The sequence below is a fragment of the Chlamydotis macqueenii genome, chromosome 13, assembly GCF_036417535.1.
Source record: "Chlamydotis macqueenii isolate bChlMac1 chromosome 13, bChlMac1.mat, whole genome shotgun sequence".
Taxonomy (NCBI): Eukaryota; Metazoa; Chordata; class Aves; order Otidiformes; family Otididae; genus Chlamydotis; species Chlamydotis macqueenii.
Window position 1 is genome coordinate 21,526,338 of NC_141568.1, and position 144,179 is coordinate 21,670,516.

The window sequence follows — 144,179 nt, forward strand, 5'->3', positions numbered from 1 at the left end:
CCAAGTTAGGCTTGTCTAGATGAATCTTGGTAGGTTACTAACACAGTAGAATGCATACGTTACTCATAGTTTATGTTGTAGATAATATAATCCTTTTGATGTAGGAAATAATATCAGTCAGATCTCCAAACTAGTAAATTATATTTTTCCATTAGCCTTGTAGCTTGTCTGTACGGGCAGTAGTATGCAGTTACAGCACTTGGTTGAAGCTTATCTCTGCTGGTGCACAAAAAAAAAAAAAAAAAAAAAAAAAAAGCATACAGCAACTGATCTGAAAGGCAGAGCCACCAACACTGCTGAGCCCCCTGGCCGAAATCAGTTGTGCAGTGTGTGAACATTCTCAGGTCAGATCACAACATTTCCACCTTGGTGCCATTGCAACTGCAGCTCAAAACTCCAGGTAGAAACACGATAAACTGGGGATGGCTTGGAAAAGTGCCTCACTTGGACCAAGGTCTTCAGGGGCAAGACTCACTTTTTGCTCACTTTATTCCTCCGTCAGCACAAGAGATGGCAATTATAACCTCCCTGCTTCATTTGTGTTGATCAGCTGTGGAGATGTACCTCCTTTCCAGGGTACGGTCGTTTCACCATCCTCTTTGTGTTAAGCAGGTTTGGGGACAGGATGTTAAGTATGGTGACAGGTTTGAGACATGCAGGCTTAGGCTGTCGCGTTCCGATTTGTGCTGGTTGCCAGTCTGTACTGTATAAAATCATGCTGGAAAAAGCTTTGCATCGTAAAAGGATTTTGTTACGGTTTCATTAAGTGCCGTGTTATAGCCAAGTTACGAAACTAGAAAGCTACAAAGATAAATGAAATTTGAAGGAGTTTGTGCAGATTTATGATGAGCATGTGCACACTTCAGAAGCCCTCTGGCACTAATAAGCCCCAGTGTCCATCCTCTAACTAGATTAAACTCATTTCCATTCGAATTCAGCAGATGCAGCAGCTGTGGGTTGGTTTTCGCTCCCGAGGGGTACTTCCTTCGTGATGGAAACTCCAGATACCCTTTTGCTTTTCCATGTCTAATTGTTGGACAGCAATCTGGGAGGTGGCAATAAAATGGGGACCTTATGGTAAACACCAGTTTTAAAAGGAGGAAAAGGTTAAAGTGGCCATGGCTTGAAGTAGTTTCTTAAGGGATTTCTGAACTAAGGAGAAAAAGGAAGATACGCAACCGTGAAAGAAACAATGCACAATTTGAAAAGTTGAGCCTGAATAGTGAAATAAAACTTTTCAAGAGAGAGCAATCATTTTAAAATTGTCAAAATGAAGCTGGAAATGAGGAGGGGTGGCAGATTTAGTAGTTGGAAGCAGGAAGTTCTTTCCCGTTTTCCAGACTACACTGAAATTTATCTCTGCCTCAAAAAGAACTCCACAACAAAAACCCCCAAACTTTGGATGCAGCCCTACAGTGAACAATGAGAATTTTGATAGGGTCAGTCAGTTGGATTTTTTGAATGAACGCTTAATTCCTTGCTACAAGCAGTTTTGCAGCGGCTTTGACGTGCAGCTGGGGAAGATTCTGCTTTGGTGAGTGACCAGGACAGGTCACATTCCAGGGCCTCCCATTGTAGTGCACTTCTAAGGAGTGTTCATTGGAAGCTCATGGGTGAAATTTATTGATTGTGAAAATTATTGTCTGTAACGCAATGACTAAAGGGACACATATGTTTGTTGAAACTATTGGAGTCGATTTATTTCAGATTGGTCTCCGAATAGTGCAGTTTAGGACACGTACAGAGACATTTGGTTTTACTGCTACGGCAGCAGCTTTCCCTCCTGCCCACCCAAACTGTCTAATGTGTAGGGTGCCCAACAGCAAGACCAGTTCTGCAGCAAGAAATCCCCATGTTCTACAGCTTATGTTCTTCTGAACAAAGGAGGGATTTTTTCCATTAGCGCTCGTCATAAATTTTTAAGGAAGCTTGTCTTACAATAAGATATCGAGAAAAAAACAAGACTGAGCCCGTGGCAGGCCTCTGCGTGATGTGATATTCCTTCAATTGCACGTGATTTAAAAGAAGACGACTGTGATATTGTACGGTTCCCTAATACTGTGTGTAAGGCCAGGCAGGCAGAGAAGGGTTGTGGTATTTTATCACGGTTTGAAGTGCCTCCCTGGGGCGTGCCCGTCGGAATCCAGCCCCGTCCGCAGGATCCCTGCGGTATTGGCTGCGCTGTGCAATGCTCTCCTTACTCCTGCTGGGCCGGCCAGGGCAGGATTCGCTCCGGAATTATTAAAAAGGATGTGTATTTCACCATGCCGATGTTCAAATGATGTGCTTGTGGGCTTTCATTTTGAGAGAAATAAACTTTTGAGCAGTATCAGAGTGAACACAGGCACAGCTTGCAAAGGATTTTTATTTAACATCTCGTTGAATGTTGTTACCATGTCACCCAAAAACACTTTGGAAGATGATATCTTTATGCAGCTGACAAGCTATAAATTTTCTCTCAGGCAGCTCTGTAAATGTGTGATCTTCCCAAGAGCTTTTCATTTTAAGCAAATGCACAAAATAATCAACATGAGTATGGATTTATTTATAACTACCTAAGAGATTTTATATTTAATTTTGGGTTTACTTTGATGTATGTGCTTAATCTTTAATGAATCAAGTCTAAGAATTTCTAAAAAGAGAGTCTTTCACCTTAGCCAGGGAGCTGTCCTCTCCACACAACTGAGAGAAATGAAGAAAAAACACAACCCCAAAAACCAAACCAACAAACAATAATAGGAATTAAAAATTCAACATCTTCCGTAGGGAAAATGAAGGTAACATTACTGATGGTCCGTGTCACCATGCGAATCGGGATGGCGAACCTATTCTTGTCATATTACATTGTTTGAATTATCCTGTTGCAAACCAGGCTGTGTTTTTAATTTTGTTTTCCTCTTGAAATCAGGGATAGCACGGTTCTAACGACCTCACTGGATACACGGACCCTGTGACCGAAAAGCTCTCCTCCAGTGCAGCCCAGGCACAGGGGGAGGGCTGGAAGCTATGGTGGTAAACGATGCTACAAAAAGACGCGTGCTGTATGAAACAGGCACTCGTATCAAAGAACAGCATAATGCCTCAAGCTTTCTCTGTCCTCAGGTGTGAAAACCAGAATGTTGCCTTTTCTAATTTTCCCTCTTCTCTGGTAAATCAGCAGTGTCAGGGGTAATGCGCATAATCAGATTTCTCTGTGGCCAACAGCTTCCTCAGTGAGCACCCCCCTCCGATTTCATCATCCTCACCACGCTCTGTGGCATCTGCTCAGGGCAACTCCAGTGAAATCATCAGGAATGCTGCATGACAAAGGATACCTGGTAATAAATTTGTACTGTTTCCAGAAGGCCTAATGTAAGGTGATATATTTAGCCAGGAAGTGATTTGCTCGTGTATGTCTGGTGCCAATGCTTCGTGACAATGATAATGATTTCTAAATGCATTTTGAACATAAACAGGAACGTGGATAAAGCGGACCCTTACTGCACGGGATGATCTTGCTGCATTTGTGCCTTGGTGACTGCCAGCACTCTGCTGAAAAATCACTAATGAGGAAAAATCAAAACTCCCCAGTTACCCTTCATTTAAAGCTGAATGCAAACCTTGCTGCTTTGTCCAGGCTTCCCCACAGCAGTGCTCTCATTCTTACTGACTCATGCAGAAAATGAAAACCAGGAGACTTTCTGTCCCTGTTTGTATGGATAGAGGAAGAAGAGAGGGTGGAAGCATGACCATTTTTTCTTTGGAGGTGTTCTAAAAATGCTCTTTTTTTTATGGGAAATGTTTGTGGCTGTGCTCGATCATGGGCCTGAGTACAGTCAATAAGTGAAGGGGAACAGGGAGACAATGAAACATTCATGTGTCCTGAGAGCTAGGACGGAACGAGCTGGCAGACGTGGCAGGATCTGGGCAAGGTGGTAATCATGTGCCTCACGAGACTGCTTGCGAGTACAGAAACAGGGATTAGTGTGCACTTTCTCATCAGACAACTGGAAGAGCAGCCATGAGCCTGTCAAAGGTATTTCACCGCGGCAAAAAAGGGATTTGTAAGCCAGGAGAGTGATGCCACTCTCATTTTCCCTTCAACACGTTCAAGGCAACCTAGTTCATAAATAAATAGGCTTGTGCCAAAGACATACCCGAAGCCTGTACGAGTCTCCTCCTGATTTCAAACATTTCAGGAAGGCTCAAGATGTTGGCTGTTTGCCTGAGCCATGAGTAACAATATAATGAAATAATCGGTGAGAATTCAGGAAGGACCTGCCTATAATGCTCTTGGTGTGGGACTGGGCTTGGATACCTCTTGGAAAATGAATTTCTTTGTGCCAGCTGCAAGTGTTTGCATACACTGTTTGCTGTTTGTTTCTGTATTAAACTAAAGATGTGTTGAGTTTGGTTCCAAACTTTTTATATAATGTTAAGCTTCAGTTGGCATCTGGTTATTTGTGTATAGAGATTACCTGTCAAACTAATTCAGATCTGGAAATAGTCTCTGACTTAAAAAAAAGCAAACAAACAAATACAATAACAAAAAAAACCAGCCCCCCACAATTGATTACTCCTACATACATAGGAAAAAACCTTGTTTAGTGGATGACTTATCACCTGATATAGAATCTAATTACCCATTGCCGTCCAGTTACGTTGTTTTTCAGGGCACGGTGTAAGACCAATTTCTTCCACCCAGGCACAACCTCTAAAAAACCTTGCCAAAAGATTTGGCAATTTTAAAAAGCCAAATAGTTGTGAATTTATTTCTGTTTAGTATCACATGCTACATGTCCACAGAATTTTTCCAATGTTACACCATTTTAAATGTTTTATAATTACACATCTTATTTTTTACTCAGAAGGAGTAAAATCAAGACTGCGTATTTACATAGTAAGAACTGGATGATTCCAGAGATTTTAATTGGTTTTAAAGGTTTTGTAATTTAGCTGGAATCTAAAACAGGTCAGGGCTGACTGGAATTGTATTTTGTCTAATGACTAGTTAAGGATTCTTGCAAAATAACTTGATGGTCTTAAGCCTCTCCTTGGATCCATGCTGATCCTCAGGAGGACAGTGCTTGGGCTGGCTCTTTCCATTGCTAGGAGTGTACTGCTTCTGGCTTGAAAATCAGAGCTGCTTCTAAATCAGGATTTAGATGAATTACTTCGCCCACACCAGCAGACAGCCACTTGCTTCTGTCCTAAAACTGCAATGCCATGATTGTCTAGAAATGTGCCCACCGTAAACATTTCTGGGGACCTCCGTGACCTGTCAGATTGGCTGGATACCCTACAATTGTTTGATAGTTATTAAAATATATTTTCTAAATAATCGCTGCATAAAGAAAAAATACATGCAAGCTAATGGTATGATTCCTGTATGCTAGGGTGTCTACCAAATGCCAAAAAGCTGGCCGTTATCAGGAGGGATGAAGCTGGGGCAGAGGCAAGTCTTATATTAACTTTTCTAGTGCTTCTGAAGAGACAGTAGATTTGGTAATGCCTAAAATCTCCAGTTCTGAAAATGCTTCTGTGATATACTTTAATATGTTTATATGATTTAAAGGGTAACAAGACACCTTTTCCCACCCAGAATAACTTAAAAAAAATTAGTATCTTTTCCACTTTAAAGAGATTCTTTTTGTTTGTTTCCCCAACACTGTGTTCATTGCTAAACTAAAAGTCCTTCTGTCTTCCTAATCTTTCTATAAACCCTGTCTTCTGCCTCTTTCAATTTCAGCTTCTTATAAATCCTGAAAAAGGACATAAGTGGTAAATAAATCAAATGCATGGAGTACAAATAAAAACAAAAATAGAAAATGATTCTTTATAAAACAACTGAGATTGGTTAAACTATGATGATTATAAAATAGGGAATATCAGTTTGAGATTTTTTCAGGCCGTCTGTCTTTTAAGTGTTCGAAGACTTTGCCCAGAGCTGCACTATAATTAATGATAGACTCTAACATACAGTTTCTCTGAGTATATCCAATGAAGTCAACTGGTACATCAGGACCATCAAATCCGACCGGTCTAATGTAACCTTAGCTTCAAAATGAAATATTTATTACTTTAAATACTAAGTTTTGGATTCTATTTATTTGCCTTCTGAAACTTCAGCCTTTACTTCTGAGGGTGGTTAACTTTTTTTTAGTGGAAACCGGATTTGAGGGAATCACTTGAATGCTGCAGATGTTTGAGGAAGCACTGCAGGGAAAAAACCCCAAGCCTTTTGTCGTGGAAAGTATTTATCAATAAAAGTACTGGAGTCGGCAGTCCTGTACGCGTACGAGGCTTTGCAGGCTAAGGGTGGAATATCACAGGTATTTCAGAGAATCTCATTACTTTCTTGCAGACTAGGTTGAGTTCAGCAGTTTACATAAGGAGGTCTTCAGTATCCCAAAATTGCTGTCTTGTGGAGTTCTTGTTAGATGAGAATTTTGTTACTATACAGAAGTGTTGTCCAAACATATGAAACAGCTATCTGTGTTTACCTGAAAAAGTAATTATTTTGTAATGAACTGCTTTAAGTATTTGTGCTATTCTTTCACTTTCTTCCTGTCAGAAAGTCCCTAAAGAAGCTGTTTGGGAACAGAGATGTTTAGCAGCCTAGGCAGTGAAGAACAGAAATTAAAAAAACCAAACTCATACTACTGCAGGATGAAGAGGTCAGTGGAGACCAGCAACTGATCTTCCATCTTCATCAATGTCACTGTCTTCAAGAGCCCTCCTGCATGGCTGAGACAGACTTTGGAAGTTTGTCCTCCTCCCTGCTGTGATCCCGGGAAATTGTGGACGGCAAAAATATTCAGTAATGCATCCAAAGTGCTAATATACGTTTGGAGAAGATATTAACTGGCTAGAAAAAAAAACCAAGGTTGAAAGTGTTTTTATTTGTACTTCCCTGAACAGAATGTATCATATGAAGAACAGCCTTTTTCTTGTGAAGTCATGCTGTATATAGCACTTTGAGGAGCGGTTATCTGAGATGTCCTGTTGCAATTTGTGTAATCACTAATTTGTAATTAGTGTACTGTGTTACCTTCAGGTACTTTGTTTCCACAAGTCTCAAAATAAGTGTGTTTTGGCATTTGACACTATGTACTCAATTTTCTTAAGGGCTTAATGTTCTCATTTCGATACAAAACAACAGTTAGAGTAGGATACTCAAAACTGCATACAAATGAATTCTTCATTACTTTTAGAGAGTTTAAAATGCTGCAAGTAGAAAATTCACTGAAGCATGTGTATTTTTGCCAGCCTCAGTGCTGTTGCAGACAAGCTTAGAAGTGAGTTTATGTTTGGGTGCTTTGCTTAGAATGTAGGCACTTAGCTACCAGGACGGCGTGTCACTTTGAACCATCAGAAGCAGTGTTTCTGCCCAAGAAACCAGATGCAGCCCCAAAATTTAAGTATCTAGTTTATCCATTGGTAATCATATTTCTACATCTCAAGAGAATGCTGCTGTGTGCTGCTAATACTCTTTTCATTTTTGAATCAGAGAATGTGTTTTACAGAAACATGAACTATCACTAATGATTTTTCACTTAAAATCTCATGTTTACTGCAATAATATAGAACTTTGTAAAATATCACAGCAACTCACATAAATAGTGCAAACCAGTTTATCCCTTTTACTAGAGGAATATGCAATAATAGTACATTTAAGAACAAGAATACTGTCTAAAGTTTAGAGGAGAAAAAAGTGTTTTGTTACATCTGAATATGAAACTGAAGACTTACAGACATTACTGCTTAGGAAGGAAACGCAGGAATCCCGTTAAACTGCAGGCCTTCATGCAGATACAACTTTATCAGCCACACTTGCATAGTAACAGCGGGTACTTTTCCTACTAAATAATGCACCAACAGTAATGTCAGTAAATTAATGATTAGCAAAACTCGATGTTAAAAAGACTAACTTCAGTTTGCATTTATTATATTGGCTGATACTGCTAATTGAATGGCATCCCCATAGAGTCAGCCTGTATTACTCAGCATTTAAAAAGGCCTCAGCTGGAGGGCTGCGACCAGTTCCCAGAACTATAGTAAAAAAAAAATAAAAGGAGCAGTTGCAGAGTACGCAGGCAGAAAAGAAAAGAATGATCAGAGGCTTTGCGGTGGTGACCTACAGATGGAAAGGAACCTATGTAATTTACTGAAGATAAAAGTCTTTGAAAACAGAGGAGGGGAAAAAATCTTTGTGTGTTGACTGAAGTGTTTCAAGAATGGGCTAAAATTGTAAAGGGAGATCTGGTTATGTGTCACGGGGAGATACCGTGTAATGGTAAGGACATGCTAGAATAGGTTTCAGAGGACAGTTTAAAAATTTCTGCCGCAGGAGGATTTTTATGAGCTGCATAGACAAACATCTGTCCGGAGTAATGAAGGCATAGCTGATGCTACCTTGGAGAAGGAGGACGGATTTGATGACCGCTTAACATGTCTTTGAGGCCTTTTAACCCTCAGATCCTTCAGTAAGGAAGCTTGTGAACTCTTGCTATGGGGTCTCTTCCAGTCAGCCCTCTCTACTGACTTTTGAACCTGGGGCTCATTTCACCCCAGTCTGAGGGAGGAATGAGTCTCAGAAACACTGCAGTTCCTAGAACTTTCCTGAAAAGTGTAACGATGGATAGTGGAGGAAAACTGAGATAAGCGGTCCTGTTGAGGGAAGGAGAGAAGAGTGAACTCCTTGGTCTGCCAGTTGGAGAGCTGGGAGATGCGCACTGGGTGATGGAGCAGCAGGTGTGTGCACTCAGCTGCACTGGGTGCTCCCGCTGTCCCACAGTTTACAGGCGTGAGGGTGCCGGGGTGCTACAAAGGGTTAAGGCAGGCGGGCACGCTGGAGGCATTTCAGAGGTGAAGTTAGCAGGAACTTGGGAGATGGGTGGGAGGTCCCTGTGGTGAGGAGAGAAGATAAAAATCCATTAGAAACCAGACTTAAGTTACTGTCGCTGCTCGAGGAAGTAGTTTCTATTCAGTGAAAGGCAGCTAGCAATGCGCTTCTCTGACAGAGGACTGCGAGACTCCATCAACCTGTCTTTTTTTAGCAACAAGTTAGTGTGTGCTTGCACGATCAGAGCCTTAACCACAGAGATACTTTGTAAGAAACCACACAGACTACAGGAACTGATAAGCATTCTGGTCCTTGTATTTAAGTATACTAACTGCTCCTATTAGAGCAGCTTTTTTCCTTGTTCTCTACCTTTTTTGAAGTTTCCACTACTGAATAGACTCCCATATGTTTAAAAAAAATCAAATGATTTTTCCTTACTCTGAGCTAAAATCAAAGGTGGGGAATAAAACCCCTCTAATACTGATAACATGTTGCTCCAGGAATTGTGTCCCTCCCGGGACAAAAATAATGCATTATTTAATCATAACGTAGTTCCTTAAGTGTTCAGTAAGTCAGCCCAGCTATGAGTTGGCAATCATTGCCATGTGTACCACTGCTCATGAATGCTTGGAGGAAAAGGCTCGGTAACCACTGGGTAGCTACAAGATGTGCAGGGAAAAAATACGTGCAAAGAAGTTTCACTCCTATAGTCATCATCCTTTGACAATAAAGAATGTATATTATCTGTACTTCAGAGAACTCTTGCGTTTGGTACGTACTGTTCTGCATCACTACAGTGATGTATTTTTGAGAAGCTGCCTTAAAACTAATCCCAGAAATCTCTAAATGAGAGCAAGCTTGGCAGATTCAACATAAAAATATTACAGGAAAAAAAAAAAAAGTGCTTTCTGGTCATCAAAAGGAATGAGGGGCATATTGAGAACCATCTGGATAATCAATTAAACTAGCCAAGAAAATGCGTCAGTCGTTCAAAAACTGAAATAAGATAGCAAATACATATTTTGAAACATTTTACTGAAAATAAACTGAACAGTGGCTCTCCTGGCAAATCTCTTGATAGCTTCAGTAGACGCAGAGAGTCCTAATGCAACAAAGGATACGTGAGCACCCTGTAATTGCCAATTACAGGAATTTCATCCAGTTTCTGTGCTAAAGTTACGTATGTGCGTAGGGCATTGCTGGCCTGGGGCCTAACCTGGGTTAGGCAGTCTTGGAGGAGACCGGAGGAGGGGTTTGTTGTTAGCAGTCCCTTAAAATCACCGGAACGCTCCTGTGCTGGACGCCATGCCCTCTGTAGAAAAGGCCGCTTTCGGGGGCTCCTTCATTTTTAAAACCAGAATTAACGGCCCTTGTGACAAACCCCGGTGGGGCCTTTGAGGCCGCGACCCCGCGGATGCCGCTGTGCCGCAACACCCGCGCCCACCGCCGGCCGGGCAGGGGCCGCCGCCACCCGCCGGCCCCAGGAGGGCGAGGGCCGGGCCCCGGGGACGCGGCGGCGCCGCCCCGGCCTCGCTCGCTCTCGGGGCCGCCGGCAGCCGAGCGACCCCGGCGGGGCCCGGCAGCGGCACAGGTAAGCGGCTGCCTCTCGCTGCGGCCGGGAAGCGGGTGAACGGCCGAGCGGAGGCCGCCGGCGGCCGGGCGCGCGGGGTCCCCCCCGCCCCGCGGAGCGGAGCGGCCTTTGTTCCCCCCGCGCCGCGCCGGCAGTGGGGCCGCCCGGCCCTGCGCGCCGCTGCCGGGTGCGCGTGCGCGCTGCCTCCCTCCCGCCCGCCCGCCTCGGGAGCGCGCGTGGCAGGCAGGAGAGCTCCGCCGCAGCTGGCGCGCCCCCGCGGCCGCGTCTCCTCGGCCGGCAGCGAGAGGGAGGAGGCAGCGCGCGGTCGGTTCGGGCGGTCGGGCCGGGCACCCAGCGTCTCGGCGAGAGCGGCGCAGCCAGTCGCCCCGCAGCCCGCGCCATCGGGGGAGCCAGGCCGCCTCAGCGGGGTCCCGCCCAGCCCAGCGCCCACAGGTGAGCGCGCCGCGGAGGGAGAGGCCTAGCGGCCTCGGAGGGGTCCTCTCCCCGCCCGGCTTCCTCCCCACCCCGGCCCCGCGTGGGGCTGCCGCCCGCGGAAGGCCCCGATGCGGCCGCGGGGGCCGGCGCGGCGGCCGCAGAGGAGACTCGGGACAAGGCCCCTCCGCGGCCTAAGCGCGGCTCGGGCGTCCGGTTTCCTGTCGGCGGCCGGGGGCTGAGGCAGCCTGGCCCGAGGGAGGCGCGGCGGGCCCTTCGCCCCGGCCGGGCCTGCGGGTCCCCAGGGGAGGAAGAAAGCGGCGGCTCCGAGCCCCTCTGCCGGGCTATTGTGCGCGAGGCGGCGGCGCGGCCCGGCCCGGCCCGGCCCCGGCCGCTGCGGAGGGCCCGGGCCGCGGGGCTGCCCCTTTGTGGGCTCGGCTGGGGCCGGGCCTCGCCGCGCGATGCGCTTTGTGCAGGCGGGAGCAGAGCGGGGCCCGGGGAAGGTCAGCTGGGCCGCGGCGGCGGGGGGAGGCGGGGGCGGCCTGCTGCTCCGGGCCCCCGGCGGGCCCCGCCGCCGCGGGAAACAGGTTGCCGGAGTAAATGGGCCGCCGGGTGCCCCTCTCTGACGTTTCCTGGGAGGGCTGCCGTCTCCCTCGTCTCTAATCCAGTGAGAGCAAAGAGCGGGGGAGATTCTTGCGCGTCCCACGGCTTCCCCTGCGAGATTAAAAGGCTGGAGACCTTCCGTTCTTCCCCCTTCGCCACGATTTTAAAAGGACAGGAAACAATAGCGTTTGTAGTGAAGGGCAGAGCATCCAAAGTATTTATTCAGGAGAAGAACCAAGTTTGTTTTCCAGTGGTAGGCTGGTGGCACTTTTATTATAAGCTGTAAACATATGATATTTCTTCGATATTCTCTCTTCGGTCTCTATCTCGGCCAGTCTGGGTGAATGCTACCTTTTCTCTCTACTAAGCAGGTTATCTATTTATTTAGCGTATGAGTAAAGTGACTTAACTTATTTAACGTGGCAGATGAGTGGATGTTAGAAAGATCATAGCTAATTGGACTAGGTCATGAAGGACACGGGATATTCCACACACGGGACATAGTTTCAGTTGTCTGTTTATCTCCCTTCTAAACTGAGACTAGCACAGTGCATTCCAGAGGGGAGGGGAAAATGGAAGGCACTCTTCTCAACTCTTGAGTTCTTCAAGCTGGTCTTCAAGAAGATTTGAGGTATCAGAATACAGGTAGACTAATCAGAGGCTAGAACTTGGATCTCTGGACTCACCATCTGTTGCAGAAAATAACTTCGGGGAGCTTACCTAAAGAATAAATTGATTAGTTCTACTTCTGTCATTAGTTCTGCGCCGTAACATTGATGTAAAAATTGAGTGCTAGACATGAGAATTGCGGTAACTTCAGTGGAAACTAATGTTCTTAAATAGCTTTGGCACTTTTCATAGCAGTGAAATTATACAGAAATTATGCACAAGGATAAGAGTCTTCTGTCAGTGGTATAGTTGTAGGAATCTGTTGTGACCCAGGAATTCTGAAACTGATGAAATGAGCAACATTTTGGTCCTGAAAGTGCATGTCATGACAAAGTATCTTGTGCATTAATCTGCCATGTCTATTGGAAGGTTTAAATGCTGTAGTCTGATTAGACTGTACCAGAGGAGTTAGGCTCCGGCTAAGGAGGTGTGAACTAAGGAAAGTACATATTTTAAATAACACAAGTACTTTCCATACTTAGGCTTGAGTATAGCTGCTGCTGTCTGCTTAGTGTGAGTTGAGAGAGAGGTACTGCTCGTATGTCCAAGACACCTCATGCTTCTCATCTGGAAGAGGTGGGAGTGTGAACGTGTTCACGTAAAAAACAACTCTTCTTGGTCTGAAAACTCGAAGAAATCTCGTAGGATGGTTTTACGAACTCTGATCTTCACATAAAACATCTTGGAAGATTATATGTGCAACTCCTCTGAGAAACATGATGTTCTTAATTTTGTTAGAATAGCTTTGCTTTGTTTTTATGCTTCTGATAATGTTTGTGGTCTTGTCACTGTCAGCTTTGAAAGTTGGGCTGAGTTTTGCCAAATAGATTGTCAGTATGTGTTTTGCTTTAATAGTTGTCTCATTTTCAGGAGCTAAGCTGAACCAGACCAGTCAAGGTAAACCAATGGTGTCTGAAATTCTGGACACACATCGGGAACTCATTTCTGCAGTTGTGGTGCATGTACCCAGTCGGCAGAGAGCCAAAGTGGAAACTGTGTTTCCAGCTGCCGAGTGGAGCACCTGCACCCTGGCTGGTGCTGCCTGCTGCAGGGAACAGGGAACAGCAGCAGTGAACGCTGCTGCTCTGCTGGACACTGGCAAGCTCTAGTTCATCTCAGCCATCGCTTGGGGCCTGGAGCTTAGGATCTCTGCTCTGAAGCTTACAGTCTTAAACATCACGAACATCGTAGATGCGGGAGATCGCTTCTACTGGATTTTTTTTCTTTTTTGTTGCTGTGGTTTTTGAAGGAAAATCGGCATTAATAAAAGTGAAAAACAGTTGTGATTAAAAAAGAGCAGTAAGAGTTTTTTTTTGACTTTTGATCTTTTGACTCCGACAGAAATACATGGCAGGTAGAGACAGATTGTTACTTTAATGAAATGTTTTGTTTCATTAGTAAGAAAACGGGTTGTAAGCAATTTACTCTTTTTCAAAGTGCACATACTGTTCATGTCTTAAATGTACAATGTCATGAAAATGCAATTATGGTGTATGTTTTCTGTGCACAGTATTGTATCATGGACTAGAAATGGCGAGATACACGTAAAAACTGTGTTGTTGCCATGACATGTTACTGCAGATTTACCTGAGTTTTTCCTGTTAGTACTTACTTGCGTGTTAGAAGCCATTGACTTGGGGTTGTTTTATACTGTGCTATAGGGTGTTCAGCTGTTAACTAATACCAGGTAAAGAAAGAAGACAAAACCTGGCATTAATGCCCCGTTAATTCTCTTAGGTTTTATGCCACGCTTCATATATGTATCTATTTTCTAGTTCTAATCCAGACTACATACTACGTTTCTGTGATGCCCAGGACTACTATTTTAAATACATGCCTGTTTGGCTTAGTTGATAAAATGGTGATTCTTTGTGTTATCACAGGAGTAATGAGAGATTTGGTTACTAATTCTGCAGTGCTGTAATCAGATAAAGTGCTAGATAATTACAGTTAACCAAATGGTCTGCTTCTGATTTTGACTTGTTTCTCTTTGTAGAAGCTGAATGCAGAAGCTAGAGCTGGCTGTGTTTTCAGTGGGGAAGTAAAATATTCTTAGAGTGGTGAAGACTGTATATGTCCTTTTGCATCTGGAAATGCATTTTAAAAAATACTGTGGATCTATTCCTACAGGGAAATTGATTTTAAAAGTGCAACAAATTCATCTACAGAGAGTTGTTGACCATCTCTTTTATTGTTTGCCGTGTCTAGAAACAGGTTTGTATCTTTTCTTATAACAATTGATGACCTTGCTGAGATATGAAGGAAACCAAGGAGAGTGTAGTGATAACTTCTGCTGCTTAAAGAATTAGTCATCAGCTCCTTTAAAGTGAAACAGCAGTTCCTTCAACTTTGATTTGTGTGGCACAAATTCTTTAAGTTGATATTTTAAAGTTCTTTCCTACAGTTCTTGCATATAGTACTAAATGCAGGAAAAATTTGTTTAGTCTTTGATGAAGGACGGTGGGGGCTTTTCAGTATTTACATTTGTTTTGTTGAATGCTGTCAAGGAGGAGTGTTTAGAATGCCACACTTTTAAAAGAGTTATTTTCAAGTAAATATTCAAATGAAATATGTCAAGGGAAAACTATATACAAAGGGAAATCGTGTGTTGAATTTTGCTAATGTACAGATTGTCAAAAGGTTGAAAAGGTTTTAACTGGAGTAGGAGTATTTTAAAACAATTTAGTGTTATATTAGAGGAGGAAAAGCTTGGAAATTAATTCCTTTATGTAAAAATTGCTAGAGCTGGTGTCTAGCTTAGAAATGTAGGTGTATTAAAAGGCATATCTTTCTTGTTTCTATTTGTTCTGTATTACAGATCTTTCATGAGGGAAGGTTCTGTCTTCTGCATTTTGCAAGGGGATGACAACTGAAATATTAAGTTTTTAAGTTCTGCTTTGTAAATCTCGGTACGTGTTGCTTTATGCAACATGTATGTGATGTAGGTACTAGTTTGAAGTGGGTTTTAAAGGTTAGTTTTTCCTCTGATTTTTCTAAAAGTCAGTTAGCATTATTTCTAAAATATGTGGTTAGTTGCTGTTAACACATCCGTGTTCAGAAAGGACAAAAAATAGAAGATGTAGCACTGGAGAAGCTGTGGCACATCCCGGGTACAGGTCTGCAGTACCAAAAGGCAGTTTCTGTCCACTTGCAGTGTTGCTGTCACCAGTGTGATCTGGGCCAGTTTTAGTCCCAAGTTTAGTTGAAAATTGGTTGCCTGTGAGGAGTGGGTAGCTGTTACCTGGTTCACTTCCCGGAGTGGCTTGCTGTGTGGTAACATAAGAGGCAGTGCTGCTGCAAGAGGTGTCCTCCTCCGCGGTTGTGGGTGCGCTCAGGATCAGGTAAGTGCAGGCTTACGGAGAATGGTCTCGCCCTCCGCTGCCAACTTGGTTTTGGTGTCTGCCTGGTGTGCCAGTGTAAGCACTCGCCTGGGTGTGCAAGGCTGATCTGGCTGAATTCATTACCTTAAAGAGAAAATTAAAAAAACGAATGGGTAAGAGGCAGGCAGCACAGCCATTCCTTTTGGTGGCAGCTTATTTTTGTTTGCTGTAGAAATGGTGGAGTGGTCTGACATGTCAGAAATGGTCTGACATACCATGTGTGCATGCCTGGAGTCGTGGGGCCTCTGTCTGGTAGATTGTTCCTTGTGCTGTAGATGAACCGTTTTCTTCCCTTGTTTGTAATAGTATCTAAGAGCTCTCAACAGATACTGTAACTGAGCAGTTCTCAGAAGTGCTATTAACGTATTTGGGAACCTTTAATCATGTGAAGTTGCTACTTTCTCTTTGAAAGATAACAACTATGACTCAGTGTATCAGTTTAGAAGCAGGACTTTAATCCTATCCTCAGATCTGTGAATATGCTGTGAGACATTTTTTTTTTTTCCCCAGAAACCTCACTAGCTCCTGACTTTTTTGACCAGATGTAGGACTCAGATTTTGCTAGCCTTATGATTGGATATTTTAATGTTCTTTAATATGCATTTGTGTGTTGATACATATGTAACCCCACTTTAAGGTGTACAACATAAACTTCTCATGTTTGACTAAAGCTAGGTTTTAAATTCATGTAAACTTGTTCACTTTTGCCTATACATGAGCCTTAAGTCTTGTTCCTTCCCTCCTCCTTACATGCATGGGTGTCATCTTGTAAAAGCTGTGAAAATGCTCTGCTCAACTAGTACTTTGATTTCTGAATGGCTGATTATTTTGAAATATATGTGCATATACATATATATATGAAGTCATTAGAGTCACAAAATGACTTATTCACAGGAATTCTTTCCCCTTTTTTGTGCATGAAGGTGTCAAGGCAGTTGAGAGTTAATGTGTGTAGGGTTCGTCTCTGTGGCTGATATCTGTGTGATTACACAAGTAGTTAAGGATGTAATTTGAAGACTGGTTGCACAGGTGTGACTAGGGAATAATTTGGCTGGCAGATGTTGATGATGTACTATAAAATTTTAGTCTGGCTTTGTGCTAGGTCGAGTATAATAATTAGAAAGGAAATTTTACGAATAAAAAGTATGCATTCCATAGTAGAAGTTGAGACGGACATTATTCTAAAACAGCACCTGTAAAGCAGTGATTTTAGGAACACTTCTATGTATCTTAAAACCATCTACTGCCCTAAACAGCTTTATTTTAAAATCAAATGTTCCATTTAAGGAAAAGGTTGTTCCTTGTACAGTCATAATTATTCCATGGCTGTACAAGTGCTCATCTACTAAAGGAGATGAGTGTGGGGAAAAAGATTATTTCATGGAGGCTGTTCCTTAATTTGCATATGAGGAAATAGACTTAGGGTTGCCTGTGAAACTTTAAATTTAATTATTTCCTAATTTTTGAATGCTTGATCTTTCAACCTAATATGTTTTTGTAACACACCTGTAAAAGAAAAAGTCTAAAATGTACTGAAGTTTACAGGTATGCTCTAGATAGCGTGCCATTGTTAGCATTTGGTGTTTGAGATTCAGCACTGCAACATAGACTCAAATTTTTATTCAACTACGCAACAGGAGAGAGGACAGTGTTTTGTGGAGAAGACGTAGTGATAGGTGTTGAATTTAGAAAGTGCTGATAAAGAGGGCATGAAGTAGCAGAAAGATACATCTGCTCCTGTCATTTCCAAATCATTTATAGTATCTTGTGTTTTATTTTCTGATGCAGACTCAGGCCTGACTTCCCAGTGGTGATGGCTGAATTTTAATTTTGTATGCCATGAAGCATTTCCCAAGCAATACAAATAAGTGAAGTAGTGAGGGCATTTTACTTAGCATTTGAGATATACTTGGTCAGAATTTGATGACAATATAAGAACATATAATTCTCTTGCCTGAGAGCTCTTTTTCTGCTGAATTTGAATAACTTGCTTCAAAAGCTGGTTAGTTGGATCTTCACAAAGAAAGCTGAGGAAATACAGGAATCCCTCTAAGGAAAGAATGTTTGGTTTCCATAAAATATGGAGCTGATGTCTCAGAGGGAGGCCTTCAGATTGGAGGCAATAGAATGAGTGAGAAGGGTGTAGCCAATGTGTCCCTAATTTGTCTCTTTGATGTACGAAATACTGGCATGAACAGAGGGTAGTTATCCATATGTGAGCAGGAGTTGCAAAGCAAACAGTGATTGAAGTTTGACTATTGCTGACTGTAAAAACTGAGATGTTAAATAATTTAAGGTAGTGTCCTTTAGTGTGTAATGATATTTAGTTATTACTAACCTGAAGTAAGTCTGAATAGGGTCTACAGAGTTAATTTAGTATCCTTATCAACTTAATTCGTTCCCTTTTGCATTAATCTCTGAGACGCGCAGCTACTTACGGTATTTTAAAAGCTGTAAAAGGCAGGGAAGTACTTACCTGTGGTGACTCAGAAATTTGTGACAGAGCAGGAACTAACCCAGGTCTCCCATGCCACAGTGCTCTAGTACCACTAATCTTTTTTTTTTTTTTTTTTAAGGTTTCAAGGAATGCTCAATCTTTTAATGTAACATGGTGGTCTGTGGAATAAGCAGTTCAACCTGTTTCTGTTTGCTGTGCCGCAGGTTGATAATGCTTACTGGAAGAGTGTTCTTATTCGTCAGGTAAAGCCACATTCTAAATCTGATGTTTTCATGAAAAGCAGTAGAACTCCTGCTCTGTGCAGGAGTGTGGCCCTGGTAGACTTGTCAATAGCCAAGCTTGAGAAGTGGAGTAACAGTGTAATCACAATTTTAAAAATTTTTTTTTTTTTTAATGGTGGCATTCAAATCCTTGTGCAACAATACTACAGAAACAGTTGTTTCAGAACTGATGAGCGGAAGAAGCTTAAATCACTTAAGCAAACAGTATTGGTTTTAAAGGAGCCACCTGTACTTCCAAGAATGGATGCTAGAAGCAAAAGACAGGAGATTGGAATGTAAAGAAATGAAGTACTGAAAAGTTTTGAACCATCAGAAATGTGAAAATGCCACTGTGTTTTTGCACTTCTTCTGCTAAGGTCTTGTATTTGTTACAGTGTAAATAATTTCAGTGCTCTTTATTTTCTACCCATGGTATATGGATAAAATACAAAAGCCTGTGTCCCATCTTAGATTTCCATTGCTTTCCTTTTGAATTAGGTCTCCATAATAGGAAAAATCTTACTTCCAAAATACAGACATGACCATTTTAAAAATATGGACTTGATCCCTTACATTTAAAATGTGCGTTTTATTCTCTTCGTGTTGTATGTATGTGAAAAATTAAAAGCATAGTCGTTATCTGACATTCTTGTAAGTGTTCTTGCTTCTGAAGATTAAATATCTAGATTTAGAAAAAAAACAACTTGTCAAAACTCTCCCTCAAAATGACCAGAGATTCTGTGTTGGTTATTACTAGGAGCGCTGAGAACCTAGTAATTTCTGGTGAGCTAAAAGATAGGTTTCTAGTGTCACTATGCTGTGCGCTGTGGTGCTGGATGTACTTCTGTGCAGATGTCATGTTTGATACACCTTGGGGCACCGAGATCTGGGCTTCGAAATCGGTGTCTGGGTTCTCCAAGTGCGCCCCTGTGTTTGCCCTCCAGAGCCAGCTTGCTGCTCTTCGCAGGGCTCCACTCTCCTCAGGGCTGCCTACAGGAGCACAGAACAAATGAAGGATTGCAGAAGTGCATTCTTACTTAAGATAGAAATATGTATGAACTGAAGCCATGCATGAGATGGAGAAATCTTTATAAAAATAGCCGACATATGTAATCCTGTCCTGACTCCTCCTACAGAGCAGCTTTCTGTGTCGTAATCAGTCTCTTTTATAGGCCAGGTCCTCTTTGGTCAGGTCTAGTTATTTTGGTGGTCTACTCCTGAGTACTATTTAGTTATGCAGGAAAAGTATTGTCCATAAAATAGGTTTTGAAATTGGATTGGAATCGTTACTGCAGAAAGACTTTGCCTGTGAAGACGTTCCAAAGTGCAGGTACTTCTTTCGGTGTAGCCGTGTTGAATTAAGGTAGGCACTTCCACACCACACCCTCCTCGCCGTGCCTGCCACAGACACGGCAGTGGTGATGCAATATTGTGTGGCAGTTACAGTATGCGGTGAAGAATATAGGCGTTGCAAAATCAGGCTGAGGAAAGAAACACAGCCCCCAAATTGTCATACTCGGTACGATTTACTTTTAACATTTACAGAGGCTTCACCTGCCTTTTTTTTTTTTTTAAACTATTTTTGTGTAATTGTGAATAGCCCATCTACGATATCTTGTAGAACAGAATTAAGTGCCTCCTGCTTTACATAGTTCTGAATGGTAGTACATGTTACAGCATAAAAAATAACCTGCTTTTCTTTCTGGTGCTGTTACTAATTCACTTTGTAGCTGATCCTCCTGCCTTGCTTTTTACCATAACATGCTATGTCTGGAACTTTTAAAGAGGTAGCTGTCTACCTGTGTTTATAGAAGTTCCTGGGCAGAATTATTGTTGGAAGATGATCCTGCTGCAGCTCAGTTCAGTGTGCTCCGTGCACTACTAAAAAACAAAATAAAACCAGTTTTCCCCGTTATTTATTGTTTACATACAGTTGTCTGTGCTTTCATATGAAGCTTTTCTTTATTTTGTTAGGTTCTGTGGTTTCCACCATCTTTGTTTTGAAACCTGTACTTCTGCTTTATCTCCGGTGGCTTTGCTGTGCTCACCCTATGGCGGGCTGCAGCACGGCGTGCTCTCTTTGCTGTCTGAGAAGGGCAGTGCGGGACAGCTGCTGGTTTGAGGTCCGGCCGTGGTTTATCATGCTGTAGGTTCCGTGTGTGGGCGTGCTGGAGGTTCAGGTGTCCGATGTCAGGGAAGGCTCTGGCCATTGACTGACTGCCGACACTGGCGCTGAGGATACGGAGCTAGTGAACGGAGAAGCCTTTTGTCCCAGAGCACCAGTTCAGGTGCGGTGGCGGAGCGCGCAGTGCCCAGCCTCGTGCAGTATTTCTGTGTCACTCTCTTCATGCCCCCATAGTGGGCGGGATTTGGCAGTGTCAGCGAGATAAGTTATTTTCTTGGTTTTAAAAAGGAAAAATACAGTAAAGTCCAATTTGGAAGTGGTCCATGATCTTTTTCATGCAAGTGTTTGGTTTTGATTTGTAGTTAAGTAATAAATATTTTTCTCTGTATTTTTGTTTAACTATATATAATGGAAAAGATTGTTTCACTAGCTAGTTTGTGGCTTAACTTTCTTACATTACAACAAGAAATCACCAAATATCGATATTTTCTTCTGTTACAGCTTGTTTTATGTATTGCTGCATTTTCTTTTTCTAGCTGTGGCATTTGATAAATTTATTTTAGTATACCTTGAATTTTAAGGAATTTCCTTTCTAGTTCCCCTAAGTTTTGCTTTCTGTCTTGCTTCCTCTCTTTCCAAGCTCAAAAGACAGGGGAGACAAACATCCTATTTTGCTGTACAATTTGTTGATGGTCTGAATTTACAAGGAAACCTGTTTTCTCATTTAATGCTACTTACACTTGTAAGACATGGGAAAGCTGGGATGTTGCATAGTACAGAGTGAGTGGTCCAAACGCAGATTTTTGCTATTGATCAGACAGTTGTAGTTTTCATTCCAGAATAAAATTTGGGTTTTATCAGTTACTCGTTTCATCTCTGAACTTTGTTCCTCTGCTTGTCTTTCTTTGCAAGACCGGAGTATCACAGCAGCATAGTCTTCAATATTCCATGCTAGCTTGGACCTTGATTCTGTAAAATATGGAAAATTTTGGTTGGCTAGAGTATGGGTTATTCACCTTTTTAAATTGATGAAGTTCTTTGTTGCGTTTAAAAATGAATGCTATACCCCTGGTAGTAATTGCTAATATGATTTTTATGTAGTTGTTGTACATCTTCTGCAGGACACTGTGTTGCTTAATTTTGTATTTTAAAGTTGTTGGTGAGAAAATCTTTGATAGCTAGAAAAAAACCCCACCTCCTAACTTGATGTTTGATATTCTGGCATAGATAGGCAGGAGAAATAGCTCACGACAGTGAGGAAGCAGAAGTCCAGAACAGCACTAGCCAGGGCTCAAGTTTTCGTACGGGATTAGAAACAGATCACTATAATTTGATGGGCACAGTAATACTGTTTGTGTTTGCGTAGTGCCACATAATATGCGTTGAATTTGGAGATCTGCGTTGCCTGCTGGCCATGACTCAGTTGGTGATCATGCAAAAGAACATGTGCGATAGCATCAGAAACGTTGAGCGGTAAGGTCTGGCGGCTCACTGCAGAGGTAGTAGCCTCAAGACGATGACTGATTCCATGATTGTGTAAATCCCTTGGGATTTCCTTTCCTGATAGTTGGAAAGAGGGGTTGGTGGGGAGTTTCTCGAGGTGCAAGAAAAAACTACCTGCAGTTTCAGGCAGGCTGGGTCACCACAGGGTGGTCTAAATTGTTGTAATTTTGTATGAAAAGGAGATGAACTGGACAGATGACATTTTGGAAAAGGAAATCATTGTGAGACATGCCTCAATTTCGCAATTTTTTTTTAGTCTTGTTTTACAATATTCCATTACATTAGATTGCTCTGGCTTTCAGTTGTTATGCAGGAAAAGAGAAGCCCTGAGGTGTCTGAAGTAACAAACAGCATATAGTTAAGGGCACTAAAGAAAACAGTGTCTGGGAGGGTTGAAAAAATTCATAATTCCTGAATCAAACTCAGAGCGTATAAAGACTAAACTGTGTCACGCGGTTGATTAATAATTGATGTCATTAACTGTCTTCTGAAAGTTTTGAAGCAGGTCAGTAGGTGCAGAGGCTGTGTCTAAGCAGGGATGTAATTTCTGTGCCCAGCGTTGTCAGATTTGCTGGAGCAGGCGTGTGTTTGATCTTAACCATGCCAGGCCTTTGGGATCCAACATCTCCCAACAGATAAGAGAGATAAATTGGTAGGCTTCAAAATGGAAAAATCTGGGGTGCTAAAATGTCTTAAAAGTTAAATAGAAATTTAAAATATTGATTAAAAAAAAAAATCACAAGCTCTGCTCTGAGACATTTGTGCGTAATACACTTAATGTTCTATGTGTTTGATTGCTGAAGTGTGGTAATAGGTACTATTTTCACTAGAGCCTGCTAAAACCTGTTTCCCTTCTGTTTTGCTGTACATTGGTGAATATGAGTGCAAGAAGGGAGAGAGGAAAGGTAGATTCCTTGGAAAATTCTTTTCAGAAATAGTACGTGTAGCTGGCTGTTCCTTAGTGCTATAGATGATGCCCTCAGCAGTTTAAGACTTTTCTTAATTGAGCAGCTATGCTACAAAAATCTGGTATCTAAAGAATTTTTAACATAAAGTTAACCTAAAGCTACTTGAAAAATTGTGAGAAAGTTCCCTACTGGTTCCCTTTTTAATCAGAACAAAGCGTGCTTTTTAATTACCTTGATTCTCAAGATAATATTCACTTGGGCCTTCTGCGTCAGTGCCACTTGCAGGTTCTTGGGCACGGTGGTAGGTACTGCGTGTGTGCTTGTGTGCCTGTGTCACACACACGTCCTTCTTGTTTCTGTCACACTCGCGAGACCTCCTTTCAGCCGCCAAAGAAACACTGGTAACTCTAATCTTTGCAATTTATTCTTTATCATATGCAAAAAAAATATTTCTTGTTTGTAATATTGTACAGAAGTTATCAATATCAAATTGTACAAATGTCTGATCATATTGGCTAATCTTTCTGTCTCTTTAAGTTCTTGTTTACACCTGTTTAATGAGCATTTTCAACCATTCCTTTAGCTTTTGGGTTTTGACGTTCTTTGGCTTGTATCATATCTGGAATAAAGGAACTTGTCAGTGTTTTTCACAACTTTGAACGCTGTCACAAAACGTTCGCGTTGCCGGTGCTCTGTAACAGGGTATTGTTTTACAAAAAGTCTCCTTTTCCGATACGAGTGTACAGTTGAAAACGTTGAAAGATTTTGTATTACTTTGTTTGCGGCTGTAAGAATGCATTTTGAATGAAAGTCACTGAATTCAATTAGTTCTGAAATGTGATTGAAAAATAGATTTTCTTGCATCACATATAGACACTTGCGATAAGGCAGTTTTTTTTTCTGTCCTGGCATCGCTCTTCAGCATTATGTAATGAGATTTTTTTCCCCCTTCCAGCCATTGAGATGACTATACAGAAGTTTTGTGGGTTTTTTCCCAAAACTAATATTCAGTCACCCTCTCCAAAGCAAATTAAAATACTAAATCCAGGTCTAATCTATTTGATATAAGTGAAGATTTTGGAGAAGTGGATGTTGTTGATGTGGATGTCAAAGGTGCCCCGTACTTCAGAGAGATGCAGGAGATGTGATTTCTAGCGTGGTGTCTGCAGCAAAGGCCTTTGAAAGATGAGAGGCTGAAGGGTCTGTTCCTGCGTACTGCTGTAATTCTGTGGCAGCTGAGGCACGTCATCATTTGAACTTCTTTTGAAACTGCTTTCCTTATGTCTTGCACCTCAGCGGAGCTTTTTGAACAGTAAATTGATTGCGTCTTCCTGTTTTCACTGATCTTTTTTTCACCTGTCTGGGGTTTCAAAGGCTTTCTCTCTTCAGGCGCTGTACGTAGCAAAGAGCGCCCAGCGTTCGCTGACCTGTCGAAGGGCTGGTGGGTTTGTTCTGGGGACGGCTGCTTTGCTGCAGGAGAGGAAGCCAGGGCACCTTTCAGGCACTTCAGAACACCCTTACTTCCTCAGCAGCCGTTTCTGCGCTGGTTTTCTTCCGCTTTTCTGTTTTGCTTGGAAACCTCTTGGCTCTTAACTGCTGGGGATGTTGTATATTGCACACGTGGGGGTGAAGCAGGATTGAGTTAGTGCTTTTTGTTAGCAGTGGTTGGGCGTTATTTGCGTGTGCGGTGGTGCAGATCGAAGCTTCCATGGTCTTCCTTGAACAGGACTTGAATTTCAAATAGCAGGAAAGCGTTTTTAAAGATACTCTTCTTTACTCAGATACTGTAGCCTTACTTTTTATGTGACCAAAACAATTCGTTGCGCCGTGTTCTTCTGTTGTCCCACTGAAGCCTGTACTTCCATGTCCCTGCCATCTGTATTCCGTAATGCCGAAGCTTTTCCAAGCCCTGCCTGTGCCTCGTGCGAGCGTGTTGACTTGGTTTTCAGCTCTTTTGTCCTTCGGCTGCTCTAATGTTTTTAGATGCTGAAGTGTGCCCCATTGTTCCCAGTCTGTTGGTCTTGTCTCTTCCTTGAGACTGTTACGCTTTTGGTTAACGGAATAGTCTTCATTCAAACGGAGAGACTTCTGCTTGAGTGGGTGCTTTGTAGAGCCGCGCTGGAAGGTGCTGACTGGAGCAGTATCCTTGAAACAGCGGGAGCGGGAGGGGCAGCGCGCGTGTTAGGGGAGTTCTGAGCGGGCCCTGTCGCTGCTACGGGCCGTTATCTCGGGAGGCTGAGCGGAGCCGCCGGCCTGGAGGTGTCTGCAGCGGAACTGCGTGTGCCGGTACTTGTTCCCCGGGACTCCGAGGGGCGCGCACAAGGCGCGGGGCCTGCGCCGGGGCAGCCAATGGCGGTGCAGCCGCGGGGCGGGGCCTGCGCCGTCGCAGCCAATGGCCGGCCGGTGCGGAGGAGCCGGCCCGCGGCAGGGGAAGCGCGGGGAGCCGTTCCGGGGCGGCGGCGGCGGCGGGCAGTGGCGGGGGGGGCGGGCGGAGGCGCCACGGGCGGCCGGGCTGGCGGCGGCGGGGAGCCCTGCCTGCAGCGCCCGGCGCCGCGGCGGAGCCCGTGCGCCTGCCTGCCGGGCAGTGACAGCGGCGCGGGGCGGGGGGGCAGCGCTGCCGGCACCGCCTGTGCGCGCGGCCGCGGGCCGGCGCCTGCGGGAGCGTCTGCCGCGTCGGGCGCCCCCCGCGCCGGGTGGGAATAGCTTCCTCCGCGGGTCGGCGCGGGCCCCTGGCAGCAGGGGCGGAGCTTCCCTGCCCTAGAGCCGCGTTTCGCTGTTGACTCGTTTCAGACTTTTAGCGAATGCTCGCTCTGTAGGAACCCGTACTTCTGCAGGTGACACCTCGTCGTACCTCAGTTTGCCACTGCTGCTTAGAGACTTATCCCAGCGTGCGAGAACAAGGATAACGTAATAACTGAGATTGCTGTAGGGATTTTTAGCCGTAGTAAAGTTTGTGTAACTAAAAATGTCTTTAAACTTCATTTCCAGTTCTGTAGTTGTGTTTACTTGGTTTGGAATTGTATGTTCTTGATGGTTTGGGTCGAATGTATGACACTGTTAACACTTCTACGTGCGATTAACTGGTAGCTACAAAAATGAACTTCTCTGACTTTTCCGCCATGACGGTGTTATTCATCTTTGTCTTAACAAGAGTGATGAAAATGCAGGCTGTGGGCAGGTTTAGGCTTGCTAAATAACAGTTTATAGCTTTATCCAGTTTCTTCCTTGCGTGCTCATCTCGGTGCCTGGTTCACAAATTCCTGCTCGTTTCATGGTCCTGGGTTGCGGAAGGTGTGTGTGACGGCTGGTCACCTACAGAAATGGTGATAAAACGGGGCTGTGCAGTTTTTTTTTTTTTTTTGGCATTTCTGCAGCTTAGAAAGCTTAAGTGGGAAGTATGTCTGTGCATGAGGTCTTTTGCAAAATGTATAGGTTACTTAATGTAACTGTTGAATGGGCTGTGAGAGATGTAACTGGAGAAACTGGAGCTCACCCAGCTGTCAGGCTGCCAAGGGAACTGGTCTGGCGTAGGGGTTTTCACCAGTGTTATCGGTGGGTTACTGGGGATCCCTGGGTCAGGATGTATAGGCTCAGGTAAGGTGAAGCACACACAAACTTCTCTGAAATCTGTGTGTTTAAAATATTTGAAGGGGAACACTTTTAGAATTTCACATGTGAGTAGGCACGCGATTTCGAAGCTCTTTCCAAGCGAATGGCGTGATCAGAATTTGTTCCCCCATCTGCAATTATTCTGTGTGTATAATTTGTTCTAGGGTGTAGAACTGTGGTGTGCCTCCCACCTATGGGTGCTGGGGAAAAATAGCAGCGGTGCTCAGTTGTCTCAGAGGCCTTAGCGTTTGAATCCCCTCGCAAGCAGCTGCTGTGGCGTCGGTTCCCCAGAACACACCTTTGATTTGTCACAGACACCTTCAGCATCTCACCCGAGCTGGAGCGCCTCGCAGTGGGAAAACGAGGCCGAAAGACACAAACTTTCCTGTCATTCCTCTGCAGTATCAGTTAAGGCCCAGCGTTGAAAACCACTGTACGTTGGGTTTTTTTCCCCAAAGATGGGAACTAGATATTTCAAGTCTAATAAGCCTGAGATGAAGGAGGAGACTTTGGAGGGGTGAGGTGATGCGCTTGTGAGACTCAAAATCAGTGACTGCATACGGAATCTTAGGCGCTGCTGTTCTTCTAGCTCTGGAATGGGGAGAGGCGCTTCTGCAGAGGAATTTGAAATTGCCTGTCAATGATTCCTTTTTGACCGTCAAGGGACAACTTAACTTCACGTGTTGGAATCTCCCAGTTCCTTCGCTTCGTGCCCTCAACAGTGCACGTCTAGCAGAAGCGTGCAGAGTGTGCTGCTGCGAGGTCTCTCATCCAAGTATGAGTAACTCTGGCAGAACCGATGCTAAATACGGGCGGCTTGCCGGCTGCCTGATATTCCCGTGTCGGGTGGCAAGGAGATAAAGCTGAAGGTTATTCTGAGAGCTGTAGGTGGCAGGTACAGAGCTGGGGTACTTGCAGAGGAGCACTTAGGGTGGCTGGGAACTTTACTATGTGACAGAAGCCAGTGTTGTATAGCGTTTCACTTTCTTTAACCGGGGAAGGCAAAGTTTATTTTTTCAAGATGGAGTGTTTATTTTTTCTGGTAGTACTAGTCGCTCCTTTTGCACAAGGAGGGGGTTAGGGGGTGCGGGATGAAGCGCAGCGTCCATAGCACGTGAAGAAATACGGTGCTGTTACCGCATCCATTTAAAGCTTGAGCGAGCTGTTTGGTTGGCCAGCCGGTAACTTCTGTCTGGGGACATCTGAGAGAACAGAACTCCAGCGTAAACGGAATGTAACACTTCATCCGCAGCGCCTTTCCAGCTGACTGGAAGGATTTGCCTACTTCTATAGTAAACTTAATTCTCGAACTTAATCTTTTGAATTTCTTGTCTTATTTGGGAATTTCAATAAAATAATTGCTTTTTATTTCTTCTCTGATATCTTAACAAATGGTTTAGTTCAGGAAGCTGAAGCAACAGATGCGCTTTACAAGCTGTGGGGCTTAGAGTGATGAAAATGAAGAGTCGCTATCCTATCCTGGGAAAAAAAACAGTGCCGTAATCTTCTTAGCTTTGTTTTTCCTTGCTGCTGTTTTTCAGGTTTTTTAAAGAATTATACAGTAAACGTGATTACTGAGAAGGTCATAGTGGTTTGTTTGGTTTTAAAAAAAGGCTAATTTCTTATCTTACTAGTACACAGCAACTTAAAATTCAGCCTTAAAATTGTCCATAGTGCTCCAGTTGTTACACGCCAGTGGTCTGGGTGGAGTGTTTCGTAAATGCAGTATTAAAACCAACAACAAACTGCTTTGAGGATTTCAGTTATGTTTGTAGCGTATCCCTACTCATCTCCCTTGCAGCTTCCAATGGGTAAATTCCACTTCAGAATAGTTAGCAGAACTTCTTTACTTGCTAAATTTGCGTGTCCTGCAAATGTCTGTATTGCAAGCAGCACAAGTGATACTGTAACTGATACACGCAAGCATGTAACGTATTCGTGGTTTGCACTAGACGGGTTTTTCTGCTTTTGTTTGAAGCCCCTGTGTAAATCAGTACGTGTGCAGAGGAAGATACAGTGTGTTTAGAAACTCATTCTTTTTTTCTCTCTTCTGTTACAGAAATGAGCCGTCAGACTGCTACAGCACTACCAACAGGTACTTCGAAGTGCACGCCGTCACAGAGGGTGCCTGCCCTGACGGGCACTACAGCGTCAAATAATGACTTGGCTAGTCTCTTTGAGTGTCCTGTGTGTTTTGACTATGTGCTGCCACCAATTCTTCAGTGTCAGAGTGGCCATCTTGTTTGTAGCAACTGTCGCCCCAAACTTACGTGCTGTCCAACTTGCCGAGGCCCGCTGGGCTCCATTCGTAACCTGGCTATGGAGAAAGTTGCCAATTCTGTACTATTCCCATGTAAATATGCCTCTTCCGGATGCGAGATAACTTTGCCGCACACAGAAAAAGCAGACCATGAGGAGCTGTGTGAGTTTAGGCCTTACTCCTGTCCATGTCCTGGTGCTTCGTGTAAATGGCAAGGTTCTCTGGATGCCGTGATGCCCCATCTGATGCATCAACATAAGTCCATCACCACACTTCAGGGAGAAGATATAGTGTTCCTTGCTACAGACATTAATCTTCCTGGTGCTGTTGACTGGGTTATGATGCAGTCTTGTTTTGGCTTTCATTTCATGTTAGTGTTGGAGAAACAGGAAAAATATGACGGCCACCAGCAGTTCTTTGCCATTGTACAGCTGATAGGAACACGCAAGCAAGCAGAAAACTTTGCTTACCGACTCGAGTTAAACGGTCATAGGCGGCGATTGACTTGGGAAGCAACTCCTCGCTCTATTCATGAGGGAATTGCAACGGCCATTATGAATAGTGACTGCCTAGTCTTTGACACCAGCATTGCACAGCTCTTTGCAGAAAATGGCAATTTGGGCATCAACGTAACTATATCCATGTGCTGAAATGGCAATCAAACCTCTTCAGGCCAGTGTTTAAAACCCTTGCGTTTAATTTAGCAGAAACTAGGGTAACTGTCTTTGACTGTCAGACAAACTATTTGGTAGATGGAGGGCAGGCGTATATGAAGGTAAATAAAAGGAAAGGCTGTTAAATTACAGGAAGCAGTTGCATGTAGTAACACTAATATATTTAAAATAAGTCAACAGTAAACCACTGAAAATATATATACACCCAAAATGGGCATCTTTTGTATTAAGAATTGATTCTACAGGAAATGTTGTAAAATAATTCTAAGAACTTGTTTGTAGATCGATTGTACTGTTGAAGAGGATACTGTTTCGTGTTTCTGTTTGTGTTTTTTTCCTCCCCCTTTGACTGACAAGCCATGTGGAGCGGTCTGGTCTCTGGCCGCTGCTTCCCCTCCTCCCCCACCCCCTTTGTAAGTCACTACATAGTATTGCTGCTGTTTGTGTATATTTTTTTGTGTATTTGCTAATTTTTATTAACTTCTAGTTTTTCATTAAATAAATATGACTTTCTTTTCTGTAATTCAGGTTTTTCTCTTTTTTTTTTTTTTTTGTATCTCTTAAAAATTAATTACAGGTGTCATCTTTTGATATGCATAATTGCTATGGTAAAACTTCTCTTTCTGTATGTTTGGTAAATTTTGTCTCTTTCCAGTAGTCGGTTCATGGTGATGCTGTTCTTAATTGAGCTATTTTGTGAATGTACTGAACTCGAAAGGAGTAATTGTGTTCAAAGTTGTGTCAGGAAAGAAGGCTCCTTTAAAAACAGGTCTAGATGTTGTTGTACTTTGAGTTATCTTCTAACAAAAATGAACAATTACTATGAATTTGCTGAATCAAAAAAAAATTCACGTTTCAAATTTAGAGATGCTTAGAAACCTGATTGCACCCTTGTATTTGTTGGTTTTGCAGTACAAATTACAGTATTTGTAATTATGGAACCAGACCATTTGTTTTAAAAAAGGCCGTCAGAGTGAGATGTTTTCAGTCTTTTTATATTTGTCATTAAAAGAATACCTGGCGAATTAAAAAAAAAAAAACAAACAACTTTTGCTTTTTGCTTTAGCTCAAAGTTTGACGCATTGATATTTTGCTCAGTTTCTTGTCTTCACGTCTTTTGGTTGCTAGTAAAAGAACTGTTTGGACTGACGTCTGTATATCATTTTGGTGACACGATACACGTTACAGCGCAGATAGATAATCTCTTGCAGGTACGGGTCAGCAGCCATACAGGCTTTTGCAGGGTTCTGGCCTTTGTGCAGACACTGCCTACATGTGGAGAATTTAACCATGAACGCATCTGGGACGTGTGTTACAGAACACAGACGTAGAGACGGAAAAAAGCGTAAGGTGAAAAGTTGTTTCGTCTCAAGCTGTTTGGAAGAAGTCTTTGCCAAACCTGGTGGTAGTGGACATCTGTTTGGGGAGGTGGTCTGGCTATTAACTACTCCTGTAACGCATTAAAGTACAGCTTCTTTACTGTGCACTGTCCTACCTTTCTTGTCAGAAGTTGATCTCTTAAGACAACTCTTGTTCTTACTGTTTTGGTGCACGATGAGGTAAGTAGTTCTACAGGTAAGGAACATAAAATCCATCGGGTTGGGTTAATAAAACAGTACAGAGACCGTTGGCATCGTGTAGTGAAAGGAAAAAGTTTCGCTTCTTAACATTTGATACTTAAGTTACTTGAACTGTGCCCAGATTTCATTTGAGGGATGTGCTGGTACCTTGTGACAGAAAATAAATGCTTCAAGAAGTCCTGCAATCTAGCACTTTTTCCTTATGAATATACAAGTAATTGTTTGCAATCTCCTAAATTCAGTAATTATTCTCACCTAATTAAGCTTGTCTACAATGTACCTCGGGTTTGTCTTCTGGTCTGTTGACAGAAACTTGGCTAAACACTTAAAATGCTTTCAGAGGACTCGCCACCCGACTTGGTCACACGCGACTGGGGGGCTTGGGCTGGCGTTTGCCTGCCGAGGTTGTCTGCTGTTTCAGCTCCAGTTCTGTTAGGGAAATCTAGCTGAGGGCCTGCGAGAACCCTCCGCAGCCCGATACTTAGCAATTGGAGAGTAATAGGGCTGAGGAAGCACGCAAGTTGCCCCGGACTGTTCTGTGCTGCTGCTCGTACTTGCAGTGGTTCCACTTGTGCTGTGTCCCCAGAAGAGCTGTGACTCTGAAAACCTTGTTGCACTGATTTAGGCTTAGAACGGCTGAAGGTCAAGACTGTACTTTCAAAGGGGGCTTTAAAAATCGCCTCTGTAAAGAGCTTTAGAAGCTGACTGGTATGGTCAAAGAGGTTTTAATGTTCTACAGATGACAAATGCTGTAGCATAACTCATGTATGCTGACTTACTGTAACGTAACCTAGTATTACTCCAGTCGCTAGTAAAAAAAACCAAACTGTATAAAACATTTGATGTGCATCGTCAGATAGAACCATCAAACAAATTATACTCAGGCCCAGGTCCTCAAAAGTATTGCAAGCCTAATGCAGTGGATCTCCTCTAAGGAGTCTGAGGATCTGGTGATCAACTACGCTCTGTTATACAGGGAAAAAGAAAAGCAACTCGAAATCTGTACAGTTCACTACCTTATCTAAAATAAACGGTGCATTGCAGTCTGGCATTGTCTGAACATCAGCTGTTTATTTCAGAAAGTACTGTTTTACATTGCTGCGTTGGAAAAGAGTGTTCAAATTGGTCTTTAAGAGATGAAATGCAGTAGACCTTGTATTTGTCTACTCGCACTACCTCTGTTGTTTTTCATTGCCCTTTGGGGGAAAAAAAAAGCCTTAAAAGGAAAATATTTACAAATGTCGCTGTTAATATTGGAGTTGTGTTTTGACGCTCGTTGCTAGCTCTGGTTTGCAGTGTGTTCGCAGTTCAGGCAGGTGACCCGTGTTGCCTGGCTGCCTGTGCTGTCCTGTTAGCCAGGATCCTTTCAGAGCCGCTGCGACTGAAGCGTGAATTGCGCGGGGGGGGTAGCTCCTGTCTGTCGCGGTTTATCGTGTGGGCAGAGGCGAGGAGTGAGTACCGCTGGCTTTTACCTCGGGTAAGCTTTAGCAGTTATTCTGAGGGACGTGTTTAACAGCAGGTCCATTAACCTGGCAGTTGCAGAATAATCCCTCATGTATTGAAATTACTTTAAAAAGTTCTTTACTGTTCTGGCTTGCTGCTGCAGACTGTTACTCTTCTTGCCAGTGTTCAGCAAAAGAAAAGGCACTGGAGTAGGTCTGCAGTAGCTGATACAATGGGTGATGCTTACGGTCAGTTTAAAAAAACCTCAACACAGTAACACAGCCAAGTCAGCTCTGCAAGCAGACACAGGAGAAGCTGTAAGTAAACGCTTATTAACATCTTCAGAGCGGCACTGAGCCCCTCACCTTCCAGCTAAAGTCCACGTAGACAGGACGTACACATTGGCATGCTGCGGCAAAGTCACTGCTTAACTTCTCTTCTGCAGTGAAACTGCTGTGGGAACTTTTTTTTAACCAGTACTTACTGTCTTTTGCTATAATGCAGCTTTTTCTGCCTGTATCAACAGTGCACGGGCATTCCACGCATGTCTCTGTTCCCACTAGTGCAAAGCAGTGCAGGATTGCTACTTGATCTCATTAAGTTTGGTAAAGCTTTTTTTTATTTTTTTTTAATTTTTTTTTTTACTTCTCCCTGCTGGTTTTGATTAAAGCCAAAGCAGCACATCAGTTACCGTACCTTTCTGGTGTTTTACTGATTGCCCAGTTCCTTTGCACTTTCTGTGTTCAAGTATTTTGTGGGCAGAAAGGATTCTGAGACTCTGGTTGTTGCCTTTTACCCTTGGAACCTGGCTAGTGAGTGACTAACAGCAGAATTCCTAAAATAGTGAAATACAAGGGGTTTTTATTTTCATCATTTATTAGAGTAAGCCGTCTGTGAAAGTTGTGAAATGGTGTGTAGATAAGGTGCAGAAATAGGCACGGAATTTATTAATGGCAGTGCTAGTATATTCAAAGTCCATCGGCTTTCTGTGTATGGAAATAAAAGCAGAACAACCTATTAATTACTGCTGATTTATAGGTGCTTCTGTAATAGGCTTTTGTCACTGATACAGTTTGCCTTTCATAAACACACTTGAATTTGTTTCTGAGTTAATAAGCAAGAAGAGAATGTAACATGCACTGGGTTTCCTCTTGTGGTTGACCCTCGCATAAAAACAGGGAAAAACTGCAGGAACTTACATTACACAAGCCTACACTTCTGTCTTCACTGACACTCAAGAGAAGAGACAAAGCTGTTCCCAGAGCTGGGATACCGACAGACTTGCTTCAGCCTTAAGTTAGTCACAGTACGTGGTCCCCGATGCAATTTAACAATACAGGATGTTGTTGGCATTGTTTAAACGGATTTAATTTTTATAGGCTAAACTTCTACCATAAGCATCCCAGAATGAAGGTGATGCGTATTGGGTAAGACTGAGGGACATGCCCTTTGTCCCTCCAGCATGTCACCAACCTTTTCCCTGCCCTCCTCAAGCACGTGCCACCTGCCTCAGGTACAGCCACGCGTACCCACACCTGGGTGCAGTCCCTTCCTACACAAAGTCGGTACGCGGCAGTTCCTCCGGAGATGTACTCAGGTTTGAAAAATGACAGCTGCGTTGGCCTTGCTACACGCTAGGGCTGAGTGCTGCTTCTGTTTAAAGCCCTTCCGTGTGTATTTTAGATTTCAAAAACCCTGGTTTTGCTGTGGTGCTGCTGCTCCTGGGTGTACTGAGTGTTCTTTCCTAAATAAGTAAACTCTTGAGCTAAGTGAGTTTGCTGTTCAGTAACAACCCCCTCTCTTTGGCCCTCTTGCTGTGCTGTGTCTGCTGCAAGTTACAGCTCACAGTTGTGTTATTCTCTGTTTATGGATGTCTCCTCTTTTTAAAGATGTAACCAGCTGCTGGCATTTATAAACGTAGCTGTCAGATAAGCTAAGGAATTGTTTCTCAACAGCTTCAGCATTCTCACACTTGAAGGTATCAGGAACTCAGGATTTTTTTTCAAGATTCTTTGCTGCTGATAGTAAAAAGCAGCAAATGCCCATTCAAGGTGGTTTCAGGTTGTTCACTGCTGTAGTAATATTTTTATTTTGATTGCACTTTCAACCACAATTTAAACAATCAAGGATAGCTCTTAGTTGTACTTGATACATAGGTAGTTCTTGATCCCTGTTAAATTTGATACAGGAGTAATCTCAGCCTGTCTGCTTAAAGTTTACTGCTCAAATGCTCAACTCCTGGCTTAACTGCAAATCCTCCATCAAAAGCTGCATTAAGAACGTCATCCAGACAGCTTGCCAGCACAAAAGTCAAATCTTGCCGTACGTTCACTGCAATTTCTTCAAGATCTTTTTCATTTCTTCGAGGAATGATAATTCTCTTCAGTCCAGCTCGGTGTGCTGCCAGGACTTTGTCTTTAATTCCTCCAACCTAAGAAGGAGAAGAAATATATGTAACAAATCCACAATCCTATAATCTAATAAAGTAATTATTGTAACAAGTCACATCAGGAGTTAAAATTTAATGAAAGGTTCTCCCTCCCCCAGTCCTTTAGGAAAGTAATTAAAAATGCAGCAGTAGTTGTAGCTCATTACATGCTTAATGAGGGAAATATGTTAATATGCTACAACACCCTTTCTGTAACAGCTAATAACAAGAGGGGAAAAAAAAAATAAAAATGAAGAATTAATCTAGGAATGCTGGTACAAGAGCAATAGAGGGAAAGTCACTACTTTTCAGGATTATTTTTTCTTAAGAAAGATGGCCTTCACTCAGTTTTTTCATACAGCTGAAATCCTGCACGTGCATGAGAAAATGTTCGATGTGAAGGCAGTGCCAGCGTCAGGGGGAGGGAGCCTAAAGGATGCAATGCCACACAACGAGTAACAGGAGTCATACACCAGAGAACGCATGGAAAAGCAAACCTGTGCTCCAAACGGGCAAAGCTGGCTTTGTGCTAGGAAACCAGGCACCACTTCCCTAAGGCACCTGGCCGAGGTTGTGACAGATGTCAAGAGGGGGTTTGAGCTGGTTTTTCTTTCAGTCGTCACAGCTGTAGCTTCTTCCTTTGGACTTTTTTCTAATCCTATTTAAAGAGCATCTTGCAGCAGACACTTGTAACTTTACGATGCGTTAGAGGAAAGGAAAGCCTTGTATGGGAGCACAAAGGGCAAAACAGAGGCTGCCGCACACCAAGGCGGTAGTGACCCAGCCGTCCCCTGGTGCTCGGGCTGCTCTGGACAGTGTCACACGCGTACCCGCGCTTTCCAGCAGCAGTGGCTAACGGCATGCTCGTAGGAGTTAAGTTACCAGTAAAGGTTAAGAGCCTAGAGGCCATGCAAAAAGAATGCCTTCTATCTGCCACCTCACTGCGTCTGCTCTGGTTTACTCTCTGCTGCACAAAACAAAATACTGCTTTCCAACTTCATCCTCCGTCTGGCCGTCGGGTGGGATGGGATGGTAACTCCCATGGCTGCTGTGTTAATCACTTATGCCAGGCTCCAGCTGATACTTAAAGTTTACTTCACTTTGCCCCCCTGCTTTGAAAAAGCTTCACGGGAATGCCGTTCAGCTGAACCATACAGAAGGAACAACATTTAAGAATCATCTAGAGATACACGATCAGCGTGGTTTCAAGAGTAACCCATATGCGACTACTGTGAAAGTTTTAAGAAACAAACAACTTTTCAAAGAAACTGGAGCTACTTCTGTAGTGATAATCTGAAGACTGTTTAGAAATTGCAATCTGTATTTTGGAACCATCTTGAATGTTAAGATTTCTAGGCGTCCTTCTAACTAGACATTTTAACCTGCTGTCCCTGAGAAGAGCCTCCCTGCTAGTGTGAACAGGAACTGCAAAGCAGACCGGAGTGGTGCTGCGCTACAGCAGCCTGCCCTCCAGCCACCGCTCAAAACGGCGCCAGGAGAGCCTGCACTGCTGCTAAGGAACGATCCAGCAAGGCTTTGCTTTTGTACATGGCTATAAACAGATTTCAGATCCAGAGCAGGGAGAATGAACACAACTTAGCTCTTTTCTCAGATGATGCTTACTGGAAGAACAAGGCCTCTCAGTGTGATTTCTCCTGTCATGGCTACGTCTGAACACACCAGCCGCCCACTGAAGAGTGAGGCGAGGCAGGTTACTATGGTAACACCAGCAGATGGCCCATCCTTTGTGACAGCTCCAGCTGGGAAGTGCAGATGGATGTCAGTGTTGTCAAGGAGATCAAAACTTCCAGAAGCTTAAGGAAAAAAAAGAATGGTTTGAATGTGAAAAATCTAAATGTGTTTTGTTCCCGGTCTTTTTATTCTAAAAGCCCACCAGAAAACTGAAATTCTTAGCACTGTTTTTAACAGAAGGCTGAAAAACACCACTATATTGCAGAGGGCCTAGAAAAACACAACAGAAGAAAACCCAACCAGCTTTCTTTTCTGCATCCAGATTCCCAGACAAAACCGTAACATGTTAACCAATACGCTCAGCATTTGCACGTGTTGGTTTCTGCATTAATCCGTACTCTGAATTTCCCAAGGAACTCCTACACAGAATTTTTAGGTTTTTGATGTCCCAAGCCGCAAGTGTCAATTCTCAGAGCATGTAGCACACCATCAGCACTCCACAGACACCAATTAACCAATGTTGTAAAGCGAATCTCTCGTTTACGTCTTTTCACCTTACCTAACCTGTGGGACGTAACCGTGAACTCCAGAGGTACACATGTATACAGTTAATGCAGGCAGCATTTCATACTTTTTTTTTTTTTTAACCAATCTAAACGCCCATAAATGATGACAGATACCAGGCAATTCTTTGGCTATTCAGCAGATGATCAAACTAGAAAGCACACTTCCAGAACTCTTAGGAGGTTCAAACAAAAGAGTGAGAAGTTCCCTGGCTGAAGTCCTACTGCACTGCAGCTCAACAGCGACTGTACAAACCCAACTAGTTCTCAAGTTATTAAAACTTAAGACTATGAAAACATACTTTTAACAGAAACTGTCTTAATTTTAGAAGAAAACTACAGCCTTGCATGTCTGTGCCCACATCACGGAAGTACTGCTGGACAGCTTGAATGTGAACGTAAGAGGCAGCGGCTGCCACAGCTAAGGAGAAGCACTGTGGCCCAGCGCTCTCCACAGCGCTCCCCTGCAGGGACTAGCCAGGGTGGGAGACTGCAGCGGCGCCTCACGTTCTGCCTTGACTGACCTGTCTGCCAGGCCACCACCACCTCAGCTTGGCAGGAACCAGGAACAGAACGACAAAAGGGGACCCTGTAGCCGGTGTCAGCTTCAGAGTAGCACCGACTCCTGGAAAACCGTGTCCCGTTATTCAGCAATGCTACAATTTGCTGAATTATTGAAAAATAATTCCAAGTCCAAGTTGTAGGACGTTTAATTTCCATGCAGCATTAACACCTCCTGTATGTGCATCCCCGCAGTAAGAGGCCAAGGGACGCATACAGTCTCTATGATGCCACGCGGCTCTGCGCCGTTTGTTCCCAACCTACCGTTGGTGAGCTGGTATCTCTTTGCGTTGCTGCGCAACCAGCTAATTGCAAGATGCGCCGACTCCTTCATGACGTCTCCGAGTTGACCAGTCAAAGTCAGCTGGCCTTCTCCCTCCATGCGACTGGCTTCCACAAACATGATCTCTCCCCCTAAAGGGGTCCAAGCCAGGCCTATGGCCACTCCTGGCTGACTTAAGCGTTCAGATACCTGAATGAAAACAACACAGGAAACAGTTCAGGAAGCAGTCGTCACAAAATTATTGCAAAAAACAATTTGATAGTTGCCCTTAAAGCAACTGTACCCATTAAAACACAAAAGTTAAGCCCAAGTGTCTGATCTTTTTTAAAATTTCAATGCAGCAGTAATTCTGCCTCACGTGTAAATGTTCATTACAGAACAGGAGCTGTATGTGGCTGCTTAGCTTAGGGCAATGGCAAACATCTGGGAATATCGTTCTTGAAACCTTCCCCACACCTCCAAAAGTTCAATAGGAATCTTTCTCTTCAAAGGATTTCAAGTATTTGGTCAATCCTGGCCGACGCTTATATGGCTTACTCCATCTGCTAGGAGCATTTGCCCCAGCTCCGTTACCTACACGAACAAGCCGGTCTTGCTCCTGAGTGTTACCTGAGTGTCACCTCAAAGCCTTTTTAAAGGTGGTTGCGTTGCCCGAACAACTGTCAGACAACACACTGATTCTGTTCATTGCAAGCATTTCTAAATAATTTTGACTGATGAACACAGGAGTCTGCGGGCAGGGCAGGTATGAAAGAGGACAGGAAATCTGACCGACTCCGCCAGCAAACACAAACTCCACCCAACACCAGACTATGAGCGGCTTATCTAAAGTCTGCCTGTGTCTGATGAGAGGAACGAAGGTCCCAACCCCACTCTCCTAGGTCAAGAGAAGGAAAAAGAGGCAGGATGTTTTCCATTGAAGTTCCAGGTTTTGGGTTGTTGTTTTTTTTTTGCTTTGTCTGAGAGAGTCTTTTAGAATATACAGAAAGTCCTTTTATTTTTTCTGAGCTTCAAGGAGATGAAGAAGCCCCAATGAAAGATCATACAGCCATTCAGCATGTTCTGAACTACTAAGTTATGTATTTATTACAAGTCAGAAAACAAACTGGATGAATTTTTACTCTGTCAGGCAGCAAGTAGAGCAAAAGGCCAATACTCCTTTGTAAAATAAAGTGATAGGCCCATTGAAAAATAATTTTGTCCCTTACTGAAATGCAGAATTGGAAGTTAATTTGATTTGTTATTGAAAGGGGTGAATTCTTCATTAACCTGTTTCGAGAATTTAAAGAAATGTTTCATTTCTTGGATAGAAAACAAGTCAAAGGAGCCTCACAACAGAACCATAGTAAAACAATTACAATTCTGAAATCTGCATTTCTAGTTACATGAAAATTTCTCAAACTATTTTTGTCCCTTCTAAGCATATTTAACATTCCATTTTGTACTACTTGCAAGTCCAGAGCAATAGCCGGGGTTTTTTCCCTCTGGCATCAACTCATTCTGCACTGCGCAACTTCCCATAATCTTCACGCTTTCATTTTGCTTCCTTCCAAGAGTGAGCAGAGAAGTAAGCTCATCAGCCTTTGTGCAGACACTGAAAAGGCAAAGTTCTCTGCACACAAAGCTCCCGTGCTTTTAACCGTCAGCCCAGCCACAAGAGCAGAGCAAGCTGTAGAGACGCCCGTACGGTGCCGTACCGGAGGTCCAGGGGCAGAAATGGCCCTGCTGCAAGCAGGCTGTAGTAGAGCCTGTAGTAGAGTAGGCTGTAGTAGAAATACTTTGATTTGTAGCTCCAAAGACAGTAAGTATTCTAGTCCCTTGCTAGAATGCCTCTCTGTAAGCCCGCTAGAAATGCTGCTGCAAGCCTCCAGGTAGCAGCATGCGGGCTGAAGTTTTCTAAGTCACACAGCAGCAGTGTGTTACCTACACCGTCCATCAGATTTCAGAACACAAGCTCTCTTTCTAAATAGGAGCCAAACATTAACATGTCAGTGTTAGGCTGAAATCCATCCCCACCATAAAAATAGAATCAAAATCCAGACCATAAAATTCTTAATGCTCACTTTCCCATTTCACAAATAGAGAATTTCTTCCTGTATGCAATAAGTGAACAGCTGTTCACTCTGCAGCCAGTACCTCGGTTACTCGCCAGAGATACACATCTGACACACAGCAGCTCACTCACAAACACACAAGTTGTGCTGCTTGTAGCTGCAGGCAGCTCAGACACACAACGTGAACAACTTGCTCATGCAAGAGAACTGGGGAAGCAAAAAAAAAAAAAAAGCATTTAAAGTTCTACAAAATTAAATTAAACATACACGCTTCTTGTTATAATCTCTGATTTTGTGTTATATGGTTTGCCAAATGCGATACTGAACTATCAAGCGCTGTCTTCTTCTGAGTTTGATGGCTAAGACTTGAGAAGTGACCCTCCCTCAGGATCACTTCCTCCTGCTTTGGGAAAACCAGCGCGCCGCGGAGGCACAGTGTCAGAGGCGCCAACTCACAGCCATGCCGATACAGGAGCTCCCGGCGCAAACGGGACTCCAGCTGCGAGAGAGGCCAGCGGGACTGGGGTTAGCTGACACCCAGGGTTAGCTGACACCCAGGTGAGTTAGTAACCAAACCTGTCTCACTCCAGAGCAAAGGAAGCTGTGCAGCCCCTCTCCTGTGTTCTCCTGTGGCTCTCAGTTATCTATGTATTTTGAACGCCACCATGCCATTTGCTTTTATTAGCATAATTTAGCTAGAATAGCTGTTTCTTTTCCTGGCATTTAAGAAAATTGTACATAAGAGCGTTTCCCTTTTATGGTATCAAAATATCTCTTATCAGGCATTTTCATTTCTGTTACCATAAGTTTGTATATCCATTCCCTGTACTTTATTAGTTACAGTGTCTTTGATTAGCTTAGTAACTGCTTAGTAACTCAGGTTAACAAAATAAATTCATCCTGGTTACACTGAAATCCAACAACGTTTTTTGGTTTTCATTTTCTTTTCCTTTTTTTTTGAACTGGATGTTAGCACTGGCTCTAACTGTTTATCAATTCAAAAGAGTTTACAGACCAATCCCGCTGTTTGAGAGCTCTGGGGCAGGAAACCGTGAACATGACTAAAGATCAAAACCCAGATTGTTCTAAAGATTCATCATTTATCTCACCTTAGTACAAACTCCTTCCTCTATCCTCAGACTAGGTAGGTACATCCCCCTACTTTCACAAGAAAGTTGAGATCTGGTAAGAGAAACCAGGTGTGCCGTGTTCATCACCTTTCAACCACAGTTGTTCACGCTAGCTGGTCGACTCAGAGGCCACCACCTTCTCTTGCTGCACTCCTAGAGACTGTGCTGCCTCTACCGCAGCCTCCTCACCTGAACGCTAACTGATGCGCGTGACACGAGTACGTACAGAAAATGCCCTGGCAGCTTCAGAAAAGACCCTCAACAGCCCTAAGAACACACACACACAAAACCGCGTACAACTGTACAATACTTGGAGGAAAGTACGTTACGGTACATTAAACGTTACCTATGAAGTGTTACAGTGAGCTCTGCAAGGCTCAGTCACTCCTGGCACCTCTGAATAATTTCTTCTCACAAAAACTTAGAGGAATTTAAATTAGAAAAAATCCTTACTGATACTTTTTAAACAACTTCAATTTCAAATGACCATTAGAATCAGCTGATGACTGGCCATGTCTGTCAGATGATGGAAGAAGAGGTCACTGACCCACATGAAGAGTCTTGTTTTTTTAAAGTTTTTGTAGATAAGACCAACCTAGCTACAATTTAGCTGTAACCTGAGTAGATGGACACATAGCCAGATGCATTTTAGCTGCAAAATTAAAGTCTTATCATTTAGCACAGTCATTTATTTTAAAATATTTAAGGTTATTCCAAGATAAAGGAAAAGAGATACCATCTGCAAGTCTGCAAATCTGGAGTTACTCTGTACATCAGCATAACTGACAGAAAGCCATTAAGTCACTGATTCATAACGAGAAGATCAGAACCAGTCCTAAGTTACTCGCTGGCCGTTAGCATCCTTGTTATCCTCCCACAGGTTCTCCAACCCAGCTGTACAAACCCTGTTTCTCGTTTACTCTTCTGATTCATTCCCTAGCAAACCACTGCAGGCAAAATACGTACCAGCAGCTTCCCTTTAAGGGAGAAGGATTTCCCAGAAATATCACCACAAGACTGGTATTTCTTGGATAAAAACGCCTATGTAAAGCTGTGCTTTGTACAGGTTGTGCTTCTAAAAGACACCCTGATCTGTTCCTTAGTCAGAGCTGTATATGCCCCGGGAACAGAGCCATTCTTCCATGACCTCCGCGCTTCCATTTCCCAGCAGGAGTAACGTCACTGACCCAGAGCTGCGGTCACTGCCGCTCCACTCACACTACCAGGATGCAGTCTGATTCTGATGGGCCTTCCTGTGGTGCCAGTAATGTTTGTTAACTGAGTAGAATTAAGGGTTGAAAGAAAGAAAAAAAAAAAAAAACAAACCCAAAAAACCAGCCCAAACTAAACAGGCTAAAATCCAAGTCAAAAGATAAATAGTTCATTCTAAGCACTCTGGATAGCTTATAAAGCCTTGCCCCCAAAAGCACGCTGTGCTGAAACATTTCATTAAATCTTTCACACTTTAAACTACTGTCAAGATTATCCTTGCGAAGCCTCACTGTGTGATTTATTCCAACATTTGTTCTGTAGGGTGACACATACGATTATTTATTTGTGATAAATGAATGAATCCTACAAGTATAACCTGAGTGTTCTGTCCTGCCTTTCTGCTGGGAGGCCTCTGCGGAAAACAGACACTCAATGCACCAGGAAGCTGAAGGATGAATCACTTCAAGGTATTCCCTGAAGGACAACAGATCAATTCAGTCACGTCACGTTCTCAGTTCCATCTGCTCAGTCTCATCCAAGTATTGACATGGTGGCTGCCTCTGTTCTATCTGTATTTCAACTAATTATAAATGGCAAAATGCAGGTCAAAGGTGAAGCTTTAAAGGCCAGCTGTAGAACAGAGAGGGACACACTGCAGACTACAAAACCAGAAAACACACTAGTAACCAATCTGAAATGGGAGCTATACTCTTCCTTTGAAAGAATCTTGTGGGCACTCGAGAAAATCCAAAGGAATATTAGGTTAGTTGGGAAAATTCATTAAAGCAAGAGTTATGTGGCTATCTGAGCCATTTACATTGAAAAAAATCATACGGGGTGTACTGAAAAATATTTACTCATTTATAAATACAGCAAGCAGTACATTAAAATAAATCCTGAGCTGCTCAGGGAATTGATGCTGTGTGGATTCGTCTCTAGTTCTATTTATGCACTACTTAATTTGCCTGCTAAATAGGGGAACATTTAAAAAACCCTTGATACACAGGTCAAAACTTCAGTGAGTCTTATTTCAGCTTACACAGGCCAGCAGATCCATGAAATGCTTATAGGCATATCCATGGCAACTGCTCATGCAAAAAAAACCCCAACCCAGCACTCATGTATTTGTATATTTGGAATTAAGAACCACACTTGAAAAATTTTACTTGCACTACTTACTCTGGTAGAAAAAGCACAAAATAGCAGAAATTATTTGCCAACACAGCCACACTACCAACTTTAAACGAATAATCAACTCCAGAAGTTCAAAACCAGGCAGAACATCTAAGGAAAGCCAGACATCAGCATACTTCTTGGTCTCCAATCTAATTTTTAAAATGTGTGACAAGTTCATATGTATTTGAATTAATTCTATTCTTGACTGGGAACTAGGAGTACAGTTGCAAGTGACCAGAACTTTTGTAGAAATTGACCAAATTAGATTGATTTTGTAGCACAGTTATGAAACTAATAAACACCATTTGTAGAAATCAGAGTACTGGCTTGAATATCAAGTTCAATTTACTACAATGGCTTTGTGCACATCTGCAATTCAAAGACAAAAGCCAGATGACCCTGCAGTGCTTCAGCTCCAGAAAGCAGATGTCTGAAGTACATAACACACTTCTAACTGAAGACTCAGAGAGAACGTTACTTCTCTGAAAAACAACCCACACGCTATTTTTCAGTAGTTGTTTCTAGAAGTCAGGTAGTGAGAAAAAGACAGACAGACAGACTAGTGAACGTTTCCATAGGAGTATTACAAATGGTCTGATGGCGAGTCATTCCAAATTAAGCTAAAAAGTGCATCCACACTACCTGCTTAATTAAAATTGCCTTGAACTATCTTGTGTGATTTTATTATTGGGTATAGCAGCTTCTGAGGGATGAAAAGAAAGAAGTTGGTTGGTTAAGTTGGTTACAATAAAGTCGTTTGGCTAACAAGCAATCTCCGCTAGCCTCTGAAAGTTAAAAGAAATAAACCAGCACACAACTGACCAATGTGGAAAAAGTCAGCCAAGAGTGCAGTAAGGTACTGATCCATTGATCACTTCATCTTCCTCGCCTCCCATTTCCCCCAACTTCCACTGCTACCATCATCATCCTCTAACAGCACTACTGGTTGTGTCTTCTTTCAACTTCCTTCCTCATTTCTGTCTCTTCACCAAAAATCTCTTCCGTGATAAAATCTTCACACCCAAACCCCTCAGTTCATGTCTAAAAACTGACTCACTCCTTAACAATCACTCATTTTCTCCTGCTTCCCCCGCATATTATGCCCCCTTTTTGTCCTCTGAATCCCAGTGGAGTCTGGTTCTCTCCTGTGATAATTCTTCTCTCCTAGATGAAAGTTCTTAAAAGTTTGAATTTTGTCTCTTCTGGAAGTTTTCCCTTCCCTTTTCCCCTATTTTCTCTATAACTTACTGGTTTACTGATTTTTTCTCCAGGGTAAAGACAGAAAAATTTCACCTTCCATCAGCAACTGGTTTCCTGTCCTAGTGATACATATACGCTACTTACACTTGGCCAGTTCACCTGGACCTGAAGCAAAGCAGAGAATAACTGCAATGTAAATGGCGAAAAGAGAACCCCAAACTATCAAACTACTTTAACCGATGGCATTTTCAAAGGATGTAGCAAAATACAGATGGGTGAAAGAAAAAATTGTGGAATATGCCTACTGAGGAACAGAGCTGGTACCAGGAAGCTGGAGGTGCCTGACTGACCATAAAAGAGTCACCTTAATCTAAAGAAGGTCTGAGAACTTCTGGTGCGAACTGAAGTGCTTTTAATACCCAAAAATGCTGACTGGCTTTAAGGAGGTATGTGGGACAGTCCTGCCTCAGAGACAGACTCCGGGGTTCTACTTCTGGCTTCTTTCCCAAGACCACCAAACGTCCCCCAAACAAAAGCAAAGTTGTTATAAACTGAAAAAAACACCAGCACATTATTAAACACTGCTGCGGGCATCTTTGCTAACAGAAAGTCATTATGTTATTTATGTGTCCTGAACTAAAACAAAACAGAAAGTTCTTCAGGTGAAAACACACTTGGTGGAGCACAAAGAAACATAGTTCTGTTACTAATACATTTTTAAAAAGTCAATACTACAAATTCACTCAACAGCAATAAAATAGACCGTCAAACCAGACAGAAACAGCAGTCAGGCAGAATCAAATGAGGATGTTACCTCCATTTCATACATGGGTGGCCCCAGGATATCTTTTAAAGCATGGAAATCAATTAAAATCGGCATTTCGGGTGGCAGAGCCAGGTCAGCTGTGTAACTGATGGATTCTGGTTTTGCATCTTCTGTGACATGCTCTTTGCAATCTAAGAGAAGAAAATCTCATTTAGAATTTGTAGTAGTCTTTCTTGACACAGGAATTTAAAAAATCATGACAGAGAAAAATAAAATATGCAAAGACGTGTTCAGAAAGTTCATGGAAGTGCTTAAATCATCTTTCGCAAAAATCTTGTCAAATTTAAGATAACATGGCATCAAATTTAATTATTAGGCCTAAACATATTCTAACTGTTCAGCAAGGATATTAAATCTATAGCACTGACAGAGACGCAACTCACTTGCTTAAATGCATTTTAAAGTAGATCAAATAGCAACACATTGAATTCATTTAAAACTTCACCCTTTTCATCAGATTTGTCCATAAAAACGGTATTTGCAGACGATCGCGGTTAATGTCGTGTAATACAGAATATGGAGCTGAACGTGGAAATATGAAAAGTTCAGTAAGTACTGATCCTTTTATGTATGTTTACAGCTGTGCTCTCTGTGGTCTTTTTCTGCAAGGATTTAAATGCTTAACTTCTGACACTAATTGTTAAGTTCTGTCAAAGAAAGCAGGAGCATTTTGGCCAGATTTACGCGCATTGCTTTGCCACATGGCTGCGTTCCTTACAGCCAGCCTGCACTACGTCCAGGAACATCTCACTCCACAGAACCCACCCAGGGCCGCGTAACTCGCTGCTCCGTACCTCTGCCTCCTCACCCCAGCCCCTCGCACACGTACCCTCCACACCAGCTGACTGCCTGCAGGAGAAGCTGCTACAAGTAGATCACACGGAAACCGGCTCCACTGGAACCGAACTCCTCCGGCCCTGGTGTGCTGCCTCCTTCCAGGCTCTCAGATGGAACCACCACCCCAACACAGCAGGGCCCACCTTTCCTGCAGCCTACAACACATTCTGACATCTTACTTTTCACTTTGGTTTTCCTCTCTTATGACTGTTCTGGCTTTACTTGATCACAGAATGGTTTGGGTTGGAAGTGACCTTTAAAGATCATCTAGTCCAATGTCCCTCAGGTTGCTTAATTCACAAAATGGACATCCCTTGCTTGTTCAACAGCCAGTTCGGCACACTTGCCCTGTGGAAAAACCTCAAACAATTTCAGTACAACAACTTCATCTCCAGCTTCTGTCCGGAAATAGCACACTTACACAGGGCTGTGCTCTTTCCTCTCTTGGATGAGCTATTTCTAAGGTGTCTTGACCAGTCATCACTAGCAGCAAAAAACTCCTCAAAGATCAAATTATTAGGCATTTTCAGAAATCCCTGCAGGTGTGATATACTCGCCAGGAAGGGCTATAAAACCCAACTAGCCTGACACTTTTGAATGTAATGTACTCGAGTGTCATCAAGAAGGGACAACACAATGAAAGGAATAGTTCTGGATTCAAAGTATGTGCTCTGTCCTGCCCCCCATTTACAGTATGACTATTTCTTACCTACACAGTGGCTTCCTTGGCAGAATTCCCTTAAAATTTCTCTTTTCTCTACAAATGCACTTTCTACACAAAATTGAACCGTAACGGGGACCATATAAATATCAAAGCCTCAAAATTGTTTTCAACCAGACTACACAGCCAGTTGTTTGCACAAATACGCTCAAGAAATTAAACATGGTTTTTACTAGATCTACACTGCACATTTACTTCAGCGACTGTACACAGAAGGAGAATGTAAGCAGGGAGTTATTTCCCCACAGAATTTGATCCAGATGCAAAAGGCTCATTACCATTTTCTTGAGAGCCCTGAGCAACACTTTAGTCAAACATGTACCAGAGAAATGAAAAATGCTTGAACAATCCAGATGTTTCTAAGGTTCTGTGGCAGTTTTACGGCAGTGTCTCCCTGCCCTGAGGCTGCTATTAAGAAAAGCATTGTACACATACATATAACCCAGATATTTTTCCCACCCCACAAACACAAGCCTAAAATACATTTAAAGCGATAGTCTCTATTACACAAGGAATGTATGCTGAGCTTCAAGACTTCTGCACTGTATTTCGGGAAACTACCTGCTGTTGCTTCCTTTCTTTCAATGCTTTTTCACTTTCAGTGAAGAAATTGTCTTCTTTGCATATTAATGCATACACAATAATGGAAGATCCAGGAATTTAAACAATTACAGAAGAACACAAATCACTGATCTAATCTATTTAACATAACATTCTGTGCTGCAAAAGTAATTCTCAGAATGGGCAGAGAATGTCTCCTTTCACAACGTACAAACCATCCTTTTATTAATCCTGATACATAAGGGCCTTTTTGCAGTTAATTTTGCTGCAGTGTAATTCTCACTAATACCTTCATACAGCATCAAGGACAGCATTCTGCACCACTATTACTATAACACCACCAACTCAGCTTTCCGTTCGGCCTCAAATCTAATAGTTCTTACCCAACAGCCGCTAATCTTTCCATTGTGTAACTCACTGCTCCATGCCTGTGTAAATCCCACGCCTTTACTGTAAACACCGCCTTGGTCAGATGGCCCTCCTGTTGTTCCAGCATGCCTTTACATTTTTGTTGAACTGCTGTTTCTGTATGTAACAAAGTCAAATGCATAAATACTAGCAAGTCGAGGAAACGTAACCCTGTGTGCTATTTGCAGCTCAGACTGCAATTTCAACACTATGATCTTCAAAACCTGAGCAATGCGATACGACAATTCATATTCAAAACAAAACTGAGTTAAAACACAACTGTCTTTGTTCTATACGAATATTTTACCACCTAACAAGCACAATTTTGCATTTCTGCTTGCTTTTATTTCACCTAGTTCTATGTATACTGCTGAAGAAGACGGGCGACTTACAACCAAATCAGCAGGTAATTTTTGAGGCCACTTGCCGCATTAAAAGAATCAGAAACTCTTTCTTTGAGTTTATGTAATCTAATTAGCAGACCTCATTTTATAATCTATAACAAGAACAAACTCCAGACTTTTGCTAAAAATATTAACCTGAATTCTGATATTATCCAATTTTCTATAAAAGCATACAGTGATGTTCCAAAATACAATCACAACCACTAACTTTTTCTTTGAAGGAAGAAACATCTTCTTTCACCACCTTTTTAGAAGTGCTGACTATGAAGAATTTACAAAGATGCAAATAATTAAAATTTCCATTAATGATGACAAATACGTGTTCCCTTACCTATCCCAGAGGAACAGCCATAAACCATAATACAAGTTAAATGACACATTTATCTAAAACAAGACAGTTAAATTCAAGTTTTCAAAAACACAACTTTTGGTTAGGACAACAGCTTAATCCTCTTACATTCTGAGTTAAGCGGGAAAAATCAGCTAAAGAGTCAAAACGTGCCCTGAACATAGCTCCACACCGCACTGGAGGAACCACCTGCTGATCATTACTGCTTCAACAACAGCAGCCTGCTACTGAGTTGTAACGCTTAAAAATTGGAAAAAAATAATAAAAAAAAACCCCTCCAAAGCCAAAACCAAAACCCACCACCACAAAAAAAACCCACAACAAAACCAAACAAAAAACTCCAAACTCAAACAACAAACAACCCCCACCCCCCAAATCCCAAAACAACAAAGCAACCAAAAAAAGATTCTGATTGTAAATTTTCAGAGCAGAACCTGCAGCTACTCAGCAAACGTCATGACTACATTCCTCAGGAATTTGCCTTTGCAAGTTCCCAAAACAAAACAGAAGTCTTGTATGTAAATACTCAATTTGTAAGAAAATTGACTCCTAAGAAAACATACTGACAATGAACTACTATAAATAATTCGGGATTTAATCTAAAAGGGAATTCCATGGCACAAAGACAAAGATTTAAGAATTTAAGACTGCTACTTTCTTCTGGAGATACAACGGAAATGAGTGAATAGAAGAGCCTAAAATTTCCTGGATATGTAGCAATTTCTTGGCTCCTCACAAAACATGCTTAAATTCAGCACTAGTAATACATCAAACCCAAAGATTTCTTAAACCCAGATTTCCAGCTGTACTTGCTGGCCAAGATAGAAGAACATAATAGAAACCTAAAATTTTCAAACGGCTTTTCACATAACATATTCTGATTTGCTGAGTTGCTATGAAGAGGTGCAAGAACGTAAGCATGAAATAAAAGGTTTCTCTTTTATCTTTTCACAAAATAAATTACATTCCATCAATTCTGAGCTAGAATAACAACTGGGTTACTTGAAGCACTTGAATTTGAGGTTTTCATCCAAGAGTATTTAGATAAATGAACATGCTAAAAAAACAGTTTATATACAAACCCAACTTTTCCTAACATTTATGCCTCTTTGGCCTAAAACAGAAGAGAAATTTCAAGCAATTTTTAGAAAGACCCACATATTACAGTCTGCGCAGCTGCTAAGCGTACTGATGCCGGCACAGCTGAATGCCTACAGTCATACCACAGTGGGATTTACGCTGATCAGATTGCAGAAACTCATCTCCCAGTGCTACAGGAGATGCCATGCTGCTGGGAGTGTGAGTTCTGGCTAGAACATAGCACAGGTCACCTTTTGCAAGAGCAGTGATGTTAGCCCAGCTGCATTAAAGCCCTTATACATACTAAAAACTAGCACACACCCCCCCCAGACATGCACAATGTTTGGTGAATAAAATGCTTTACCCCACGTTGAGAGAGGGGGAGTCAAGACTACATGTTTCAGTTGACATTGACCCCTTCAGTCAAACTTGCATTTAAACTCAAACCCAAGCATTGTTTCATCCACGAGGAGCAGAACAAACTGTACTGTATTAGTGGGTTATGGAAATAGTTACATGTTTTCAAAGCCTTGGTTTCAACACAGACAGAATCATCATCTAATCCCTTCTTGGTATTAAATATTACCTTTCCTAAACCTCCTTTCAAGTCTGAACTAGACAACTCATTTTTCTCTCTGGCTTCCAACTGCTGTATGATGATGCGATGCCTCAGTGCACAGCTGCTGCGTTGTATTCTCAAGGCAGTTGCACTAAAATAGGAAGGAGAGTTTCACATATTTTTGTGACTCCTAGAATTTCTTCTAGTGTCAAAGACTAGAGGAGTGTCTCGTAAATCTCAGATAGTGTGTCAGTAAAATATCAGGTAGCGTTACTGTACACAACGATGACTCCCTGGAGAGCTCTGAAAAATGACTCCATTTGCTCTTGCTGAAGTTCACTGTACAAACTCAGTGACCCAGGCAAACACTCCTCCACTTGTTGACTTCATCATAAAGCTGAGGAGCCAAAGGAGCAAGGAAGGCAGTACAAAGCTGCCCGTGGATTTCAGTCACGCATTTTTGGAGACACGACTTGACAGCTATCTCCTAGCAGCAGTTCTGCTATGGCAAGTATCCTCCATTTTTAGAGCCTACTATCAAACAGTGTCAAAGGCCCGATGGTGACAAAGCCTTGAAAACAGATGTTCCACTTTGAGTTAATAATCTGATTTAATCAATATAATGATGGAAATTTTGAGGTTCTACCACCTAATGTCTTTCAACTTTTATTGCAAATGCATGAGCCAGAAGGCACGCAGCTGAATAAACACAGTACTATTCTGATACGCTACGAACTGCATACAAATTACGCTTTAGCAAGTTAGAATCTACACGGCACGGCAGGCTTGTAACCGCTCCCTCCCATTCACAACTCATGACACATGAACACACTGACTGTAGAGCCTCAATCCCACACCAATAAATGTGTAAAGTAAAAATGGTCTTTTTATACAGATAAAGGAAAAAAAAAAAAGGCAACCATTCTAAATGAAACTATTAAGATATAACAATTTGATTAACTATTCTTCCAGAGTCATTCATTATATGAAATAAAAATTCATCATCACTATGCACAACTGCACAAATGTCCACTCATCAACATTTAAAAAAATTCTAAAGAAATAAATGTAGGCTACAAATCCCATTATTTGCATCAATTTGCAAGTACTTGGGGATATCTCTGAGTTTTATTTTAAATACTTGGTTGTTTCCAACAAGCTGAGTTAAAACTAAACAAAAAAAATTTTTTTCAAGCATCCTACTCTCTCATATATTCCCAACAAGTGACATATTCAAAGTAAAGCAAATTTTGCAGACTGCACACCATTCTATGTATGTCTTCATAACGCCAAAGCTGAAGTATAGAGCTACCTTGGAATCCCTTTTATTAATATAGCTTTTTCTTCTGGACAGTTTCAATTCCAGAAGCACAAAGGCAACTCTTGATAGCTCATTTCTTGTGGGCTTACCCCAAATTGTGTGTCAACCAAAAATGCTTTTTCGACGCACTTACCAAAGCGAGGTAAAAACAGCAGGCTGTTGCAACTCAAGTACTAATTTTAACAGTGTAAATACCTAAGCTGCAAGCACAGTGCCAATTTTAACACTGTAAATCTCTCTCTCTGTATCGAGATGTCTAATACAGTTCCTTTTTGTTCTTTGCTTAATAGTAAAATATTTCTTCTTTAGTATCAGGAGTTGTGGTCTGAACCTATTTTTCGTTTATTTTAAGGTAGACAAGATGCACACAATATAAATTAAAAGTATTAATAAATATGTCTTAAAAGCTTTTCATTTTAATGTGTATGGGACAATTAAAACTGCACAGTCATTCACGCATGCACAGGCACTGCTGCTGTGAGAGTTCACTTTCTTTAAGCCAAATATTCAGAGAAAACTGAGCTGAATCCACTTCAGCAAACACCGATTTGTAGACCAAATTCAATTTTCTGATATTACAGTTTCCACAGACATTATGGTGATCTTAGAAAATTCACCAACATAAAAGAAGATTCAATTTTCAGAAGGGAAATACTGAGTTCGGAAAAAAAGACAAGGCAAAGCTGAAAGACTGTAAACAAACAGATTTCCAGAGACAAGTTACTGAAGTTTCAGCTATGGGTAAAACTCTTCATATACTCTTATAACACATACCACTGTTTGTACCAATATGAGTTATATTTCTTCCCCCAGAGTTTTGCTCTCTGAAAGGATGAAGAGTCCGGTTCAGACCTGCAAGCTGCCTTCTTTTAAAGGAGCTGATAACGAGTATCCTTATTTGTCCTCCTCTAAAACAGTCCAGAACTGTTCTACCTGCACAGACGTTAAAATGTAGAGGTTTTTTCCATGTCACCTCAGCTCTGGAATCTTTCACATCAAACAAACAGGGGCCTGCTTAGTATTTTATGTTTGCGAGTATTCTGGAGCAAAAGCAGTAGCCGTTCTGCAGTTTTTCCCTTCCGACATCCTCTGGCACACAGTTGTTCTCCGACAGACTGACAGCATTTCTTGCCAGAAAGTGTCAACCAGACTCATTGCAGTCTTTAAAAAAAACCAAACAAACAAAACACCTGACATCCTCCTTGCTAGGTTTTTTTGAGACTAAGGACTATCCACATTTCAGAAGTTCGGCTTCAGGTTTGGATTCTGTCCTCTAACATTTCTCATAGACCTTGAACTGTGGGCTCCTGCAGACATCTAGTGCTGCAACGAGCACTCTGAAACCTGCAACAAACTCCGGCGCACAGCGAGATCCTCCATCAGCAACTGGCTGGAATAGATGCACAACCATCTATGCTCTGCATGGCTACGTTTCAGAATGGATGTTCATTTTTATCAAAGAGAACATTAATTTGGGGATGAAAAAGGGAGCAGTCACCAGCTGCATGTTGCACATGAACTGGATTATGGGCCTGAATTTCTTCCTTCTCCCATTGTGTTTCAAGACTAGAAAGACATCTACCTTAACTGGTGAAGCAGTTACCTGAGTATTTTTGCTGTTTGAGAATTTAATGTTTAGTTTTCATTCAGTCTGTTGGATGACTGGGAAAGATAAATCACTATTGTCTGTACACATGGGAAACAAGAATGAACTTACTGAAGCTGGCAATTTCCCAAAGCTCCAAGAGAATTAGAGTAAGGGCAGTCTTAAAAGGCAAAGAAAAAGAGCCACTAAACCCTTCTAATTTCAAAGCTCTTCAATCAGACATTTATCTTAGAGTACAACAAAATAACTACATTGAGTTCTGAGCTGGCACAGCACAGTTAAAGAACCTCTTTACATACAATAACTAAAGCCATGCTTAGTCTTTTATTGAAGAAAAAAAAGTGACAGACTTGAGTTTAAAAAGCCTAGGAAGACATAAAAACATAAACAAATCATAATCGCATACCTAAGATATGAAATAGATGCCTTGCACCAGTTACCAACATGGCAGGCTGAAATAACTCTACTCATGGCCCAAGTCACAACTCAGCACTACTTGAACCACACATAAGAAGAATGTCACTCTATCTGCAAAGCTTTTCAAAACCAGAGTCCTTAAAGAAGCATAAAAAGGGAGAAAAGTTTGATAAATTAGCTTCCTAGTGACTATGTTAGAAGTTTCCTTTTCAAAAAAACATGCACAAGATACACACCTTCTCCTTCGCCCACTTCAGCACGATCTGGCTTTGCTTCTTTGTGCTGTCCTTCCGCCACTTTCACCGCCACCGCCCTGCAAATAGCTCCCAGCTTCCGGTCCAGAGAGCGGACTCCTGCCTCTCTCGTGTATCTAGCGTAGAGAGAATGGTTTTACTGGTGGATATTTTTGTAAGAGAGATTTCTTTCGCATGTAAACACACTTTCTTTTTTAAAAATATGTCCAAATAAAAAGAGATGTGAAAGGCAGTGACACCTTGGGCTGCTCTAAAAAACAGGAGAAAATGTTACGTGCTTTTATTGAAATAATTGTGGTTTGCTGATGAAACTGTAAAGTAAGACAAACTACTGAATGGGAAGAAGACGTGACACACCTGGTGTCAAACCTCAGTCAAATGCTTAATAATGCATAGCACTGAGCTCTTCTCAGAGGCATAAAAATTAAAAGGAAGAACTATCTTAAAACTCAAAATGTAGTTCACTGAAAGTTGAGAAACTGACTGTAAAAGAGTCTTTTCTTTTAGTCTAGGAAACACCAAACAATAACACTCATAAAATGCCAAAATGCTGTTCCTGGGCGTAAAATACTTCAATTCACTGAATACTGATACACTTTTTCCATTGGAAATGAGCTAGTTTCGAGTCCAAAAGACGATCCGATCAACATCTTTGCTCTCGTGTCCAACAAAAAAGTAGCTCTAATTAATACAAGCTATTTTAAAAACCATATTTTAATCCGATTCTAGTTTTTAGACAAATACGGTCCATCAAGTCACAAGAAAACAAAGTGGCAATTTAAATTTTTTTATCTGAAAATGACAGAAATAAAAGTTCATTCTTTAAAATAAAGATTTGCTGCTGCCTAGACCACGGCTTCACACACTGAATGCTGCAGCGATAATAGCTTCAAGCATTTCTGTTTATTCATAGTCCTTTGTCATTTGTGTCATCACAACTGATCGTGAGCCATGCTCTGAGAATCAGAGCAAGGAATTCTCTGGAGAAGGAAGGACGATGCAGTTTAGACAGCAGGGCCAGATAGAGCAATCCCATAAATTACCAACTGTTGAACTTCTGAAGCTATTAAGGACAATAGATCTTAAGAAATGTTTTGTGTTATCACTTTATAAATTATTTACTAGTTACCAGAAAAAGGAGTTATCTAAGCTTAAAGCAACAAATGACAGATTTACCTGGTAATTATGTCCAAAGTGGTTACTTGTGGAATCTGTATTTGCTGTGGAGTCAGGCCATGTTGTTCAAGCTGTTTAGGAATCAAGTGTCTATGTGCAATTTCAATTTTTTCTTCTTGTGTGTATCCTTCAAAAGAAAAAGCATACCTTTACTAGTCTTGCTGCCATTTACTACAATATAATCAAATTTAGCATTTATATTTGTACTTAACTGAATTTAACAAAAAAGCCTCCCACTCTAATTTAAAAGGCTGTTGGTATGATGCAGTAAGGGCACGGAGTCTGTGGATGGTGTTCCGGAGACCTTTATTGTCCGTCAGCATAAGTCTTTTATATATCTTTTCTAAGTTACACGCAAAATGCACGTGTTTAATCATCTAATTCAATTGGTGGCAATATATTGTTCATGCGCCTTAAACCTCATTTGGATAGGTTATAGATTTTTTAGTTGTCTTTACTATTTTTGCCTTTGGTATTTACTTATCTTGTTCTAACTGCTGTTTTTTGTTATTGAGCAAGTGGTGTTCAAGGACATAGCTCAAATTTTTCAATATCAGACAGCTGTGCTGCACTCTCTGTTCCCACAATACTTGGGGGTTGCTCATAACTTCATGTGAGCAGGAAAAATAGACTTTTAGTGTTTCAAAAATCCCTTTCTTCACTGGAATCTTAAAAAGATGCATCAGGCAACAGGCAGCTAGAATACAAACACATCAATTAATGAAAATGCTGTTACGGAATGCTGTTACGTTCTGCGTACTCAGTTCCATATACCTGGAACTGAATTTGCCTAAGTGCAATGCTAGATTTCTTTCTCACGACAGAGGCCACAACCTGGGCATCCCAACTGATCTCTTTTAATGACTCTGGCCATTCAGTTTAGATTCCTGGCAGGCTCACCTTAAGAACTGCTTTTCACTTCAGGGAAAACACCCCATCATTGTTTAAGGACTTGTAATAGCCACTGTAATGAAAACACTGTAGTGTTACCTGGAACTTGAATAATTTCCATCCTGTCCAGCAGAGCAGGTGGGATAGTAGCTGTAGTGTTGGCTGTAGCTATAAAAAGGACTTGGGACAGATCAAAGGCTACATTTAAGTAGTGATCGGTGAAACTGTGATTTTGTTCTGGATCCAAGACCTTAACAAGAGTGAACACAAAACTGATGCAGTTGCTCAAGGAAAAGTAAATACAATACGCACATTTTTATTATATTCCATTTGGATCTGTCAAACCTCACTTTACATTCATCAAATATGTTATGAATATTACTAAAGCCTGACCCTCAATACTACTGATTACTCTGTAACGACATTCCACAACACGTGCAAAAAAAAAGTTGTTTCCCCATTAGTTCTTTTTACCCTTTTCTAAAGACGGCTGCAGCATTTCTCCAGTCATCGAGTACCTCCTGTAATCTGCCTCCATGACCCTAAAGAGATGATAGAGAATGGCCTTCCAGGGACTCTCAGCACCCTTGGAAAAGCAGCCCACGTGTTCCCATGGACTTCTACGAGTGGAATACTCTCAAGTAATGCCTGACTCCAATCCTCATCTGCTGCTGGCAGCTCCTCTTTCTCTAAGCACACCAACGTGAGAGAGCTCACTGTGAAGACCAAGAGGAAGAACACAGGTTATCTGAACCTTACTGGCTGTCACTAAATGACCTGCACCACTCTGCAGCTTTCTCCAGCCTTTTTCTACTAACGCAGCAGCAGAAGCTCTTCTTATTGCCCGTGACATTCCATGCAAGTCCTGACTCCAGCTGAGCTCTGGCTTTCCTAAGACAATCTTTGCATTTTTCTGTTATCCCCAAATTTTGTGGTTAAAAGATGGAGACAAAATTAAACAAGCACTGAAGAGTAACAACATGTAGTCTGACAAACCTAAAAAGTTTACTGCACAAGTAGAACCACGGCCTAAATAACAGTGTTGTCTTCCTAATGCTTTTTGTACTACTTACGTGAGCTAATGCAACGCTCACATATATTTAAGCTTGAACAAGCTGTTTTTCTGCATTCGGTGATAAATATTCTACATATGTGGTCATGAGTGTACTAACATGCTGTCTTGTAAGGTTTTTTTAACAGTGCTGAAAATTGGAAGTTCATTTTATATAGCAATCTACGCTTGGCTTCTGTATCAGCACCTACAAACCACCCTTCACTCCACCCCCTCCTGAAGTCCTGCCACACTCTTCCTTCCCAAATGATGAAGTATCAGCACTACACGGACATGAATAATTCTCATGTTACAAATAATGAGACCTTTGCATCTCTTGAGAAATAGCACACTGCTGTCAAAATAATTTATCTGCCTGTACCCAAATGAATGCACTTCTTGTCTTAGCAACTTGAATTATAGCCAAGAACAGTGTTAAGAATTCTAAAAAACTGAATTTGAGGACTTCTTAGCTGGTTATGAAAGAAATAATTCTATATTTTCCTGACTTTTAAATTCTGTTCGGTCTTTGAAATGTTAAAAATCTTTAGAACAGAAATGTTTTATGACCACAACAAACAAGCAAAATAATTTTTACAGAATACCAGAAACACAGCAGAATTTAAAAAAATAGAACGGCTTCTGATTTTTTTTAAGTACTGCACAGATTTAAGACTAATATTTGGAAATGTATTGTGACTGTAACAGAATACAAGTTATACATTCCCCTTAATAGCGAAATCTTAAAACACACTGAGGCATATGCCCAAATCCTAAAACTAAGGTTGGAACTCAGCGAATGGTATTGTTCATGGGCTATAAGCTATTCAAAAGCTGCTTTTCTTACCCTCTTCAGCAGCCAGCTGCTACCATTCACTCCCTTTCCTCCTGATGGAGGCAAAGGCCTTGAAGAATCCTGACTAGCCAAGTGCACCGAGGCATAAATTGGGCAGAGTTACAGAAGTGTCTTACCTCAACCCACTCTACAGTCTAGTCGTAAGCACAACAGGCAGTGTGTCCAAGCGCAGCATCTACAAACTTTCTTCAAAGAAAGCAGATCTATACCAAGTATTAGTCTCCTGTTCGAAGCCTAGTCTTGCAAATTTTTCAAAAACTATGTAAACAGCAAATCCTAATTCAACTTACTCTTTTTCTATACTGATAACACACTATTTCCACAAAATTCCAGTCTATTAGCTGAAACATTTGCAACAACTTCCAAAGATGTTGAAAAACAACGTATTCTGACAGACCAAGTCAGTTTTTTATAACATTTAGCTACATGCATGTTTATCTCTTTCTCGTGGCAGTCTGTAACTAGAAATTCGTAGGAATCCTACTAAGTGCTAAGCTGGTAATTATATCATTACAAAGATATACAAAATATCAATGTTGTACTCATGCACAAACAATACTTACTACCCGGTAAAGGTAAAGGAAACTGTATTAAAAAACAACTCAGATTTTATCTAAAAATACAAATTATCTGAGATTTTCTACAAGGGCTAGAGCTTCTCTGAACTAACAACTGTTTGTCATGGTAACTATTTCTTAGAATAAGACATAAAAATGATAACACATCTATGTACTTAAAACAGATTTTCCAAAGCCAATTCTTCCAGTTCTTCAGCTAGGTATCTCTGCAAAGTTCAAGTTCAAAACTTTTCAAAGATATTCAACTAATACAAACATATGAAGTACAAAAAGAACATTCAGTGAACAACACATCCTGGTTAATTTATGGCTGGCAGCTCACATGCATACAAAAGGCTTCTTTGTACCAGCTTTTTATTGCCATAAAATCCAGAATGATTTCCATAAACATTTAATTGCCTGGCTATGCTCCTGCCCTTATTTCCCTGCATACAAATACTCACTATCAGGCACTTGGATCCATTTCTGTTTTCTTCTGTTTTAAACAGAGGTCATCTAAATTTAGACTAAAACATTCCCTTGTTGATGAACAGTAACTGGAAATAGGAAGACATTCTGTTTTGCTTCAGCAACAACTCTGCAGAAGCACTAGAACTAAACCCACATCCGGCAGTTACAGAACATCAAGCTTTGCTTCTGAGTGTACAGGGCATGGCAACGCTCTTCTTGAATATATCCCACTGCAGACAGTCAGTGGGAATTTAACACACCTACGCATTAGGGAAAAAAGGATGTGCCTTCTGTACTTAGTGATGGCGCTCACCAAACAAGAAGCAGCAGTCTGAAAAACAAATGTGCCAGTTAGGTGACCTCTTACTACTGTGTGTTCTCCTACATAATAGCCACCTTTGCTCTCTCCAGATGGATTTTCCAACAAAGTAAACCACAAAAACCAGATAAAAATTAAGCCGTTATGTCCAGGCATGAGCTCTCCATTAGGAGAGGTACAGCACCTGTTTCAGGATGTTTAGACAGCAGTAGAGCAATATATAGATCTCACGTGGGAGCAGCCCAGACATGGTTAATAGTGCAATTACTTCTCCGAACGCAACTAATGGTCAATTAGCAATGACTTACAGAAAGACTCCAGCCCAAGCAGACAGTTGGAAGCTAACCTGGGAGTCTCAGCTGGAATAATTCACAGCAGGAGCTGAGTTTATTATCACTGAGAATGCAGTTTCAAAACACAGAGAACAGAAGCATCCCAAAGCGGCAACAATTCAAACACAAATAATTTAAAAATAAATTAATTCAATTTGCCCTCACACTTGACATGATAGAAGGACACAGATGCTAATTCTCTACTGCAAGACAGGGAATGAAAAATTAAAAGAAACAGCAAAGGAGTATTTGTTACACTCCCTTGCTTGTTTTCCTTGCGCTCAGAGGCTTTTCACGCACCCTAGAAATATGCACCACACACTTGAGAAATACACAGGTAAAGGACTGCAACTGTCATTTTTAAAAGATAAAAATGTGAAGGCATGGTATTTTCTAGCACATCTAAATTATTACTAGGTCACGTTAACAATCAAAGATCAAAACAGAGCTCTCAAACCATAACCTGTTCAGACACTGATTTTCAAAGAACTAGCTGGCCTTGTCAAAACAGTAATTTTACTCTATCTAGCTGGAAGAAAATAATGACATTTGTAGAATGTCAACTGACATTTCATTTGCAGAAAGTCACACAGCATACAGATGAGCTCATGACACCTTAATTTAAGTCACATTTTTCATATTCAAACCAGGGTATTAAGCACTGTCAGTCAAAAAGAGTCATCAGAATGACTCTGTAGGCAAGTGTTACCAGAACCCTTTCATCACCACCCACAACCGCCCAGCTACAGAAGTTACCACACCTTGAGTCTGACAACCGAGATGCTTCTAGGATTATGCTGCCCTAAATCATTTCAGTGAAGGTGAGCAGGCTAACTCACAAAATTTGGATAAATATCTCTTATTAACTTAACTCCTTTTGACTGAAACAGGAAATTCTGAATGTACACTACACCAAAACCATTGAGTGCACTAGTGCGACATCTCCATCGAGTGTTTCAGCCCAGCCCAGCTCTGCTGTGCCATTGCCTTCCTCATTCCCTCCTTTCCTCATCATCAATGCTTGCACAGGAAGATGGACACGGCCTTCTGCACTAAGATGCTGGGGAAGGGCAATACTCTTTGTCTCTTCCCCACACCTGAGGAGACGCTCCTTCCTCTCTCCATAACTGCTAGAATAAAACTGCTGAATATGCAAGTCAGCAGAAGAAGGAATTGTACTGGGATATCATTGTGTATCATACTCCAGGGAAAAAGGCAGCAGAAAGAAGGTTCTGGCAACTCATTACAGGTCTCTACTACAGACTCCTTGATACATGAAGCCTGCAAGGCATAGGTATCAATTAATCTTCTTCATTATCACAAAAATTTGAGCCTCCTGAAATCCCAACAACTAACCTAATTAATAACATCTCAACAGTTGATGGATTTACAAAATATTCCAACAGTCCTTACTTGTATCTCCTAGATTTTACTTACAACTTTAAGCAAGTCAACTTTAACAACTCTAAACTCTTTCTGATAAAATAACTACACCATGTGCCTCAAAATTAGATTCATTTATATCTTGATCTGAGTCCCAGAATTTCAGAAAAAACATACTTAATAGCTGACTCTCATGGAAAGCAAACACTCAGCACGTCACAATCAGTCAAGGAGTGGGGACCTGTGACTTAAATGAAAAATCTAAGTTCAGAAAGTTAATTACAGTGCTAATTAAAGAAATGCTGCTAAAAGAACATGCAACTACTCCATATTATATGCTAGGGAAAACGCTTAGCTCCAATATAAGCTTGTACCATCAAAAGCTTCAAAAATACATTAAAACTGTTACAAGAAAAAGGGAAAACTTGAAACCAGTTACTCTGGCTGCTCCATCGTTCTTTCTTAAAGACAACAACATGTGGTCAAAAAAAAAATTCAATGTCTTAAAGTCCCCCAAATAAGAAATCCTTAAGGCTTGAACAGTCTTTAAATATGCAAAACAGTTAGCTCAGCACAAAATACATCCTTGTCTTTAAGTAAGGATCACTGAGATTACAGATATCTTACTAAGTATACTATATGCAAGCTGTGCACTTGCATTGTGCACAACTAATGGACAGAAATCCTACAACGTCAAAACACAGTAGCCGGTATTTGAATAAAAAAGCTGACACTGTCATGCTGTCTTTCGTCCAGTGAATCTTCCTTTCTGAGTCCTATTCTTTTTAATTACAAATGAAACAACGCTTGCAATTTAACTTCTCTCACCTCAAGTAAGGCTGCTGCAGGATCCCCCTGCAAGCTCTTCCCCAGTTTATCCACCTCATCTAAGAGGAATACTGGATTGTTAACCCCAACAGTCTTCAGCCCGTTGATTATTCTGCCAGGCATGCTGCCAACATAGGTGCGCCTGCGAGAAAGGAAAGAGGAATCAGATGTGTGTAACAGGAGTCAAAACACCAAAAACAACACTCAAAGGAAAATACAAGAACAAGCAGCATCGTAGCAATTCTTGCTTTTTTGCAAAACCATTTGGAACTACTTGATAAAAATATGGAATATGCATCTGAAGCAATATAAGCAATTATATCAGCAGATGAAAACGCCAGTTCCATGGTGCACTAGTTGGTCTAGAAAGACAAACACACGCATTAAAGTCTATCCAAACTTTATGGCTTGCAGGCATTTTACATGACTCAGTACAAACATCCTAGTACTCTATGAACAAGCAGAAGGAGATTTGGGAACCTCATTAATACTAATATTTTAATAACGACGATACAGGGCTTCTGTCGTCACAACAGTGTTCACAGAACATGTTACAAACCAGGGCAAAATTCAAAATACGCTAAACTGGCAATGTCCCCTGTATATACAGCATGCTTTAACTAATAGTCACAAAAAATCATTGTATTCGCTATGTCATTTCAATATGAAGCAAAAAACTAGAACAGTGCAACAGAACAAAAAAGTTATGAGTCTGAATTTATTCAGCAAAGGTGGTAAAAGCTTTTTTTCCACAGTGCAAAGAGCAAGTACATTTTACATGCAAATATATCCCTTGTTTGCTGCATTAATCAAAGCCTTTTCTGCTTGTGCCATAACTAAACAAAATACTGTAATTAAGAATACACAATGCTGGTCACTCAAGAAGAAAGTGCTACATGAACTTGTATGGCAGTACCTATCTCATGACCCTCACAAAGCAGATACGCAGAACAAGCCTGCTTCACCACGCGATCTGTTTTAATACAGTCCAAAATAAACAGGATGACATTCAGAAAGATGAAACCGAAAATACCATGGGAATAATTTCAAAATATATTAGAGAAGACTAAATATAAAAAAAAAACCTCAACCCAAACCACACAGTAATAGTGTTATTTCCATGTAATATTTAACCAGTGAGGGAACAAACTGCAGTTACAGTTTTTAATTCTAGATGAAAGCAAAAACAAGTTTTTAAGATGTTTTAAATAGCCAGAATTGCGAGAATTTAAGTCTGCCCATCACCACCCTCATAAGACGGGTGCTGGAGACCAGAGCAGCCAGCATGCGTATCACCTCAGCACTTTTGCGCAGCGGTGCCCGGGCTCCTCCCCGCTGAGGACTGCGCTATCTAACATTCATTACAGATCAGGACACTGTACCGGGGAGCTATTACACCAGCGTGCCACTCCATTCGCCATCTGCACACAGTCAGCCTTGCCAAAAGAAGGAAAGGAGCCTACAAAATGCAATCAGAAAATGACAAGGCTGAAGCAGAACTGAAGTTCACAGAAGTGAATCATTTAACTACCACTGCAACCACATTAATCACTACAGCAGTTGGGGGGGGGTTCTTTGGGTTTTTTGTTTTTGTTTGCGGGTTTGGGTTTTGTCATTGGTGGTGGTGGTTTAGTTTGGTTTTTGTTGGGTTTTTTTTTTTCCTTTTTTTAACAATAGTTGCTTACCGCACTAGGCAATTTTGTATGCTTCAGAGACAATGGAGCTTAATTGTTTTTAATATTCTATTTATGCCAGTAATAGATAACATAATTAGGTAAACATTAAAAATACTTCTTTCTTGCTTGGTACATTATTCTCAAGTGCATGTTTAAAGACATTACACTTTCATAACACATGTTTGTGTTTTTATATACACAAAGTTTTACTGGATCCTTCTAGATGCTAGAACATTTTAATATGTCTATGTTCCATCTAGTTTTAAGAAGCAGCTTTGGTTTATAAACCAAATGAAGGTAAACTGGATTTCCTCTAGTCAAGGGAAAGTACTGTGAATAATCATTCTCTCTCTCCTTTCACCATCCAATTGCAACAACACAGGTCAAAGGAGAGTAAGTGTTAGCTACCAAAAGATTTTCTGAATAAAAAAAAAAAAAGTCTGTTTGTTTATGCCCATGCACACACACCCACACTACTCTTAAAAACTTTTTTTTTGAGTTTTTCCAAATATAAGCACTCAGAAAAACCACAAACAAAACAGGAAGAGATTTTTCTTTCTTGAGATACAAAAAAGGTTGTTATTAATAGATTGAAATACTTCCCCCTCCCACCTTAAACAACCCTGAAGGCAGACTTCAAGTCACAGTCCTTTTAGATTCAAGTAGATTTGTGTATTTAATAACATATTTACACTCGTGGAAGATTCTCACACATACAGCATCTTTCAGTAAGACTTAACTATTGTAGACAATCAAGTTTCTTAACATTTTAAAATAAACCATACCCTAGGTAGGCTGAAGCACAATGTAGCAAGATCTGTGGTGAAGAAAAAGCAGAAAACAGCAAATATACTCAAGGCAACTTACAACGAGTCAAGTGAGATCCATACCTTGGAGAAATACAATTTTAAGAGTATAAGAGTTAAGTGGCTTCTAACGCAAGCAATAAGAAAAATATTCTAACAATGACAGAAAATCATTAATTTCTTTTTTTTTTCTTTTTATGCACCCTGTCCTAAGCCTCGGGTCATAAGCTACCACATAAAAAACTTAAATAGAAACCACACTCCAACTTAAATGGATCCAATGTTACAAAAATTATTAAATGGTTGCCTATAAAATCCAAGAGTTCTTCAAGAAACTCAAAGGTCAAAATTAAAGGAACTGTTGTTGGAAATGTGGAGCAGTTCTGCAAAACACTCAGTCTCCACAGAATTAGAGTTAATAGATGAGAAAAGTGCATGTGGCTAGAGACATTCTGTTCTTCCTTTCACTACCTCTCTCTCGTACTTTCTTCTTCTCATTTGTATTTTCAATCACCTCTAGGCATGGTAAATCTAAACAACTAACTCCAATATAAATGTTTAATTGATGCATTAAATTTCAAATAAAACTATGCTTAAATTTATTTAGGTAATTTAATCAAGTATCACAAAATGGAAACCTGGACTATAAATTTTAGGATTACAAATACCTAGGTATCAATTCACTCTTCCCATGTGTAACAGTCTAAAGCTGTGATATATGTTCATTTATTGGAGATGGACCAATATGTATTTTATTATACTATTAATCAAAGACTCAAGATCTCCAAGGCAAATAAGGAATGCTAATACAAATGTCATATGTAGGATGATAAGGAACAATAACATAGTACTTTACCTTGAAAATACAAACCTAAGTAGCCTGTTCTCATTTCTAAATGGTTATTACGGACCACATCTCAACACAAGAGCCCTCAGTAAGACAGGCCCTGCAGATATTTACATATAAACTGACTACAACATATTAAAATTACAAGCAGATATGGCTATTTATCTGCCCGGACACTAACCTTTGCCTTGTGAAACTGAATACTGCTGTTTGTAAACACCAGACACTGAACAGGATGTTATTCTTTATTTTCATTATTTTAGCTAGGGTTAAAGAGAGGAAAAACAAATATTTTATATTGTAATTTTGACGATATAATGTGGCTTTGCTCATTTTTTGATGCACCATTTCTCTCTGTGCATTAGACCTAGAAGGGGAGCCAAGCTGCTTGCCACCCAAAGCAGGAAGTACAGATCAAGTTTCCTCGTTATCTCACTTGTTTAGTAACTATTAAAAAAACCCTTAAGATCTCATGCCACAGAAGGTCTGTAATTTAGTAATCTTCACGTGCACAAGGTCACAGCTTATTTTTATTGCAAGGATAGAGGCTACGTCCCCCCAAGTGCTTTACAAATGCATGTAGCTTTACCCTTGCATAACAAAGCTATTGCTCTCACAGGAGAACTGAGGTTGTTTTTTTTTTCTCTGTGTCCTGCTGCTGGCCTAGCTGTACTGCTGAGGAATCACTCCTTTTCTCACACAGATGCACCTGAACAAGGCCTCAGCACAGGCCTACGCCAGACGTAAGCCATCTAAACTGCTAGAAACTGCGAGGGGATGGTAATATCAGAAAGACGGCTTCACACGGAGGTGAGAGAGAAAAAAAAGAGCTTCAGACTGATCTCACCAGCACCACTATAAATAAGTGGCGCAATTACATCTTTCAGTTTCAAAAACAGAAAACCACACATACATGCAACAGAGAAGATCACATAGTTCCCGCAGAAAACAAGATATCAGTACTGAGGAGATCTTAAATGCAGTGAGCTTCATGGAAAAAAAGTTCTAAGTTGTTCTTCAGGGTGGTTTGGGGTTTTTTAGTTTTTGGTTTGTTTTTTTTTTTTTTTTTAAATACAAATTAACAACAAATGTAAACCAGCCAACTTTTACATATAGTATAGACGAGGGGTAAATGTGAACAACAGCTGCAGGGCGCCTGATACAGCAGTTCTGGGTTTGTACTGAGATGGTGATTTCATTTTGGGAATGCAGAACAGTAGTAGCTACTCTTCACCCAGTCAAAAAAGGATTTACAAACTCCAGCTGCAGGCACATGATCCACACTGAAACGGTAAGAACTGGGTGTTTCCGATTGCCCCAGTTACACATCACATGGAGCAGCACACTGACAAACACCACTCCCCTCCCTGCCGCCATCGAATATCTTTTATTTTACTTACTGAATCTATCAGGGCCTTAAAGCCTAATAAGGAGTTTTTAGGAGAAAAAGAATGGCTTCTAACATGTAATATTAGAAAATCAGCCTACTTAACAGTTAAACTAAGGGAACAGCAGCCTATGTCTCCTCCACTTTTAGACCACCTCTATAATTTCTATCTGACTGCCATGAGATGCACAATATGGATTCGCTTGAAAAACTTGAAGGATTTATTTATGCAAAAGGACATTTCAGACAGAGTTCTACAGAAAAGCTGTAGTTTTAATTTGCTTAAATCTTATTCTGAGAGGCAGAAAAAAAAATTAAGCAGAATTTAAAAAAAAAACCAACCAGCATGCAACAGCTGGTTTTGATTTTACCTACAAAAAACTTGCAAAAGCAGCCAGTTACAAGGGACTTCTGGTACTAACTGTTCTAAAGTTTGTTTTTAACCTATCCACTTGTTTGTTGAAAAGTAACCACATGATACTCTTGCTAATTCTAGATACTGTTTTCCTTTGCTGATGAAAAATAAACTGTCTTATCAAATACTTCCCATCAGCTTATTTCAAGTAAATTTTTAATATGCAGTTTATAATGGTTAGCTTCTAACATGCATTAATAATTTTGTAATGCTCTCAAAAATACTGCAATGACAGCCACAAACACCTCAATTTAAAAGTTTTTAAAAGCCTCATTATCACATGACTCTAGGTGTCTTTATTCCCTATTAGGTCTAAGCATGAGATAGAAAGCCAAACAGAAAAAAAAAAAAAAAAAAAAAAAGAGAAAAAGAAAGAAAATGGTAAGGCATTACTGGTAATTGAGTAAGAGTTGATGAGAGTTGACTCAAACTGCCAATGTCACAGGCAGGGTCTCCCTGTTAGAAAGGCTGGAAAAGTCACTCCTCTCTAACGCTTAGGATTCAACAGCCTCTTGTGGCTCCAGTTCGAACAGCAACGCCTTCTTGAATCACACTGTAAATTGCTTTAGGATCCATACCATAAGTAATCCAAAACATAGGAATTCTCACTTATTAAACAGTGATTAAGAATGCAGTTTATGAAACACAGCGAAGGAGAAGGACAGAGTTTTGCTTCTTTTCCATTAGTAAGTAAATGGGTAGAAAGGCCAGCTCTCACAAAGGACTGCAAAACACTCACACAAACACGCAGAGTGCTGCCATGCAGTCAAAATCAAGGTGTTCAAACAAATGTACCTACAAACCCCTGGGTATGCAGCAGCTGGGTATGCTGACCAAGCTCACACTAAGAAAAAACTTACCGATTATTCTTTCACACCACAAACGTTTATAAGCATCAAACACCCTGGCAAACAAAACTCCTGCAAATTTGCCACAGAAGAATGCGCACACAAATAAATGTGTGTTGCTCATTTTATCAAGGGTGCTGAACTAAAGGTTTACAAAACAACTCTGAATTATCAAGCTGTCATCAACTACAAAATCACTGGTTTGTCACTTTTTCATCTCTCACGTTCTGGTCTGAGAAGCGATCAATACTGTATTATACTCTAGATTCCTAGAAATATATTATATTCCACATTCGTAGAAATTTATGCCTATGTTCAGCAAAAGATTTCCCAGTGAGTCTCCTGCATTCCTTCCAGCTGGGACTGTGAGCTTCCACTACTCTAATGTATTCACACATGCAACTAGCTTATGCAGGCAAAAGTCTGAAGTCTGACACCACACAATGAACTTTTATTAGGGTATTTCTTGTAAATTTTCAATAAAGTTACATAGGGAAGTGATAAGAATACCGAAGTCCTTTTTACGCCTTGAAAACAAAAAGAAATTACAAAATAACCTGGAACTGAAGCAAGAATGATGGTGTATTCTGATGACTGAAAGTAGCAGCATAGCCATGGGGTGAAATTAACTGCTACATGGCATCAAAGAAATAGCTGATAGCTTTAATTCACAGTCACTTACCTTCTGTTGTAAGGAGGCTTTTTTTCAAAAATGTGACTTTAAAAAAAAAAACCCCACATAGTTTTACAGATATTCAGAACACTAACAAATTCATTATTCTTCATTTCCTACACTGCATGCAATAAGCATAAAATGTTTAACAGAACAAAAAATGGTGCACTCATGTATAGCAGCTACTTACTACATTACCCATTCCATATGCTTCCAGCTGCAAGGAATCAGGAACAGACTAATATAAACAAATGGTGTAAAAGACAAAGAAGTACATACATAAAGAGAGGCAAGATAAAAAAAATCCTAAGGAAAGTCACCCCAAAGAATCTTTGAAATCTTCCGGCTTAAGTGTCCTTGGATAAACTTCCTTTTGAAATCCGAAAATAGTACAGTAACAAGTTTGATATATTAAGTAACTCTGTTGCTATCCCCTAGCAACTTTTAAGCATCACTCTCAGTTTTTCTTCCTGTTTTAGCAAAACGTGGTTATGAAGTAATGTGTTGCTATTCATAGGCTATTTTATATTCCTCTTAAAAACAGAAAAATCTGATCCAACATTTAAGAGTTTACATTAGACCTTCTGCCGAATTTTACTTTAAAGTGTCAAAATGACAGAAGATGAAATTCCGTTCTCCACTGTGACAATAAAGGAGGAAGGAAAGAATAAAGGCGGAATCTCAACACTAAACATCCATTCCCATTACTAAAATTCTCTCCTGAATAATACCATTGAATACCAAAAAAAACCCAATTAATAGCTACCATGCTTGAAAAAAATTAATTTCTCTGTATTAGCTAAACAATGAAAATAATCAATACATTCTGTAACAAACAAAAGAAAAAATTGCACTTAGAAGAGGAAGTAGTAGTTACCTGTGGCCTCGAATATCAGACTGATCACAGACTCCTCCTAAAGCAATTCTGTGGAATTCTCGGCCCAAAGTCTTTGCAATTGATCTTCCAACACTAGTTTTCCCAACTCCTGGCGGCCCCACAAAACAAAGAATGGGTCCCTTGAGGTTGTTTTTAAGCTGTCGGACAGCTAAGTACTCCAAAACTCTCTTCTTCAGCTTCTCCATAGCATAATGATCATTATCCAAAAGAATTCGAGCCGCACGAATTTCAAGGCGATCTAGCAATCATTGATAACAGAAAAGGTATCAGTGCATTTGCCTTTAAAAATGGCAACAACTCATTCTACAACACAATAGAAACAAACACATTCTCAAACATGTTCATCAACGCAATCCCCTTTTCACACACATTCCAGAATGTTTTCCTAGAACAAAGGCATTCTCATTCTCCTTTAATAAGGAAACTAAAAATAAGGTAGACATAGTACTGACAATGAAATTTTTAAAATTCCACCTTTTCACTGTGTCACAGACTGAAATCTGGTTCAAATTAACATAGTCTCTATTCTAGAGCAGCGATTCAAAGACATTCAAATTTTTCAGCATTTGCGTTCTCACAGAAGTAAGTCTGATCCTGTAAGGTCTTCTCAAAACACGAATTCATAGAACTGTAGGATAGTTTGGGTTGGAAGGGTCCTTTAAAGCCCATCCAGTCCAACCCCCTGGCAAGGAGCAGGGACATCTCCAACCAGATCAGGTTGCTCAGAGAGCCGTCCAACTGGGCCTGGAATGTTTCCAGGGATGGGGCATCCACTGCCTCTCTGGGCAAACTGGGCCAGTGTTCCACCACCCTCACTGTAAAAAAATTTCCTGATGTCCAATCTGAATCTACCTCCCTCTATTTTAAAATGGTTATCCCTTGTGCTATCACAACAGGCCCTGCTGAACAGCCTCTCCCCATCTTCCCTGCAGCCCCCTTGAGGCACTGGGAGGCCGCTCTCAGGTCTCCCTGGAGCCTCCTCTTCTCCAGGCTGAACAGCCCCAGCTCTCTCAGCCTGGCCTCACAGGAGAGGTGCTCTGGCCCTCTCAGCATCTTTGTGGCCTCCTCTGGACCCTCTCCAACAGGTCCACATCCCTCTTACGTTGGTGGCTCCATTCATCCCTAAGTCTTCATCATCTACATTATAAGAGTCTTTAACTCTCTCACAAACAGAGCAAGATCCTATTGGGTCAACGGGTAGGCCTTAGTTGGCACTGTAAAAAATACCCACGTGGTATTAGGACTGTAAAACTTAGTTTTTTGCAGCTGCCATAATTTAAGATAAATGGTCAGGCCTGTCCTGGTTTCGGCAGGGATGGAGTTAATTTTCCTCTTAAAGAGAGTAGGCAGGAAGCAGTGAAGTTTAGCAACTTGGCACACACACACCCCCTTCAACTTGTATGCATTCCAGATGCAGACCCTCACACACACACAACTGTGATTAAGTTTTTATCATCACCTGTGCAAATTTTTGTAATGAACCACTGAACAAAAAATTAACTCATGTTTATAATGTTCTATTGGATTTTCTATTTTTATATTCATGTGTATTTTTATTTACTGCAGCTACGGAGTCCAAAGCATCACTCAGAGGAATGTGAATACAAACTGCTTAAAGAAAGAACTTCAAACTACTGTAACAGGGTGTAATTTTGCAATATCAAAGAGCAACTTCCACCAAAGAACTATTCTGCTAGGACTTGCGCGTCAACAAATACTTCACTTATTTTGGGATTCTTTGAATAATACTGCAGAGATCTGCAAAGATCTGAAGGCAGATCTTTTTACATTTTACAAGAAGATTTGTAAATAGAAAAGGCTCTAGTTCAAACCAGCCAAAATTCAGCATCATGCATATGAAGAAAACAAAAGACAGACAGACATTTCTGTTAGTGTGGTATGTTAAATTTCTTTTTAAAATCAGATTGTTTTAAATGACATTCAAAAGCCTCATTCTTCAGTAGCTGCTAGAAGGAATTAAAATCCTTTTCTCCATCAGTACACCTTCTATAAAGTCATTTTGCCCACTTACCCTACTTGTGTTGGTCAGTAGGAAAAGTCACGTTTGATTTTCTACTCTTTCCTCACTCTCCATTTTTGCAGACTGTTCCCATATTAATAGTATCACCCTCTGCTCACAACTTGGGAAAACTGTGGTACAAAGCTGACATGATACTCAGTTTTTCTATTGTACCTGAAGTTTTAATTATTAAAATTAACTACAGTTGTGGTTTTTCATCCTTTTGTTTCTTACCAAACATGATTAACTTAAGATGTACCAGAACCTTCTTCAGGAAGATTAATGTACAGAAATGTACAAAGGCTTTTTTGCCTGACAAATAAAAAGTAACTAGCTGCTCTTTTCTTCATTATTTTAGATATATGCTAGCATAGATTTTAAGTAATAACACCTTCATTTTTCTGTGTAGATATTCCTAATACTTTTAAAACTTACATTCTTAGACGTACAACTGAGCTACACAGGCTACTCAGTATACAAACATGACTTTAAGCCAAGTAGACTGTAAGACTTCAGCAATATATTAATGACATTTTTACAATCAGACAATGAGACAAACATTTGCAAGACCGAAGTAAGTATGTAGTGTTTACATGATGGCTACTTGTCCTAAAATGTCTGTGCAAGAGGCAATCAACAATAACAGAAGGGTTTACCTTTTGTACTCTTGTTCCATGGCAACTCTACCATCAGTTCCAAGTAATTCCTTGTCAAAGCATATTCTGGCATTGACTGAGGCATCTTCTTTAATCTGGAAATCCAGGCACAGAATTCATGAGGCTAATGAGGAACTAACTGCAGAGTAAGACTCTCCTGCACCACCAGACAGATATTTGGCAAACCTGCTGTCATCAGCATACCCTCTTACTTTGTGACAACTGCAATACTAAAAAAGTAAGTTCCTATTCCACCAATTAGGAAATTGTCTTTGCATAATAATAGGTTATTTACAGGATACAAAGAGAAATGAGAGTCAGTTCCCCATACCTACATGGCATACACAATGCATGCACCACTATATATGTATCCTCACTGACGCGGAGATTGCTAATCGTCATCTTACCATGGATAGCACAGCTATACCCTCACCAGAGAAAAACAGAAGGAAAGACTCAATAACTCAGTCAGTTTATTTATTAACAACTGTGGTGTTATTTAGCTTTATTTTTTTATTTTTTTCCTCTCTTTTTTTTTTTTGAGATCTTCACTTCGTAACAGAGGCTTAGAGCTTACAGCTTAATGCTATATTAATGTATAAACTGTATCTAGAAGACTTCATATTTGTCATCACCTTTGATGTTTCAAAAAGATGAAATGATGAAATTTATAAGCAAAAAACAGCACTCTGCTACATTTTAGAAAATAATTTCCAAAACACAACCAGCACAAATATATCAGCAAATATATGCAAGACTTGTTTTAAAAAATAAAATAAGAGAAGAAACCACCACTGGAAAGTCTCTTACCTCTTAATTTCCTTAAGACAAACTTTAAGAGCTTGTTCTGACATACTGGATGTTCTAATCTTTTTTTCCAGCATGACAACATCATCATGATCTTCCTCCTCCTCATCTTCTATAGCACTTGGAATGTGATTGATTCTTCTATTAGGACGAATAGCTACAACCTACAAAACAGAAAACAGAGCCAGAGAACAGTATGAGGTTTTAGTTTTCAAATAACGTGAGTACTTTGGCTTTGACTAGAAACGATGGGAAAAATACACAAGGTGTTGGGAGAGCCACCTCCATAGAAAAATTCAGCAGATTTTAATCCAATAGACAACTTCACAAACTGTCACTGGTACTACTTTTTAAAGTTACAGTTCTTATTTTACTGTATTTCCTAAACGCATTTGTCATCTACCCTTAACTAGCAGACAACAGAAGACAAGAACAAAACTGGAAAGCGCTATTCGTGATCTTTTGGCCATATTAATAATACTGGGCACATTAAGCAGAATAAGCCTTATCTTTACAAAACAGGTAAGTCTTCTTACCTTTTTTAAATTTCTCAATTACTTCCTATTTACTAAACTGCATAAGTATAGTGAGATGCAGCAAAAGCTTAAGCTGCCCTAGTTTAGCAAACTACATTTTAGAACACACATTCTTTATCTGTATTTCAAAAGCTATCATTCACCTGCAATGCCATTAGTAAAAACACACACTTCTCACTGCACAGGCCAAAACTCAGTGTGTGCATACCACGCAAATAAACTGGACATCAAATGACTCTTCAAAAGAACCTGGGCATTTATTCAATGTCAGAAAGTGCTCAGATTAGAAAAACAAACAAACAAAAAACCAACAAACTCCAAAACCTAGGTAGTTTTAAAAGAATATTTTCTTTTCTAGGTATCTAAACAGCCAAAGTTGACAGATGATGTTCTCTGCCGCTCCAGACTGACCAAGAAACATTATGGTTACAGATTAAAACTTTGCACAGATTTAACATCATGCACGTTCATTGGCCTGTTCAAAAGTGCATCTCTATACTTATTGAGAATGTCTAAGTATCTGGCTTTTAACGGTCCATACCCTTTTATCATCATCCTGTTTGGGCTTTCTTGTTTTCTGAAGCAGCTTCAGGCCTTCAATCTGTCTAACAAGCAATGGTATAGTCATCTTGAACCGCTCTTCCAGCCTAACAGCATCTAAAATCTAAGAGGAAGGAGATATAAGTAGTTCACGCTGATGGATCATCCGTTTAGAGGAGGGGAATACAGAGGGTACTGTTACTGTCTTTTGACCAGAGTTACAGAATAAATGGTTTAGGAAAAAATGTAGCAAGAAAAGCAATAGGAATACAGCACACAAAATCTAGCCTAAAACGTCTGAATGCCAAAACTACAAAAGTACACCAAAACAGGAAAAAATAAAAAAAGTCTTTTATCCTGTCTGTTTTCAAAGTATCTTATTATTTCAGTCACATTTTCCGTGGTAAACATCTACAAGCACTCTATTTTTCAACTCCTGAGCCTCAGGAAAGAGCTAGCCCTCTTCAGAAAGTTACAGCATCATCTCCTTGGTTAACCCAGGAAAAAAAAAAAAAGAAAAAAAAAAAAAATCACTTTGAGACTCAAGGGTTTTTTTGGTTGGTTGGTTGGTATACAGTTTTTTGTTTATTTTGTCTTTTTAGAATTTTATAGAATCATAGAATCAAGGAAGGGACCTTTAAATGTCATGTAGTCCAACCCCCCTGCAAGAAGCAGGGACATTAACTAGAAATACTTTATACACTATTCCATTTTCATGTTTAATGATGTTGCTATGTGGAAATGGGTAAAATTTGGTTTCCAACACTATTCCAACACAATAACTACTGCTGGAATAACACTAACTAGTGTTGGAATAATAATTTACATATTAAGTGAGTTCTGACATACATATATATAAACACCTTAACAGCACAAACACTTTTTGCAAGTATCCATGCTCAGTCATAACACAAATACCTTCTGGCACAACATTATCACTGTACAGTCTCAAGTGGAAGCAATTTCAAAATTATCTAAAAGTGATTAACCGTAAAAAAAAATATTAAACACCTAACTGCCCTTTAAAGAGTTTAAAAAGATAATACCTGAAGCTTCTCTTGGTTGGATGTACGGATGATAGAAGTCAGTATATCTGGTAAAGCTTCTCTAGGCAGATTGTCCAAAAGACGTCTGAGCTTTGCAACCGCAGGAACGGACATATCCAGCATCTCAACCAACTGTAAGGAACACACAATGAACAATATTGTTTGCTATGCTTCCTTTCAAATTATTTAAGCAATTATCTGACCTAAAAAGGACTGCACCTTGCAATATGAAATGTGTCTAGGTGCTTTGCCAAAAAGCTACTGAAATAAATAGTAAAAAATGTTCACAAAACAGGCGCTAACTCAGCATAAGGCAGTCAAGACTTTGGGCTTTCTGCTTGTTCAAGAAGTTCAAAAAAATCATCATTGTTTGCAGTACTTTTTCCAACGCCTACATCTCTTATTTCCCGCACACACTCTGATGAAAAACTTTGCCCATTATCTTAACACTATAATGGCTTTTTCTATACACCTCACAAAACCTCAATCCATTGTATATAAATATATATTTTTTTATATATATAATCATGGAAAAAATAATCAAAAGTATTCTTTTTACTGGAGTGTATGTATAGTATTGCTATATATGAAATAGAATCACAGGATGGTTGTGGTTGGAAGGGACCTTCAAAGCCCATCCAGTCCAACCCCCCTGCAGCGAGCAGGGACATCTCCAACCAGATCAGGTTGCTCAGAGTCCCAACCAGCCTGACCTTGAACGTTTCCAGGGATGGGGCACCCACCGCCTTTCTCGGCAACCTGGGCCAGTGTTCTACTGCCCTCACTGTAAAGAATTTTTTTCTAATATCAAATCTGAATCTACCTCCCTCTATTTTAAAACCACTACCCCGCGTTTTATTACAACGTAACACTGCACTAACATACACACTTAGACTCATCCCAGATGAGCTGTACAGACACCCTGGAACTCGACACAGGAACCTTAAACTATAACAAAAATCCCCAAATATACACATAAATACATCGCTATATGATGCACAGGACTAAGATAATTTACCTGCACGGCATACTTGTAGAATTGTTCTGACAGCTCTCCAAGTTCCTCCTCCGATTTGGGCTGATTAGTAAACTGCTCAAGTCGATCTAACTGTTCAACTTCAGCAACAGGATACGGCTTCTCTTTCAGCAGCTGCAGGATCTGGAACCGGCAGAGGCCCGTAACCAGCAGTGTGTAATGTGGCTTGGGCCAGTTGCTACCAACCACCTGTACTGCCAAGGCAGCGGTGCCAATCCTAAAAACAGGTCAAGTATTCGTATTACTTGTCACCTTCCACAGAACATTTTGTTTGCCTCCTGTCAAGAAGCAATTGAGCTACAGCTTCCCAGAACCTTCTCGGTCATAGCTCCTTATCACGAAAGGTGACCAAATTATGAAATTTCCTTTGTAACACAGAATACAACCTAAAACCTGAAAATGAACGAGCTAAATGAAAAACTAACCAAGATAACACAATACAGTCACCTGATTTAGAAACATGTGATTTTTTTCATAAATAGTAATTTAATGAATCTTGCTGTGGTCAGAAACGCTGACATTTCTGCTTAAGTTATACGCACTGGACAGCTGAGTGTTTGTAATTTACAGTTCTTCAGTGAAACAAATGTTGAACAGATGTTTCATTAGATCACAAGTACTTGTTTAAGCAGATTTAAAACAGAACTTATTTTCCTCCAAAACCTTAGTAAGTCTGCTGATGTCATAACGTTGTGCGAGTAAGGGCTGCAGCATGTTGGTTTTACTCATGCCTTATCCCACAGGAATACAATTCGTTTTCACTCTGCGTGAACTAGGTCACTATCCCTGCAACTTATTAGGTGAAAAACCTTAACTACCGCGGCAGCCTTAACGGTCCCGGCCTGAGTTCGCCCATCATTTCTCTCTCTCCCACCTTGCTCTCCTCTGCCAAACTTCCTCCAGACGCCAGTCGGACAGTCCCCGCCCCCGAGCGCCCCCCTTCACGGACACTCGGTCCGGCGCAGCGAGAAGAGTCTCCCCCAAGGGAGAAGCGTTTGCCACGGGGCGGCGGAGCAGAGCAGCCTCGCCCCGCAGCCAGGCCCGGCCCCGCCAGCCCGACCCCCCCGGGCGGCGGCTACCTGGCGAGCTCGCCACGGGCCAGCACCGGCCCGGCCGGGGGGGACAGGGGCAGCGCCTCAGCGGCTGCTCGGGCAAGGCCGGGGCCGCGAGGGAAGGGAAGAGAAGGGAAGGGAGGGCCGGGCCGGGCGGCACCTGTGCAGGGAGGGCAGGTCGTCGCAGTCGGAGGTGGGGTCGCTGGTGTTGGGGATGACGCCGATGATGGTGCTCCTCAGCGAGGTGCCCTTCAGCAGCCGGCTGCGCACCAGCTGCATATTGCGCGGCGAGTCCACGCTCGTCCGCATGGTCGAGCCGGGCAGCAGGACGCCCTCGTGGGTGAGCAGCAGCGGCAGCCGGCTGGGGATCTGGATGGCGCTGCCCGCCGCCATGGCTGCCGCTCCACCGCCCGCCTCCGCCCCGCTACGGGCGCCCGGAAGGGACAGCCCGCGCCGCGCCGCCCTTCGCCCGGGGTGGCGGCCCCGCAGGCCTCCGCCTGGCGCGGGGCCCTTCGCCCGCAGGCTCCCCGTCCTTGCTCGGTGACGTAGCTTCGAGCTCGCTTTTAACCTTTCTCTCTTTTTTTTCTCTTGTAAAAGACAAAAGCCCCCTGTGCCCCGCGAGGCCGCCTGCCGCTACGGCTCTCCCAGCCGCCAGGTGTCAGGCTGGCGCTTCCCGTCTGTGCAGGCCTGAAATTTATTTGAGAGAAAAGAAAAGGTGCTTTGGAGTCTGACATGGGAGAGGAAGGCCCTATGGAGAGTTCAGATGAACAAGCACATTGTAGAAACTTCCTTTTTTTTTTTTTTTTTTTTTTTTTCCCCCCACTGGTGAAAAGAGGTGCAATATCAAAATTGCGTAATGTAACGAACAGCATTAGCCAATCCCTTGTTAATCACTGACTTGCACGATGAGTTTTGAACAAAGGTAATTCTGTACAGAGGGGAAATCTGTACCAACAAACTGACAATTTGAAATGCACAAGTGTAGCTACAGTAAAAAACTTGCTTAATCATGCAGTTTATTAATACTTTAACCTATTGGCCTACTGGAAAATGCCAAGGTAACAGGATAGATGGAAATACTAACAATGTATTTAAATGCAAGAAGTTATTACGGATCAGAAACATATTGTCTAAAGCAGCCACCCCAGGTACCTGAGAAAGAAGCTGGAATTTAGCATACTATTCAACATGACATTTAGAAAACATTGATAGAAAAGGGCACATAACACAGGAATATGGAAGGTTTTTTGTGAACTTCCTGATGTTAAATATAATTACTCTGTAAACATATGTTCAACACTCAAATGTTTAAGTGTCTCTAGCTATATTAGTTTGGAATGTGAACACAAACCAAACCTAAAGGTTAAACATTTGCTCATCGCATTTATTGACGAGTTTTCTCAATCTGAGTCTTTTCACTAAAAAGAATCTGCCTATCTCATCATGTTTATTCTCCAGGCTACCTTTTTTTCCCCTCCTCAGAGCTGACTAGTCCCTGTGATCATTAAAAATAGTTTCTTAATTCATTATGGAGCTGTACCAAAAAATCTCAATGAATGTTTCCTGGGCAGCCTGAAGTGATCCTGTCTTTTTTAAAGTTAGTAAAAGAGGTTCAAGTAATTTTTGCAACTGCCAGTCTACATGTACTTGTAATAAACTGTGAGCTGTTTGTTCATCAAACCTTGTCAGAACAATGGAGAGTTATATGAAATACACAAAGTCGGCCACAAGAAAGTTACATTAAATACACAAGGTCAGCCACAGGCACCTGGCTATGTAAAAACGGCATGCAGGACTGCGAAAGGAGGGAGCGGGGGGGGGCTCATGAAGATGAAGGGTATAAAACCAGTAACTTTCTAACCATATAGTTTGAAGAAGCAATTAGTGGGAGGGGGAAGTCTGGTTTGGAGCAAGAAACAGTCTCACATTATCTCGAGGGAGTGAGGGAGTGATTAAAAGGAGCAAGGATTCGAGAACAGGATGGCACCCATCACATAAATCTCCTTGTTCAAGAAGGACACGAATCGGCTCAGACTGATAAGGACACTGCCAACTTGTGGGAACAGCACATTCCAGGCAAAGGTGAAAAGTACACCGTGAAGAAGACCTATGGCCTTCCTCCCAAAAGACCCCCAAAGACCCTCGCCCACAATTCCTGGGAGAATTTGCGCAAGCGCGAAGGACTGATAAGCTAATTAACATACGAAGCGAGAGTAGGTGGGTTTAGGTAATGAATATGTATAAGCATCAACGGAATATTTATTGTTTTTACTGTCTAAGAATGGGGCGGTTTGCTATCTCGGCGCGCGCCGTTGGCGGAGCAGGAGACTCCCCGGCCGCCCAGCGCTGTTTTGCTTACTGGTCGCTTGCTTTAATAAACCAAATTTTTAATTGGCCAATCTCTGTCAGTTAATTGGACAAAGAGGGCAGATAAACTATAACATACTGAAGATACATTTCTTCCTTGTGGGGTTGTGGTAGAAGTTTCAAACCTGCAAAAAAATTCTATAGTTAATCCCAGCACCTGTTTGAACTTTTTCACAAAACTAAGTGGTAAAATGATACAGCTTCGGAGTGGGATACTTTGAAGATTAAATCACTGTTCTAAACTAAGAACATTCTGTTTAGTTTCCATTGAATAGAAACTCCTAGCCTACTACATCTGCCTCTCTAAACTCAATTCTCCTAAGCAAGATGTGCATACACTTCTCTTCTGTCCCCTCACTGGCACTCCCTGGAGTTCTCAAGCCTTCACTCCACCTTCTGCAGGTGTTTTATAAGACAAGACACTCAATCTGTCATCAGGCTTTCCCTTGCTCATACCGATTCTATTTTATATTTACAGATTGAGTAAGTATTGGGTATTTACTGCTGGAGTACAAAGGACTTACTGTCAGGCTCTTGCAATACATGTGATGATACAATGTACATTTTACGGTCATCCCAGGTGAGAGATTATATGGAGGCATGGTCCCTGTGCACAAGATGGACTGCATAAATTGTCTTTTCATTAGATTGTTTTCCTCAATAATATTTCCTCTTCCCCAAGCACTGAATGAACTCTGCTGCTTCCTACCCTCTTGGCATGCATCATGAACACATCACAAATCTTTAAAATACCTAACTAGGAAGAAACTTTATGTAAAGCTATTCAAAAGATGTCACAACATAACTGAACTGGATTTTAAAGTTCATTTGCTTTAATATCTAATTTTCCTACTCTCTGTAAGGCTATAGTGGAAATTCTAAAATCTGTTTTTTAATGTAGGCTTTGTATTACGTATCTCCAATCATTCTTTCTTCACACAAAAGAATCTCTGTTTTTTCACATCCAGCTTGATTAAAAAGCTACCGGTTGGTTATGGAAGCACAGAACATGGAACACATGCCAAGAATTGCTGGCAGCACATCACTGACTAAAAGAGTGCGAGACCTTTCAAAAATTTCTAAAGCTGTGTGTAGGATTCTTTCATGGCAATTGTAAAATGCATTTTAGGAGTAAGTGCTAACAGACCTCACAAGAACAACTGAACTTAGAGACGTCATCTTTTATTCAAATTGGGACAAAGCTCCAAATAAGGGGTAGGAAAAAGGTACACAGAAAAAGAAATTCTAACTTATTCTTCAAATTTGAAACTTGAGCTAGAATAGCAAGGGGCAAAGAGAGTTCTTGCCTGGCTTGCCTAGCCAGACAGGATTTTCACACCAGATGCATATCACAAAAGTAGTAAGGATTCAGAGGAACTTCTGAAGGACAGGAAATATCCAGGGGAAATGAAAGAAATGCCCTCGGTAGAGCTGTGCTGACTAATGCTCAGACGAGGATACAACTGTAAGGAATTGAAAAATAATCTCACTCAAGCTTAATTTTGCTGCACACAATATCATACTACCTGGAATTTTTTTTTTCCCCTCTCTTTGATCTGCGTATTGTCAAATCAGCCTTTTTATGGGAACTGCTAGTAAGAGATAAAAATATGTTTCCTTAGCATAATGTAATTGAACGAAAGAGCTGAATGGGCTAGGTTTGAGGCTCATATATCTTTGATACGTTTTTGTAAGCTTTGCTCTTTTTTTAACCTCATAAAGGGAAAAAAAAAATTGGCTTGTAACTAAGAGGAATAAATTTTGTCCTGAAACCAAGAACGTAGCCACCAAAGAAGAGATGTGTGGAAAATAATGGATTTACTGCCACAGCTTATTGAAGTAAATACTCTCCTAAGTCAAAGTCAATCATATTTGTAGTCTGTGTTTTAACAAAACAACAGTTTGAAGGGGCTGCAGAACCACACTTTTATGTTCCTCTTACCAGAGGGAGCATTTTCTTTTCCATAGTTCAAATGAGATTTGCTGACTGCAACCTGAAAAGGGTATTCTAATATTGTGGAGTAATTCTGGGCTTTGACCTTAGAGAAAGTCCACACAGTCTGTGGGACAGGGTCCTCAGGCCTGTTTTCAACATTATTAGTAGACAAAATTGAAGTTAAATTTTGGGATGAATTTGAGTTTTGCCTTTGCTTCTTAGCAATTATTTAATAGTCTACTGTGGAAGAAGACCTGAGCATTTCCCTGGCTCCCAGAAAAGCAGCTAAAATACATACTCTCAGGCTAGGTTTGCCACCTTCTCTTATATGAGACAAGGAATCAATCTCCTGCTATTGCTATAGGATGCTACTAGCACAGTTGGTGTTCTGTATTTTTGCAAGTGTTGTCTCTGGAGGCGTTCAGGATTAAGGAACTGGATCATCCCAAATTGATGTGTTCTACCACAAAAGAGAGTGTTTGACTGTGTCATGTAGCTAATTTGCTTTTTCAGCATAAAAATCAAGTTCTCTCTGGATTTTGTTCCAGTAATTGGGAGAGTGCTTCTTTAACAGGATAGAAGGGAACACCATTGCAAGTTCCTTGCAAGTGGAAAGTGGTAGTTACCTGGAGCAAGAGGACAGTATAATCCACAGCAAAAAAAAAAAAAAGCAGAAAGAATAGAAAGTGGCAGGCAATAAGGGAAATTATCATCAGAAAAATAAACAGAGAGACAGAGTAAATATTAAGTCAAGGATGAAAAGACAATATTAAAGGAACAAGAACAGACAGGAAACAGAAGTGCCTTGTATCGCACCTCTTACAGACTGTCAAATTCTGCTGGTGTTTTCTCAGCACCTGCTTATTCCACTGTCTCAAACTGGGGGCATTCACCAATTCTGGAGGCTGAGTATTGTATTTTTATATGTCTATGAGAACAGAAATGTTCTCTTTTGACTGACTTAACATTAATCTAAAAACATTTAAATTGGTTTCTAATAAAAAAGAGATGTGCAACTTCTAATTTTGATGATACCAAAAAGTGAGTAAAAAGACTGTGATTAAAGTTAGGTGCTAGAATAACGAGAAAAAATGAGATTACAGCTCTCTTGTAACATTGTAACATTTTTATTATCTAACAGTTATAATCACAAAGCGCCGTTCTAACAATCTGGGATTATCTATGCACTAAGGGTGTTCTGGTTTTGTTAGTGAGGGGGGGCCTAAGGTGGCAGCTTCTGTAGGAAACTGCTAGAAGTCGCTCCCCTTTGTTCAGTGGACTCGGCCAGACCTAAGGCGGACCTGCTGCTGGCCAAGGCCGAGCCAATTGGTAGCAGAATGTCCCGTGATAACGCCTCTGCGATAACGTATTTAAGAAGGGGAAAACAGAAAAAAAAGGGGAGAAGATGTGAAGCAGCTGAGTGGGGGGCAGAGAGGGGGAGGCGCGAGCCTCGTAGGCCTTGCAGGTCTCACCCTTTGGCCTCCCGCCGGGCAGCTGACTGGGCCCAACTCGGCCTGGCCTGGCTGGGAGAAGTGGAGAGGAGAGGAGAAGTGAACAAGATGTAAAAAGGATCCTGAGAGACATCTACCAGCCTGTTGTGAGGAACGGCTGCAGACGCCAAGGTCAGTTCAGAAGGAGGGGGAGGAGTAACACGGCTCCTGGCCAAGATTCCCCTGCAGCCTGTGATGACGACCATGGTGGAGCAGGTTGTCCCCCTGCAGCCCATGGAGGTCCACGGAGGGGCAGAGATCCACCTGCAGCCTGTGGAGGTCCACGGAGGGGCAGAGATCCACATGCAGCCCGGGGAGGACCCCACGCCAGAGCATGTGGAGGCCTGAAGGCGGCTGTGGCCCATGGAGGGCCCGCTGGGACAGCTGTTCTAGAGGGACTGCACCCCGTGGAAGAGATCACCCATGCCGGAGCAGTTTCACGAAGGACTGTGGCCCGTGGGAGGGACCCCACGCTGGAGCAGAGGAGGAATGCGAGGAGTTCTTCCCCTGACAATGAAGTAGCAGCGTAAAACAACACATGATGAACTGACCATGACCTCCATTCCCTTTTCCCCCCAGCGTGCCACTCGGGAGAGGAGGTAGTATAGATAATGTTAAGCCCGGGAAGAGGGAGGGGTGGAGAGAGGTTATCTTGTTCCCTGTCTCATTCTCCTGCTAATTTTAGAAATAAATGAGTGTTTTTTCCCCAAGTCGAGTCTGTTTTGCCCATGACGGTAACTTTAAGGATTTCTCCCTGTCCTTATCTCAAACCTTGAGCCGTTTTTCTTATATCATCTCCTCCTGTTCTCTCAGAGGGCGGGGGGAGCGAGAGAGAGACTGCATAGTCTGGTCCCGATCAGGGCTGAACTACGACAAAGGGTCATTTTGTTTTTTTTTTTATAGGAAGCAGGAGAGTAATGCACAACCTCTATGCTGCTGATGGACAACTTGGTTTGGCTCTTCGTGGTAGCAGCACAGAGTAAGACAGCCTTGACTTTACATGTTCTGCTAGCCTACCCTTGTTTTACCAGTGGTTCCAAGTTCACAATCTAATCACATTTTCAAATTCAAGTCACATGACAAAACCATTTTTGATTGCTATTATTTGTACATAGTCCATTTTATTAATTTAATTAATTCGGTGCAGTGTTGCGGGGGTTGCATCAATACTAAAGCAACGTTAACTTGGTGTTCACATGAAATGTGATAGACTACTCGCATAGTATTATCTTGATTTGCTACCTTATTTCAGTATAAAATCTCCTTCAGCTTCTGTTATTACTACTCCCTGAGCCTCACTTGCAGTATTTTTGTTCAACTATTACTCCACTCACATTTATTGCCTAGATTTTCTTTTCCCCTAATTATTTGGTTGCAGAGGTACTACTGAACACACAACTTCCAAGGAAGTAGTTTAGCAATCCTGGCAGGTATTTAAGACTTGCTCAGTCCTTCCCTGTATTTTGCCTTGATAATTTAATTTCCTTTTATCTTTGGCTCACATTTTATTTTGCTCTTCCTCCCTCCATATTTGCTTCTCTTCTTTTTGCAACATAATGTGCTTTCTATCATGCCCGTTCAGACAGGAACTCTGAATAGACCGCCTGGCCTGGATTTAGTCATCTTCTCTGTTTTCACCAGTTTCATAGCACATTAACTGCACACTATAGGTCAATCGACTCAAGAATGTTTCCCTACCTGATCCTTTTCAAATCTGCAGGATAATGATTCCCTACGTGAAGCATAACCTGAGTAGGTTAGTGCTGTCAGTTATTCAACCAAATTTTATCTCCATTATTCAATTTTCCAGAGGCAAAAACCTTCAAAACCAAAGTTGAATAGGAGCAGTTACCTGTCTCTGAATTAGTGAAATAATCCTTTTCACATTGGTCGTTCTTTGTTACCATATCTGCACACTGCTGCTTGGCAGAATCTGTGCTACATAAACACGCAGCTCTTCATTACTGGTTTTGATCACAATACAAACTGAACTGAGTCATTAGCCAAAATGTTATCCCTAATTCCATGTTTAAAAATATTTCTAAGCTGCCAAATATTACAAATGTTGTTCCAGCTGCATTGATTTAAAGCCACTAAGTAATCATAACTGTGTACTCCCTGAGGATGTGTCAGGAAATTATATACTCGAACCTCTCTAATATGGTTGTCTAAATTCAAGTCAGATAGGGACTGACCTCGTCGTCTGAAATTCTGAAACCTGCACAGCAGAAAGATATCGCACATACACGACACCACCACTGCTACTTCATGCTGATTTCTCTAATGTACATAAATTAAGTTAAACCACCTTGTTTTTCATAGAAATGATGGTATTACCTAAGCACAACCACATCTACATTTTTACACTTCCATCCAGGTGGCTCTCTGGTAGAATGTTGTGATAGAGAATATACAAAACATGGCAGATACAGGTACCTTTATTTTTACCTGTTGCCTCTTTGGAAAACTTCTGTGTACACAAACTTTTTTTTGGTATATAGTATAAAAATTAAAATGCCTATCAGTGTTCAAAAATTCCCAGAGTCTTGCAAAAACTACTGTAAATAAGGACATACAGAAAAGAAAGAGTACGATTAGACACTATAAAGTACACATTAAATACCTGAGAACTTTCTGTGATTTACGAATATGAGATTAACCAACTCCCTGTGATATGCATCAGTTTCTTAAGTTGGACATACATTGCATCATTTGGCTTCACGACGAAACATGAAGGGTACAGTATGCTTACTGGAACTGTGCTGAGTAAAGAGTCTTCCGTTTAGTTATCGGCTTCTCTGATACTATCCAAGAGAGCAAGTTCTGTTACCAAAATTACTTCTATCTAGAATTCAATCACTCATTTTGTGATTAATTCTTCAGGCTAGGAAGAAAATAGACAATCCTGAACCAGTGCCAAAATGGACTACAAATTAATAGAAGCAACAGCAAGCTTGATTTCCCACGCATCTCTGCATAAATCTTGAAATTTTACTCCATTCTCTTCACATTCCTTTACTTCTATGTCCTCTTTCACCAGAGAGGCAAACAATCTCTGTGGATGTATGTAGTCATCCCTGGTCAACGTTAACATTGACATAGTAAAAATGTGTAATGTAGGTTCCTTTTCACATAAGCTATTTTCTCCTAAATTATGGAACTGCAGAACAGGAGAAGGAAGAAGCTGATTCTTCCAATGTTTATTTAGATGCTGTTTAGGAAGGGAGGACCATATTTTCCTGTCTAGTGCATTAGAGAAAGCCCATGAGGTTTGATGCTGGCACGCAAGTATTAATGACAGCGATGTTTTTGTTCTTACCTGTTAATTAAATCTAGGGAATATTGGACTGCCATGCACATGCACACCGTGAGCGCAGCTCTTGGAGGCGCCCGGTGAGGAGAGCCGTCCCACCGCATGCTTTCCTTGCTCTGCAGCTGTGTGCAAACCAATTGGCTACTGAGAGCCACGAGTCTGTTGCCAAACACGATGTATAATAATGGACTTCAGCTTATCTTTCTTTTAATTTAGACAGTAATTAAGATCTCTTTTTACTACCTAACTTGTTTTTTCACAAAATGTGTACAATTTGTATTTGAATTTTTAAAAATTAGTTTCCACCTATAAAGAGATGGAAAGCCTGACTGCTTTACTCCAAATGCAGGGAGTATTCTCCTTCAGCCTCATCTGTTTCAACACAAATATCTATAAATAATAGCCTTACCAGGTCAATAAAGGTTGAGTCTACACAATGTAGTTTAATATAGTTTTAATATCAATCAAAATGGCCAGCAGTAGGTGGCACATGTATATTATTTGCAGTATGAGTATTTCACCATCTTTCTTTCTGATTTAATTCCACAGTAGTTTTAAAGGAATTTACAGTGCCATTGTTGAAAAGCAAATATCTTGACATAAATTAGTTCATTTATTAGCATTAATTCTCAATTGCTATATTAAAAAAAGAAGGGAAGACACAGCAAGCTAGCTTTTCAGGAAATATTAGGCTCTAGGAAATTAACTGACAAAACATGGTGACAGCAGATAAATTACAAAAGCATCATTGAAAAATTAACAGAAACTTACAGGTTCTGATTCTTTTTAGCCTCATTTTTTGTTAGATCAGCTGTTTCAAATAGGTAGCTGGGCTAGGCTTATTTGAGCCTCCACAATTTCAAATGGAAAAGCATTTTCATATGGGAACAAGAATGTGGCCAGAAATAAAAGCTAATAAAATCAGGTCGCATGAACACTAATACAGAGAAAAAGCAGACTTTCCCATTTCTTTTAGGATGTGCTTTGCTTGAGATATTGAGGATTCAAGATAGGATATTCAAATACCTTTTGGTACTTGAAAGTCTCAGACCTGGTTCACCAAAAAAGAGCTGTATTTATTTACTGCATATTCAGTATTCACCCTGTCATATCAAGTGCTTTGTTCAAATTTGCCTGTGACATCTAGTCTGTTCCGTGAAAAATAAATAGTTTCAGACACACTGGATTTCTAGGTTTCAGGTACCTTTTGTCACTTTAACCTTGGAAGAAAAAGATAAGAGGCAGATTTTTGTATCAGATACTATGCTTCTAACACTTCCAGCAACTATGCCAGTTCTTTATACTTTTCTTGTGAATGCTGTTTTAGTGAAAATCATCTAAGACAGTTTTTTTGAATATTTGAGAATCGGTTAAATATGTTAAAATAATAAATGGTTCAAACCAAATTAAGTAGCATAAACAGAGGGAAAAGTAAAAAGTATAGGCGTGAATAACTTGGATTTTCCATGCTATCATGATTTACATGTTCTAGTAAAACAGAACATGATAGAACATGTTCTAATAAACTAGAACAATAATTTAGTAAGTTAGAACATTAGAACATCTAGACACCAGAAATCTAGTGTGAATTTTGCACTAAAAATGCCAACTCCTGTGACATACGTAGTATGAAACATATAGTCACAGAATAGTTGAGGTTGGAAGGCATCCCTGGAGACCATCTAGTCCAAACCTCCAGCTCAAAGCAAGGTCAGCTAGAGCAGGGTGCAGTGTCCATTTGGGTTTTGAATACCTCCAAGGATGGAGACTCTGCAACCTCTCTGTGCAACCTGTTTCAGTGTTTGGTCAACCTCACTGTAAGGGTTTTTTTTTCCTTTTTTCTTTCTGCTTAAACAGAATCGCTGTTCTCAGTTTGCCCACTGTCTCTCCTCCTTTCACATGGTATCACCATGGCTCCATCTTTCCATCCTACCATGAAGTATTTATGCATATTGATCACATCCCCTGCAAGCCGCCTCTTCTCTGGGCTGAACAATGTCAGCACCTCTCCTCGTATGTCAGATGCTCCAAACCATTAATAACCTTTGTGCCCATTTGTAGACTTGATCCAGTATGTCCATGTCTGCCTTGTACTGGTGAGCCCAGAACGAGGACATGGAATTCCAGATATGGTTTCACCAGTGCTGAGTAGAGGGGAAGGATCACCTCGCTCCATCTGACAGCAACTCTCTTCCTATTGGAGCCCAGTCTTCCGAGCGAGGTGAGGAACATTAAAACCTTTGGAGTATTGAATGCTCTCCCTTCTCTCAGTTAGCAGCTATTTTTCTTTACTGAAATGATAAGCGAGAGATCCTCACAGGAAAAAAACAAAACAGACTGACAGTCTGGGAGGCTGGAACCTGGAAACAGCTTGGAAACAGGAATTTCTTCAGCCCCAGTTGGTTTACAGCTCAAATTCCCCCAGTAATCAACCTTGGGCAGAAAAGATACAGAAAATACTGTTAGAGGAAACATGCAGCAAATGCAAGGAACCTAGCTGCAGCATATCAGTTTGTTTTTCTGACTTGTGAGGTTGTGTTTTAAATTCATGTTAAAACATGCTACAAGTTTAGCGTTAATGATGATTTAGTAAGATAAAAGAACTGCCAAGATACTGGCAATTTAACTGAGCATACAAGACCAGGTGAAATACCTTCAGGATTTTTTTAGTAGAAAGCAAAGACCAGTAGTCCTTTTTACAACACTGAATACAGGTTAGAGTGAAAGTTGTAAGCTCAGATACGCTAAAAACATAATATCCACTGGTCAAATAAAATTGCAAGTGTCCAGCACAAATTGGCTTTTCCATTGTGATCAATCTAAGAGGAGAAAGCATAATCAGGAAAAAGTGTAGAGATGTAATACTTTTTTTTCCCCCTCTCAGTGTTGATTAGATTTAAAGCATAGCATTCCTTCACTGTGTTCTAAACTACCGAAAAGACCAAGTCACAAGGCCAGCAGCCGTTGAAATGGGGAGCAAGTGTCGCTTTGATCAGCATTCTTCTCAGGTCTTGTACTATAATCATCTTCCTCAAACTGGAAATTTACTGCTAAAATTTTATCAGTGGTTTCAATATAGCTCAGCAATCTGTTTTAAGGAGAAAGAATGATGTGACTTCAACAGGAATATCGCAGTCTGAAATACTTAACTGGCTGCTGGAACATTATCGTAACAATTATAAATGGCACAACATTAACTAGGAGATAATTTCTGGATATCTGCTCTCAGAGTCACCAACACTAGATCTCCTTCAATAAATATTTAATATTTTAATTTTAATTATGATGTACTATTTTATTTAATATTTAATTAACATAATTAATATTTATGAAGACTGGAAAGAGCTGTATTGTCCCTTGATCAAATATGCAGGTGATCTAAAACTCTGGAGAGGAAAAAAATATGGCACTTGATACAACAGAATTATGGTGGCAGAGAAACACTAGGAATCAAATAGGAAACAGTAGGATTTCTGCAGTGTTTGTAAATATATGTTTGCACATGCAGATGTATGTTACAAAAATGTAAACTATCTGTAGACACCCGCATACCTATATGCATACACACTTGAGCTGTTAAAATACTGCTTTGGCACAAGCTGACTCTAGCTACAGTTTGAAGACTCTTGAGCAGAAAACTCACAAGAAGAAATCCACATAAATAAATGAGATAATGTAACCCAAATAAAATTAAGACTGGCGGCTTAATTCTAGAGTACTACTAGGAAAAAACCCTACTGATTCCAGTTAAAGTCTACACAATTCAGACACTGAGGTGATGGTTTTGGGCATGATTTGGGTGTAGCAACGCACAGAAAGACAACAGAGAGAAGAAATAAGAACATTCTAACTGAGCAGTAAGATGGAAAAAGGTGTAGCATTTTTTATGTCACCTGAATATCAAATAACAAAGTATAAAGATTAGCAAAATACAGAAGAAACAAAAGGCAGAGGTTTTGGAAGTTTTTTTTTCATTTTTATCAGACCAGTGAGACATTGGACTAAGGTCAAAAACATCACTGGAAATGTTAACCACACAAACAGACTAAACTCTCTCAAATTAAAAGTTCCTAAATTTAAGCTCCTCTGTCCTCAGCTGGACACCATAAGTGGCAAGTTTTGAAGAAAATCTGTGATGGTAATGAGAAGTATATTGTAGCTCAGTTTAAAAAAAAAGTAATTGTACTGAATATCAAAATGCAAAGGGAAAGCACACCCTTTATACTCCTTTACATGCTTTTCTAATTTATATCCATGTGATACTGTAATAATGGCACATTCTAAGTAGGGAGAAAACAGAAGTGAGGATGAAGACGCTTTTCTAGCCAAGGTGGAGACCTGATGCATCCCTAGAGCAGAAGCAACTAAGATACAATTAATATTTGTTTGTCTTAAACCTAGACCTAAGAACACTAAACCAGCCTAACCACTGCAAGTACATATGGATTTAGTAAAACAAAATCAAGTAAAAAGCATTTTTGTAACACAGCTAAACATATATATATTTATACATACGTATATACGTGCTGTACAGGGGCATAGAGAGATTTGTGGTACAGCTGCACAAACAGGATAGAGAGAAACCTCTACAAGCAGTAAAATCTGCATGAAAGACAAAGGATGTAGAGCAGGCAGGAAAGATGTCCAGGGAAACCAAAATTATCCTGCAGAAAAAGCAGAAATTATCTCATAAAACCAGAGTAATCCTGCAGAATAAGCAAGAAACATGCCTGGCAAAAGCCAGAATTCCAGGACGCCAAAAGAAAAAGAACTATGACAGGACGGTGTGAGAAGCCTAAAACACTAAGGACAGGGGAAAGACTGCAGGGGAAAAAAGAGCCTCCTTCAGGTCCAGCTTTCCTTATTGAAGAGCTCTCAGCTCTGATCACCTTGATCCCGGGACTAAGACCATCACGGACTATAGCCGTCAGTGCTAACCATTACAGTACCAGGTCTGTGGGGGTTTTTCTGCACTCAGTTAGTTTACAAGAGTGTTAAGGAGTAATACTTTGAAGATGTATGAAAATGATTGACAGTGATTAAGAACTAATCATGGGCAATGTGTATTGTAACTGAATATCAATCTAGTAAAATGTTGCTGGCCTTATTTATTTGCCCTCTAAAAATGTTCCCATCATTGTGATTTCTAATTCCCCAATACACGCAACGATGCATGTATATAACATATATATGCACGCATGCATGTATTCATGGAACACTTCCCATGTCTATCTCCAGTTACAACATTCTGTTGTGACTGGAAAAACCCCAAGGAGTTTGCCACCAGGTTTACATAGTTACTTAATGATTGTTAATTGTAAGCTTTTCAAATTTTTGCTCCAAAGGAAAATCTAAAGAGGGATAAGAAACTCTGGAAATTGAATATTGGCATAATGACAAATTTAGCGCCCTATGAGGCAGCTGGACAAGTAAATAAAAGCTCCGTTCTTCAGAAGTATGAACCTAGTTTAAAAACAATGATTCCTATCCACATCAAAGCAAAGTAAGTCACATCTGTTTGTAACTGAAAAATGAAATGCAGAAACATATAGGACAGTTGAAACTTCATTAGCTAAATTATTATGAAATAGTGTCTTTAGGTTGTTTTTTTTTAACTGGGTCAATATCATGTCAAGATAACGTTTAGCCCCAACCCGAGCTGAGTTAAACTCCCAGAATATGATATTTCAGTGTTGTTGAAAGGTCAGATGAACATATGCCCTAACACTCTGTGCATGCCCTGTAGCAGTATGAGGAGGATACTGCTTATGTGTAGCAAACGCCAGTTTTCTTCAAGAAGAGGAGGTTCCTTTGGCTCCGGAACAGAGCAGACAGCTGCACTGGAAAGAAGGGCTTCGTTCGTAGCCCATGAATGTGATCTTACCTTATCATTGAGTGGCTTATTCAGGTTGTCTTTCATGCTTGTAAAAAATGCGTCATAATCTCTGTCAAGAAGTGTCAAAAGATCTTTATACGTCTCAGGACACTTAATTTTCTACAGTTAACATTTGTAAGGTCAGCCTGACGACCATAAAATGAACTTGATGAAGATATAATAGTATCTTCCGTTTTCCCTTGGCTTGACTGTTAATCCAATGGATGATGCAAGGCTGTTCTCATCTGCTCCATGTTCTTGCCTTTCACCCTTAATGATGAAAGGATATAGACATAGCTCTTAGCTGCAAGAAGTTCTGTGCTATTCCCATTGTTTAACTTAGTACATGATGCTCAGAAAATAATAAAATAAAAGAGGTGGGAGGAACGTAATATATTTAACATCAAAAAGGACAAGTAGGAGTTGTGTATAATACAGGGAAAACAAGAGAAACAAACATAAAAGCAAAAATAAGACGGGTTTGCTGTGTCCCTCCTTAAACATTATGCAGGAAGACCTAGTCTCTAGCCATAAATGAAAAAGGCTGTGAAGGATTATTCTCAAAATTCATCAATGTGCATGTCTCTCCAGCCAAATTAGCGTAGGGTCCTAACCAAAAGCCAGCAAAAGCTGCAAATGGTTTTTGTGGAAGTTGGATCTGATCCAAATATTCTGCTCATTATTGGCATAAATACTTAAGAATACTGTAAAATTTATTTATAACCTTCAATTCGTGTTCATAGCACCATTGGGTGGGGTCAGAACACTCTGAATTTTATAGTATCAAGTCCAAAGCTTTGTGTAAAGAAATGAGTGAGTTTTACATTCGGTATTAACAATGCCTTGAAACTTTAGTTTCCTGTGCTAGAAGCTGACATTCGTTTCAACTTAACATTAGCACTCTGTGACTTCACTCCAGAGGCTGAAAAAAAACCAGTGATTTCATCCTGTTCCCCTCTGGTCTACATTTAGCTCAAAAATTAAGACTGTTTGTCCTCATGAAACAGATTCTCAATTAATGCTTCATTTTAACAATTTCCTGGAGGAGTCATTTTGCATAATAAATGTCTTTCATGAGATGTTGCTCAGTGGACATGTGCTCTGTACATTACTTCTAAAGATGTCTTCAAATTAACTGACAGAGCAAGAAGATGAATTTTATTACTTAAGCAACTTCCTAGACAAGTGTCTTACAAATTTTTTTGATTGGAAAAAAATTCATCAAATAATTAACATTTTAAATCAGGGAAATTTACTTATTTATTTACAGATTTCAACACTTGGAAAATACAGCTTACAAGTGTTGGGCCTGAAAAAGGCTTCCTCGGGCATAATAGTACAGAAATTCCAAATAGCAAATCTTTTGGTGGATATCATAACACATTTAGCACATTGTACTTGATGCTTTAATACCTGTGAGTTCTACTTCATATTTATTAATGATTTTTTAAATATTCTTGTTACACTTTATTACCACATAAATACTTAAAATGAAAATATTATAACATTTAAAATACAGTCTGTTTTTGAAAAGGTAAACTATATGGTCTAGGAATGAATATTAGTATACTATCAATCATTTTTTGTGTGTAGATGGATATTATCCTCAGCTACAATTCAGGGTTTGCTTATGCAACAGCAAGCGAACAACATAGGATATAATATTAATATATCACACCTGCGATGAACAAGTAACAGCATAATGGGAAATCGTGCTGTTAAAACGTCCTCCAGCAATTGAGTTAATTTTCTGTATTTTCCTGCCCTTAGAATGACCAATTAACATAACTTCAAACTCCTAAATGCAAACCAATCTGCTCTACAGAGATTCCTCTTATCCATAAGCCCATCTCGTCTCACACGTGAACAGAGATCACAACACAGAGACTAAAGAAGACTGTGTGTGCTCCAATTTCCTCAGCTATATGAACATAAAATACTTGTGTTCCGCAAATAAATGGTCTGTGTCTCAGCTTGCCTGCTTTACACCACATCATACCACCGTAGCTAAATAGACATAAAACTCTGAACACATTTAAACTGATGCAAAGGCACTACCGGCCAATCCCTAACTCGCTTAACTGCAGCGTCTCCTTAAGTCTACATCAGATGGTGGAAAGTAGACGCTGAGAGTATCTTTGAGTATCTTTGTCATTGCATCATCTCTGTTTTGACACTGCTTCTGTAATGGGGAAAAGATGGCAAAGAATAACAGTGAGAGACCTTTTCACCTCATCTTTCCTTTTCAAAGGCGTCATTCTCCGTCTGCACCTTAAAGCTTGCACATGGTAGCACACCGATCTGCCCCTCAAAAGCAGGGATTCTCTCTTCTTTGCCCGTAACTGGTTCCATTGAAAGCTGCTGCAATCAAGAGAAGAGCAGGTGTTGCTGCTACAGTAGAATAATTTCAGTTTGATTGAATTAACTGTATCTTTTGGAATAAACCAAACAAACCCAGGTGACTTTTGCTCCGTTCTCCTTGAAGAACTTTTCAGAAATTTAAAAAGGCTTAAAGACTTCTCCCCACCTGTATTGTATGTAAAGAGAGGAGCCTGGGATTGCCCTGAGCAAAACAAATCTATTTCTCCACATTCTCTCTAAAGTAATATCTCATTGTAAATTACAGAGGTCATTTTTTATCTCATGATATGGAAGCCAGTGTTTTAGTCCAAATCAAAGGAAAATTTCTAATAACACAGAATATGAGTTTTTAATAGTCTGATTGAAGACCAGTGAGAACTTCAGTCATCTAGAATCTCTGTATTCTATGTGTGACCAAACAATGGGAATTAAAAGTAATTTTAAATGTTAAAGCACTGTTTCCACGAAGACTCTATCAGTACTACTTTTTCTTTATTCTAAAAAAGGTCTGAGTTCTCATATTGATACAACTTCTGATGTCCAGCTTTTCAAAGGCACTCAAGTGTTAAATGCTATAGAAATCAGTAGCAGTAGGCAAGTAAGCATAGGGTTTACACTCCATTTCTTTGATTAGTTAATACTGATTTTAAAAGTGCTCGAGTACAAGAAAATATAACTCAAAAAAGCTGGAAAACAAAAGATTAATAAAAAATTCTACTGCATGTGATTTCTAAAAACTTTTTCTGAATTTACTAAAAATAAAACTTATTGAATATTTATTGTATGTATGTAATTATTCACGTGATTCTCTTATAAAAGACACTTAGCATTTTGATTCATATTACTCTCAAACATTCTGTATGCATAGTAATTATAATTAAATTGGGAATAACTCCTATGCAACTATTTCCTTACGATGCCACAGGAACTCTTCTCTAAAATTTACACCAGTATTTCTACTTGAAAATTAATACCTTTGTCTACATCTGTTTCAACAAATAAGAGCAGCAAATTTGCTCCTAATGACTGGACATTGTAGGTTTCAGAAGAATGATTGTGCTTAGCGCCAGTTGCAGCCAAGTAAGAATACCACCCCAAAATATATGCCTTGTTCCTAGGGATACCTGCCTGGTGTTGTCTTGGGAAGAGAATGCATGCATCAAACATGACTTAGTTGCTTGATACCATCAGCCAGTGTCATTGATTAACGAGCAAGAAAAGGCAAAGCCATGGGATGCCTCCTGTGCCTCACTAGGAACAAAATGTCAGTACCTGCATTTCCCAGAGGTCAACGACGGCTCTCCTTCCCAGTCCCTTTGTGGATCTATTCCTCCCTACAGCATCGGTAAGGATGTAAATAAAATGTCTTTCCAAGAAGTAAATGGCCTTTTCATACTAAGGTGAAGAATGTTTAATAGTCAGCTACTGCAACTAGGGACAATTCCATTAGGAGGAAACCAGCGGATTTCCACTTACATACACTTCTCTGCATCCACTTTGGAGCGGATAATTTGAAGAAAAGATGCAGGCCAGATCTCAGGTACAATGGTCAGATGAAAATAATTATTCAGGTTCACATCACTGCAAAAGTTTTATGTAACAGCAAAAAAAAAACATTTAAGATACTAAGCTATACTTCGATGCTTGTTTTTATCTAAAGAACATATTTTATTTATTAATAGTTTATAATACTTCTTGCAGTAGACTAGAACTTATTTTTTATTTAATATGAATATATTTCTTCTTTTTTTTTACTAAGAAAGCAGGCAGTAACATGTTTTGTTAAACGTTCCGTTGCTCACCTAAGCATTTACATGCACTTTGAGCATTTCTGAAGTTTCCACTTGATCCACAATGACTGCACCAGCTAAACCTAAGGAATCCTGTTCTGTGACTCCAAACTTTGCATAGTATTAGAAGACAGGCTGTACTGTGTGATTGGGATACGATTATTTGCCTGACTATTTATGAAATGCCCACACGTTTGTCACATCAATGAATCCCATGCCAGCCATTTTCAGGGTGACAACAAGGATGGTGTCAGTGAGGTTCTGGGCAGCACACTCAGCTGGGTCATAAAGCCACTGTAGCCAGTTACAACAATTATCTAAACCGTGCCTTCCATTAAAAATAAGATGCAGGGTAAAATCCTACGAAATTTCTGGAACACACAGAAGAACTTCATGTGCAAAGAATCACTTCATATTTCAGAACTTCTACTTATTCTGTATGTTTGTAAAGCATATATATATCCCTAATATATCATATATATCTCTGTATATCTAATGTATCATATATATTCCTAATCAAGCATTTGTTAAGGCTTGATTGATAAACAAGCTCTTCTGTTAAACAAGTTCTTTTTTTTTAAAAAACCTTTTTTTCCATGCTCATTTGCTAGCAAACAGCAATGAGTATAAAAAGGGAACCTGGACTAATGTTCTTAGTGAGCCACAGAATCCTGTAATAAGAAATAAAATGTAGTACATGGAAATGAAGTACAGGAAATGAATATTCAGCAGGCAACGTGAAAGCATATATGCTTGAAAAAAAAAACATAAAAAGAGATAACAAATATAACTTTTAAAAATGTGGCACATGGTTTGTAACATTTCTACTTCATAACACTCATGTTAAACTCTGTTTATGTTAATTTTTTGTCACATATTTTAGTATTAAGGAAATGTTTTAACAAGATTTTTACAGCTTGATTACAGATGAAGATAGCTAAATTCACAACTGAATTTCAACAAGCAGCAATTTCAGTAACTGGTAAGTGTATGCAAATAAATAATGAGATTTTCACATGCATTACATTGACTATAATGTACGATTGGGAAATAGCAAAATAGCTTTTGCAAAAACCACCTTCAAACTAGTAAACACTTGTAATTGTGGATTTCTTTCCAACCTTAGTAGTTCACAGAAACAATATGCATTATTGTAGTTTCTAAAGCATTTCATCTGGAAGTATCTTTCTATGTTCCTCTTCTGAGTTCTTTCCCCTAATAAGAGGCAAAGAGAACAAAATATCAGCAATTATCTCAAGAGAATAGTGTTTTCTTGCTTCATCCCAGAGGAACAAAAGTCCTCTGCATCAGTAGGAAAGCATCTCCTACATTGGGAGAAGCCAGTACTAACAGATCTGCAGGTTCAGGTGCTACAGATTTCTCTTCACAGATCCATCCCTTTGAATTTAGTTTTCTAAATCACCGGAGGCTTGTCACAGTTTTACTTCTGGAGTTAAAAGAAAACAAAACCAAACCAAACCAAACCCCCCTCAAAATGAGACAAACCCCAAACCACCAAACTCATTTATGCTAATACTTTCCCAATGCATGTTTTTTTCCTAACGTATGTTATCCAGTACTTTATTCACATCCAATTCAAATGTTCCAAGCACTTCAGCTGATTATAGTCATAATTACAACCATATTAAAACCAAAACTCTGTCGTAAGAACCATAATAGATAATGAAATGTGGTAACAGTCTCAAACTCCCATGATTCTTCAGAGATTTATTTTCACTTCATGATTTCAGAGCATGGCAAAGGTTACATGTGCTGGCCCAAAGATTTAATTTCTTACATCATTAATTTTTCTCTGATTTTCAGATGATATTTGGAAAAAAATCACTTCATTTCCTTATTCTAGTCAGATGACTGAGAGCCCATTAATAATTCCACTCACACTCTCCTTGCTGTTTATATCTGTTAAATATCTGTAGACCTTTACGGATGACATAGGCGTTTAACTGAGGCATGAGTACTTACTTAATCTTTTCTCATAAATGATTCTCTTACTCTCCAAATAACTTTTCATGCATTTTTCTAAACTCACTTCAATTTCCCTAATAAGCATCAATCTTGAAATGTTGGTAGGTAAGGAGCAACTCAGTCTTGTGGGAAGTGACTTCTTGTAAATTATAGGAAGAATGTATGGTTCTTAAAGAGTAAATAGTAAATACAATGCCTCAAAATTTTGATCACAAGAACAGTCTGTATTAATTTGTTTTCACTTACATAGAAATGGGTTGGAGTGCTAAATGCTCAGTGGAGTGACAAAGAATGATATATAATGGGGAATATGCAGGAAAAGATGGTATTAACACTTTTCTCATTTTTACATTGTTCATTCATGAAGCAGGACTAGCATATACACAGAGAGAACAGAGTATTCGTATACATGTACTTAGAAAGTTAAAAATATGACAGAAAGTAGTGGAGAGCTATTCACTTTGGAATAAAAATTGAGCATGCTATACGCAACGGAATAAAAGGGAATTTGTGGAATGGGCTACCATACCCTTACTGGCTTAAGATAACTAGCAAAGGTAACAGTGTCTGTGAAAACGCAGTGGGACAGGTGTCAGGGCCCACTCGGGACTCATGGTGGTTCTTTTAGTGCAATCTCAAAGTGCAAAATTAGGCAACTCCTTAGTTGTTATCTGTCGGTTGCTATCCTCATCATTCTGTTTTAATCAAAGGTCTCACCCGAGGGTGATCGCCAGAGCGATCCCTTGCTTCCTCTAATTTCTTCTGCAGGTATATCGGACTTACCTGTCGAATACCTCTCTCCTCAAGCCTCAAATCTGTCTCACTCAATGGTATTGAATTCTTCGGATATTCCTCCCTCAAGATAGATTTTAGCATAAGATTTTGCTCCTTTTCTGTCTCCAGCTGCTTTTGGAGGGTGGATACTGTCCCCTGAATGGCCTCTACTAAATGCTGTAGCGACTCAATAATCTGTTGCTCCTGCTCTCGCCACTTAAGGCGGTCCTCTACTGCTGCTACCAGACTTGCACCCAGAACGGCACAAACTATGGCTTTGCCTCTGCCAGATTTTACCCTCGCCTCCTTCTGCAAGGAAGTCACTCGAACTACTACGCTCTGCAATTATCCTGAGCCCAATCTTGCCCAGGTGTGGACAGCCGGGCACCATGCTGTGCCAAGAGCTCATAAAGCGAGTCTCAATTTCTCACTAACAAAGGGTACTGATCATCAACTTTTTCTGCCATTCTAGTTACGAAGGGACCAAACCCACTTCGGAGAGCTTAAACTTAGTTTCCACACACTCAGCTCCCCTGCGTCGCCCTTCCCTTCTCCAAGTGGTTGAAGGGACCAAAATCTACTACAGGGAGGCCAAACTGAATTTCCACAAATGCAGACTCTCTGCAGTCACCCTTCACTTCCCTGAGTAGTCAGCCTCACACATATAAGGACAGATCCCCCTTTTGCACTAAGAGATCTGATGATTAACTCCCGTCAGACAGAGTCCAAACCTCAGTTCAAGTCCATTCGGTGTGTGAGGTGTGCCGGAAATTCGGATTGGCCCCCTTGCTTTGTAGACACCTCTCATCCGAAGGGATGTAGGGCTAGGTGCGGCTGGACCGAACCATCCTTCCCCTGTTACAGACCACACACAACCTGCACCTCTCTGTCTTTCAGGATCCTGCCGACTACGCCAATTTAAAAAATGTCACGGCCCACTCAGGACTCGTGATGATTCTTTTAGTGTGATCTCAAAGTGCAAAATTAAGGCGAACACGCCACAGGGGTTGGTTTCAATCAAACAGCACAGACTTTATTATTTTGCCCGTAAAGCAGCATGCGATAGGTGAAAGGGAGTGAAAAAGAAAAGTAAAGATAGGAAAAAAGGATAATAGCTACCACCGCGGATCCAAGGCGTCCCTATGGTCTCAGATCCAGGCAGCGTCCTGCCAGTCCTCACGATCGATGTCGATATCGATCCTTGGTGGGGAAAGCTCCCTGGGTTCTCATTGTTAGGGGTCGACCTTTTATGCCAAGTAGCAAACCTTGCTCCTCCTTTACTCTGGGGATCTCTGCCTGTTCTCGGCCCTTAGGATAGAAGTGTGGCTTTTGTACATTACAATGAGCAAAGTTCAGTTAAAGGGCACTTTCTCATCGCTGCTTTTGAGACAGCAGTTGTGATTCATTCTCCTCGATAGCAGCTGCACGGTTATCTCTGCCAGTCCTGACAACAGGGCTGAGCTGTGGCACCTCCACGCCACTCTGTTCGCGGTTTCAAGGATGTTGTACATTTTGTCATTAGGCCAGAGTCGGCCTTGTCCATAACAGTTCCGTTCTGTTCCCGGGAAAAAAAAAAAACTGCATCTCAGGCAGGCTGCTCGCAGCAACTCATCTCAAGTTGTAAGCCTAACTTTTAGGCCACATCAAATCCATAGTTCACCTGGAGGGCCTTGATGACAAGGTTGAGAGAATACTGATTTTCTGCCTGACCCTTACGAACATGCAAATAATCAACCTGTTAATTTTGTACCCTGACTGATAAGGCAAACTGGCCTATTACAGGAGAAAATCCTGTGCCTTGTATATCCTCAGTAAAATCTTCTGTCAAGTCCGTAACTTGTTGGTTTTGTAAGTCCTCAAGATTTCAAATAGATCCAGTGCTTCTTGCCTAAAATATAAGTTAGAAAGTGCAACAATTTATTTCTTCTCATTAAAAAATGTCATGTAAGAATTAAAGAGAATACCACAGATCCCACAGCATGAAACAGCTGCACTTTTACAGAGAGAAAACAGCTAGATGAAGGAATTTTAGTCATGTATCTGTACAGTCCAAAGCACTGTTTCAGAGCACAGATGCCACAATTAATAAAAATGCATGAGATTTTATTCAGATGATGAAAAATATGAAACACTGAACTCTCAGATACAATTATGCAGTCGATGTCCGCAGCCTGGAGTCAGGTATGGAAATTCTTCCTCATGGAGATACGACTGAAGTAGGTATTAAAATTCATACTAAAATGTAAGCAATTATGCCACCATTTAAGAAAAAGAGAGAAAGAATAAAAGACAAAGATTATATTTTAAAATGCTTATATTTTTTTTTAAGTTAAGAAAACCCAAAACTGTGTTGTAAGAGCAAGCTTACTACAGCATGTTTATTAATAAAATTAATCCTAAGAACTGTTACCCAGAAGAAAAGATTTTAAACATAGTCACTTACCTTGCATCCTAGGATTTCTTTTATACACTTAAGTTTCTCAAAAATTCTGCTCAGCAGCACATGTTCAGTTGCACCAAAGCCTCTTTCAGACGTAACCGACTCCAGCTTGCCAGGCATCTTGCCCTGTTAGTAGGCCTTGGGGTTCACCACGTAGGCCTTGGGGTGCACCACGCCTTTTGTCTGTATGCATGGCTTCTCCTAAGTGCACATCACCTTTCTGACATATTTTCTGTATACTGGTGTTTTTGCCTGTAAGAACCTCAAAGAAACTATTCAGAATCTAGGCCTTTTGGAGGTAATACTGCATATAGAGCGACAGGTTTTACCATCTTTTAATATTTTTCTTATACTCTTGTCAATAAAGATACATCAAATCCTATCAGATAAAGAAATAATGATGGTAACACAATGAAATACGGAGAGGCTCACTGAGCATCTTTGTAACAAGAAACCCCCATTCCTGTGACTTGGGCCGTGGCGGTGTTCTCTGCTGCCGTTTCAGCGTGGTTACCGTGAGCGTTGGCAGGCCCGGCAGGGGCCGGTGTCTCAGCAGGGCTCAACTGACGTGAATGAAGCTGTACGGTATTATAACTGCAAAGCATGTCACTGAGTGGTTAAGTCAGTTATTTCCAAATTGTGAATTCACTGCTGAATTTTGCCTTTTTTTTTTTCTGGTCATGCATGTAAGAGCAAACATTCTCCAATGTTTTGAAGCTAGTCATGATTTTTTTTAAAGTGACTAATCCCTGATCTGCATTTAGGGAATCAAAATGCAGATGAAAAATTTTACAGTAGAAGATTATACTATAACTGATTAAGGTAATTCAACTACTCCAGAGGCATGCATTTCAAATTATTTAGTCACACCTAATAATCAGAGTAAATGCTAATGTGATTAGTCCCAAAAGCGATGCAATCAGAGCACCCTGTTACACAGTCACTCTGTTCCCCTTCAGAGTTCATCCTCTTCTTTCCAAACTCTTGGCATGAGAAAGGCCCATTTCTAAATCTCAGAAGTGGAGACATCTCTACACTAGCTTATAATAAGATCAGTTATTCGCTGACCTGACCTGTTCTGAGAAGAGTCTTTCTCTCTTCCTTGTCTAGAGAAGTAGCTGTCAGAAGGATATATTTAAACAGGAGTTTTGTAGATTTATACCCCTTTTTGACTCCCCATTGATGCTCAAATACTGAGGTGTACCTTATGGATAAACAGTTGAAAACTGCAGTTCTTATTTCAGATTTGGGAAAGACAGTATTAAATACCTCAGAAAGATTTGGGATTAAATGCCAGAAAAATGTTAAAGTTGGGGGGCAGCTGCAATCATGAAGAACCTTTCTTCTGAATTTGTTTCTGCCGCTTTTAGCACTTGGTGATCATCTCTGAAACTTACTGATTGACTTACACATTTTGAAAACAAAAAGAAAATGCATGTGATTCAGCTGAAACAGATCAAGAACAATATGCAGAATTTTCGTAAATATGTAGCAGTTTGCCTCAACAATGGCCATTTTGTAGAATGCTTTGAAATAATTTTAAACACAAATTCCTACTGCACTGAGATTCCACACTACCTTTCTTTTTTTCCTCCTGTTGAGATAGCCCTTTAGTAGCTTCAGACAGCCACACTCCTTTGTTCAGAATTCTCTGTGGTGAAGAGATATGTCTTGTTCTGTTAAACATTTTCATTTCAGTGACTTGGACTTAAAATATGCAATAGCTGAAGTAACCAAAGACATGAAACAGAGGTCTAAATTTGCTACAAATTCCCTTAAGGTTCAGGGAAACGGCTGTCAGGTTGTGGCTCTCTCTGTGAGCGAATACTTTCTCATAACCATAATATTACCAAAATTATCAAACATCAGGAGACAGGTGACAGCACTCTTTTACGAACGTGTGAAAGCCAGCAGCTGCAACTCATAACACACAAAAAAAAACCAAGTCACAGAATCAGGCTTCACAAAATTTGTGTGTGATTTGATGTATTTTCTCCATGGAATGCTAAAAATACGTTAGGTAAGAAAATCCTCATCTGATTAAAAACACAGCCTTTTAATCAATGTAAATCATGGACCAATTGTCATTATGACTGCAGAGCTATCTCCTATAAGACTGTGTTTTGTCCAGGTGTCTGTCCTCTCATTCACGTCATTCTCTCTTCCGCTTGGATAGATGAAAGAGCTCTGAACCTTGCTGGTGATCAGAAACAAAGGATCATCTCTGTGCGTGTTGTTTATGCCAACAGAGACATTTATTTGTTGGATGATCCCCTACCAGCAGTTAATGAACATGTTGGAAAGCATATTTTTGAACAATGCATTAAAGAGGCCTTTAAAGGAAAAAACAATACCGTTGGTAACGCATCAGCTACAGGAGGTAAATAGATTTTTTTTTTCTTTGACTTATGAATATTGTGGTATAAAATGTGTATATGTGTTTTTGCAAAATAGTAATAATTCTTCAAACAATATATCCAAGTAAGTTTCAGAGGGACATCACTTTCTTTTTAGAAACGGAACAGAAAACGAGCAATACATCTGACATCACTGTAGGTGCACTGGGGGTAGAAAAGAGGGAATAATTGGTAAATACAACATGATTACATTTTCAAGGAAAGAGAAACATATTTTTGTGGCAAACCTGCTCTGAAGATCAGTAACAAGATAATGTTAACACTCAAAAGAAATTTTTAACTTCACACTTAGTATCTATTGAGATGAACAGAACTTACGAGTTCTGTTAGTCTCATCTCAAAAAAAGGCCAACCTGCATGGCTTTACATTTGTCTTTTGAGTTTTCTTTTCCGATTCCTCTACTTCACTTGTCCCGTGGGAAAAACCCTCCAAGTCTTTATCTAGGATCAGTATTAATTTAACATTTCCATTAATGACACAGATAGTGGGTTTGAGTTTAACTATTTAAATGCCATGTTACCTGATTCCTGAACTAATTGCAGTTTCTGGATATTTAGTATCCTCAGTAAATTTCCTTGTTGTGACCTTGTCCAGTCTGCCTTGAAACTACGTACAGCATCCACAGTAAGTTCTGGAGATTTACTGTGTACAAGAACCGTCACCCTTGGCTCAGTTCACTTCGTCTTGGGCATCTCAGCTGACCAGAATTCCTACCCATCCTCTTCATTTTACTCTCAATTTTACTCTCATCATCCCATACTAATCTTCTTTGTAGCCTGAAGATTCGCTTCACAGATGACAAATCACTTTTTGATCTATAAAAATTCTGCCCTTCTAGTTCAATTCAGAAAAAAAATAAGAAGAAAGGAGAGAGGGGAAATGGATTTATAACTGCTTTTTCATGGAACAAAATTTGGGGTTTGCATTTCTTTTTACTGACATTTTGTTTTGTCAAGGATGAGAAGGGAAAAATGGAATATCAATACGGTTTTGTATGCAGACCTAAAAGCTACTCATCATTCTTAGTAAGCCCATGTAATTTATCACAATTTGTTAGTCATTCAGTAACTGCTACAGAACTGGAAGGAGTACTTGCCAAGCAGCAGCATTTAGCAAAAGCAATTCTACATATGAGTAAGTACATTTTGCAAAATGTTCCTATGAAATAACTAACACAAAGGTTCTTTTGTCTGGCTATTGTGCTAAAATGTGCTTAATATTGGCTGATGTTAGCACAAAAATGACCACATCTAGTCCTACAAAAAAAAAAAAATTGTATTGCAGCTCCTAGAAACCAACTTGTGCACTAAGATGCACAGTATCAAATGGAGTTATTCTTTGTTTCGGCTAAATAACCCTGCTTTAACTTTATTAAAATGTGACAAATGCACTACATTAAGGGACATTTTAAAAAATACTAAACATTCAAATTACTTATAAACTAAAAATGCAGATTGCTTATTTCTTTTCCTCTTCAAAAAGAAATATCTTAATAGAGAAAATAACTGAAAGAAAGAAAAAAAAAAAAGGAAGAGTGTGCAGCCAGAGTGAAGATAAAGCAGCTGACACTTGGATTTCACTAGGATTTTAGACTTATCAAAATCTGGAACATCTTGGTCTTTGTAAAGTGCATTGTCCTAAGAAATCAGCAGCTGAACTGATATGGTTGGGGCATTTCCCGGATATTTAAAAAAAAAAAGATTACGTTTACTGGCAATTGCAAACTAGAATTATTATAATTTTTTTTTGTTGTTTTATACCTTTATCAATAAAGTTTTATTCTGTTGATCACTCTCTAAAAAAGGACCAAGACCCACTGAAATTTTCACATGTAGATTATGAATTTTTAGAATCCCTGTTAGATTTATACCCAGTGTTTGAATGCCGGTTCTTTTTAAAAGGTTCGGATTCTTTATGCAGTGGCCAGTCATTCCTCTTTGTAAACACATAAAACATCTTCTGTCATTAATTTAATGAAAAATTACTCACAGTTCATGCATGAGACATACACACACAGGAATAATTTTGTTTAATATAAATCTGCCCCTTTGGCATGCTTCTGATAAATATGAAGCTAGCTATTCCCCAATACATGAGCGGAGTTTTGATGTTCTTAGTCAAATTTTAATTGGGCAGAATCTACATTAATGTCACTAAGTAAAAAACAATTATACTCACCATTCCCATTTTTGTAAACAGAGGCTCCGCACATATGGAGAATGAAAAGTAATAATGTCTTTGCTGAGAAGCTACTCAGCACATTAAATAAATGTAATGTGTTAAATTACTTCTACTCCCTCAATATGGCCCTACGCTCCATTTCTAGGTTTCACTTTGTGTTTCATAGCTCTTCTTTCACATGCTGACGATGGGCTCTTCAGCCCTCAGTCACTGGAGGCTGAGTTCCTAGGTAGAGCAAGACTCAGAGGTCTGTGCGCAAGTGGGTCAATAATATTCTAGTTAAATTCAGATTCTTCAAGGGAGAGTTGTAGATGAATCTGAAATATATGAGCAATGAAGTTCAAATTTTGCATATTTATAATATATTGACTATTAGAGAATTATGACATATAACCCTGTTGCTCTTCTCAAGTCCTACTGCAGATCAGTAGACCTTTCACACCACTTACCTCCATCTCAGTAATTGCACATCCCTCTTCTATTGTCTTCATCCACCTCATTTCACAATAACCACTGTTGTTAGTGTACTCACTACATTGATCAAACCAAAATTAGAATTAGAAATTACTCATTTTAAGAAATATTTCATGCACTTTGCAGAATTTTCACTGCTGTTTCTAAAGAATCCAAGTAATAATTATGACTTCTATCTTAACTGTAAATATTTTGAATTGAACAAGTGTGAGTTTTAGAAAACACCTACAGCTTTAACTATGCAAAGTTCTTAACTCAAGGTATTTCTGTCGTATACTGGGCTGCATCCAAAGCAGCGTGGCCAGCAGGACGAGGGAGGGGATTCTCCTGCTTTGCCCCACTCTAGTGAGACTCCCCTGCAGCACTGCATCGACGTGGAGCTGTTGGAGAGGGTCCAGAGGAGGCCACGAAGGTGATCAGAGGGCTGGAGCACCTCTCCTGTGAGGAACATGTCAGGCAAACAGTCCTCTAGAAGTGTGTACTTATTTCCACTGATTGTAAATAGAGCTGAGATAACAATGCCAACACCTGTATTATAGGGACCTGAAGTAAACTATATGAATCTCAAGACTTTTGCATCAGGTTTTATATTATATTACAAAAAGTCCTACCTATAAAAACCTCTTCATCAGTTAACCTTCAAAAATGTCTAAAACCCTCTGAGAAGGTCTCTAAGCAAAAACTGTAATTTTATGTCACCTAACTCCATACCAGCACCTCTCGGCTGTGTTAAGTGAAGTGGCTGTTGTTCGTGTACGAGTCACAGAGCTGAGCGGAGGCTGTTGTTTTTGCTATGACAGCATCAAATCCTTGATGTCCTGACTCTCATGCGTTTGGTTTGTTCTGTGCTTTACTTATGGAAACAACAGAAAGACTTTAAGATTTGAAGAAATGTATTTTACTTTCAAAGTGTGAGAGACTGTGTCGAATATTTGTCTCAACATTGTTGAAACATCAAACCACCACCCGAACAATGGCTTCCCGTTATCTTGCAAGGCAACTCCTGTTGTCTTGTGAACCTGAATGCAAAATGAAATCTAGCCCTACCCGCCCCGCCCTCCCCCGGCATGCACCCAGAGATACATATCGCCCGGTAATGGATCACCCGGTAACAGGCATGCATATCACCACCAGGTGAGGGGTGCATCTAGGAAAACCAGCTCTTGAAATACAATGAAAACAACCAACATAAAAAGGGGAACATTTTTCGACGGAATACACTTCTACACTTCTTCACCTCACTTCTCCTCACTTCATTCATTCAACAGAATACACATTCGCCGGAATACACATCCACAGAACCGACATCGAAAGACCAGCATCGGACAGATCGTTCCCCCATCGAGTGAACTGAACTGTCGGGACACCACAGCTCCATGGTGGTAGCTATTACAACCAAAACTCTTTTCCCTCTTTCCTTTCTCTCCTTTCTCTTCCATTTACAAACTTCTTGTCGGGTAAATAAAGTTCCCTGGTGCTTGATTCCATTTTGAGTCTTAATTCTGTTCCCGAGAATACAAACAAAATCACGCTCCAGTGTGTGAGAGGTTGGTCCAGCCGCCCCTAGCCTCCCAGACTCGTCTGAGGTCAGCTGGAACACAAGGGGGCCTTCCTCTCGTCTGAAATCGGAACGTGACACAAAGCTGCTTTCTAAACGCTGATGATGTAAAAGCTGTAATTGTTTGCTACTCCTACAATTTTACACTTAGCCAAGACTGAAGCTGTTGTGTGCCTCACTACATAAACTCTAACTGCAGTAAGAGATGACGACTACCGTGTGATGCTGCTCTTTCCCTTTATCCACAGATCTTAACGAGTCCACTGCGCTGCTTTGGTACAGCTCCCGGGGGCAGGCTGATGAACCTTTTTCCTAACAATAGAAATGAATTGCATGGCAGCCTTCTACTTCATGCTGAGACATTTTTGCAGCACTTTCAAGTCTTTTTTATTCTAGTCAAAACAGTGCTTGTTTTTCCTTTTCTGCTAATTGCAGATGCTATCATAGCTTTTTTTTTTCTTTTTAAGTAAGCTGATGTACTATTCCTTCAAGATATTTTAAGTTATTTGAATTATCCTCTTTAGTTTGACCTACAGAAATTTACAGTTCATGCTTTTGTATTTTATTCTTAAACTTCAGTTCTGCAGATTCTTTTATGAAGGCTTATCAGAAGCTCAGAACTGTAGACCCAAGCATCATAAATAGCAAACACATCCACCATGGCAGCTGCCAGTTATTCTCTGGTTTTTGTATAAAGGGCTGCATTCAGGCTTTGGTTAAGCCATTTTTTCTGAATGTAGCCAAGTCTCTTCATCTGTGCAGAACATGGTTACAGAGGCACGGGTAACTGCTGCTGCCGGCCCACCCCACGTCCTATAGCTAGCCACAAAGAGCCAGGAACAGGCCAGGTTAGCAGGAGCGGCAAGTTGAAGTGGCTGGAAATTCACTGCTGTAGCACGTGAGAGAGAGCATCCCGCAATGCAGGAATTCTGAAAATTCAAAGATACTTTCTCACATTCAACTTCCACTCCAGAGACCCCAGGTTTTTTTGAAGGGTATATGCTTGAGTAGATGTGTTGCCATTCTTCAAGCGCCTGACAATATCAAACAAGGCATTTTCATGGGTTTTCTTGTAAGTTTTGTCAAACTTCAATATTCATAACAGATCACCAGTGAAAGGACACAAAATAATGTGAGAAACATTTTGCAAGGGGGAGGACCTTGCCTTCTTTTGTTACTAATACATTATGAGTACTGAGATATCACACGAGATTCTGAATACGAAAAATGTCTTAGTACCATTTTTCTATGCTGAAACCTTCAGGGAGGAGCTGAGAAGTATGTACAGAAATAGCAAGCGTGGCCAGAGTTTTCAGCTGACTGGTGATCTGAGATAACCTGAAGGGAACCAATTCAAACACTGGTAGCTACTCCCTCAAACAGGCTTTTAAAGGTGTCCTAAGTGAGACTCCTAAAACTGGTATTGTTGAAAAATTAAGAAAAATATCAGCAGATCACCACTGTTGTCTCATACAGCCTCCTCCTTGCAAGGTCTTTGTGTAATTCATGCTCATGACAGAAAAGACGGCTCTATTAACCAGCAAGACAAATGCAATTGAACATTCATTGTTTCATCTTTGCTCTAATTTAGGTAGGTAACACTGCCTTTAAATTCAGCTGGTTGTGGATACTGCAGGCTGATATCCCCACTGACTTTGATGGAACCTTGACAGGCTGATAAAAGAACACTTCCATCAAAGTCACCACGCTACACCAGCAGCAAAGGTCCCACAGCTTTTCACATATAGGAAATGAGCAGCCACACAAGTGCTACCGGTTTCCACTACAGCACCTCAGAAGAATTTAACAAATGCCATTAAATCCAATCTCACTGTGCCAAGTTTTAAACATAGCACATGCTTTTATGTCTGAGTTTTAAGCAATCTCTAGAACCCTTTCAAAGAGATGAGGTTCAATGACTCTCAGCGGTGGGTGCTTAAAGCAACACGTACTGCTCTACGTGTCCTCAGGGAAGCTGTCTCAGAGTGTAGGAAGGTTTGTCCGGAACCCAGCATACAGGGGAGTAGAGAATGCATTGCATGGCACTTGTTTAGACTGGTAACCAGGTTAATTAAAACGTACCGACCTAACAGGGTTCCAAACAGCGAGGTATCAATGCAGTCAAGGTGTGCTGTGCAGAGGCGCTCTCGTTGCTTGACAGGAACGTTAAAAAGGATAGTTCACATCCACATAAAGGTTTGATTCTCAGGAACAATGAAAGGGCCTAAACTGTGTGATTACTTTTAGTTGTAGTCCCTTTAGACTTGTAAAATCTCAAATTTGTACACACTTTGCCCCTTTGAGGACTGTGGATCACACGCGCTTTTGACAATGTAAGTGAAATTTAAAGATGTCTATCACGATTTCAGCAAGACAGGATTGTTGTCAAACTTGCAATCCCCAGAGTTCCTTGGCTAACTTCTTGTGTTACACACATAATTCGCTTTTCTACATTTGAACAGATTTCTGTTTCAATTCCCATGCTTGCACAGAATTTATCTTTCAATGTGTGTGCCGAAGTCAAGTTTACCAACCAGTCTGCCAGAGTTGGTAAACAATGGGTTTATTACCTTCGTAAATATGAGTGCTTTCACACCTGCATGTACATTCAGTAAGAAGACAAAAGATCAAGCACGCCCAAGAAGAACGCTTCTCAAACTGGTAGGGTTTAGGTGCAAACACAGAGCAGCTTTTAGAAAATACGTTCCCCAAGTGGCAGATACCGATCCAACTGTCTTCATCACACAGGAGCACAGCAGTAAGAGCGCCTAACCCATCAGATTCTCCTCAGAACACAGTACTTCCCTTAAAAGTGTGGCAGTCTGAATTGATTCTTCCTCAGTTCATAATCAACATGCCTCCTTCAGTAAACGGCACGTGCACAGTATTTTGAGTCAAGACATTCATGAAGCTTATGTTTAAAAGTCAGCACTTCAACATTTGACATGAAATGTCTGCTTTTGTTAAAAACTGCCTTTGCTTCTGGCATTATTTGTTGTTTTGAGCTCCCCTCTCCTAAGTGCTGCATCAAAATATTTGACATTACCTTACATCGTCCAGATAAAACAAATTCTGCACAGGCTAGCTTTGTTGTTAAATTATATTGTTATGTGTCATTTTCTTATTCTAGCCACTGTTCATACCACAGTTCAAGACTTAAACTCTCTTGGGCCGCATTCTGTCCTGCTGACGTTCCAGCAGCACTTTGCAGGCAGGCCAAGGCACAGCAAGGAAAAGGAGAGAGGTGATAAGGCCGTTCTTTGGAAAAGTCTGTTCTCTTGTACAACATAAAGCTATACATGTAGCTAATCTGCATGCCATTGTTCAAGAATATGTATTTCATTTCACATTAGTGCCCTTCTATAGCTTGTTAAACTCACTTGTAGTGTCTTTTTAAAATGAGATTGGAAGTATTTTACTAAGGGCAAAGCAGAGACTGTATTTTCTTTCTGTATCTGTATCACATTTAGTACAGCATGTCCCAAACCTGATCACTCTATTTGTGGACTGTTAAACCACAAAAAAAAAAAAAGTAACTGTTTTAAACGTGGGTATTTAGAATATCTAAACATAATTCACTTTTTTTTTCAAAAGCATAAGAAAAAGTGAATCTCAGGTTGCTTCATTGCATAAAAGAAATTAGAGTTGCTTTGTCTGAAACATCATTGTTGTACAATTTTGGGTTAGTGCTTCAGTTGGGCTTTTTTTTAAAAAAATAATTTTTCAGTCTGCAAATATTTCAAATCATAATAAAACCCTGATATGCAATAAGCATTTTTTCCATCTTAGCCTTTTCACCTCGGTCTTACTTCTATTTATATCTAAAATTCAAGTATCTACTAAAAGTTAGCATAGATAAACAAACATTAATAGTAGCATTACTACTTGATTGTTAATTTTGTTACAACATATACATGTAGTTAAAATTCCACACTAAATACATTGTTTATTGCATTTTTATTAACTATGTACTATATCCTAAAAGTGAGAAGAGCAGGACTTCACATCAAGCTGTGAAAGATGTTTTTCCAAGGCAGTTCAAACAGCCTGGAAATCGCCCAGGGGCCCAGCGCCGAGTTCTGCTGCTGCTGAGCTTTCCCATTGCTTCATCATTAAGCAGCCTTTTACTTCCATTAGGCACTGTTCTTTCTTCAGCAGAGCTCATACAGATAAAAATGAACAAAAGGTGATTTTCCAATAGTTCTATCAGAATGTTTTTCTGGTTAAATGGTGGCTGAGTGGACTTCTCAAGGTGTGTGTGAGAACAGGAACCGAGATGGACTCAAAATTTACTTCAACAGAAGAGGGAATGGAATGTGCTTGGTGAGATGAACCTGTAAATGTGGCTGCAAGACTGCAGTTTATACAGATATTTTAAACTCTGCTAAAAAATAATGGTGTTTTGAAATAAACTGGGCATGCATTAAATCTACTTTCCCCTCCCATTTCTGAGACATATTCCTGAGATCCCAAAACACTGAAATTTCTCAAAGGCTGGCTGAGTTAAGAAGAAGTTATATTTAAAGACTATCAAATGAAATACAGAGAAAATAGTTCTATGGTTCTTACAAGCCTAAATATTAAATCTAATGGTCAATAAACTATTGGTATTTTCAGAAGACCATGTTTTGATAAGATACGCATCTTCTTTTTTTTGTTGGATATGCTTTTTCTTGTGCCACTTGATGGCATATGTCTCAAAAACCTAAATTTCTAAGTATATTTATCTGTAAACTATAATTTTTGTACTATAAAGATCCACATTACATATTGCAGGGATATAAATGACATCCTGAGACAATTCTAAATAATTTAGCTTAAGGAGGGAGAGAAAGATGATATGCTAACTGTAGTATAGTCCATAAACATTAATAAATAATGCTGAGAAACAACGATTGTTAACATATTGAAACAGTATGTAAATATAGCAGCATTATTCTATATGTTTCCAGGGATGGGGCATCCACCGCCTCTCTGGGCAACCTGGGCCAGTGCTCCACATTGTTTTGTAAAAAAAAAATTTCCTGATGTCCAGTCTGAATCTGCTTCCTTGTATTTTAAAAACATTACCCCTTGTCCTATTGCAACAGGTCCAGATAAACACTACTGTTTAGCGCCTTCCTCTGGTTGCAATCAGTGCTGTATACTCTACAACGATGCAAGGGGCTGGAACAGTGTGATTTTTTTTCTTTAAAAAAACAAATACCCCATTCCGTTATGAGTTAAATAGTCTTTTATTAGCTAACCTCACTTGACCAGACTAATTGGCATTAAAATTGCATGTCTCTGTGTTTAGGTTTATTTGAATAAATGTGAACAATGTCAGTGTTTATTAAGTGCAGATCAAGGGCTATCGTTCCACTACTCAAAATGTAAATTTCCCCTCAAAAAGAATTGTAAATAAGCAGTTGCTGCTTTACACTGCAAAGAACTGTAATTGGGCAAACCTTCAAAATCAAAGAGCCGATGACAAGCAGCCTTTGACAAACCACCATTAGGCTGGAGGAGGAAATAAATATGGATATGCTTATTTTTTCCTTGTTAATAGTCAATCTGGTAGACTACACTTCATTAGCAAATTAATTTCAAAAAGGAATCTAATGCAGCTCCCAAATCCTGTCAATTCTAGGTTTTTTTCACAAGTGGCCAGATTTTCAAAATCACTGACAACTATGTTCGTGTATGAACAACTGGAATCAATTAAGAGAAGAAAAACCCTCAGTTCCAACTTCAATATTTAAATGAAGATAAACTTTCACAACTAACTCAGCAGCTTCCATTGTGACAGTCAATGCCAGGTTTTTAAGAGTTCAGAATAAGATTTTTCTAAGTTCTCTTGAAAATAATCTATTCTTAATCCTCTATCTCGCTAAAGTGCTAGAAACTTGCAAGATAAAATACTGAAATGTCCTTGCTTTACCCCTGTAAGTCGCTATGCTGAAATCTGCAGGACTGTCTACAACCTCCAGCAGACAAAGGCTCAATCAGAAATGGGTAAAAAAGGCAATAAAGGAACTGGATATGACTGACATTATCTGACTCTCTCCCCAGTATAACCACCTGAATCAGCCTGAGTTTGTGTGACTGCATCCCAGCGCAGAACTGATGCTTAACAATGTAAAAATGTTTCTCATCAGTTGCTCGTCCCTTGTCCACCGATGCTGTAACCTCATCACAGAAGGCCACCAGATTGGTCCAGCATGTTTTCCCTTAGTGAAGCCATGTTGGCTTTCACCAATCACCTTTATTCCATGTGCCAACTTATATACATAGTTGTATACTTTTCACCGAGGTCAAAGGCAGCTTACAAACATCAAACAATATTTAATATTTAAACATCACTTTCCAAACTTAATTTTTTTTTACACAGAATAGGTATAAATCCCAAAACATGTTGAGAATCTGCAATTTTTTTTTATAAGTATCACTGACTTCAAAGTGATTATCAGCTGCACCGGGTTTGCCCAAACATGTTTTGAGACTCTGAGCTGAAGATACTATGAGGCTTTTTGTGGTATTTGCAATCAAAAACATTTAAGATACTTAAGCAGGAAATATTATGTAAATGACTGTAGCATTTCACAGAGCCATAGTAACCATACAGTCATTGCTGTGGAATTATTCCATGCGTGATCAGAAACTCTCCGTCTACTGCTCGCCAAACCCCAGGACTCAGGTCCATTGGCGGAGCCGGGGATGTTTCAGTCCCTCGGTGCTGTTCTCATTAGAGGAAAGGGAGCACTCAGAACCATGAGAAAGGAAACTCGGTGACCACTTCATGACATGAATGGGTAGTTCCAGTATTTACCATCTATGATTTAGCATGAAGATTGCTTCTGCTGGTTTCGTTTCATCTGGGCTGTGACAGATCTTTCATGAGATGCTAAGAACGATGATATGAAACGAGGTTGTGCTCTAACGCTTGCTTGCTTGCATCACAACATGTAAAACTGAGCTAAAAATCTTCATCTTTATATGGAATTCCCACATATGAAAGGACTTAGAAGCTTTATAAGAACTGAGCTTTCACACAAAAACATTACTTGATTAACATTTTCAGAGATTATATAACTTTATTTTTAAAGTACATAGTCTGGTTTCTTATCTCTTGGCAGTTTTGAATTTTTATGTAAGTGCAATGGAAGTCCTGTAATGTCATTCCAGCTTTTCCATTTTCTCATCACAAAATCTTCTTTGTTAGAATTCAGTGTACATGAAAAGAATTTTTTCCTTGTTTAATCAGAAGGCTTAAGAAATGTACAGATATAATAATTGGCAAAGAGTCTAGATAATGCAACATTTTGTTCTGGGATAAAACCACTATACAATTAAAACAGCAGACAAATGTCTCTTATTGTCTTTCTGATATGGTCAAATAAGGATGAATTCTCTCTTTTGAAGAAGAAACTTCACACACTTGTCCCACCCAAGCTGTACAGTAAAAAGTAAGATAAGTTATTTTTTTTTCTTATGCAGTCATCAGCATCCATAAGTCAAAAATCAAGCTTCACGTTTGGCAATGAGAACAAAATCAGCTGTCCCAATAATCACCTGAGTATTTTAGTGTCCCTATATTCTGTTATTATTGTCATTTTCCTTTCTTGTTCTAGTAAACTGTCTTCATCTCAACACATGAGTTTTCCTTCCTTCCCAATTCCCTCCCCTATCCCACAGGGGAGCGAGAGAGTGAGCGAGCAACTGCGTGATGACCAGGGCTAAACTATAACAACATAGATAAATATATCTCTCTCTACATAGAATATATATGAATATCTCTGTGTACATATATATGTATATATATATATAGCTAGGTCATATGTATCAGAATAGACATATCAGGTGTATGAACTAAGATGTGAATTATTATCGTGCAGTCTCCGCATTTAGCATAGATGTTCCTTGGGGCTCAGACTGCATCTTACTATGTATACATTTAATGTGTGGAAAAACAAAACAAAACACACCTCAAAATGAGATAATTCTTCCTAATATTTTATTAATAGCACTCTGAATCCAGATCATAACCCAGAATCATCCCTAGTCTGTGCTAACTCCTCTAAACCTACTCTAATTTGTACAAAAAGGAAGAACTTGGTTCTGAGGTGGCACAGTATACGGCAGGGCTTGGCACTAAAAAGGGGCTGTTCTTGCCTAAAGACCTACAGTCTGAACCAAACATGGATAAAGGGGAAAAGACGAAAGAAAACCCAGAAGTGAAGTAACTGGCCAAAAATCACCTGACAGATTAGGAACCAAACCTCTATAAGAACTGGGAAACATTTAGGGCTGCAGGCATTCATTTTATATCCATTAAATAAAATATGAGTCCTTCAGTCACACTTTGTCTGTAACACTCCGTGAAACACAAAAAGGTGATTTTCTTGCGCTCCACTGGCAAAAGAAAAGGTTAGGCACAGAGGGAGAAAGGTGTTTTACGCTTCTGTCTTACAAAGGAGACAAGCACACAAACAGAACACGGACGAATGTTTATTACCCTTAGGTAGAAGAACAAATACAAAATTAAGATTGCCAGCAGCTGAACTTTGCTTAAGCAGCTCGCACCTCTACAGATACGTCCGGGGCAGTGAGGTGAGGGTGTGTGGATGTGAGAACCTCTATGCCCTGCACATTATTACCAGATGAATTTATGATGATCACTGTTACGCCAGCAAAGCACGGTGTATTCCAAATGAATTAATGACGTGACTGTCAACCACAATGCTGCTCATTTCAGATAGGAAGGGCCAATTCTTCTGCACTCCAGAACACCGGGTTTAGTTCAAGTTAAATTACATGCTCAGAGCCAGCTCTCTTGGTAAAATTATTTCTTCCTCTTAAATTATTTTGACCTCCGTAAAGTCAGTGCACATCTCAGGAAGCTGCCTAGCTGGAGGCAGTAGCAGGAGAATTGTTTGGACAAGGTAAAAATTGCGTTAAAAGGCAAGCAATTTAAAGGAGCTGTTTCCCCTAATCTCTGTTTTCTCTTGAAAAGATCCAATAAGTAACAGCCTGGGGTTAGTTTCAAGTGATGTGTCCCACATCACTGTTGCCAATGGAATTGCTTGCTTACTGTTTTTAATCACATCAAGAAAATTCAATTCCTCCCAGACTTTCCTCACCAGTCAGCCTTAACCAAAGAAATATCATTTACCTAACACAGAGCTCATTACAATTTGTAGATAACTAAACAATCCCTTTTAAAAATTCTAGATAATGTTGAAATCATCATATTAAAATAGTACTGGAGAATTCTATTTAAAAATCAGGTGTTTCCTGATTAGGAACAGTCAAGTTAGACATTGAGCTTTACAGTTTGTTCCGGAATCTCTTGTCCTTAGTCTGCATGCCAAGCCATATTACATTAGAAGTCTGCTTATCTGATTATTTGGAAAGTAAAGCTCTGCTTAGTGGTAGGCTATATAGCAGAACCTAGTTTATGATAACTCAAAATACATATTGCTTCATTTTTAAAGGAGCCATCACAAAGTAATGAGACATCACGATCCATCCTATATCATTCTGAGCTAGGTAAACAGTAAACATCTTACAAACAAGTAGAGAGAGCCGCTATGTAATGTGTCCAAAGTACCAGATAGAAGCATGCTCCAAACCAAATAAATAATAGCAAATTCTAAGAACTTCCTTGCATCAAGTCATGATCCTACAGCACAAGTTTTCAGAGTAGACATGCAAGAAGGTGAAAATACTGTGACACAGAGGTGTATAAAGGCTTACCTAGTGCTGAGGCACTGGCACAGGTTGCCCAGAGAAGCTGTGGATGCTCCATCCCTGGAAGTGTTCGAGGCCAGGTTGGACGGGGCTTTGAGAAACCTGGTCTAGTGGAAGGTGTTCCTGCCCAGGGCAGGGGGATGGAACGTGATGGTCTTTAAGGTCCCTTCCAGCCCAAACCACTCCATGATTCTATGAGTTCAGTTGGGAAATGGTAGGCACAGACAAAGAAGATACAGTGACAGGCTAGGAGAGAAAGCTCAGAGAATTACAGAAAGAAAGAGAAAGTGAGAGAATCTGTGAATTTGACTGGAATAAAACAACAGATTTCCAATCACAAGAGGTATAATTTTGAACTGCATCTAAAAAAGAATGGGGAAACAGTGTCAATGTTGGAGATAGGCTATGGTACAGCTGTTGGGTTGGAAGAAGCCATAAATGCATTACGACTGTCTGGAGTGGTAGAAGAATGAAAGACGACAGAAAGAACAAAAGGTTCTGAAGATGCATCTTGATTAGAAACAGCACAATTTACTCTAGCTCCCTATGATCTGAGACAGAAATGCAGCAATATGACCTAGGTGTTACAAAAGACTTTCCTCCATGAAGTAGAATGTGAGAGCAGTGGCTGGGACGCTGTGTAACAACCCCTCTTTTCATGCATTCACTCTAATAATTCATTAAATATATAAAGACAAGCAGGTGACTGTAGATGGAGAAATTAAGGCATTGGTCAAATGAACTGGTTTGTTCAAAGCTTCCTCCTCCCTCTTCACTGTTGGATTGTCAAAGATCACTGTGGTTAAACGTCTGTGTGGGCACACACAAATGGCCTCAAAGCAAATGGCCATGTAAGATCTCCTCCAACTTCACATTTCTAGGATGGTAAACTATGACAAGTAGGAGGTATCTCCTTTCTCAGGATTTTTTTTTTAAAGCATGATGACTGCAATAAGATTCACAGTCTGTGTTGCTAAGTACAACCGTTGCTTGTACATATGTCCAAGTTTCAATGCCTTTTCAGAGGCTGGGATGGGCAGGAACAGAATTTCCACTTGTAAAACTGCCTAGGAAATTTGTAGGCAAAAATGTTTACGCATGGGTAAATAGTATATGGAAATCTGACTGGATCAGTTAAGAGTTTAGTGTGTGGAATGAATAAAGAAAAAAACACCTTTTAAAACAGAAATTATTAACTTTTGAAATGTTGTAAACTTCAACATATGCTGAAAGACTGTATCAAGATTGCTGAATGTTTTTTCTGCTTCTCTTTTGGGCACAGTGAACAGTCCCTTCACAAAACTAAAGTGAAAAATATGTGTACTTCTATTTTTCCTGATGTTACCTTATAGCTTAAAAATATAGTATCACTTTAAAAATATGCCAAACACTTTATTGAGCAATAATCTTACTGCATTGTAGTGGCTTCCTTCTGGACTTACAATCACAATAGACAAAGCAACACAATAAAGGAAAAAAGCATCTTTTCCCAGGATTATTTGTGCAGATGGTGCCAGCCTGGCACAAGGAGACTCAGGTGAAGCACAGAAGTACAGCTGATGATCCCTGTACAAGCTGCCTGCAAGTGCAGCGGGGCTAACCTGCAGCTCCTGGCGCTTCTGACACCTGCAGTGGCCAGCCAAACGCACCATCCGCCCCCCGAAATCTGCACCCCTCAGCAGCTGGACTGGTATGCGGTACCAGGACCCAGAATCTCTAGAACTGAAAAAGTGGTTTAGCTCTCTCTTCCCTACAGGTCCTAAATCAGACTTAATCATAAAAGCAGCTAGCTAGCAGAAATTGTCTCCCAGAATATATAATAAATATTTTTTGGCTCTAATTTACATCAGGCTGTCATTTACATATTTCAAATGCTGCTACAACAGCTTCCTTTAGTCTTTTGGGAACACAGACCCAAGAGGTAAAAACACAAGCATGCACTCAGAACAGAGCCATCCATTGGCAACTTTCATGAAACGTGTTAAAGAAATGAGAAAAACATAACAGGACCAGATTTTGCCTTCAAGTGCGTGCATATAATTCCCATAAAGCCGTTAAGTGTGAGATGCAAGCAGGCAGACACAACCCATGTCTAACAGAAAGATATCGGGCAATAATTAACTAGTTTGATCCTTGAGAATTTAATAGTCTTTTGTGTATTTCTGTAAAATATCCAGGCACCTTTAAACAAACACATACAACGTTATTGTCTTCTGTTCATCAACAGCACACTCTGAAGAAAATAACCCTTGTCTACTGGGATTCAAGGTTCTTTGTGAATAACTCAGTCACCGCACTAGAAATAGTGCCAGCAAGAGAAAGAATAATTAAGAATTCATATTCCATTTTGTACCACTGAGGCATCATACTGAGTAACTGGCAGAACCATAGAGGTACCGACCAGGGAACACCAATCACTGCCATTGCTGCAGTGTCTTTTCTCATCTAGAGACACCACATGGGATAGAGTAATTAAAAAACCACAGCAACAGCACTACTTCAGCCATCCTTTAACACCTACACTGACACTCCAGAGAGTGAAGGAAAAAATCTGAGGCCAATATCTTTGCATTTAGATGCCCTGTAGTCTAAGGAGGGGCCTTCTATGGCTCTGAAAATAGAAAGCCTGGGATAGACTGTACATCTCTCATCTCCAGCACCTTTTTTGTTAGTTCCTGCCCCAGAAATTTCTATCTTCCTACTCTACCCTCATCTTGCCCCCCAGCAAGGTAGCTAGTAACAGCTTACACAGCAACACAGACGCTCAGCGCACAGGAAATTAAATGGTCCGTGCTCTGAAAACTGTACAATCTATTCAAGCCATCCAAAAAGGCTGAAAAACTTTAAAAATACAAAGAGCTGATCAGATAAAGGACAAGGAGAGAATTTGGCCGAGAAGGGATTATAGCCATATACACAGTTCGCAAGGAAAACACAGTCCTTTCCCAGTAGTCTTTGCTTTTAAATACAGTTCTGTTGGGGAGGGGATGGGGATGACACCCAAATACTGCTTGTGTGAAGCTGAAAGCTGTAAAGGATAAAACTGAATCCAAATTTGTTTGCAAAGCAAATGCCTGACTGGATTTTGTGTTCATCCGCAGTAAGTTTTTGCTATGTCTGCATGCATGTGTTTCACCACATTGCCTGATATATAATTATTTCTTCAGTTCTGTGCTCACAAAGAATAACAGATGTATTCTTTAAATGAGATCTATTTCCTGTATGAAGAAAAAGGAGAAGGGAAAGAATGAACCACAATCACGAAATAGGAGCCTACAGTGACAGCCACAGGTCCAGAAATCGTTTCTTCCGGTGTTCTTGAAAAGGAGAGACATGAAAGCAATGAAACCATTAACAATTACTTCTACACACCCACTGCAAAGACAGTATAAACTAAAACTTGACGGGGAGGCCAACATAATTTGATTTAAAATGCAGTTCCATGAAATGGACTTTTGTAAAAAAACCAACTTCTTAAAAATATTGAAGAAGATAACAGGAACAGGAGGTGGAGTCACAATATTGTGTTCAATCATATTTCTGAAAAGCTTAAAAATGAATTATAAAAAGTTAGCATAAAAACCAAAGCCCTTTCAAAGCAGAAAGAAGGATAAAATAATTCTCAGATAAGTTCTCAAAGTAGCTCACTAACAATGGATGAAAGTGTCAACAAGTGAAGAATTTGTCCATAGAATCACAGAATGGTTTGGGCAGGAAGGAACCTTCAAAGCCCACCCAGTCCAACCCCCTCTGCAAGGAGCAGGGACATCTCCAACCAGAGCAGGTTGCTCAGAGCCCCAGCCAACCTGGCCTTGAATGTTTCCAGGGATGGGCATCCACCACCTCTCTGGGCAACCTGGGCCAGTGCTCCACCACCCTCACTGTAAAAAATTTCTTCCTTATCCAGTCTGAATCTGTTTCCCTCTATTTTGAAACCATTACCCCTCATCCTGTCACACCAGGCCCTGCTGAAGAGTTTCTCCCCATCTTTCTTATCACCCCCCTTTAGGTACTGGAATACTGTTAATGATCTGGATTCTTTCATTTCTCATTAGAATTATTCAAAAGTCATTGATAAAGAGATTACCTTCTTTAGCATCATTCCCAACGCCTGTATTTCAAAACAGCCCCTGTTGCTGGAGAGCAACAGTCTGCTGTACATGAGCAGGACTGGAGCTTGCCGTCTAGCTCTGAATAAACAGTGGCAATATCCCATAATTTACATTTAACACCCACCAGCAGAGGAGGGACAAACTTATCTCAGCACTCGTTCCATACCCTCAACTGATAGCGACTTTTGCTGCAAGAAAGTTATGTGCAAGTAAGTCACGAGTCCTTCACTGAACAAAGGAGGGGGAGCACAGTTCAACCCACTGCTGTCAGCATGGCGCCAGTGCCAGCACCGAGGGTCCGGAAGCTGAGGAAGGATCACAGATATGTGCAAATGAACCTAAACTGTGGTCCAACAGAACCTCTGTCGCTCCAGCCAGCAAGTCGGCTTTGTTGGGGGCCCAGCTGAGGTGTCTCTATACCAACGCACGCAGCGTGGGGAATAAACAGGAAGAGCTGGAGATGCGTGCACACGAGCAGGGCTACCACCTTGTCGGCATCACGGAGACGTGGTGGGATGACACATACAACTGGAGTACAACATGGAGGGGTACGGGGGAGACGAGGAGGGGGTGTCGCTCTCTATGTCAGCAACCAGCTGGAGTGTGTGGAGCTCCGCCTGGGGATGGAGGAGGAACTGACAGAGAGCTTATGGGTCAAGATTAGAGGATGGGGACAGACAGGGGACGTTACGGTGGGGGTCTGTTACAGGCCGCCTGGCCAGGAGGACAGAGCAGACGAAGCGCTCTATAGCCAGACAGGAGCAGCCTCACGGTCACAGGCCGTGGTCCTTATGGGGGACTTCAACCACCCTGACATCTGTTGGAGAGACAACATGGCAGGGCACAGGCAGTCCAGGAGGTTCCTGGAATGTGTGGACGACAACTTCCTCCTGCAGGCGATAGAGGAGCCGACGAGGAGGGGTGCCATGCTCGACCTTGTGCTCACCAACTGGTGGGGGATGTGAAACTGAAGGGCAGCCTTGGCTGCAGTGACCACAACACGGTGGAGTTCAAGATCCACGGGGCAGCGAGGAAACTACATGGCAAGCTCTCTGCCCTAGATTTCAAGAGGGCAGACTTCAGCCTCTTCAGGGACCTGATGGGCCAAGTGCCATGGGAGGCAGCCCTGGAGGGAAGAGGGGCCCAGGAAAGTTGGTCTATATTCAAGGAGCACCTCCTCCAAGCTCAGCAGAGGTGCATCCCAACGAAGAACAAGTCGGGCAAAAAGGCCAGGAGGCCGGCGTGGATGAGCAAGGAGCTCCTGGACCAACTGAAAGTAAAGAAGGAAGCCTGTAGAGGGTGGAAACGGAGACAGGTAGCCTGGGAGGTCTACAAAGAGGCTGTGCGAGTGGCCAGGGATAAGGTAAGGAAGGCCAAAGCCCTGGCAGAACTGAATCTGGCCAGGGATATAAAATGCAACAAGAAGAGCTTTTATAGGTACGTAGGGGACAAAAGAAAGTCCAGGGTAAATGTAGGCCCCCTCCGGAAGGGAACTGGTGTCCTGGTTACCCAGGATATGGAGAAGGCTGAGGTACTCAATGACTTTGTTGCCTCAGTCTTCACCGACAAGAGCTCTTGTCCCACCACCCAAGCTGTAGAAGGTGCAAGCAGGGACTGCGAGGATGAAGAACCACCCACTGTACTCGAAGAGCAGGTTCGGGATCATCTGAGGAACCTAAAGGTGCACAAGTCCATGGGACCTGATGAGATCCATCCGCGGATCCTGAGGGAACTGGTGGATGAAGTTGCCAAGCCACTGGCTATCGTATTTGAGAAGATGTGGCAATGTGGTAAGGTCCCCGATGACTGGAAGAGAGGGAACATAAGCCCCATTTTTAAAAAGGGGAATAAGGAAGACCCAGGTAACTACAGACCGGTCAGCCTCACCTCTGTGCCTGGCAAGGTCATGGAGCAGATTCTCCTGGAAACCATGCTAAGGCACATGGAGAGCAAGGAGGTGGTTGGTGACAGCCAACATGGCTTCACCAAGGGCAGATCATGCCTGACCAATTTGGTGGCCTTCTATGACGGGGTGACGGCATCGGTGGACAAGGGACGAGCAACGGATATAATCTACCTGGACTTGTGCAAAGCTTTTGACACTGTCCCGCATGACATCCTTCTCTCTAAACTGGAGAGACATGGGTTTGATGGACGGATCACTCGGTGGATAAGGAGTTGGCTGAATGGCCGCACTCAGAGAGTGGTGGTCAGCGGCTCAATGTCCATGTGGAGACCGGTCACGAGTGGCGTCCCTCAGGGGTCCGTGCTGGGCCCGGCCCTGTTCAACATCTTTGTTGGTGACATGGACAGTGGGACAGAGTGCACCCTCAGCAAGTTTGCCGATGACACCAAGTTGTGTGGTGCCGTCGACACGCTGGAAGGGAGGGATGCCATCCAGAGGGACCTTGACAGGCTGGAGAGGTGGGCCCGTGCCAACCTCATGAAGTTCAACCAGGCCAAGTGCAAGGTCCTGCACATGGGTCAGGGCAATCCCAAGCACAAACACAGGCTGGGCGGAGAATGGATTGAGAGCAGCCCTGAGGAGAGGGACTTGGGAGTGCTGGTGGATGAGAAGCTTAACATGAGCAGGCAATGTGCCCTTGCGGCCCAGAAGGCCAACCGCATCCTGGGCTGCATCAAGAGGAGGTGATTCTGCCCCCTCTACTCTGCCCTGGTGAGACCCGACCTGGATTACTGTGTCCAGTTCTGGAACCCCCAACACAAAAAAAACATGGACCAGTTGAAGAAGGTCCAGAGGAGGGCCACGAAGATGATAAAAGGGCTGGAGCACCTCTCTTATGAGGCCTGGAGAAGAGGAGGCTCTGGGGAGACCTGATAGTGGTCTTCCAGTACCTCAAGGGGGCCTACAAGAAAGATGGGGAGAGGCTGTTCAGTAGGGCCTGTTGCAATAAGACAAGGAGTAATGGTTTTAAAATAGTGGGGGGTAGATTTAGATTGGAAATTAGGAAAAAATTTTTTACAATGCGACTTATAGAACACCGGAACAGGTTGCCCAGAAAGGTGGTGGAAGCCCAATCCCTGGAAACATTCAAGGCCAGGTTGGCCGGGGCTCTGAGCACCCTGATCTAGTTGGGGATGTCCCTGCTCCTTGCAAGGGGGTTGGACTAGATGACCTTTGAAAGTCCCTTCCAACCCTAACCATTCTATGATTCTAATGTTCTATGAAATGGAAATGCCAAACTTCAATCAAAAGTGGGATTTAGGACTGGAAGCATGTGGGACAGGATGGTACCTTTCCTAAAAACACACAATGCCTGTTTGCCTTATATGCCACTTTGCAATTTTCACTTTTTTAACCACATACAAATTACAAAATCTAAATTAAAAAAAAAAGAAAACTGAATCATTCTCTTGACAAACTCAGCCCAACAATATCAAAGCAGAACGTGACCTCGGCTCCTAGAACATCTCCCAGCCCAATTTTGTAACTGCATTTCCGGTAAAAGTAACTGCAAAAATGTGGGAAAAGTTGCTGTGTTTCTTTGAAAAAATAGGAGGGGGAAGGATATCTGAAATATTTGTAAATATCACTATGATACAAAAATTAAGTAGTTTTATGCTAGAAAATCTAAGAGCACAGATTTGGTTTGGGAAGCAGTTACAGGTGTGAACTGTACCTACTGGGAACAGCATACACACGCTGCTCACTCACAAACGCAGTTTGAATTCACAACATGCGCCAACATCCTACCCAATGCTGGTTATAACCCATCTGAACACGGCTTTCATCCATGTGCATCTACTAAGGAATATTTTGAAACTTTTCTAAATGCTCTGAATCATTATGGTTGCAAAGAAACGGTTTGCTTCTTGCAACGTATTTTTTCCTGGGAAGATGCTTATTTTCACTTTATCAGCTGGCATGTGAAAACCAGCAGTGGAATACAGAATATTACTAGATCACATTCTTTTTCATTTATTCTTACAATAATAAATCAAATCTATCCAAAGGATGCACAACATTACAGCATTCTTGGCAAACTTGTAGCTAAATTATTTTCTTAATAATGATGCAGTAATTTAATAACAAATTTTACTAGGACAGCAGTATCAGTTCACGTATCACCACATTATTAGCTGAAAGAAAGAACTAAGGCTTTCTTTTCAAGGAAAGTCTGAAATACTTAGTGTAGCTATTCTTCTGTTAAATGAAATCAGTTGCCCTTCTTAAATTAAGAAAAATACAGTCACTCCATTGAAATAGTCACTGATGCAAACACTTCTGGAAAATACATGACACAAGCTTTACTGTGTCATGTATTTTCCAGATACTGATTCTATCAATAAAAACAGTCATTCCCAACTTCCAATCATGCAAATCTGCCGTTTCTAGTTTCTTGTAGGAATTAAGGTAGCAAGGTCAGAATTGGAAAACATGTTACTTACAGAAATTACATTCTGCTTTAAAGAACGAGAGTGATCTAAAATTTGGGAGTACCATTACAGAGTTCTTTTTCCCAAAGCTTTCAATTTAACAGCAGCAAAGGAATCGCATGAGGTTTCTTATCCTTTTATTGAAATGTTTGACATCAAACATCAACTCAATGATTATCTAAAGATCTCAAATAAAAATTTGTTTCATTACTTGTAGTTTTGCCTATACCACTCTTAATTTCAATTTTTCTTTCTCTTCTTTGCATGTCCTCGTGTTTTTCAGCACTGACCATTTATTCTCTCTTTAGCTTCCAGCCACTCCTCATCTCGTTGTTTAGTACTCTTATTACCTTCACCTTGTTTCAGTTTATCTACCCCTTCTCACAATACCCACAACTCCTATGTGGTAGCCCAGTGTGTGACATGACTGCCCCCAACAAGATTATTTATATTTTGGCCCAAACATATAATACACAGGTCTCCTGTAGCAGATAAAGAAAAAATATTAGGCATATGTCTTAATATAGGTAGAAAAAACTTTCTTAAAATCTCCGTGATTCTTTTACTGTAGAAAGGAGAACATTTTCCACATTCTAAGCAGTGTAAGATGAGGATTATTTAAGCCCTTATAGATCTTAACAGCTGCAATTTTGAAAAGTGTAAAGTATATTCAAGCATCTTTTGAAGAAGGGATAAAATTTCTGGATTTGACTATTAGACATGTTTAAACCAAGAATTCTGTGAATTAAACTTTTATCTTTTAAAGATCTTTACTATCTCTTGAGATTTCTCCCTTTAAAAGCTACACTCGTATTCGCCTTTATGGAAGCGAAAGAGGATGCATCAGAAAAAAATTGCAAATTCAGAACCCCTTAGAATAAACACTGTTTCACATGTACATTTCTTTCATTTTTATACATTCTTAACATTGGCTTTTATTAGAAGCTTTTATATTTTTCTTTCCTTCATGATGGGACTGAATACGTCCTTGCCCACAGCAGCGGACCGGGAAATAGAAGATCTCTAAAGGTTTCTTCTGACCCAAACTATCCTACGGTACCAGTCTATGGCGAAGCAAACCAAACAAGAATACTTGATTTAATATGACTTTGCATGGCAGGATATATCTAATAATTTTTAAGTGCAATACTAATATTTAGTGTGTTACTAGAGATCCTAAGTAAGATACCAAGGTAAGTGTGATACTAAGAAAGATGAGTGAGATAGTAACAGACTAAGCAAAATTTTAATATCTAGTGAAATCCTACTACCCAGTGAAATCCTTTGGTAGCTCATAAAGCTGCTCTCAAGCTGGACAGTGCTACTGAATAACCAATGAACACACAAAACGCCGAAGTCTCAGAAGCTGTGATTTTCCCGTAAGAGTAACTGAGATCAAATAAAAAAATCTGTCTGTGCACCAATTGCTTTGCAATAAAACATACCGCTCTCAGAGGGAACTGTACATTTCACAAGCAACAAAAAGATAGAAAACCAGCAAACGTTTTACCAGCTAATGGTGGTATTTTTAAAGCAGCCAATAATGGAAATTCATGCAACAGCAACTGCATTTGATTTTCCCTTATAGAGTACACAATAACATCCCTCAATTTAGACTGCAGGTAAACTTTGGCACTAAGATTTTTCACAATGAGTTGTGCCAGTTTAAGAACCAACCAGAAATAACACTTGTTTGAATAAAACACTGGAATTGCAGGACAATATTCTGCCAGTTTTTCAGTTGCTATCTTTTTAAATGCAATGAAAAAGTTACAATTAAAAAAAATAATTAAAAAAAAAACCAAAAACCAACCCCACCCAATGCCTGTGCTCCTGTTCATGCTCAAAGAACAAGAGCTCCATGAAAGTCAAGTCAATCTTATATGAATCAAAACAAAACCGAGAGCAAATAAATTCTATGTGACACTTAAAAAAATGTTTTGTCTTTGTAATACTGAACAGTTTCAGATACAAGGCACATAACTTGGAGAAGGATGAAACTTAAATGACCATCAATAGGTCCAACATGTACGTGCTGTCTTCATGGGAAAAGAGCTTTTGCAGAAGCAGACAAAATTACATCAAAGAATTCAGTTCAAAATAAGGTTACCTACCAAGTGTTAGCTCTTTCAGTTAGCACCCCCTCCCACACACATTTATTTTTTAACAGTTTGCTTTAGGCTGGAGTAGGACATTCTTGGTTCATTGGCATGGTTCATGTTCGATAACCCTTAAAAGAGGGAAGGCATGGTAGTCTAACAGATTAACTAAAGAGGAATGTGGATCCTGTATTCTGGCACAAGAAATCACATCTACAGTTTATGAGGAAAAATCCATTAGGAACACCCCACAGCTAGAAAAAACTCAAGCTGCTGTTAGCTTTTGATTACCCAGGAGTAGCGCAGCATCTCGTAGACATGAAAAGAGTTACTGTCCTATTCTGTTCTTTTTCACTTTGCGAATAGTACAGCTGCATTTTCTCCTTCAGATAGGTAAATTCCAAAACTGACTAGCAGTTAATTTAAAAAAATAATAATAACAAAAAAGTCTAGTTGTATTCTGCCCAGTCATCTCAAACCCCTTTGTCCTTGTACCAATGTACTTGATCCATTCAAATGTCACATTTTCATCTCAAAACACATGGAGAACACTTTAAATTGGGTCTTCAAGCAAACCAACCAATCAAAGTGTGTGTGCTTGCCTCTTCTTCCCTTTCCTTCTTGCAACTGAAGGAATTGTTTTAGAAGAAAAAAAAAAAAAAAAGCATATCTGAGCTTGCCAAACCAGCCTTTTTTTCAAATATAATTATTTTCATCTATTTACTTCTCACTATTGTGACGTCCAAGTTTCCTGAATCCAAGAATTACGACTGGCTGGAGGTTAGGCAGGGAGGAAAAAAGCACTTCCAGTTCAGAAGTAAAGGCTCCAGCTGGGGATGAGAACCTCCACAGATGTCCTGGTGATAAATTCACACGTCTCGCTAGAGAAACCAGATGTCCCCGCGCCCCACTGCTCTCCTTACAGCAGCTCTCATCACTCACATGCCCGCTCAGATTTGCTGTGTGCCTCGTCCCCAGCTTCACCTCTTAGTTCCACCCACCCTTTGTCTCCAGAAAGCTCTGCTCTCTTCCACCCAGGCGAGCTTTGCAAGAAGATATGGGGAGATGGCTTACTTCACTCTCTCCAACACTTCTCAGCTTCCAGATGCCAAAATATTTTCTGACAGAAAAAAATAGTTCTACCAAGGGAAGGGAAGTCTCAGAGGAACACGCTTTGATTTCTTGTTTACCAGTCGCAATCTGTTTTGAAGCAGCGCATCAATGCCGCTCCAGACACGCGCAGAAAGCGCCCGCGCTCCTTCTCACAGAGCAGCAGGAGTGAAGGGCTGACCTCTGCCGTGCCCAGCAGCTCGCCGTTACCTCGTTAACCTTTTCTCCTTTGGTTTCTTCTCTACAAAACACAGAAATAGTGCTGCGCTCACAGCTCACATAGACCTTACAAAAATTAATAAAAGTTTTAAATGCTCTGTGCCTCCTGGATGAAAGGTGTTAACGAGCTGAGCAGCATAATTATCGTCTCAGGCCTGACCTGCTGCATTTTCGCTGCTCGCTCTGCCATGTGCTTCACACCCCATTACACAAAGGTTTATCAGTGAAGCTTTCTACCCAGCCGTAGCACCAGTAAGAGAGCATATTTGGAGAAGCACACTGCTCATCAAGGGTCTGATTTTTGGAAGGCCAAAGTCTGCCTGTGAATCATTTCATACAGCTGCTAAATTCTTCCAGTACCTCAAGGGGGCCTACAAGAAAGATGGGGAGAAACTCTTCAGCAGGGCCTGTTGTGATAGGACGAGGGGTAATGGCTTTAAAACAGAGGGAGGTAGATTCAGATTGGATATTAGGAAAAAATTTTTTACAATGAGGGTTGTAAAACACTGTCCCAGGTTGCCCAGAGAGGTGGTGGAAGCCCCATCCCTGGAAACGTTCAAGGTCAGGCTGGATGAGGCTCTGAGCAACCTGATCTGGTTGGAGATGTCCCTGCTCCTTGCAGGGGGTTTGGGCTGGGTGGCCTTTGAAGGTCCCTTCCCACCCAAACCATTCTATGAGTCTATGATTCTAAATAATGCACACAAGTGGGGCGGGCAGGAATGCAAGTCAATGGTGCAACAATTTTAAAAATTGTTTGTTACAGGCAGAACACATAAACGACTCCCCATCCTTGATTGCATAGCTGTCACACCACAGCTTTAATTAGCCTCACTCTAACAATATGAAATTACCCACCTAAAAATCTGAAGCTGTCTGGAAAAATTTCTCTAAACATCAAGCGATCAATGAGAAAGGGCTGCTGCTGATGACTTCATTGTTCTAAGGGATTGCTTCTGTTCCTGCTTCGACATTCTTGCCATGGACAACTTCCAGAACACGTTCTCTGGCATGTAGGCCCTCTTGTCTGCATTCAACTTCAACTGGCTCATAGTCATGTTATTTAGATTATTACAAACATTTTAAAAAATTGATATAAAAGCTCTAATACTTGTCACTTAATGGGCCTGTAACACTGAACATCTTCATGGTGATATTACTCTCCTAATAATAATTCCTTGTTGCAAAGAAATTAGCCTTTGCTAGCCCACAAAAAGGGTTCATAGAATCACAGAATGATTTGAGTTGGAAGGGACCTGTAAAGGCCATCCAGTCCAACCCCCCTGCAAGGAGCAGGGACATGTCCAACCAGATCAGGTTGCTCAGAGCCTCATCCAGCCTGACCTTGAACGTTTCCAGGGATGGGGCCTCCACCACCTTTCTCGGCAACCTGGGCCACTATTCCACCACCATCAGTGTAAAAATTTTTTTCCTAATGTCTATTCTGAATCTATCTCCCTCTGTTTTAAAATCATCACCCCTCATCCTGTCACAACAGGCCCTGCTGAAGAGTTTCTCCCCATCTTTCCTGCAGCCCCCTTTAGGCACTGGGAAGCTGCTCTAAGGTCTCCCCAGAGCTTCCTCTTCTCCAGGCTGAACAGCCCCAGCTCTCTCAGCCTGTCCTCACAGGAAAGATGCTCCCTTTTATCATCTTCGTGGCCTCCTCTGGACCCTCTCCAACTGGTCCACATCCCTCTGATGTTGGGGTCTCCAGAGCTGGACGCAGCGCTGCAGGTGGGGTCTCACCAGGGCAGAATAGAGGGGCAGAATCCCCTCCCTCGACTTGCTGGCCACACTTCTCTTGATGCAGCCCAGGAAGCCGTTGGCCTTCTGGGCCGCAAGGGCGCATTGCCGGCTCATGTTGAGCTTCTCATCCACCAGCACTCCCAAGTCCTCCTCAGGGCTGCTCTCAATCCATTCCCCGCCCAGCCTCTATTTGTGCCTGGGATTGCCACGACCCACGTGCAGGACCTTGCACTTGGCCTTGCACTTTATTTCCAATAAAGTAAAAAGATTAATGAAAAGCATGTAAAACCGGAATAAGCAGTTGCGAAACCTGCAGAGGAATAAGGAGATTATCTCAAGCGGCCAAAACGCAGATTTCAGTATAAGAAGTCAAAAATACCAGGATTGCTGGACACAACATTAAATTAAACAGAAGCCAGAGTTTCTCTTAATTAAATTTCATTATTCATGTAAATGGGATACCACATCAATCAAGCAAACTAGATTTACACAAAACCAGCGATGACCTTGCACTCTCCCTAACTCACTCACCCCTTGTCCCCAGCGCAGCCATACACTACCACTGCGAAGGGACGAAGTTCCTTCCATGTACAGCAAGAACTTCCATGCTTGCAGTTCCCAAATGCAGTTAATGCATTTATCGCAGTCAATACACAACTCTTCAGGATTATCAATGCCATTGTAATTAAAAATCAGCAGCTCAGGATTTACTTAAGTGAAGTACTAGCTGTTTATTGAGACATTCAGAACACATACTTGGTGGGGTTTGGGGTTTGGCTTGGTTTTTTTTTCAAATATAAAACACACAAACTTTCTCCGCCACTATTTTTCCACACAACGCCTGCATTTCCCAGAGGCAGGGTACACTTTAGCTTTTCATTAGACGGACAACATTGAGCTTATTTAGAAACAGGCAAGCAGCGCCACGGCTCATTTGCTCTGCCACAGTTGTGAGAAGGGCGCTAGCACCAGCACGCCAACCACAGGGAGCACTTGGCATAAACCAGCAGGAGCCATGTGTTTTATCTAACACAGCGCAGTGGTTTGGCAGGAGGGGGCTTTCACACTGTAGGCGAATGGCAACCTGCCCCCTTTCGTTCCTTGCACTGGAGTCTTTGCTGAAGATCCAGAGGAGATGGGGCGCCTAGCCAGTGCTAGGAGTTTATGAAGTCAGCCATCCAGTAGACGTTTGTTTTTGACTAGCAGAAACATCCTGCGTAAGGCGACACTGACTCAAACGAACTCCAGTGGTGCCAAGAATGACCCTGCGTGACTCCAAGCGCCCCAACAAATCCCTAGGGTGGCGATCCCCACAGAGACCCACACAGCAGGCGCCGAGTAACGTGGCAAACATTTCCATTTGGAAGCGTTTTGAGTCACACCTGTAACAGCCTGTGTACTATTTTTCTACCTGTGTTTCACACTGTTCTTCACTAACCACCTCCAATATCACTAGAGTTGTTGAGTTAGAAATAATAACAATATTTAATAATAATAATGTAATGAATGAAATAGTATGCTTTTCAGGTTTTCAAGGCTCAGTAACTGGTTGTGCTTCCAAACCCTCCCTTCATGAACAATGCGTTGGTTTAACGACCTTTACTGCACGGTTGTGGGGACGGGATTGGAGCAAGCCTATCTCTTTACTTGAACCCATTCGAAAACTCTCACGTCTACTTTGTAAAAGGGGGTAGGGTTCTGCAGCAGTGTGGAAGGAGACCAATCTAGACTTCTTCATTTTACATACAGTGAAAGCAATTACTCACAGTCAGTGCATTAATATTAATCTTTCTACATTAAAAACCTCTAGGTTTAGTTCTTCAAAATTTGCCCCAGAAACTTAATTGCTCTCTATATTTTCAGAAGCACTCATCAGGATCCTGGCAGCAAAAACTGAAGAAAAAGGGAAATAATAATCAGAAGTAGATGCATACATGGTACAGATCTCCATGCTTTTCTTTGCTGTTCCAATTATTCAGTCATCTCTTTAGATCCATTAAAAAAAGGGAGGGAAAAAAAAAGCCTTGGGGAAAGCTGTGAGTATCCTGAAGATATTTACCCAGGGAGCAAGAAGATACGTGTCCAGGGATGCACGATGCATAAATATATATTCGCATGCATCACCTCAGTGCTCTACTATAAAAGGCAACACTGCAACAGCTTAACGAATATTGCCTTTCCTCAGCAGCTTTTCTGTTTATTACTTAAAAATCCCCCTTTTGACACAATGAATTTTGTACGACAGTGTCTGTGTTGCAGGAGGAAATGAGGGAACAGCAGTGGCGGCTATGACTTGGTAACGCAGGCGTGCGAAGGGAAGGTATTTGTAATCAGTAGTTTGGAGACCTTAGAACTAACTATCCGATCCAAGGCTAGGGAAAAGGAAAGATGAACAAGTTTTTCAAAATTAGCAGAAAGCAAGTTACTCAGTCATGATCATAAAATTAACACTTTCTGATATGCAGGCTCCCCCTGAATCCCAAGACTTTTTCCCTTCCTCCCATGCCCTCCAGATGCAATACTGAGAGCTCACACTGGGCAAACATCTATTGACGAGCAGTCAGCAAGACCTACCAAGTGTAGGTATTTATTCCACTTTTTACACACATATGTTAGGAACCTGTTATATCTCTAGCTAGTATCTGGCTTCTACAACCTAAAATATCTTTTTTTTTTTTTTTTTGTTCTGAAGGTCAGCAAATATGATAGTGTGTCCTACAGCATGGTGTAACATCAAAACCACTGAGACCGCAGTCTTCAGAATTCTCTTAACAGAAGACTGCTGATGGACCTCTCTGCCCTGTCTTGTAAAGTGAAGAAAGGAGAGTACTTTCTCAAATCCACAGTTATGTATTCATACATATGTATTCACAGAAATCTGAGATAGCATAATATCTTCCCTTGCCTAAATGAATCAGTAAGGGGAGGGAACGGGACAAAAAACCCTACATTCAAAAGATTCTCCAAAAGATAAAAAGATAAACCAAAATTTTGATGCAATAACAAATTTAATAATTCTGTAAGCGTTTTACATCAATTTCTTCATTATTGGTAGAGAGAAGTTACAAAGTAAAACACAAGTACCTCAGAAGTGAGGGAAAAAATCAAACATCTTCCCATAGACATTTCAAATCTGTACAAAGTGGTTCTCTTAGAATCTTACAGTTTGGAGGGCACCTTAATATGGGATCTGACTTCAACATGCTCCTCAAAACAGAGTAAAATTGAATTCTGACCAGGTTGCTCAAGTCTGTGTGTAGCTGGGTCAGAAAAATATTCCACAACCTCTCCGGGCAACATGTTCCCACCTGCCCCAGTTGCCAGCCTTCCCAATATCCAGCTTGGCAAATCTGACAGAGAACAGCCTTGCAATGCCATCTGCCAGTTCTCCCAGCACGCTCTGACACATCCCATGTGGCTCTGTAGACACATACCAGCCAAGATTTCTCTCGAAATCCTTGTTGAGTTCCTCGAATACATCTTTTCATTTAGCTGGAAAAAGTAGTTCTGAGTGATACAATGATCCCATAGAGCAAAGAATCAGATTAAAAATTAATCTTCTCTCACTAAAATACAAGTCTATTAGGCACAGGGAGACAACATTTTATCCTCTTTGTTGCTAATGTTAAGGGAAACAATCGCATCCTGTCATTAAGCTGTCAAAACAGAGGAGATAAGCTATTGCAGCAAGGCAGAAATTTCTATGGGTTGTATCTGTAAATTCCAGACTACATACAGTAAGTATTGGTAAAGCATTTTAAAGTTTGTATTTTTAGCAAAGTGTCAATTTTTAGGACCAAGTTTGTTCTTAATAAATACTTTTATTTGGAGATAGTGCTTGATGCCCGCAATTGCAGAGGAAACGTCAATTATAACTGTAGCTCAAACAACTGGACAGAAAGGATAGCCCTAAGTCTAAAATCAAAGGGGAAATAACGGAGAACAGACACTGAGAAATACTGATGATGATCAACACAACAAGCTATGGCAAGATCGTGTCGACTGCCGAACTGCAGTCAAGTGCAACTGTCAAATGACAGCCACATGATTTCAGTGCCACTCTTCAGATGTTACCAGTCTAAAAAAGCTGGATCCATTCCCAGTATCTCAATAGTGTTTAAAATATCCCATGTATTCTGACATTCCTTTTGTAGAGTAGGGTCTTTGGATATTTTGTCTACCTAAAGAACAAACCCAGTACCCATATTTGCTTACTTGGATACATTAATTTCAGAGTGAAACTGGCTATGAAAAGTTTTGTTTCCCACTTTTACCAAAAAAAGACAAGATTAAACGGAGAAAGTTTAATCCTGCTGTCAAGCTGCCTCCTTGGGGAAAAAAAAAAAAAAAAAAAAAGAAAATACCATACAGGACAAATTCTGGATTTTATTTTTTTGTGTTACAACTGCATCTAAGAACAGTGATTGACATGATACCTGCAGTATCAAAGGCTGTCAAAGCATAAAGTAAGATGTAGCCCCTTTATGAATTTGCTTAAGGTAAAGGACTAGGAAGGTCTCCAATTGTCATGTTAGTGCTGCAAGTTACTGGTCACTTAGTATGCTGACGTGCTTAATTTTTTCAATGGAGCTCTGATGAGAAGACAGTGAACTGGAAATAAAACAGAAGACATTCATCTGAAGGACAAAAAATCCTGACCATAAATCAAGAATTAAAATATCTGCTAAACCACCACTTCAGATTTTGGTTTGATTTTCCCACTTTTTCCATTCCAAAGTATTCTAAAATGGTTGCATTGCCTGCAGCAGTTCTGCAGGTGAGACTCAGCCTGAAAACTCTTACCCGATCTCTGACCGTAAAAATCAATTTTCACATACAAACAGGACAGGCTGCAAAGTCAGTGAGGCACACTGGTGGGTGACCATGGGCATTTGTGTAAAAGAAAAAAAAGACGGTGCTAATCAGACAAACTGAGGGCTGGGAAAGCAATAGCTGCCACCTATTCGGCTCTGCAAAGCTCTCTCTTTTGGTACCCAAAAATAACATTTAAGGGAGTTAACATTTTAGTTCTTTTAAGGACTAATCACCTCTTTTTCTTTTTCTCCTCACACTTCCTCCCTTTCAACAGGGCCATCACAACAGTATGTGTTATGTCCTCAGGAGACGTTTTCTGTGGGAAAGGCCAAGCAATTACCCATGAAAGGGAAAGGACCTCGGTGTACTATAGCGAGACAGAAAGGTAAGCAACACAGCACTCTCAACTGCTGGAGCGAAACCAAATAAATTCCTGCTTTTTACCACATTCACTGACATGCATGTTACCTCATCATTACAGGAAATTCCTAGAGCCTGACCCACAAGATACAATACGGGAAAAATTAAGCTGTACCTTTAAGAAATCAAAAGTAACGATGTAAAGAATGAATCTGTAGATAACAAGCACTACAGTAAAACTACAATAAACCAACTCAGAATGTAAGAACTCTTACAGACGGCATGAAGACAATTTTGACATGCAATCCAACATAGCGCAAAACTAAATGAGATCTGTGGGACTTTGAAATTACAGTTCCATATGGCTGCTGTTACACTAAGCCATCAGAGATCTCCACCAAGTGTGTTAAGCTACTTAAAATAAAAATTTATTTTCTAAACAAGTAGGTTATAATAATTCTTCAGAAAGGTGAAGAGCCTAGCAAATAAGTTGAAAGTGAATCAGTTTCACATTTGTTGTGCTACAAAGAATACAGGATTGACACTTTTATAAATTGATGCCATTAAAAGATTATGTAGAAATTGATTAAAATATTGGAATAATACAAAATGGGTGTTGTATGTCCGCATTACATAAATACACTCCCAGGAGCAAAAGATGCTAAAATTAGCGTGCGAGGACGTTCATGTGTTGTGTGTACTGACAAACTGTGCTCATCTTTTCTGTACCAAAGCCTTCTCTATTTAAACATGTAGATTATTTTTCTACAATAGAGATTACTATCGGCATCTATTTGGTAACAAAAAGCACTTAACATTGCATTTCCTTGATCAGTAAGTAGGCCTTAAAATGGCAATAGCCACAGAAGGAGAAATTATTTCACAATGTCTGCGTGGCCCATTTCTTATGGGACCCAAGCAGATACCTCTGCCGGCGCTGACGGGGGAAGAGCACGTGGGTGGCTGCTAGAAGGTGTAAGGAGCGGACAGGGCTATAAACTCTGTTGTGCGAACAGCAGATGGAAAACTGCTATATTTTTTAAAGAGGGTTCTATAGGATGTGCTAAACGGAAGCGGCAGGTCACTGGCAAGACATGCAAACAAAACCCAGCCAATTGGTTCAGTCTGACCTAGAAAGGGAAAATCACAGGGAATTTGTCACATCCGAGCACCATGTGCTGAATCAGCAATTGGATTTCCTGCTTCCCACCCTTCCTTTCTTCCCTCCTCTAAACTGACCGCTCCAGAGTATTTGTATTCCTTCTAATTGAATAGTGTAAATGGAAATAAGAAACAAGATTATATAATTTAAGGTCTCATATTGATAGGAAGTATTTTTTTAGAATTATATTGAAGGAAAAAAAAATGCATGCTTATGTTCACAAGTTTTAACCAGTATCTTCTACCCACTTCAAAGTACTCATGATCTAGTCTTGCTACTTTTGAATGTATTTACAACTTGCGGTACCTTCTAGCCATTCTTACTATCTAAATAAACACATATTTTCACCAGCAAATCTTATTTATTTGATCCATTTCTTGGCCATTTCTAGCAATTTATCAATGGTAGCTTTCCTTTTTCTGCTTTTAAAATTTTATCTTTTACTAGATTTGAAGCATATGAAAACGCTTTCTATACTGTCTCACCCAAGCATTCTCAAAGGCAGATTCACAACTCAATAAAGGAGGTGCCAGAACGTAACTCTCTTGACTTCCAGTGTTGCAAAATGAAAGTGGCATTACGAAATTCATCTTCTCTCGACAGTTATGTTGTCATTTTGCTTTTTTGTCTACAGGCTGAAGTATCTGGAATAGCATGATGTGGTCTAGAATACACAGTAGCTATAAAGTGCCATCTTGACTCACTATAGTGTTTTCAGATGTTGTAATTTGGATATATCTATACAAAGAGCAATTAAAAAGTCGTCTGTCTCAAGCCAACAGCTGGAAAAACATGAAAGGTATGAGTAAGAAATGGTGGAATGCAGCTCCTCAGTGCTGAGGAACACAGTCTGCAAGTCCAGACAAACCGAATACACATTCCGAAAAGCAAGGATAATTATGTCAGGAAAAGTAAGAGAAAGTCACATAAATCGTTCACCACCAGCTGTATCCCCAGACAGCTCTCGTATCTCGCCAGAGAGAGCTGATCTGCAGTTCTGAGAACGTCTGTACAGCCAAAGTGAGGTTTGGGATGCTCTCAGGCCTTATAGGCAGTCTAAGGGGAAAATACTCCCGTTATGCCGTTTAGACACTTCATCGGGCTAGCCGGTCTCCACAGACTTCATGGAAATTGGATTATCTACAGTGGAAGCCTGAACTAAGTACTGAATCACCATGCAGGTCCTCTCTGTCTTCTACACTGGCTATGAAGCAAGTCTGCCAAAACCACTTGGCTAAGTTAAAGGTAAGCAGCTAGGCGTCAGAAGCACTCTCCAAAATGCCTGCCTAGGATTTTCTTCATAAAAAAGAAAAAATGAAAATACTCGCAGATGCCATCACAGTGGGAATAGTGAAGAACAAAATAACTTATACACGTGTACCATGATAAATTTGCTTTAGTATTATGAATCTAGACATATCCTGAACACCTTGTATTCCATGTCCTGATAAACTGGGAGGAAATTAAAAGCAGCAGAGCACTGCAGCAATTAAGTAATGCTCTTATAGCTACAGAAATGCAACCTCAATTGTGCTAACTGAACAGGATTTCTGTTGTTATAATCAATTATCTACCAAAATCAGCAGCTTCAGTCTGGATTCCATGGTCTCTGTTAAATGGTCCTCCAGCAAGAAGAGATCACACTGCCATTTTAACTGACTTCCAAAGAAAAACCAAAAACCAAAGAGTGGGGAAAACCAAGTGAGGAAGTTCAGGTAGCCAGAACGTACTCTTCTTTGGCTCCTCAGAGCAGCAAAACACAAAATTCATTGCTTGAATAATCCAGGAGTTTCTGATAACAAATATAATTCAGTAAAACATACAATTATAAATCAAAGTTTTCAGCTATAATTTAAATTCTCAACTACAACTTTTAATTCCGGATGGCAAGAATGGTAGTGGCACAGCGGTGATTGGTTTGTTTCATTTTCCTGGAAGACGTTCTTTACATTCAGAAGTCCTGCTGCAGGGCAAAGAACCAAGCAGCCATGGGATTGTTACGGATTGCCCATGTGGCAGAGCAGATACGCACCAAATTACAAAGATCATTGTGTGTTGGATGCTGATTACCGACCTGCCGAGCCTGATGCCACTTATCTGTTGCGTTATGAATAGTGCTCTGATCAGGAAAAGCATTAGCAATTGGTTGAATTACTTTTTATTGAGAAGCTGTCAAGACTGCTATTTAGAATTGTAAATTCTGATTGCTTCTCAATCGCTATTTCCGTTCCTGTCTGAGGAACAATGACTAACACTCAAGGGTCATAAAACGCAATAAGCAAGAGTCAGAATTTTTTTTATTTTTTTAAATTACATTTTAAAGACAATTGAGTCACCATTCTCCCTGGTCTAACCTTACTTTTTTTTTTTTTTTTTAAAATCAAATCTTCAATTAATGTTTCTGACTGGGTAATATCTCCTCTCTTCCTCTCCAGGCTCCTTGTCACATTAGGTGACAGCTTAATTCCTTTGGTACGTACTCAACTTGGAATGCTCCACTTGAAGGCTGCAGCCACGCTGCCTCCTCGGGGACGGGGGGTGGTGTGGGGGGGAAATAACTGAGAAAGGGATGTAGGAAAAGACGAGGATGAGACAGGCTCTAGACTACTCATTGAAATATTACATGAAACAGCTTCTGCAATTGGACACAAACATATCATTAACATCTCCTCCAGTTATCAGTGATGACGAAATCGGCACAAACACAGGACTATCTAATAAACCGAAACAACAAACTAGCTTATCAGCAAGACATATCCAGGCTGCACTTAATTAGTGTATTGGAAATCTCTACCTCCACAATGACAGCTGGAAAAATACAGCCCATTTCTTCGTGAAGAGGAACTTAAAGGAAAGACGATATTGATCTCTCCACGTAGTAGCTGGATGAGCTCAGATGCTCACTATGACTTTACAGACAAAGAGTGTCAAGAATACCATGCAAAGATACTGTGTATTTCCTGTATTTATATGGAATCTTAACTGCTACTTAGCTATGTAAATTTTAAAAAGACTTCTAATGTAGTTAAATTTCTGGATACAATTCACTTACTTCTAGCAAGTATCTATTCTGTAAAAAAAAAATGAATCTGCCTTTTGGTCATGCCTTCCATATCTCCTTCTTTAGACCATCACACAGGCCACAAGGATCGTACAGACAATGACAGAATACTGAAGCATCAGCCAGCAAAAATAACAGAAAAGACAAAGCAGTCACTGTGCCTAGAAGGAAGGAATCAATTTTGAAGCTCACTCAAATTTATCTTTATAAATTTAGAGCCTATGCATTTTATTATAGAATCACAGAGTGGTTTGGATGGGAAGGGACCTTTAAAGGCCACCCAGTCCAACCCCCCTGCAAGGAGCAGGGACATCTCCAACCAGATCAGGTTGCTCAGAGCCCCAGCCAACCTGGCCTTGAATGTTTCCAGAGATGGGGCTTCCACTGCCTCTCTGGGCAAACTGGGACAGTGCTCTACCACCCTCAGGGTAAACAATTTTTTCCTAATATCAAATCTGAATCTACCTCCCTCTGTTTTAAAACCATTACCCCTCATCCTGTCACAACAGGCCCTACTGAACAGTCTCTCCCCATCTTTCCTGCAGCCCCCTCTAGGCACTGGGAGGCTGCTCTAACGTCTCCCTGGAGCCTCCTCTTCTCCAGGCTGAACAGCCCCAGCTCTCTCAGCCTGGCCTCACAGGAGAGGTGCTCCAGCCTTCTCATCATCTTCATGGCCTCCTCTGGACCCTCTCCAGCTGGTCCATGTCCTTCTTATGTTGGGGACTCCAGAACTGGACTCAATACTGCAGGTGGGGTCTCACCAGGGCAGAATAGAGGGGCAGACCTGCTGGCCACCCTCGATCCGCTGGCCACGCTGCTTCTGATGCAGCCCAGGATGCCATTGGCTTTCTTGCCTGCAAGGGCACATTGCCTGCTCATGTTGAGCTTCTCATCCACCAGCACTCCCCACGACCCACGTGCAGGACCTTGCACTTGGCCTGGTTGAACTTCATGAGGTTGACACGGGCCCACCTCTCCAGCTGGTCAAGGTCCCTCTGGATGGCATCCCTCCCTTCCAGCGTGTCTACTGCACCACACAGCTTGGTGTCTTTGGCGAACTTGCTGAGGGTGTACGCTGTCCCGCTGTCCATGTCACCGACAAACATGTTAAAGATGGCCGGGCCCAGCACGGACCCCTGAGGAACACTACTCATCACTGGTCTCTACTTGGACACTGAGCCATTGACTGCAACTCTTTGAGTGCAGCCATCCAGCCAACTCCTTATCCACTGAGTGGTCCATCTGTCAAACCCATGTCTCTCCAGTTTAGCGACAATGACATTGTGCAAGACAGTGTCAAATGCACACAAAGATATACAAGGATTTCAAACATTACCTAATGTGGAGAAAGCATATTACTCTTCAGTGAGATAAGTGTTAAATGATGAGCTGCTCCAGTGCTGACACAATATAAATATGCAATATCCATCAGTCCATAAATATGAAAAGAGCTAATGGAAAAGCTTTGAATAAGAGCTTCAGAAATAGTCCTTTTACTTCTCCAATGATTAATATTGCAGTATATGATGTGAACATAAACATGTCTGTCTCTGCAGATACACAACACAGCACAGACTGTAATTCTACTTGTAGAACACTGATAAATTTTCACTGAAAGGAACAGGACTACTTACACAAAGCTCACATGAATGTTAGCAAGGGTCATTTTTCTGTAACTCTCTGATCAAATGGAATGGATGACCCAAGTACCTGCTACCAACAATATCAAGATTCTTTACCTTCTCTTAAGCTACCAAACTATTATCAATAGTTCATAATGAATATGAATATTCAGTTATGGAACACTGTTATCAACCTATCAGCCATAGAAAGAAAAATCTTTAACTTGTTCTGAAAATCCTAGGTTGGTATTAACTCTAGTTATACTCAAAACAATGACTCATTTCCCCTTTTTTTTTTCCCTTTCCTCCTCTGGTTCCACGAAGTGCTTGAATCAGATCCTTCACTGTAACCAAAAAGGAAATAGAGAAGGGGAGAGAAATAAGTGAAGTGATCCTAGTTGCGATGAGGAAGCATGCTTGAGGGTGTCCAGTGTAGGGCAATGAAGCTGGTGCAAGGTCTGAAGCACAAGTATTTTGAGGAGCAGTTGAGGGAACCGGGGTCATTTAATCTGGGGAAAAGGAGGCTGAGGGAGACCTTCTCGCTCTCTACAACTCCCTAAAAGGAGGGTGTAGTGTGGTGAGGGTCAGTCTCTTCCCAAATAGCAAGTGATAAGACAAGAGGAAATGTCCTCAGGCTGTGCCAGAGGAGGTTTAGGTTGGATATTAGGAAAAATGTCTTCACCAAAAGGGTTATCAAGCACTGGAACCGGCTGCCCAGGGCAGTGGTGGAGTCACCATCCCTGGAGGGATTTAAAAGACATGTAGATGTGGCACTTAGGGATGTGGTTTAGTGATGGACTTGGCAGTGCTAGGTTTATGGTTGGACTCAATGACCTTAAAGGTCTTTTTCAACCTCAAATGACTCTGTGACTCTTCTAATCCTCAGAGATACATTGTTTGTCCCTGGTAGCTAAAGCATTTTAATCACGCCTGTTCAAATTCATTGCTTTGTATGATGAGGTGACAGGTGCTTCGAAAAAGGCAAGGGCAGCAGATGTTGCATATCTAAACTTTATCAAGGTCTTTGACACAGCCTTCTTACCAAGTTAGTGACATAGCGGCTAGGTGAGTGGACAGGCTACCTTGAAAATTCTCTGGACTGCCAAGCTGAAAGTGTCAGGCACAATGTTCAGCTGGCAGCCAGTAGCAAATGGCTTCTCTGAGGGATCTGTTTAATGTCTTCATTAAAAACGTGGGTGACTGTGCAGAGGGCATTCTCATCAAGCGTGTCGATGACCACAAATTAGGGGGCGTGGTCAATCCATGGCACGGGAGGGCTGCTGCTTCCCAGGAACCCTGGGAACCTGGGAAAAATGCTATGACAAGAATCTCAAGGTCCAACAAAAGCAAATGTACTCTTTCATCTGGACCGTAGCAACTCCACACAACAATACAGCTGGGCACTGACTGGGAAGCAGCTCTGCAGAAAAGCTCGGGGTCCCGGTGGCCGGGGGCTGTGAGTGTGAAACCCCCTTGCAGCAACAAGAAAACTGACTCCAGCCCAGGCTGTTAGTAAGAGTGCACCTGGCAGGCCCAGGGAAGGTTCCCTCTCCCTCTGTTTGGCACTTGTGAGTCCTACGTCCCGTTCTGGGCTCTGCAGTATGAGACACACCGGAGTGCATTCAGTGGAGAGCCATCACGATGGTCAGGAAGCCATCACAATTGTCAGGAGGTTGCAAAGAAGAGAGAGATGAACTCTTCTTGGAGGTGCCCAACAAATAATAGGACAAAAGGCGCAA

At 40.8% G+C, this 144,179-nt stretch overlaps 2 protein-coding genes and 1 long non-coding RNA gene across 5 annotated transcripts in view; 2 read left to right on the forward strand and 1 right to left on the reverse strand.

The window, feature by feature from the left end:
• The window catches only part of LOC147599159 (uncharacterized), a 10,469-nt gene extending 5,036 nt beyond the window's left edge, over positions 1-5,433 (forward strand). The window contains exons 1-4 of one of the 2 annotated variants that reach the window (XR_015259995.1): positions 2,666-2,777; positions 2,909-3,102; positions 3,205-3,317; positions 5,376-5,433. This is a non-coding gene — a long non-coding RNA (uncharacterized LOC147599159). Of the gene's footprint in view, positions 1-2,665; positions 2,778-2,908; positions 3,103-3,204; positions 3,318-5,375 lie in introns of those variants that run through there. The other variant, XR_015259996.1, reaches the window with a different exon arrangement.
• Positions 5,434-10,694: 5,261 nt separating this feature from the next.
• On the forward strand, positions 10,695-30,759 carry SIAH1 (siah E3 ubiquitin protein ligase 1). 2 transcript variants are annotated; one of them, XR_015259994.1, is made up of 3 exons: positions 10,695-10,847; positions 28,401-29,376; positions 30,487-30,759. XR_015259994.1 is itself a non-coding variant. In XM_086758005.1 (2 exons), the coding sequence occupies exon 2, from the start codon at positions 28,403-28,405 to the stop codon at positions 29,249-29,251; it is 849 nt and encodes a 282-aa protein (XP_086614131.1). In that variant the 5' UTR covers positions 10,695-10,847; positions 28,401-28,402; the 3' UTR covers positions 29,252-30,423. The 2 variants fall into 2 exon arrangements, 1 of the variants encoding a protein (XP_086614131.1); XM_086758005.1 differs by lacking the exon at positions 30,487-30,759 and having other exon boundaries at positions 28,401-30,423.
• A 3,609-nt stretch (positions 30,760-34,368) lies between these two features.
• LONP2 (lon peptidase 2, peroxisomal) lies at positions 34,369-77,461 on the reverse strand. Its single transcript, XM_086757920.1, has 15 exons — positions 77,208-77,461; positions 75,978-76,212; positions 74,960-75,091; positions 73,915-74,037; positions 72,841-73,001; positions 72,031-72,125; positions 69,334-69,592; positions 61,805-61,946; positions 56,107-56,257; positions 55,117-55,243; positions 53,923-54,056; positions 45,412-45,554; positions 37,807-38,014; positions 36,350-36,540; positions 34,369-34,729 (listed from the first exon to the last, which is right to left on the reverse strand). Exons 1-15 carry the CDS (start codon positions 77,438-77,440, stop codon positions 34,508-34,510), a joined length of 2,556 nt encoding a protein of 851 aa, XP_086614046.1. The 5' UTR covers positions 77,441-77,461; the 3' UTR covers positions 34,369-34,507.
• Between the last annotated feature and the right edge of the window lie 66,718 nt (positions 77,462-144,179).

Excerpts from the sequence above, each read along its gene's own strand:
- SIAH1 (XM_086758005.1), top strand. The coding sequence starts at position 28,403 with ATGAGCCGTCAGACTGCTACAGCACTACCAACAGGTACTTCGAAGTGC.
- LONP2 (XM_086757920.1), bottom strand. The coding sequence starts at position 77,440 with ATGGCGGCGGGCAGCGCCATCCAGATCCCCAGCCGGCTGCCGCTGCTG. Across the intron at positions 73,002-73,914 it reads AACAGGATGATGATAAAAGG|GTTGTAGCTATTCGTCCTAA; the intron begins GTATGGACCGTT and ends TCTGTTTTGTAG. Across the intron at positions 61,947-69,333 it reads TCTGATATTCGAGGCCACAG|GCGCACCTATGTTGGCAGCA; the intron begins GTAACTACTACT and ends CCTTTCTCGCAG.